The 144,179-nt window shown below is 43.2% G+C and overlaps 1 protein-coding gene across 2 annotated transcripts; it reads right to left on the bottom strand.

Annotated features, from left to right (window-relative positions):
* Positions 1-8,787: 8,787 nt before the first annotated feature.
* FBXW11 (F-box and WD repeat domain containing 11) lies at positions 8,788-96,044 on the bottom strand. 2 transcript variants are annotated; one of them, XM_073649571.1, is made up of 14 exons: positions 95,890-96,044; positions 58,538-58,639; positions 54,107-54,169; positions 40,399-40,624; positions 38,004-38,190; positions 37,826-37,916; positions 36,037-36,174; positions 32,699-32,817; positions 28,216-28,465; positions 24,727-24,845; positions 16,100-16,210; positions 14,222-14,300; positions 11,670-11,855; positions 8,788-9,332 (listed from the first exon to the last, which is right to left on the bottom strand). In XM_073649571.1, exons 1-13 carry the CDS (start codon positions 95,932-95,934, stop codon positions 11,694-11,696), a joined length of 1,692 nt encoding a protein of 563 aa, XP_073505672.1. In that variant the 5' UTR covers positions 95,935-96,044; the 3' UTR covers positions 8,788-9,332; positions 11,670-11,693. The 2 variants fall into 2 exon arrangements, with proteins under 2 accessions (XP_073505672.1, XP_073505673.1); XM_073649572.1 differs by lacking the exon at positions 58,538-58,639 and having other exon boundaries at positions 95,890-96,043.
* Positions 96,045-144,179: the final 48,135 nt, after the last annotated feature.

Below are 144,179 nucleotides of genomic sequence, written 5' to 3' on the forward strand. Positions count from 1 at the left end.
GTTGGTGCAACTGGAAAGAAGACTAGAGGGGTCCAGCTACCATACAGTATGCCACTCGACACCATAATCCCAGGAGTAAGTAGGACCAGTGTGACATTCCCTCATAAAGGCCTCTTAATGGTGATGTACATGTGAAAAGGGAAGGCTGGAATGAAACAATGGAGGCTAGAAAGGTCTATCCACTTCAGTGATAAGTCCCGCTTTAGTCTTGGACACAATGATGGTCGGAGATTGGTCTGGGGATCACGTGGGCAATGCCATAAAGAGGCGTTCATGGGGGATCATCACACGGGTCCTACTGCTGGGATTATAGTTATATACAGTAGTGTTCAAAATAATAGCAGTTGTGTTCAGAAACATGAGTTAAGCACAAAATCTTTATACTAGTTTTTATTTCCATACATTGGGAACACTGTACACGGTTTTCTAATTCAAAACATGAAATGTATAATTTTTAACTACTTTACAGCAAATAAAAAAAACAGGATGCTTTGACTACATCTGACAATTCTTTGGCATTTGTTGGCTTTGCCTCAGAAACTGCATTTCTGATGTCACCCCACTAGTGTTCCATCGGATTAAGGTCCGGGGATTGGGCTGACCACTGCATAACCTCAATATTGTTGGACTTGAACAAAGATTTTGCTCATTTACTGGTGTTTTTAGGGTCGTTGTCTTGTTGAAACACCCATTTCAAGGGCATATCCTCTTTAAGTATTTTAATATATGCAAACTGGTCCATGATCCCTGGTATGCGGTAAATAGGTCTGGCACCATAATAAGAGAAACATGCCCATATTATGATGCTTGCACCACTATGCTTCACTGTCTTCAGAGTGTACAGCTTGGGGGTCATCTGATGAACTGTCTGCAGCCCTTGGACCCAAAAAGAACAATTTGACTTTCATCAGTCCACAAAAATGTTTCTCCATTTCTCTTTAGGCCAGTTGATGTGTTCTTTGGAAAACTGTATCCGCTTCGGTACAGGTTTTTTTTTGTTGTTTTTTGTTTTTTTAACAGTGAGACTTTGCGGGGACTTCTTGCTAAGAGATTAGTTTCTTCTGTCACAGTACTCACAGGTAACTTGAGACTGTCTTTGATCGTCCTGGAGCTGATCATTGGCTGAGCCTTTGCCATTCTGGCTATTCTTCGTATGTTAGTCTTCCGTTTTCTTCCACGTCTCTCTGGTTTTGATTTCTATTTTAAAGCATTGGACATCATTTTAGCTTAACAGCCTATCATTGTCTGCACTTCTTTATAAATTTTACCTTCTCCAATCAACTTTTTAATCAAAGTACGCTGTTCTTCTGAACAATGTCTCGAATAACCAATATTTCTTAGATTTTCAAGGAAAAATGCATGTTCAACATGTGCTGGCTTCACCTTTAAGTAAGGGCCACCTGATTCACATCTGTTTCTTCACCGAATGATAGACCTCACTAATTGAACTCCACACTGCTATTATTTTGAACACATCCCATTTCAATTAATTATTCAAATACACCGAATCAAAAACATGCAGATCATGAATGCGGAGTCTGTTTTTCTTACAATCTACTGCACCAACTGGTAAATTGTTTGACATGTGGCAATATAATTTAATTTATACCAACAAGTTAGTTGTTAGTAAAAGTTGAAGGAAAGATGAATGTAGCACGTTATCAGTAGTGTTGAGTGAGTATGTTCTGTCCGAGTACGCTCGCGCCGAGCTCCGAGTATTTACAGCTGCTCGGTGATATTGTTGAATCGCTCCCGTGTGCATGATTTGCAACTGTGACAGTTTTATTACATGTGAGGAATGTCTATTTCTTACACATTCCTCACATGTAATAAAACTGGCCCGAGCATACTCGCCAAAAGGGTTAATAGAACATACTCGCTCAACACTAGTTATCAGCAAATACTGGAGGCAAATTTGCACTCATCAGCCTGGAAGCGGGGATGTACTTGGACGTTCCAACATAACGATCCAAAACACAAGGCCAAGTCGACCTGTCATTGGCTACAGCTGAACAGAGTGAAGGTTCTGGAGTGGCCATCTTAGTCTCCTGACCTCAATATCATTGAGCCACTCTGGGGAGATCTCAAGCGTGCAGTTCATGCTAGACAGCCCAGAAATTTACAGGAACTGGAGGCTTTTTACCAAGAAGAATGGGCAGCTTTACCCTCTGAGAAAATAAAGAGCCTCATCCACAACTACCACAAAAGTCTTCAAGCTGTTATTGATGTTAGAGGGGGCAATACATGGTATTAAGAAATGGGGTAAGAACTTTTGATCAGGGTCATTTGGATGTTTTTGGTTGTCATTTAGATTTAAAATCAGAAAACACAGTAGTTTGACAATAAAAGGCTTCACCCAACCAATAACCATAAGTGGAGAAAAAGTTTTTTGTTATCATTCATATTCTCTGAAACAAGGCCAAGTAAGGAAAAATTCTGCCGGGGTATGTAAACTTTTGAGCACAACTGTATACTGTGATGTGCACACTTTTAGATCTTTTGAAGGGAGCAGATCCTGAAAATGCATAACCTTTAAATACACTAAGGATAAATTAGCAATTTTTTTTCACCTTATATTTGAATTGAGGCTACATTATATTGGAGTGACAGTACAAAGTGTAACATCTTTTTTCTATTATTTATGTACTTACTACTCATATCCAGGCTATGACTGCCCAACCAGGGAATCCTCCAATGGGACCCCGAGCCTGTGCTTAACAATCGTGGTTGTAGAGGATGTGACCACAACACGCCCGTTGGTGCCTGGGCTATTTTCAGCTGAATGCACCTCCTCTGATTTCCATGCAGTTGAAAATTATTGGGGAGCAGAGAATCACTGGCCCTCCAACCTATAAAAGCTGTACACATCGCCGTCCTATGAGAGGCAACGCAGGGGGCAATATGTCGTGACTACATTGTACCGGATGATGGAGAAACCGCTTGTTGTGGGAGTGAGAGCGGGTCAATTTTTTCTTCAATTGTCACTACGGAGAGGGTCTAATTATACTGTACTGAGGCCATTATAGTGTTCGGGGCCATTACTATATTGGGGCCTGGGTGCGTGATTTTATATTGACATAGGCCACAGAGAGTGATATTATACTATATGGGGGAGTTTATTACTATATTGGGGTCAATTGGGGGACATTATTACTGTATAAAACCACAATGGGAGACTTAATGTACAGGACCACAATGTGGCATATTAATAAGGTAATGAGGCAATTCTTCTCCCCCATTTTGGCACATTAGCCATGCCACATTATCATTAACTTATGAGGTCACAATTTTTAAACGTTACAACTATATTGAGGTAGAAAAAGTGAACGTTACTATTGTATTGAGTGTTCATGTTGAGGGGGGCATTACTGCTTTATTAGAAGACAAATATCTACATTACTAATGTATAGGGTCACAAAGAAATGTTACTATTGTACAGGGGTTTAGGTGGTGTGGAAAGGGCCACAAAAGGACATATGCAATAATTCTGTATGGAGACCACAGAGGTGGACATTTTTATTGAAAGGAAGACATCACTATTGAAATTCATTGTTACGGGTGGAGGGACAAAAGGACGATACTATTACTATGCAGGGCACCAGTGCGGCACTCTTTTCTTTATCAGGTGCAGTTCATTCTGCAGAGAGGAGTCCTGGCTGGAAGAAGTTGTAGCAGCCTGCACCGGATGAATAAAAATGAATGACATCAATTGGAGATGGCACTGGATTCACCTGTATACTTATACTATATACAGAGACATCCTGTGTATAACTGGCTTTGGTGATATTCGTGTTAGTGCTGTGGTTTTGCTAGTGATCATTATGGTGGTATTATTCAGTTACTATGTGGAGGTAATATGTGGTTTGGTCATAGTGTGACAGCATATGTCCCTAATATGTGGTGTTGGTATATTGGTCTTGGTACAGTAGATTGTGTTGTGTATGTAGATAATCTTCTCCTTATTTATAGCAGAACAAGTTATTTCCACCACTGAATACATTTAACCCCTCTCTGTACTCTGGCAGACGATTACTCAATGTCAGATGTACTTAACCTGCTGTGGCCAGAGAACAACTTCATCACTTATCTATAGTAAGGTAGTAAGGGTGATACCTTGTTGATAGGAAGGTGTTCGACTGCTGGAACCTGCACCGATTGAAGAACTATCAACTTGTATCCCTAGTAAAATGAATCTTACTTGTTTGATTGCTGCTCCCTTCTGTTCCTATTGGACTATCGAGCACTATGCTAGGCTTTTTCTGGCAGCCCCTTTAAGTATGAATGGAACAGCAATCGTGCATTCACCCTGACAAGCCATTTTGAAACAGGGATAAGAATGCCTGATGTGAGATAACCGTTTTCTCTTCCGTTCGGAGTGGGTCCTAGCGGTCAGACTCCCACCGATCAACAAGTGATCACCAATCCTATGTTTTCACCAATGAACACCGGTAATACAAAACACCATTTAATTGTACATCACAGTTCTGGTTTGGGCATAGTAAATTTTTTGAAGTCACCTGTATTTTCCGTCGCCGTTAAACTCCAACACAGATAGCTCCAACCAGGTATTTGCAAATAGCTTCAGCATGGGACCCTAGAGTCAATTCTACCTGTGGACCTTAGACACCCCGATCAGACACTGCTTGTATCAATAGTAACACTTCAGGCAAAAACTGTAGTTTGATCTTGCAATCAAATTTCTGTACCCCCTTGCTAATCTACCAATTTTCTGTTAGGACAGATGTGAGTGAGTGACTACAGGATTAGACTAAATGGGGTTTTGTAGTCAAATACCATGGACATAATGTTCAGATACATAGTCTACAACCATCATACTTTTCTGTTGTATTACACATTTATCATTGAATGCTTATCGGAATTTGTTTTTTATTAAGCACATTCCACAGTACAAAGCTTTTGATAAACAATATATTTACAGTTTCAATAAGCTATTCATACACATATGCTCAAATAAAGGATAAACACAGAACTAAAAAATTTCCCAGTGCTTCTAATTAAATAGTATTCATGTACATATGTCCAGTAATTGTTAGCGAAATAATATCAAGAGCGCAGCCAGTAAGTTAGTGTATTTCAGAATTTCTATGGGAATGAAATTTCACCTGCAAGTTACACTAAATAAAGTTACCAAATATATTTTTTAGACAACTTGTTTTAGGGGGATACATGTATGTTTCATACAAGCTTTATACACATTATCAAATGAGCAGTAATTCCGGGTAAATAGAATAAGCAACTTGTGCTCACTGCGAAGTATTTTACAGAAATCTAGGGTGACTGGACGACACTGCCATCACTGTTAGCTAGGATGTTTCAGATGTATCCAAATGTAAAGCAACAATTACAGATTTCATTAAATGGAAGAGCAGGAAAACACACACAAAGCAGTTACCTATACACAGCTAAAGTCTGAGCAAATACAGTTATATGAAAAAGTTGGGGCACCCCTATTAATCTTTAGCTTAATGTTTTATAAAAATTGGTGTTTTTGCAACAGCTATTTCAGTTTGATATATGTAATAACTGTTGGACACAGTAATGTTTCTGCCTTGAAATGAGGTTTATTGTACTAACAGAAAATGTGCAATCTGCATTCAAACTAAATTTGACAGGTGCATAAGTATGGGCACCCTTATCATTTTCTTGTTTTAAATACTCCTACCTACTTTTTACTGACTTACTAAAGCACTTTTTTTGGTTTTGTAACCCCATTGAGCTTTGAACTTCATAGCCAGGTGTATGCAATCATGAGAAAAGCTACTTAAAGTGGCCACTTGCTAGTTGTTCTCCTAATTGAATCTCCTCTGAAGAGTGGCATCATGGGCTCCTCAAAACAACTGTCAAATGATCTGAAAACAAAGATTATTCAACATAGTTGTTCAGGGGAAGGATACAAAAAGCTGTCTCAGCAATTTAACCTGTCAGTTTCCACTGTGAGGAACATAGTAAGGAAATGGAAGAACACAGGGACAGTTCTTGTTAAGGCCAGAAGTGGCAGGCCAAGAAAAACATCAGAAAGGCAGAGAAGAAGAATGGTGAGATCAGTCAAGGACAATCCTCAGACCACCTCCAGAGAGCTGCAGCATCAACTTGCTGCAGATGGTGTCACTGTGCATCGGTCAACTATACAACGCACTTTGCACAAGGAGAAGCTGTATGGGAGAGTGATGCGAAAGAAGCCGTTTCTGCAAGAACGCCACAGTCGGCTGAGGTATGCAAAAGCACATTTGGAGAAGCCAATTTCTTTTTGGAAGAAGGTCCTGTGGACTGATGAAACCAAGATTGAGTTGTTTGGTCATACAAATAGGCGTTATGCATGGCGGCAAAAAAACACAGCATTCCAAGAAAAACACTTGCTACCCACAGTAAAATTTGGTGGAGGTTCCATCATGCTTTGGGGCTGTGTGGCCAATGCCGGCACCGGAATCTTGTTAAAGTTGAGGGACGCATGAATTCCACTCAGTATCAGCAGATTCTTGACAATGATGTTCAAGAATCAGTGACAAAGTTGAAGTTACGCAGGGGATGGATCTTTCAGCAAGACAATGATCCAAAACACCGCTCCAAATCTACTCAAGCATTCATGCAGAGGAACAATTACAATGTTCTGGAATGGCCATCCCAGTCCCCAGACCTGAATATCATTGAACATCTGTGGGATCATTTGAAGAGGGCTGTCCATGCTCGGCGACCATCAAACTTAACTGAACTGGAATTGTTATGTAAAGAGAAATGGTCAAAAATGCCTTCATCCAGGATCCAGGAAATCATTAAAAGCTACAGGAAGCGACTAGAGGCTGTTATTTTTGCAAAAGGAGGATCTACTAAATATTAATGTCACTTTTCTGGTGAGGTGCCCATACTTATGCACCTGTCAAATTTTGTTTGAATGCAGATTGCACATTTTCTGTTAGTACAATAAACCTCATTTCAAGGCAGAAACATTACTGTGTCCAACAGTTATTACATATATCAAACTGAAATAGCTGTTGCAAAAACACCAATTTTTATAAAACATTAAGCTTAAGATTAATAGGGGTGCCCAAACTTTTTCATATAACTGTATGTTGCTTCTGGGTGTTTGTAAGGTTTGAAAATTAAGTAAATGTAGCTCTCAGCAAGTAAGGAGGAAATCCAAATATCTGCACCTTAAAGTGTAGCCCGGCTCCAGCTATTAAAGACCATCTAATTGTGTTATACACTTAAGTTTATCTCTTTGCAATGTAATGTCCCACACTGCCCTTCTCTTCATGTACAGAACTAGCTGATGTCATATGGCTCTCTATGTGGAAGTCCATTAGTGGATGGTAAAGATAGGTGCTCACAGCAGAGCTGCCTGTGGTTTAATGTAGTTTGATTTCTGGAGACTTTTTGGTAATATGAGTAGATAGAAGTTCATTACAACACCTAAGTAACTGGTGAAAACTAATCACTCCAAAGAGGAGCTTCACTTTAAAGACTTTTTTTTCTTTTTGTACTATGAGAATACCCAATACTCAAGGTACAGTTACAAATGAAATGCCTGTAAATGAGTTCTACGATTCACTCAACATTTCTTGTGTATTTAATATAAAGATCATCCAACTTACTAGACTTTTCATGTAACAGTTGAGAGCCCGATTCCAAACACAATGTAAATGGCAGATGTTATTGTAGGCTAGGATAAGTACTGACAACCTTCACACACAGAACGCAGCTCACAGATTGGTGCTATATACATCGGTGACCCACAGGAATCATACTGTACACATTTGTTCCATGACAACTGCAGTACATGATTTCTGACTGCTGAAGTCACGCTGTTCAAGAAGTCAGAGATTTACACATTAATGGCATATTAATATCCTATTCACATTCGCACATAAACTTATTGTACATTTTAATCAAATATAAACAGTATTACCAAGAAAAAGCCAAGTTATAGTTAAAAGCTAACATATCCAATGTCATTAGAGCAATCTGAAGACCAATGTATTTTACAATATTACTGCAACTTAAAAGGGAAAATGGAAATTAACAAGTTAACTTTGGCACAAATCAAAACAACTTTTAAAATGTTAGGGAGTTCCATATTAAAACCGGTTACGTCCGAATACTGACTGCAATTACAAGGGTTTTCCTGTCTATGGGTTGTTTGGGGAATCTTAGCCCAGCTCCATTGAAGAGAATGGTTCAGAGCTACAATACCAGACGTAAACTACAGATTTTGGAAGTAGCCATGTTTTTCTAATCTTGGACAACCCCTTTATTTTTTTTTTAAAGTGCACCTTTCAACCAAATTTATCAATGGATCATATACTACTAATTATACAGGAAAAAATTATGAAGAGGACTGAAAATCTTTCAAAAATCTCACCTGGAATGATTAAACCCCTTTTCCTGGGAAAAAGAAAACATGGTTTGCTTTTTTTAATAGATCATTAACATTATGACGAGATCTCTCAAACAAATTCCTTTTGTACCATAGAGGAAAGAGGTGCTAGTAGTTAGAGCCGCTTGTGATATGTAGGTATTTATTTGAGTGATGGATCAGAAATGTCCAATACGGGAACTGAAGTTCTAACATCACAATGTAGGAGAGAGACAAAGTAAGACAACAGTCCAGAAATGCAGAAACATTTTTTGACTTTTTTTTTTCCAGTTTACATAATAGGTTCAACTTTAAGAATACATAACTTTTAAAGCTTGTGCTCTGGGTTACATTAAAGCAACAGAGTACGCAGCTTATTTTCCCACTAGTGTTGCATGGCTAATCCTTTAGCTTGGTTGTGTCAATTCACAAAAAAAAAAAAAAAAACAAGAAAAAAAAAAATTATGAGATGCTGCAAACAAACATGATCAATGTACATGAGTGAAAGTATTCCAACAGGGCAACAATTGGCATATACAGTTAGATTTCCTACCACATGCATGCTAAACAAAGAATTTTTTGTCTTTAAAGTTGAAAAAAATGAAGCACAAAGAACATTTGGATATGTTTGGCACCCAAAACCTATTGGGAAACATTCTCCTTCAGAGTCACTAAGTGCAAAACAAATGAGGTTGCATCCTTTTGTACTTATTCCCCTCGGCAAATGTTCAGTTCTTATAGAAAATTTACATTTCAGCTTTGGATTCTAGATGCAAGTTATTGAACAGAACAGATATGCATCTATTGAAGTGGCTTGGAACTTCATAGTAATAAGAACGAGAGACAATATAATTTAAACTTTACTTATAAGTGGCACCAGTAACAATTTCCAATAATTACTAGTACATGAGCTTCTCGCAGTATCCACATATCCAGTACAGTAGTTCAGAATAGATAATCCCTAAAACAACAAAAAAAAATGCAGGAAAGTTAGAAAGACTTATTTAGTGTATTCTTCTCTCATGCGAACAGAGAATAGGTTTGTGCTCCAAATGTAGATAAGTTTGGAGAAAAACAAAATACCCAAAATGCTTGAAATACTCCCGGTATGAGTAACTAAACACGAATGGAAATAAGGCCACGCAACTAACAGTATATGATATAATGTTCTGTATTATTCAAAATATATGCTTTTAAGATATGAGAATGTTTTGGATATATACCTTCCGTACACATCTGTTTTGCAGTTAGATGCGTATGGTTAATGGTTCAGGTTGTAGAGCCTGCACATTCTCAGTGGTAACAGATTCTGGAGCACACTGCCTGGGAACAGGGCTCTGTATATTACAGGTATGGAAGCAGGCCGACTTCAAGGAGAACGGGGAGGTGGCTCATGTGCACTGCTGCTCCATTCATTCTTAATGGGACCACTGCAGACAGCCAAGTGCTGCACTCAATGGGTCTTCGGCACTACCATAATAACGAATGTAGTGGAAGTGCGCATGATTGACCTCCCGGTTCTTGGGATCAGTGCAAGTCCCAGTGATCGTCAAGTTATCCGTCATCCTGTCGATCGGCAATAACTTCTAAACTTAAGAATACCTCTTTAAATACACTGGGCTTTAGAAGGATGGAGGAAACATGACCGCTACATTATAGAAATACAATGTTAGGACATGTTAATACATTGCAGATTCTTTCTGGTACCTATAGGTAGAACAGTAACGTCAGTGTTTTTGAGTTAGATTTAAGATTTTTGACAAATTAAAATGAAAGATGTCAAAACACAACAGTTTGAAAGATGCAGCGTTTTTCCTGCAGGTAAAACCTGCTCTCTTGGCAGTGAAGAAGCTTCTTACAAATAGCAGAATTTGTAGTGTTTTTGGTGTAGGTTATATGTATCATTTGTCTACAATACATGCTTAAAGAAGTTGTGCACTACTTTAGACTACCCCCCCAGTGTCTCCCCCTGGGGCCCCTAAGCCTTTTTGTAAATACCTTATGTTGCTGATAATGCCTGTGAGCGGCGCTATCCTTGGCCGCTCACAGGCATCACGTGACCCCACGCTGACATCACGACAAGTGAGGCGTGACTCAGTGCTGGGGTCCCCGCTGTGGCTGCTGGGCTGTGGGCGGGGTTATCCCCCGCGTCACACCCAGCATCCACCGCGTGCTTTCCCAATGAATGGGGAGAGGCAGAGCACGTGGTGGATGCCGGGTGTGACGCGCGGGGATAACCCTGCCCACAGCCTGGCATCCACCGTGAAACGCAGAAGACAGAGACCCCGGCTGCTGCCAGTACTTGTCGTGACATCAGCGGATGTCAGGGCCGGCTGCAGCCGGGGGTCACGTGATGCCTGTGAGCGGCCAGTGATAGCGCCGCTCAAAGGCAGTATCTGCAACAGAAGGCATTTACACAAAAAGGCTTAGGGGCCCCGGGGGAATACATTGGGGGGTAATCTAAAGTAGTGGACAACCACTTTAATACAATTACCTTAATTCACCAAAAACACAGCAAAAACGCATGATTGGTTTTTTTTTGCAGTGTTTTGCACTCACTCATTGCTTTCTATGGGTAAAAAAACGCTGACGCTGCAGTTTTCAAATTCAGGCAGGACAAAAATATCCCAAGCATGTGCATGGGATTTCTGAAATCTTCGAGTTTTTGCTAGTAATATAAAAAGCAGCTTTGCATTTTAATAAATGCGGAAAATAAATAACGCTGCAAAAATGCAATGCTTGAACAGTCATCTGCTTTAAGTACGTTACATCATGATTTAATTACATGGACATTTGAGACAACAGTAATAACAGAGTTGTGCTGGAGAGAGCAATGTGTTGTGGGGGCTCAGTATACACCCAGCCATAGTATTGTAAGCAATTACGTATATGAATGGAATAAACATGACACTATGGAACTGGAAACAAACACAAATTAGAACATTTTAAGATTTTTCGATACTGAACTTTTTATCACGCTTTTTACATGCATAAACATCTATAGTGTGATTAAGAAGCCCATTTCTCCCTTTGCATGGCGTAGGGCGACATCCACAGTACCAACCAGAGCATGAATTAACATGCTAAAGATTTCAAATCCGCATCACTGGTTAATGGATGCGGAGAATTTTGTCAGCAGAGTGTGAATGAGATTCCTTGAAAACGCATTCACCACACTGCTACTGCAATACACTATGTATTCGCTCACGGGAACGCCACACTGACTATGGCACATGAAGAACTCTCCAGGTAATGCAACTCTTCACCCAACAATAATAAGAAGAACATTGAAAATTACCTGGTAAGGAAAAAGTGCATGATGCTATCTGGAGATGTAGGTATATGTCCTAGATGGAGAGCGGGTTTCATTTGGAGCATTTGTAGGAACATTTAAAAAATCCCAGATCAAAATTGTATCATCATGGGAGCTGCTAATGATTTGGAATTCATCAAACTGAAGCCGAAATACACGTCCTGAATGTTCCTAAAGGAAAATTACAGATTTGTTAAATTTTTATTTTTTTTTAAAAAAAGTAAATAAAAATAAAGCTCAAATACAACAGCATGTTCACAATAAAGAACCGTGGTCAAGAATGAAATCTGAGCCTAATATAAAGCGCAATACAAGTGCATACAGATCTATGGGGTAGTGTGCAGTATCCCAGGACTGCGAATATGGCGTCGTTACCGGGCTCTGTCTGGTTGTAATCACTTCTAAAAATGAACAGATTGGAAAAAGTAGCATCTCTGACAGCGGCTTTTAAATGGAACACACAACGGCCTTCAGAACAGGCTGTAAAAGGGATTGGACAATTTGCAAGTTCAAGTCCCAAGTTATTAAATATATATGAGAAAAAAAATTAATAACCTGTATATAGATATACAGTATATATGTGTATATGTAAATAAAAAAGAATAACCATATTTGACATTTATGTAAAATTCCAATCTCACAATATAGAATTAGTTACATGATCAGTAAACTCTGTAAAGAGAAGAAATGGCTGAATTGTGTTTCATTGGTCACCAATCCTCCAAAAAAAAGAAAACAGATCAAAACATTGCATGTGCTACAAATTGATACCAAGAAAACTTGTCTCTCTATGCAGAAAATAAGCTCTCAGACAGCTCAAATTGATGGAAAAATAGTAAAAAAAAAAGTTAGAGGTCTCAGAAAATGGTGACTTTATTTATTTTTTAAACAAAACTGCTGAAAGTTTGACATTGCTATAATCATACTGTCCAGTAGAATCATGAGCGCTGTAAAATGAAATCCCCCCCCCAAAAAAAAAAATTGCAAAATTGCATTTACTACAATTTCACCATACTCTTAAATTCTCTGTTTTTCAGAAAATGGAATGTTAAAAGGAATGGTGTCATTCAAACTACAGCGTGTCCCACAAAAAACAAGCCTTCATAAGGTTATGTCAATGTTTTCTCTTAGAAGAACGGATGGAAACAGAAGTGCAAAAACAAGAAAATCGCTATGTCTTCAAGGGGTTAAGAGTTATCTGTTGCCCGTCAATGCCAACGCTGGAACCGTGCACAGTCATCGGGGTTGAGTATAGGTGGTATTTTACTGAGGGGAAACAGTGACTCGGAAGGGGTTGTCTTAGGCTATGTGCCCACGATGCAGAAATGCTACATATTTTTTCCGCTTCTCCCTGGCAGGAAAAACGCATGCGGATTTTACATGCGTTTTTCCCGCCAGGTAGAAGCGTTTGTCAAGCGTCTTTGCATGCATTTCAGCATGCGGGTTATCAAGCGCTTTTCCAAGCGATTTTAGCATCACTTGGAAAAGTGCTTGACAACTTGGTCACACAATATAAATCCATGCAACGGGCATATATAGTGTGACCAAGTAATGGTTAAAAAAATGGTAAAAAATAAAGATTATACTTACCTTCCGATGGCCCCCGGTGTTTTCTCTGCTCCGTCTAGTCTGTTGTATGGGTCGCGGTGGTGTGAAGGGACCTGCTATGACGTCATTTAGTCATGTGACAGGTCACACGACTGCGGACGTCTGCGGCTGCGTGACCTGTCACATGACTAATTCACACCACCGCGACCCATACAACAGACTAGACGGAGCAGAGAAAACACCGGGGGCCATCGGAAGGTAAGTATAATTTTTTTTTTTTTTTTTTTTTAACAGGTACTATGGTACCAGAGTCTGGATCAGAGACTCCTCTTCTCCAGACCCGGGTACCATCCGCACATAGAATCGCATAATATCCGTATGTGCAAATGTGCTGACATGGATAATATGCGTTTCAATGCAAGTCAATGGCGGCAATTATGCTGCGTGTCCGCAAAATTAATAGACATGCTGCGTTTTTTTCCGCAATGATAATCTGCAGTGGAAATTTCCGCAGCATGTGCACAGCATGTGTGGATCATGGGGCACTTATTACTAAGCATTTTCGCTGCGGAAATTCCGCGGCAAAAACGCTTGAAAAACGCACAGTGGGCACGAAGACTTAGTAGTGGGGCGCCCTTTAATATTGTTAACTAATTCTTTTGCTATTATTGCTAGTGTTATATTACCATTCTAAAACAAATAAATTACAATTAAAAAGGTGGGTGGGGGTGAGGCCTATTTAGGCCTGCTGCATCAGTGAGACTTTTGATCTCTTTTGTGGACCATTTTAGGATGTTATTTCCTTCATGTTTGTCCTTTTAGTTGGTCTCCCTTATGTTGATTATTTATTATTGTATACTTTATAATCATGTAACTATTCAATAAAAGATTTATTTTATAGTATTTTGTCTGTGTGTTCCTATTTCTTCTTTTGGGTACAGTTGTTAAAGGGTCAATCTGGAAAATTCTTTTCTGTCATTTATACATACCACCAAAGTACGCAAACACAATGTGCTGGCAGGCGCTCGTGGATCCAAGGCAGCTTGCAGGTCCCAAACCTTTATTTTTCTAGAAAAGGTAAAAGGAAATTTGATTTCTCCGGAAGAAATAATTGCTTATGAAAGAAGTTAAAGGTGTAACACAAAATTTTGCTGTAAAAAATAAAATTAGTAACTTGAAACATTGCTGCATTTGGTAAATGAAAATCTAATGTAGCTATTAACACACTCTATTAAGGAGTTCTGTGGTCCTCTATGTATAGATTACGCTGGGGCTTTAAAGGGTTATTCCCAGTTACCCCCCAATTTATGCGCAGTTTTTGGATCAGAGGCGGGGGGAGTAGCTTCCAAAGTAGACATGTTAGCCTTTCTTTTATACGTTTCCTCATCAGTGACCAGCTTCAGGCTTTGAGGCCTTCATAAGGGAACCTGGGTGTGTGAGTGCACTTATCAAGGTTATTCTAAACTTCTATATCAAACAGCAATTTTAGCAACTTGCTAGGCTTTTGGTGCAAATTAAAGGCTGATATTTACAGTACTTTGCTAGGTTTTTGGTGAATAAAACTAACTTTATTAAACATATACAGTAGACAAAGAACAGATGTAATCCACACTTTAAAAAAAAAAGTCAAATGCTGAAAAACGGGCATTTTTAATTTCGATTTTTACTGCCAAGAGAGCAGGTTTTAGCTGCAGAAAAAAAAAACACAGTGCAAACCTAGCCCTAGACTGGCTACTGATAAGTGCGGAGACCCCCTCCTCACCATGAGTGGGAAGTCAGGGAATCAGAAAACCTCTATACGTATCTTGCAAGCATCCTGCATCAGTAATCTTTGAGAACGTTAGATATGCACAACCAGTCAGAATGACATGGCTTTCTGATGTGTACATAATGCCCGTATACCCCATGCTTAGAGCTTTTTATCCTGTAAGTAGATTTCATAAAAGCGATTTATTTTTAACTGAAATACCATTGCCATCTAATGTCCGCTCCTTCCTCTTTAAACAAAAAGTGCAGAGTTCTCCCCTCATTTAAATGTTTGGTTGGACTCGGGAGAGAAAAATTGTGGATTTCAGACAACTAAACATGAACCACAGGACTTGTGGGCTCCTGTATTGTCCCAGTGTGCAGGTCCATTGTGAACACACAAGAAACTGTACAGTGAGGCGGAGGGACAGTGTTATGAGATTGCATCCTCTCTATTACCACATAGGACATTACGGGACATTTATACACATATCTCCTTTGATAAGACCACTTCCCTAGAAGACTACTTTTCAATGCAAGTTTCACTAATGTGTTAAAAAAATGTGATCCCCTGCTGTAATATCTGTATATTCTTTTGCTTCCTCCCCTGCCCAGGAGATGTGGTATGATCAGATCATGTTCCTGTACGGTCAGACACAACCATTACACAGTACACAGCAGGGGCACATTTATAAGATTATCTCAGCACAGGAACATTTTAAATACATTAAATTGTGGAAATTATTATTTCAAGATTATTGATTAAAATGTACTTTTGTTCGTGGGAAAACCCTTTTAAGTTAACAAATGAAATATGATATTTTGTCCAGAAAAACTATCCAAGGATGAGGTCACTGCATGTCAGACAGTCCAAGGAAGCCAGTCTTTAAAAACTGGGATTATCTGTGATTGAGAAATATGTTCTCCAGTGTGAAAATGTGTGATATTATTGTGATTATTTCCATTATTAAGGGGAGGCTAACGACATGACTAAGGACAATTTTATAATATCTACAGATTTTTAGGTTTTTTTCAACCACTATGGTGCTCATCAATTCATAGCAATTTGAAAAGATCCTTTTACTCTGCAATACACTATATATATATATAGCCATACTTACCCATCATATGCTCCACTGACGATCCTCTTGTTGTCAAATCTTATACAGCGGACAAGTTCTTCATGGCCTTCTAGAACCCGTAAACATGCTCCACATTCTATATCCCATAATCTATTATTGTGAAGAAAACAACAACACAGTTTTACAAGAAATAACAGTTATTTGAAATACAGATTGCATGAAGAAAAGATACTTAAAGGGAATCTGTCAATAAGATCAACCCTCTTACGTTGTTTATATGGGCATGAAGGTCATATAATCTGAATGAAATGATACCTTGATATCTGTGATCAGATCTTTTATTCCAGAGAAATCCACTTTGTTATTAATATGTAAATAAGCTGTTAAGATCTATGGTCCGGACATAGCTATCCTTCAGAATCTGCCTCCAGAGCTTGTTTTAAATTAAGAGAACAATGGAGAGGGGATGGTATTAAGATTATTGGGGAGATCTATGCCAAGGGTCTTAACAGCTCATTTGCTTATAAGAAAAATGAGGATTTCTTGGGAATAAGACATCAGATCGCAGATATCAAGGCATTAATTTATATAGCTTCCTAGGACCTTCATGCCCAACAGACCGCTTAGGAGTGCTGACAGATTCCTTTACATTTACAAGTATTTACAATTTCCCAAAACATAGCACCATCAAGCCATAGTGGAGCTTGTTATACTCCAGAGTGCTGAATCCCTAGAAACTCGGCTGGAGGTTGAAACATTTCTGTTGTGGATAGGGGTAGGACCTGAGGCTGAAACAGAGGGGAATTCCTCCAAATTTTCTAAGGCCACGGCCCCACTATCAGTATTCGGTCAGTATTTTTTCTCAGGAGTGTAAGCCAAAACCAGGTGAGGAACAATCAGAGAAAAGGTATAATAGAAAAAAGTCACCAATTCTGCATTTATCACCCACTCCTGAGAAAAAAATACTGACCAAATACGGATAGTGGGGCCATGACCTAAGCTGTATTATTACCAAGAAGAAGACTCCTTAAAATAGCAATGAGAATTGTATTCAGCATTCTTCAAGCATTTTTAGTCAGATGAAACCATGATTACTAGCTTTTACCAAAAGTCTTAGTTTATCACAAAGCATTGCTGCAGTTACCATTCGCAACCACAGCTACTGCATCAGTACAACCAGTGTACAGCTTTCTGCTTAGAGTAGAGCGGTATAGCTTGGATACCTGCTAGGTACTTACAGGTTCTACTCCTCAGGATAAATACTCTATATATCCATCTATCTCCACACACACACACACACTATATAATTGTATACAGAGTGCTCCCCAAGAGCACTCTGCACCTCCAGCAGGAATACCCACCACTGTGGGATCGCCATTCATTTTTTGTTTATTACTCTTGGTTTTTCCTTGTGGACACTAAGCATTTTTATCAACACAGAAACTTTTTGCCGTGTGTTTGTTTGGAGCAATCTGGGGCCTCGTTTTGTTTGTGCCTTTCCCCCTTGACAAGTACATTCCCCTGATGCCTTCTCTTTACTGAGAAAGAAAGGAGTCAGGAGGGATTTTTTCTGGGGCATACAACATGAGAGTTATACTTGGGTACTGCCCTTGTTAGGGCGGAAGCAAACACAAAGGGCACTACAGGGTAGATAGATTAGATCAACTCTTCTTCTGCTGACTGAATCCCTTGAAGTTTGACATTCTTACTGCTCAAATGGGTGAGATCTACACATCTTCTATGCACAAGAACACTTTATATGTGCTATGTCCTACTCTGTATATCAAAGACTCAGTGGGCCCTTTTATGGGTGTTATTTGTTGACTACTTGCGTCTGATTGGGTTTATGCGATTTTGTAGTATTATTAAAAGTTATATGGTTAAAGAGAGCAATTTCTCCTTTTTACAAAAAAATTGACATAAATTAGAGAGAACATGACATTTGAAGTGACTTTGAGGGGTCTATATTACAGAAAAAATACCCCAAAGTGACACCATATTAAAAACTACACACATCAAAGTGTTCTAAACCACATTCAAGAAGTTCATTAACCTTTTGGTACTTCACAGGAATAAAAGCAATGTGGAAGGAAAAAAATGAACATTTTATTTCCTCCCACAAAAATGTTACTTTAGCCCTAAATTTTGCATTTTCACAAAGATAACAGGAGAAAATGGAGCACAAAATTTCTTTTGCAATTATTGTTACCCCATATGTAATGGAAAACTACTGTTTGGGCGCATAGCAGGGCTTGGAAGGGAAGGAGCATCATTTGACTTTTAAAACGCAAAATTGGCTGGAATCGATACACTACGCCATGTTGCATTTCCAGAGCCCCTGATGTCCCTAAACAGTAGAAATCCCCCACAAGTGACCCCGTTTGGAAACTACACCCCTCAAGGAACTTATCTAGAGGTGTGACCACCTTGAATCCACAGGGGCGTCACAGAATTTTATAACGTTGAGCTGTAAAAATGAAAAAAAAAATTCATTTTTTCAGGCAAAAATGTTGGTTTTGCCACAATTTTTTCATTTTCCCAAGAATAATAGGAGAAAATGGACAGTACAATTTGTAGTGCAATTTCTCCCGAGTACGCCGATACTCCATATGTAGGGGAAAGTTACTGTTTGGGTGCATGGCAGGGTTCAGAAGGGAAGGAGTACCAACTGAATTCTGGAGCTCAATTTTGGCTGGAATAGATTGCGGATGCCATGTCACATTTGAAGAGACCAGGAAACGCCAAAACAGCAGAAACTCCCACAAGTGACCCCATTTTGGAAACTACACCACTGGAGGAATTAATTTAGTGGTGTGGTGAGCATTTTTAACCTTCAGGCAATTCACAGATTTATATAACATTGGGATGAGTAAGTGGAAAATTACCATTTTTTCCAATAAAATGTTGCTTTGGTCCAAAGCTTTTAATTTTGAAAAGGGATAATAGGAAAAAATGAACGGAACAATTTGTAACGCAATTTCTCTTGAGTGCGCCAATACCTCATATGTCAAAAACTACTTTTGAGGCACAGTGCAAAGCTCACAAGGGAAGAAGGGCCATAATGGAGTTCATATTTTGCTGGAATGGTTTGCGGGTGCCATGTCACATTGGCAGAGCGCCTGAGGTGCCAGAAAAACAGAACCCCCCATAACTGACCCCATTTTACAAACTAAATTCCTCAATGAATTCATCTAGGGGTGCAGCGAGCATGTTGACACCACATGTGCCTCACAGAATTTAATACTAATGGGCGGTGAAGAAAGAATAATTACATTTTTACCACTAAAATGTTGTTTTAGCCTCAAGTTTTTAATTTTTATAAGGGATAATAGGAAAGAATGGACCTCACTGTTGTGCAATTTCTCCTGAGTGCGCCAATACCAAACATGTAATCGGGAACTATTGAGGAACAATGCAAAGCTTAGAAGGGAAGGAGCGCCATATCATAGAACAGATTTTGTTTTTATGCTTTGCGGGTGATAACCCAGTGAAAAAATCTTTGAGGTGCCAGAACAGCAGTGACCCCATTTTACAAACTACACCTCTCAACAAATTCATCTAGGGGTGCAGTGATCATATTGACCCCATGAGTGTCTCACACAATTTTATACCATTAGGCAGTGAAGAAAAAATAATTACATTTTTACCACAAACATTTTGTTTTAGCCCCACATTTTATATTTTCATAAGGGGAAATGGGTAAAAATGGCACCAAATTTTGTAACACAATTGCTGCTGAACGTAGCAATAAACAATATGTGCCTACAGTACTGCTTAGCCACACAGCGAGAGTCGGAACAGAAGGCACACTATTTGCCTCCTGGACAATAAATTATCATAGAATAATTAGCGGACTCCATATACAGAGACCCTAAGTGTCAGAAGTGCAGAATACCCTCTGTAGTGACCCCATTTTGGAGATTACACCCCTCTAGGAATTTATCTACAGGTGTAGTGACGATTTTGACTCCATGGGTGTTTTCCAGAAACTGCAATGGATGTTTCTGAATGAAAATTGCAAATAATTGACCAGTGTAGTGCCCAGTACATTGTAGTGCCTATACATTATGCCCAGCTCATGCTTCTGGAGACATGCACCCTGTAAATTAAGTGGGCTCTCATTGCTACAAGGATGCCAAACATGTGGATGCTTAACAGGGTTGTCAAAACAGATAAGTCTGCAGTCACTCTGTGTGCCTGCAGATTTACAAATCCACCCAGCGCAGACACTGTGCACTGCAGGGATTCACCAATTTCAGACCAGGGACCGGAGAGTATGTATGAGTTATGCACACCTAAGGCCAGTAGGTGCGGCCTAGCTCTCCATACACTTGTATGGAGTGAGGCCGCGCCATCTAGTCGGCCATGACCACGTCACTAGACGGACACCTGTGTGTGGCACGCCAACACACACCATGCCACACACATGCGTCCGGCTAGCAAGGTAATCTTGTTTTCATACCTCAATCACATACAGTTGTGCTCAAAAGTTTACATACCACGGCAGAATTTTTCCTTTCTTGGCCTTGTTTCAGAGAATATGAATGATAACAAAAACTTTTTCTCCACTCATGGTTATTGGTTGGGTGAAGCCATTTATTGTCAAACTACTGTGTTTTCTCTTTTTAAATCTTAATGACAACCAAAAACATCCAAATGACCCTGATCAAAAGTTCAAATACCCCAGTTCTTAATACCGTGTATTGCCCCCTCTAACATCAATGACAGCTGAAGTCTTTTGTAGTAGTTGTGGATGAAGTTATTTAATTTCTCAGAGGGTAAAGCTGCCCATTCTTGTTGGCAAAAAGCCTCCAGTTCCTGCAAATTCCTAGGCTGTCTAGCATTAACTGCGTGCTTGAGATCTCCCCAAAGTGGCTCAATAATATTGAGATCAGGAGACTGAGATGGCCACTCCAGAACCTTCACTTTGTTCTGCTGTAGTCAATCACAGGTCAACTTGGCCTTGTATTTTGGATCGTTGTCAAGTTGGAACGTCCAAGTACGTCCCATGCGCAGCTTTCAGGCTGATGAGGGCAAATTTGCCTCCAGTATTTGCTGATAAACGTGCTGCATTCATCTTTCCTTCAACTTTTACCAAGTTTCCTGTGCCTTTGTAGCTCACACATCCCCAAAACATCAGCGATCCACCTCTGTGCTTTACTGTAGGAATGGTGTTCCTTTCATCATAGGCCTTGATGACCTCTTTCCAAATGTAACGTTTATGGTTGTGGCCAGAAAGTTCAATTTTGTTCTCATCACTCCAAATTTCCTTGTTCCAGAAGTTTTGAGTCTTGTCTCTGCGCTATTTGACGTATTGTAGGAGAGATACTTTCTGGCATTTGTGCAGTAATGACTTTCTTCTGGCAACTCAACCATGCAGCCCATTTTTCTTCAAGTGCCTCCTTATTGTGCATCTTGAAACAGCCACACTGCTAGTCTTCAGAGAGTCTTTAATTTCAGCTGATGTTTGTGGGTTTTTCTTTGCATCCCGAACAATTTTCCTGGCAGTTGTGGCCGAAATTTTTGTTGGTCTACCTGAGCGTGGTTTGGTTTTTACAGAGCCCCTGATTTTCCATTTGTTAATCACAGTTTGAACGCTGATGACTGGCATTATCAATTCCTTAGATATTTTTTTGTATCCCTTTCCTGTGTTATACAGTTCAACTACCTTTTCCCATAGATCCGTTGACAATTCTTTTGCTTTCCCCATGACTCGCAATCCAAAAATGTCAGTGGCTGTAAGAAAGATGCAAGAGTCTGTCTGGATCCCAGAAACTCACTCAGCTTTTATGCACACACACTGATTACAAGCAAACAGGTCACAGGTGAGGATGTTACCTTTAGTAGCCATTCAAACCCACTTATTTCAAATACTGTGCATGTTCTTAGGCCGAAATCATCAGGGTATGTGAACTTTTGATCATGGTCTTTAGGATGTTTTTGGTAGTCATTAAGAGTTAAAAAGAGAACATACAGTAGTTTGATAATAACTGGCTTCAGCCAACCAATAAACATGAGTGGAGAAAAAGTTTTTTTGTCATCATTCATATTCTCTGAAACAAGGCTAAAAAGGGAAAAATTCTGCCAGGGTATGTAAACTTTTGAGCACAACTGTACATATGGTTGCAAATCTTGTGGCTTACTTTGTTTCCCGGTTAATATGCATGCCTCCTTTGCATCATATTAGTGTAGGCATGCAATGTCAACATTAATGGCTGATTGCATTATTTTAGTAGAGTACTTGTACTCATACTATATACAGTCTGCAGCCTCCTAGTGGAGTACTTATATCTTTTTTTAGAAAGCACTAACATTCCGGTATTGGTGTGACTAATTTATTTATTCACACTTACATTAATTTAATTACATTTGATAGGCAATAACATCATGTGCATAGTGTGATGGTTACTATATATGATATAGCCATATTGCATATTTTCTTGTCCACACAATTTGAATTTTTGATTTGCTACATATTTATTGAATTTGTGGATATTTAGGTCACGGCTTTAGTCCGGTTTTTATATCTTATTATGTAAATGTGTCTGTGCACTCCTCAATGCATTGTTATCCATTAACCATTGGGTTGTAATAAAGGTTTTTTAATTAGCATCTATTGTCCTGTCATTTCATGACCAAAGGTTTGGCTTTTCTCTGTAGATTCTTTACTATAATGAGGCAGCAGAGTTACTCTGGACTCCATCTGGCTTCTGTTCAACGGTGTACAAAACTGTGGCTGACTGCACTTTTATGCACGCTTAAAAAGACAAACGCTTGTTAGTAGGTCTGCCATGCATAGCAATGCTAATCCGGATGTGCTGGGCACATGATGCGGAAATTTCCACTCCGGATTCGCGTTGCGTTAAAAAATGCAGCAGGACCATTTCTACCGCGATCTAGATCAGTCTTCTACAGCAGTGACATCATGATTGCTGATGTCACTGCTGTAGAAGTGACATGGATCGTCGTGGGACACTCTGCGGTAGGTGGACTGCGTCTTTGACGGCGGACAGGTGAGGGATATGGTTGTTTTTTTACGTTTTTTTTTCAGGAGATCGAGGGCTTCGCGGACCCGTGCAATAAATTTTTTTTTTTTTTTAAACTGTTTTTCTATTTCATTAAAACACTTTATTCTGGCCGTGTTTTTATTGAAAAGGCAGCGACCATTTCACTACGCAGTTAGTGATGAGGGCATCTTGTAGACGCCCTCCATTACTAACCTGGGCTTCACGTCAGCCGCCAATACAATACAAGGCTGACGTAAACCCCAACCCCGTTACCCCACTCGCCACCGCTACAGGGCAGTGGGAAGAGCGGAGGCTAAGCGCCAGATTTGGCGCATCTTATGGATGTGCCATTTCTGGGACTGCTGAGGAGTGATATTTTTTAGCCGTGGAGGGGGCTAGTATGCATGGCCCCTTCCCTGGTTATTAATATCAGCCCGCAGCTGTCTAGTTTAGCCTTTTCTTGTTAGATTTTATAGGGGGACCCCCAAGTCAATTTTTTTCTTGGGTCCCCCTGTAATCTAGCTAGTAAAGGCTAAACAAACAGCTGTGGGATGATACTAATAGCCAGGGAACATTGTTGGCTAATGGCCCCTTCCCCAGCGGTCGGTTTTCCCTCTGCTGGTCATAAAAATGATGCGGGAGCCCATGCCATTTTTTTTTTTTAAATTTTCGGCTCTGTGCCCACGATTCGGACGTAGCAGCGCTTTGGATGCATATTTTTTGCTGCGTCTAAAACGTTGCATTCTATTAAACGCAGGTAAATCCACATGTGTTCACTAAATCATGTGGATTTACCGCATTCAATACTTTCTAGTCATCAAATTTCTGTTGCGCAGACAAGCGACTCCACAAGAGAATTTGACATGCTGCGGTCCTGAAAGACGCGCCGTATGTCAGTGTCCAGGGTGATCCACAGCCTCAGATGCACACATAGTGGACATGGGATTTCTAGAGATCCCATCCACTAAACCGTAATATCTGGACGCTGCGGGTTTGAATCTGTATAAACACGCAGCATCACACCTGCAGCGGCTCCTGACCGTGGCCACGTACCCAAACTCACCCTCAGCATGTTAATTTCTGTAGCGGACACACTAGTCTCCGCTGCAGATTTTGACTGATTGAAGTGTCATAATATGCGGTGGATTCACATGTACCGACAACAAAAGTGTTGCATTAGAACACCACATTTTGGACACAACAGATGTATGCTGCATCCAAATCACTGCTGTTGATCGGGGGATGTAGCGGCTAACGAACCAGCTGTGAGATGTTAATTATGGCCACGGACCATGTTTGCAAATGGCACCTTCCCAGGCTATTCTGATTTTTGGGAGTCAGAATGAACAAAACACAGCAATTCAGGAACTGCTTTTTGGTTTTGTTTTTTATCCCATTCACCATAAGGGAAAAGTGACAAGACAGCTTTAACCTTCGGGTCAGTACAATTACAGCAATACCACATTTTATTTTTTTCTATGCCTTGCCACATTTACACAAAAACTAGTTTATAGAAAAAATATTTTTTTTATCGGTATATTCTGGGAGCTATAACTTATTTCTCAGCTGAAGGAGCTGTCCAACTCGTGTTTTAAGCCTGTAGACCTATAGTTTTAAATGTGTTTACCTAAAATAAATAAATAATATGCAGCACCTTACCTTATGGTATTATCTGAAGAGCCACTTACAACTAAACGATCCCGATACTGTAGACAAGCAATCCCACGTTTGTGCCCATTTAGTGTTCGAACAAACTCACAAGTACTAGTGCTCCAAACCTAGAATAAAGGAAAGGAAAGAAGTAGAATAAAAGATTCTCACTTTCATACTTTATTTAAAAGTATACTAGTCTGAGAAAAGAAAAAGGCTCAAAACTAAGATATTTGGGATACCCCCCCCCCACACACACACACCATATTTACGATTAACCTTTTCACTGCCAGGGATTTCTTGACATTTTGCACATCTGGTAGGCAATTATGTATTTTCTATGTATACTGGCCCACTCAGTATATCACTCAGCAATTTATAAAGTACAGTGACATTTTTTGTAAAAAAATTTATTGATGGGAAAAAGTTTGACCCAAACAGAAAATGAAATACAACACATCTCCATAAACTAAAAGTTTATCATGTGCAGCATCCATATATACCACATAGGCCCAGGTCTACATTGTATATACCTTTATAAAATCACCAGTACTGAAGAGAGCAAATATCTGTTTTTCCATAAGAAAATTTCAATCTGTCATCTGTCATATCACACACAACAGTTAATTGACATTTCCCACATGTTTACTTTATGTTGTCCCCCCCAAAAATCTAATATGCTATTACACGGCTTAGTTTAGTAGGGCTTTATCAAAGTATCAAGGAACTTTCAGAAAATCTTAATTCTTAGGTGCCTTTCGAAAGACATACATAGTAATACCATCCCCTCAACCCCTCCTCGCCCATAAATGTCCCTCCACAAATTACACCATTTTAAATAATGCAACCATCGGGTGCTTCATATGAATTAATACAAAGTGGGATGAATAGATTAAACATTTCGGCTAAAACTACATTTTAATAGGCAAAAAAAAAAAAAAAAATTTGTATTTTCTACCCAATTTATTCAGAGTATGGAAATACCCATTATGTGGTCATACACTACTGATTAGGTGCATGGTACACCACAGAACGGAAGGAGCGTAATGTGAAGCTCAGCTTTTCCTTGAATGGTTTGCCGTCACCATATCGCATTTGCAGAGCTCCTGCGATATTCGTACGGTGGAAACCCCATAGAAGTGACCTCATTTTTGAAAACTATACCCATTAAGAGGTGTAAGCGACTATTTTACCAAAAGTATCTATAAGAAATTAATATGCAGAAGATGGCAAAAACTGAAGAAAAAAAAGCAATTCCGCACTTTCAATGCCCATGCTGCGTATTTTTCCGCAGCGTTTATGCTGCACTCAAAAATACGCAGCATGTCCATTAATTTTGCGGCCAAGCAGCGTAATCGCCGCCATTGACTTGCATTATAACACGCCAATTCCACAAGACTGCATCTGTACTTGCGTAATTGTCGCGTTCTAATGTGCGGATGGTACCCAAGTGTGGAGGAGAGGAGACTCTCATCCAGACCTGGGTACCATCGAATCTGTTAAAAAAAAAGAATTTAAAATAAAAAATAAAGTTTATACTCACCTTCCGGTGTCTTCCCGGTGTTTAGTCCACGCCGTCCGGTCTCTTGCAATGCTCGCGCTGTTGTGAAGGACCTGCCATGAAGTCACTGAGTCATGTGACCCATCACATAACTCAATGACGTCACCGCAGGTCCCTCACACCACCGCGAGCATTGCAAGAGACCGGACGCAGCAGAGATGACACCAGGAAGACACCGGAAGGAGAGTATAATCTTTTATTATTTTTTACCATTCTTATTCTTTTTTTTAACTATTACTTGGTCACAGTATATAAATCCATGCCGGTTGCATGGATTTATATTGTGTGACCAACTTGTCAAGCACTTTCCAAGTGATGCTCAAAATCGCTTGGAAAACTGCTCGAAAAAACGCATGCGAAAACACATGTAAAAAAGCATGTAAATCTGCATGCGTTTTTTTCTGCCAGAGAGAGGCAAAAACGCTCTGCATCAAATCTGCTACGTGGGCACATAGCCTAAAGCTAACCTGCAGAATAACCCCATATCTGCAGGTTAATAGCATTTTCTCTGGTAACCAGCTCCAGCTCCTTTAAAGCAGGGTTGTGATTAAAGTGGTGATTCTGTACTCAGAATCTCAGCTTTAGGGCTTGTTCACATGACCATATTTTCAGTCCGAGTGCGGTCCTTGAAAAAAACAAAAACGGACCAGTGTTATTCAATGGGGCACTGCAGATGAGTGATTTTTTTCCCCACTAACCGAATCTACATGTGTGTGAAGGAATAATTGCACCGTGCACTAGTTTCTTATGTAAATCAGATGAGATTCACTGCACCCATTTAAGTCTATGGGTGGGTGAAAAACAAACAAAAAAATTGCAAGCTATACAAACACACAGTATAACTTCCGATTCTTACAGGTACATTGCAATTCTGTAAAATAGGAAACTGTAAATGGTCTTGTAAATGATTAATAGATGATGCTGTAAAAAATGGATTGTATACGGATGACACGTGAGAAAAATTGTCACACTTTTCTGGCTGATACGCTGAATGATTGTTTATATGCCCTTTTGAACCTACAGAAACCCTAATATTTTGGACGGGTCACGCCTACAGTGATTATTCTGTGCTCTCAGAATCTCAGTTTTAAAAAAAAAAGTTCTGAATTATTATTCCTGTACCGGAGATCAAGGCGAGAAATGGCCATTTGGTAGCCAGAACATCCCTACAAGATACGTCTTTGGCATTGAAATGGTTAAAACAAAGACATTTTGAATGTGCATTCCTGGAGAGTAGCCATTTTACCCTTCCGCTCCACAATATTTATGTGCCCACAAAAGAAGAAGAAAAAAACAGAGGACCCAATTTTTGCTGTTTAATTTGATCTCTTTTTCCCTTTTTTTCTTTTATCCCAGTGTATCATATACTGGCATATGTTGTGAACCCTTTCATGACCCCACTGTCTTTTGTTGATGGACGTTTAAATGGGATTATTCAAAAATTAGATTCACAAATATCAAATCTAAGTCACCAGGTCAAACCCCAACCTTTTGGCATTAGAAAATATCTGCATTCCTATTTTTTTTGTTCTTAAAACAAGTGCTAAAAATGAAGGTGCTTGGTCCTGTGAACCATTAGCCATAGAATACAGCATCGTTGTCTTGTCCCTGTATAGATACAGCTTGAATCTTCTGGTTTGTGAGTTTTATCTACATAAGATTGTGTCTGGCAGTACAACCAGACACCTCCATGGTTGTAAAGTGCTTTAGGCAAATAATTGCCAGGTTTAAAAGTCCCTTTTGGCTACGTAATTGGCACAGGAAAATATTCTTTCATTAAAGTTGTGAAAAGGCAAATCTGAGAAAAGGGTGAAACAAGTTGCCCATTTTTAGTGGTGTTACACATGTAATATGACATTTGAGTGGTTCAGTTCTAGGTAGACATATCAGAAATCTCAGCCATTTTCAGGGTTCGAAAGCAAAATTATTCCACTCACCTTAATTGTCCTATCGCCAGATGCTGATACAATATATTTATCATCAAAATCAACAACATTTACTGCTGCGCGATGGCCAACTAGAACACGCCTTAGCGTGATATCTGTAGGAGACGCCATATCCCAGACAGCAATAGATCGGTCCTTAGAACAGGTAACCATCAAACCATTGCAGAATCGAAGATGAAGTACTGCTTCATTGTGATGGATGAGGGTGTTCAGCACCTCCCCACTGTTCACATCCCAAACTCTGCAACAAAGAAAAACTGGGTTCAATCAAATAAAAAAGGATCTATGACAGCCTATTACATAGTACGTCATCAGATTGTAATCACTGCTAATTATTTTCAAACCACATTTTAAGCAGCACACCAAGATATCACAGTATTGATGAAAAGAATATAAAAATGTTCCAAATATTAATAATGAAACAGAAAATAATTCTTGTGAGCATTAGACAAGATTTTAAGACTAGGAAATGTATTTCAGTTTAGATTTCCAAGTACAATGCTGACCAAGGATAGGGCTATGAGACCAATTGGGGAGCCACATCCCCCAGCACTCTAAAATGTTAAGACTTTAACCCCCTTTACCCAGAGGGTGTTTTGCACGTTAATGAGAAGGCCAATTTTTACAATTCTGACCACTGTCACTTTATGAGGTAATTACTCTGGAACGCTTCAACGGATCCCCCTGATTCTGAGACTGTTTTTTCGTGACATATTGTACTTAATGACAGTGGTAAAATTTCTTCGATATCACTTGGGTTTATTTGTGAAAAAAAAAACGGAAATTTGGCAAAAATTTTGAAATTTTCACATTTTGAATTTTTATGCCCTTAAATCAGAGAGATATGTCACACAAAATAGTTAATAACATTTCCCACATGTCTACTTTACATCAGCACAATTTTGGAACCAAAATTTTTTTGTTAGGAAGTCATAATGGCTAAAAGTTGACCAGCAATTTCTCATTTTTACAACAAAATTTACAAAACAATTTTTTTTTTAGGGACCACATCACATTTGAAGTCACTTTGAGGGGTCTTTATGACAGAAAATACCCAAAAGTGACACCATTCTAAAAACTGCACCCTTCAAGGTCCTCAAAACCACATTCAAGAAGTTTATTAACCCTTCAGGTGCTTCACAGGAATTTTTGGAATGTGGAAGAAAAAAATGAACATTTTTCTTTTCACAAAAATGTTTTTTTTAGACTCAATATTTTATTTTTGCAGGGGTAAAAGGAAAAAAATAGACCCCAAAATTTGTTGTGCAATTTCTCCTGAGCATGGTGATACCCCATATGTGGGGAAAAACCACTGTTTGGGCGCACGCCAGGGTTCGGAAGGGAAGGAGCGCCATTAGACTTTTTGAATGTAAAATTTGCTTGAATAATTAGCGGATGTGCCCCTAATGTGCCTAAACAGTGGAAACTAGACCACGCAGAGAAGTTATCTAGATGTGTGGTAAGCACCCTGAACCCCCAGATGCTTCACAGAAGGTTATAACATGGAGCCGTGAAAATAAAAAAAATCAAACTTTTTCCACAAAAATGATGTTTTAGCCCCAAATTTTTTATTTTCACAACGGTAAGAGGAGAAAATGGACCCCAAAAACTTGTGTGCAATTTCTCCTGGGTACGCAGATACCCCATATGTAGGGAAAATACACTGTTTGGGAACAAGGTATGGTTCAGAAGAGAAGTACTGTGTGACTTTTTGAAAACAAAATTGGCTGGAATGGACAGCGGACGTCATGTCGCGTTTGGAGAGCCCCTGATGTGCCTAAATAGTGGAAACCCCCCACAAGTGACACAATTTTGGAAACTAGACCCCTCAAGGATTTTATCAAGGGGTATAATCAACATTTTGAAACTAGAGGTACGAGACAGAATTTGATAATATTGAAAGTCATCATATTGAATAAGTTGTTATTAGCCTTGGGCGCAAGTGCTCGCTACTTGAGTTTGCATCGGGTACTCAGGTATGCACCATGTATCGCGCGTGCTCGAGTGATATGCTCGAGTCCCCGCCCGTATGTTTCACGGTTATTAGACACCTAAAAAAAACATGCAGGGATCGCTCGTGCATGGCAGGCAATCCCCGCAAATTTTTTTGGGCCATAAAGCATATGGGGCGGAGACTCGAGCACGCGCGATACATGGTGCATACCCGCTGCAAACTCAAGTAGTGCGCACTTACGCTCAACAATGGTCGCCATATCGTCATCATTTTTTTTTTCTTTACCTTTGAAAAAATCCCTAACCCTAGCACAACTCTAACCCTAGAGTTTATTTTTTACGCCGTTCCTTGTGCGGTATACTCGTAAGTGATTAGACGGCTTTATTCTTCGGGTCGGTGCGATTACAGCAATGCCAGATTCATATCGGGTTTTTATGATTGACAGCTGTCACACACTAAAAGACGCTTTTTTTTTTTTGTGCAAGGACTAGTTTTTGCATCGCCATATTTTGAGAGCTATAATTTTTCCAGATTTCGGCCGACAGTCATGTGACGGCTGGTTTTTTGTGGGACGAGTTGACGTTTTTCTTGGTACCATTTTCGGGCGCGTGACATTTTTTGATCGGATTTTTGGGAGGCAAAATAAACAAAAAACAACAATTCAGGAATTATTTTTTTTTGTGGTAAAATTGAAAAGACAGCTTTTATTCTTCGGGTCAGTACGTTTACAGCGGTACCACATTTATATAGTTTTTCTATGTTTTAGCGCTTTTACACAATAAAAGCTATTTTCTAGAAAAAAAAAATGTTTTGCATCGCTTTATTCTGAGAGCTATAACTTATTTTTCGGATGATGGAGCAGTATGGCAGCTTGTTTTTTGCGGGACAGGATGAAGTTTTCAGCGGTACCATTCTTATTCCCATTCGTCTTTTTGATCACGTTTTATTCCATTTTTTGTTTGGCGGTATGATAAAGCATCGTTTTTTGCTTCGTTTTTTTATTTAATTTTTTACCGTGTTCACTAAAGGGGTTAACTAGTGGGACAGTTTTATAGGTCAGGTCGTTCCGGACACGGCGATACCAAATGCGTGTACTTTTATTGTTTTGTTATTTTTCAGAATAATGTTTATTCATGGGTACAATATTTTTGGGGGATTTTTTTTTTTTTTTTTAGATTTTTACAAAAAAAAAATTTATGGGACTTTCATTTTTTTCACCCAGATCGCCTGTATAGTATAGAAATGCTGCAGCCCTGCACACACAAGTTAGTTAGACAGCGCACTGAGCACGGTCTGTTTAACTTTCTGCTGTCTGGTGACTCAGATGTTGTCATGACGACATCGGGTCACCATGACAAGCACCGGGAGCCTGCACAGACAGTGCGGGATGCCAGTGACGAGGTAAGTATCTGCGCTTACCTCCCCTTGCCACCGCATGCTGCGATCGAAGCATTGCGGGGGTTAATGTCCGGGAGCGGTGCGGGACCACTCCTGGCACATAGTACCGGGTTTCATCTGTGACAATCAGCTGACATCTAGCGGCAATCACCCCGCACCGCTTGTGTGCGGGCGCGATCTCATTATGCAACAATAGTACATCCCTGGCCTAGGGCACAGGGATGTACTATTACTGACCATGTCAGGAAGGAGTTAAATGGGTTGTTCTAAAGCTTCATCTTTGGGAGCACACTGCTTTTTACCCTGCTGAAAACAGGCAGTGTGACCTCTGCCTAAAGTGTAACTGCAGTTTTGAGAATAGGTTGTCGTGTGAATAGAAGTGACCCAATTGCTGCCCATTCTATGTATTCTGCATGCTTTAATTTATTTTACTTAAATAGCACTACCACATTCCATATTGTTTTACAAACAATATGTTCCCATTGGGGCTCACAATCTAAATTCCCCATCACAATGCCTTTGAAGCAGGGCTGTGGAGTTGGTAAGCCAAACCACCGACCCCACAGCATTGGTCACTCCTGAGGTGTACATAAAGCGAAGCACAGATTCATCTCAGCTAAAAGCCGAGATCCTTAGATCAGGAATAGGACAGACATTTATAGGACATTTCATAACGTTGCCAAATTCTTATGAAAACATTTACAGCACATCCTACACTGAACTGCTGAACCCAATTTATTATATTTTTTAAAAGTCAGTCAGTCCATTTTATACTGACTCCGACTCCACAGTCCTGCTTTGAAGGGTGGAAGGAAACCTACACCAACAAGGGAAAAACACACAAAGTCAATGCAGCGGTTGTCCCTGGTGGGATTTAAACCCTGGGCCCCAAAGCTGTTAAGCAACAATGCTAACCACTGAGCTGACGTTCAGCCATAGCAGTAATTGTCTTTTCGTACACTGCTAGAAACCAAAAGCTTTGACCGTTTTTCATAGTGTAGCTTCTCCCACTTATCTCCATAGATTCTATAGGTAGAAAGCGCAATTTGATCCCACAATGAACACAAATCAGTTGACAGATTTGAAGAGATTTTGCAGTTATTATTAAACACCAGAACGTACCTGACAGTGGAGTCCGAAGAACCAGTAACTATGACTCTTTCATCGTACTGTAAACACAGGACTGACCCTGTATGTCCCGTTAAGATTTTTAGACACTCCAAGGAGGTTTTGTCCCATATCTATCGAAAACATTTCACAACTCATTTTAAAAAATGAATCTACAATTTTCATATCTCTTTTTTTGCACACTAAGTACAGTTAATTGTAATGAACTAATCTATAACAGAATATGCTAAATATGTAACAGGCTGTTTGTCTGTCCAGCCAAAACAAAAAATAAAAGGTTTATTTCTGTTTTAAACAATAGAAGCCAAAGACCACAGAACAGACATCTTGATTTTCAATGTACTTCTCTATAAAAATAATTAATATAGAACACCTTAACATTATGCTTTAATAATTTAAGAGGCTGGCCACTATTTTTTTTTTTTTCCCCAGAGATTGACAGCGGCATTTAACATGTTACCAGCCCCGGGTGGATCGCGATTCCACCCGCGGCTGTTGCGGGCACATGTCAGCTGTAATAATCAGCTGACATATGCTCGGTTCAGTGCGGGCTCAGCGTCGGAGCCCGCACTGAACAGGGGGTGACAGCCTGGTGCGTATTAATACGTCCCAGGCTGTAAAGTGGTTAGTATGTAATGTAATGTATGTATGTATGTATGTATGTATGTATGTATGTATGTATGTATGTATGTATGTATGTATGTATGTATGTATGTATGTATGTATGTATGTGTGTGTGTGTGTGTATATACACACACATAAACTGTGTTCCAAATTATTATGCAAATAATATTTTCTCAGATTTTCCAAAATTACCTATATGAATTGCAGTCATTGTAATTTTCCAGTCAAATAACTATTAGAGTACAATTGAAAGGTTTTTGTACAAACTGCCTATGATAACAGTATATTTTTTAAAAAATAAAACACTCAAACTGCACTCAAAATGCATGTTCCAAATTATTATGCCCAGCAGAGTTTTCAACCTTTTCATTTTAATAAAGAGCAAAAAAAAGGTCATTTTTGAAATTATAAGCATTAGCAGGTTATTACAAACGGAAATCAAACAGTTTTCAACTCAAAACTTTATTCTAGGTGATGTTACATTTTCACATAGGACCCCTTGTTCGAAAGGAGCTTCTGAACTCTCTCATTCATTGAATTTGTCAGGTTTTGGATGGTTACTGCTTCAATTGTTTTGCATGAGGACAGAATACCCTCCCAGAGCTGTTGCTTAGATGTGAACTGCCTCCCGTTATTTATTTTTTTAATAACGTTGTCAAAATTCCCTGGGGTTAAGGCAGAGAGCGGGCTTATTTTTTGTGGATTATTATGGATGCAGCGATATTAAATTTATACTTTGATTTTTTTTCTTTCAGGAATAAAACACCCAAACACAAAACATAATTATTGTCCAGTTCACAGTTTGGCGGTTTCCTTCCTCTGTACAGGACATTAGGTCTAGCTTTGGTGAAACAAATGCTACTAGGGTAATACATTTTCTCCCCGCAGCGTTCCTGGGCAGGGGAGGAAGCTAAAGAGTACACAGACATTACAGCAGGGGATCACAGCTGATTCTCTGTGAGACCATGTTTCACTACACAGAAAGAATAATTTGTCATCCCCTGCTGTAATGACTGTATGCTCTCTTGCTTCCTCCCCTGCCCAGGAGCTGTGGTATGATCAGACCATGTTCCTGTACGGTCAGACACAGACATTACACAGTACACCGCAGGGGCACATTTATAAGATTATCTCAGCACAGGAACATTTTATTTAAACACATCCAGTTGTGGAAGTTATTATTATTCCAAGATCTATTAATTAAAATGTACTTTTGTTCGTGGGAAAACTCCTTTAAGCCTCATGTTGCCTTGGTAACTGTAGGCATTGTGTGGTGGGAAGTAGGAGACCACCGATGGAGGTACAGAAGGATCCCCCTTTCACTGTCAACCATGAAAATACAGCTTCTAAAGTGTTAATTGTCGAGATAGGTGTTACCATTGACCTCAGCAGCTGCATATAATAGCCGATACCTGCTCCTTCAAGAGTGTGCTCAGCTCCTGAGCCAGCACAACTGCACTGCAGATAGCATTAAATCCCACCCGCCTATGACGTAGTAATACATGAATGGGAGAGAAGGGTTTAAAGAAGCACTCCCAGCAAAGATTTTATCCTCTTAATATATTGCATTCATCATATTATATAGCACTGTGTACTTACAATTGCTCATTTTGCCTTTCTACCCACTTAGACCTAATAGAAAGCAGAAGAATTATGACATCATGTGATCACAAACTGACTAGCTGAATCCTTCTAAGCTCCATGTAGAAACAGGAGGACAATTTTCACTGTACGAGTCATCAGTCACTGAAAAAAGTCAATGGCAGGTAGGAGGCGAGCAGCTAGGTCAGGTGTTGAAGAGGGGAATGATAAATGCAGGGACAAGAGACTTCCTGTTTCTACATAGAGCAGAGAGAAATTGTAGGTATACAGTGCTATATAATATGACGACAGCAATATATTAAGAGGATAAAAACTTTGATGGGAGGAGGAGTGCTTCTTTGAATAAAAATGCCAGGTGACTTTCCATGACAGGTTCTCTAAATGTTTAGTAGTTTCAGCCAAACCCTGTACCAATTATAACATGACGTGTTGTTCTTTAAGCCTGGATCATTTCCACTGTATTTTTTAAAGGAGTTTGTGCCATATTGTGATGAATTATTTTATTACATTTCATGCCATTTTATACAACAGAAAATCTAGACACATTTCTAAAGCATATTCTGAGCACTTCAAACATGGTTAAAATCCTTTGGGTGGGCCACAAAAGGGAATCTGTCAGCAGTTTTTTTTGCTATTTAATCTGAGGGCAGCATAATGTAGCCACCAAGATCCTGATTCCAGGGATGTGTCACTTATTAGACTGTCTGTTGTAGTTTCAATGCAATCAGCAGGAAATTAACACTATGGAGACTACAGTTCATCAGATTAGCCTGCAGAGCGGTCACCTCTGAGTAGTAGCTTGCTCACAATGCACAGTGTGCACAGAAAGCTGCCGGTCAGGGGTGTAGACAGGGGTATACACAGCTTAACTCTTAGCTCAGTTACATCGCCATCAGACAACACGTGTATTCTATGGAAACTACACCAAGCAGTCAGTAAGTGATACATCCCTGGAATCAGGCTTTCTTGCCTTATGCTATGCTGCCATCAGATTATATACCAAAACCTGGTGACTGATTCCCTTTCATATCAGAATGCGGGGTCCAACTCCACACGCCCTGCCACTGATCAGCAGAATCCTTGTTTCATCACTGACCACATCTTACCTTAATGGAGTTATCCCGCAGTCCACTGATTATCTTCTCATCGTCATACTGAAGACAGTAAACACCTTTGCTGTTCTCAGAACGGCACTGGATTCTCTGAAGATTATGCCTTCCGCATCTCCAGTTTGCTTCTATTGTCTAATTGGGAAAAAAAACAAAACTCTGTACAAATAACAGAATAAGCATCCAACAGAAATGACCAATGCCACCTCTCCAACACCGGATGGAAACGTAAACCAAAAGCCAACAGAATGGGAGATAAACGTAATGCAAAGTTTGTAAACAGCATGGGGTGTTCCCAGGGTTGATGTTACGGGAGGGCGGCAAACTGGGCAATTGCGTAGGGCCCCCACTCCCTTCGACTACGTTCCCAAGATCAGCTTTTGGCAATTTTTATGCTGCAGAATTTCTGAACCTATTTAAATTCGGTTACTTGCGTTTTTCATTGAGTTTGTGTACGTTTTTGACTCTGCAGTTTTTGTCTCTTGTGTGTCAGCCTTAAAATAAAGCTGCAGTGTTTTTGATACTTCCTGGTATACAAATCTGACAAAACTTTATTGACATACTTATTTGTGGATTACATGCGGTTTTTGATAGGTTTCGACATCGGAAAGGCACTAAAAACACCTGTGCTCTTTTTACCTGTGCATTTTCTGCACCTAATGCAAGTCTATGGGGAAAATCTGCACTGAAAACTCAGCGTACCAGCAAGAGAAATTTGCATGCTGTGGATTTTAAATATGCACCGCAGGTCAGTTTACGCCAAGCAAAAAAGAAGCACCGTGGGTATGAGATTTCTATAAATCACATGTACTTAACCGGAACTGTACGACGCTGCGTTTACGCTGCAGCGAAAATATGCAGCGTAAAAACTCACCAAAAGCTCATGGTGGGAACATGGTATTAAAGGCCCCCAGTGTTTACAGCAGAAACTACATTGATAATAGCAAAAGAGCGCGAGGGCCAAAGAGCGCGAGGGCCAAAGAGCGCGAGGGCCAAAGAGCGCGAGGGCCAAAGAGCGCGAGGGCCAAAGAGCGCGAGGGCCAAAGAGCGCGAGGGCCAAAGAGCGCGAGGGCCAAAGAGCGCGAGGGCCAAAGAGCGCGAGGGCCAAAGAGCGCGAGGGCGAGCATCATTCCCCAGAAAGCAGGAAGCTGGGAGGTAGAGGAGCAGTGAGCTCCTGACGATTAAGGGTTCGCTCACACAAGAGTGTAACACGGTTGAGTGCTATTCGATGTTTTATCGGATAGCACTCGGAGCAATGTTATACTATGGGGCAGTGAACATTTTCAATTATTATTTTTTTTTTTTTTTTTAATACAGGCCCAATTCGGTCTGTAGAAAAAAAAAATTGCAGCAAGCTGCGGAGTGGCTCTGCAATTCAGATCACGTGCACAGATTCCAAGGGTGCGTGTGAAACATCGGACTGCATTTGGATGTCATCCGAGTGCAGTCCAACATCTGCAAAGTCAGGCAATGGAGAAATTAAGTTCTCCATCTTCTCCACAGCTGTGCTGCGATTCTCTTATGCAAGAGAATCAGATCACAGTAAACTGACACTAGGATCAAACTCTGACAGAGTTGAGCAGAGTATCTCGCATATGAGAACATACTTTTAGGCCGGGGTCAGACGAGTGTAAGACAACACCTTTACATCAGGAAGATCATGCATGATGCCTCACTTCATCAAAGTATTGGGTACTATGACCATCTCTTTATGCCACACACATGCCCAATTTTTTTTTTTTTTTTACAAAATATAAATTAAAACACAAGGGCAACCATTACTTACCTCAATATCTTCAATGATTTTTGGGTAAAGTGATCTGTAAAATGAATTTGGTGGGCCATCAGTAGGTCTGTTTTTAAAAAGATATTGATCCCTAGAGGGAAAATGAATAAAATCAATTTCAGTCTGTAGTAAAGCACTGGGGAATGACTGAACTGAATGAAGTAAGAGGAACACATACCATTGTCTTCTTTCTGACAACCCCTTCCACAATGGATCAGTACGGACCATTCTCTCGATAAGCTTCTTCCAGAGCATGCCTTCTGAAATCACCCTTTGCCATTCTTTGCATACAAGTTCTGCTGCACACAGTGATCGAGCATCCAAGTAGGACAGTATATTTTCTGCAATATGCTCCAAGCCCTGTTCTGTAAGTGAAGATAACCAACAAGAAATGTCAAATCAGGTTAACATTTTAAAGGACCATTTACAATATAAAAGAAACATGCCAGATCTATCAAACTTTTGTATAAAATAAACCACTGACAAGGCATTCTTATAAAGTTCCAGGAGGCCACAAGCACCTTATGTCTATCTAATACGAAAATCTAAAAAAGCTCACATTTGCCATCTCCTTACTGCTAAGTACTACCAACAAGTTTCATACAGTGCCAGTGCATTCTATGTGATGCATACAGCAGTCTCAGTGTATCCTATGTGATGTATACAGCAGCGTTTCAGTGTATCCTCTGTGATGTATACAGCATTCTCAGTCTACTCTCAGTGTATTCTATGATATATACAGCAGTCTCAGGGTATCCTATGTGACGTGTCCGGCAGGGTCTCAGCGTATCCTGTGTGATGTACATAGAGTTTTAGCGTATTCCATTTGATTTATACAACAGAGTGAGTCTCAGTGAATTCTGTCATGTGCGCAGCAGACTGTCAGATGCTGACAAGACTGCAGCATGTGACAGCTGCAGCCAATCACTGGGCTGATCAGTGATGCAGATTACTCATTGGCACCGCTGTGCCCAACGACTGGCTGCAGTGGTCACATGTATGTTATAACGGCATCACTACAGCCATGCCAACAATTATATTTTAGTTCTTTGACTTAAAAAAAAAAAAAAGTTTTTCCCTTGCACTTTCCATATTCTGACACACAACTTACTTTTCATGTTGATTTTTTATGCATAACAGCCAGAAGTTTTTTTCTTATTGGCACCATTTTGGCATACATATGACTTCTTGATCAGTTTTTATAACATTTTTTGGGAGTTTTGTTTTTGTTTTGTTTTTTTAAAAAAAGGTGTTGATTGTGCAGGATACATAATGAAATGGTTGCTTAGTAAGGGTCGTTCTGAACGAACCGACAAGAAATGTGTCTTTTGGGCGGCAATTTATATTTTCCAAAATAAGCCAATTTTCACTGATACATTTTTTTCATTTTTGCGTACTATTTAAATATTTTTAATTTTCGCAATATTTATCCCTCCCACAAGGGGACTTGAATATGTGCTCCTTAGATAATACAATGTAAAATTTATGTAGTGTAGTGTAATTTGCCTTGCCTGTCAGCTTTCATATGTTTCATGGTCCAAGTACAGACTGGCCGTTAGCCTCACAAGTATATAAGAGGCTCTTGGGTTTGTATCAGGAGACCCACAATCAGTTTGTTCCCAGTGAAATAGGGATGTGTGAATCCAGCTCTACTAATGACAAATAGTAGAAATGACAGCGCCCACTGGAGCGATGCAGGGGGAAAACTTTATTCCTCAAAAAATCATGTAACTATGACATTGTGACTCGCACAGATGTTTTTCTCAAGCACCAACACTGCTGGTGTAAGATGCTGGCGAATAGACGTTTTTCACTTTCTTTTACCACAGCTGATACTTTGACTTTAATCTATTTGGACGGCTTTGCTAAAGAGGAGTCCCTGAATTGTTGAATTTTGCGCACTATATGTGAGACTATAGTAAAGTGCTTTGTCCATTTGTTTTATCTTTTCACAGTGTCTTAATGACAGGAAGCCTATTAGTAAAAGGGAGAGTATGATCAGCACACCTTGGCGGTGAATTATCCTCTAGCTAAAACGTCGGGCAAAGTAACTGAGGAAAGATACAAGGGCAGCACTCCTGAGCTTCACAACAAGTGTATTTGTGATCCAATCTGCAATGTTTCAGCTTACCTCCCGAGTCTTTTTGAAGCAATTCTGAAAGGCTGGGAGGTCAGCCGAAATGCTGTATATTGGATCACAAACACTTGTTTTGCATTGAAGCTCGGTAGTGCGGTCTTCCCTTCTTTTCCTAGGCAGACACAGAGCCCATTGTTAGGCCTCCAGTTGCCGTAGCAACCCATCAATGCAGCGGTACTATGGTGGAGGATTTATACTGCTGGAATCATAGCTAGCAACTCCTATAGCTGCGCCATCTCTGGGACATGCATCCTGATGTGGTAAGCTACACGCCATCAGGACGGACATAAATGTCCTCTTGTGGAAAGGGTTTAAGAACAAGTGATGAAAATGAATGTGGTGATATTTTTAGGAGTTTTCAATAGACATTTTTGAACATTAACATCATTGCTCGTTACTGATGTTGTGGAGCATTTCACCATACGTCTTTATTTACCTGGTAGTGCCGTAATGAAGTCTCGTTGCAACATGGGCTTCAAGTAAGAATTAATATGGCCATGTTGGTAGTGACACATTCGAGAAATAAGATGTTCAACAAATTCAACCTGATCTGATTCAGACCACTGATCAAAAAATTTTATACACAAGTCCTTCTCTTTCTCATAATTTCCATCAGATGTGCGCTTTCTGGATACAATCACTGATGATGTTCCATTAGTTATCTGTAAAAGGAAGGGGGAATAATTGACATCTGTAATAAGGCTGTGTATACAATTAGACATGGGTATCACTGACTGATTAGACATACTCTTATACACTGTAAAATTCCAAACTCTTGTGTCAAAGTGAAAGCAGAATGCTAAAAGGTCCCAGAAACCAGTAAGCTTTAAATGCTGTATATCTGGTTTAGCTAACCAAGTTTAAAGGGAATCTGTCACCGGGCTATGGCTACCTAATCTGAAAGCAGCATAATGTAGAGACCTAGACCCGACTCCAGCAACATGTCACTTACTGGGCTTCTTGCTGAATTTCTTATAAAAATCACTGTTTTATCATCAAGAGATTATTATTAGAGGACTAAATAGTAAACCTGTTGCCGGGTAGTCCAACCACACCACCACCACTGATTGGCAGCCTTCCGCCCATGAACAGTGTACACAAAAGCTGCTAATCAGTGGTGTGGGCAGGGGTATACAGAACTCCATTTTCAGAGAAAAAGTAGAGCTGAAGCAGATAAAGCAGTTTTTAACCAAATCTGCAGCAACCAGCTATGTGACACATAGCTGGAAACAGGATCTCTGCCCGAGAATCAGGGGTGGGGAACCTCAGGCCCTCCTTGATGAGCTTTTATCCGGCCGCTGGGCAGATTCCCGGGGACCGCAGTGCTTGGGCAGCTGTGTTTTGATCGCCACCTTTTAATCCCTTGTTCTCTGAGCACGCACACACAATGTTCACTATTAAATGCTGAGGCGCGTGCAATGAAAGATTACGTCCTGACCCCAGTACCAGTGTCAGGATGTACTTTGTGCGCAAACTCCTCCTACAATCTGGGCGGCCTCCAAAGGATGGTATAAGTATACACATGGCTCTTGGTAAAAAAGAAATTCCCCACCCCTGCCCTAAAATCATGCTGTTCTCAGATGGGGTACCTGGTGACAGGGAGTCCATCACTCTTAAAATTTCCAAAACACTATAGTTATTTTTCAAAAATCGTAATTGTCTGGATTATTTTAATCTCTTTACATGACCTTGAGACAGGGGCAGACATACCATTGGTGCAATCTGTGCAGCTGCACAGGGGTCCAAGGTGTAAAGGGACCCATTTGCACCTCAAAAACAGCAAGTCGCTTTTGTCACAGACACAAAGTGGGGCAATATATTGTTCTTGCACATGGGCCCTCTTCTGTCTGTGTCCGCCACTGCTATGAGGACAGTGATTGTGTGAACAGAAACAGCAGAGATCTGCTTTACTACAATTACTTGGACAAACATGTCAGATAATTACTTGAATTGGGGAATGGTGTGGGCATCATAAAAACTTCCAATTTTTTTTTAAATAAGTTTCCTAGAACTCTTCTTACACTCCAGTAGTATTTTTTGGTTTCCCATGGATCACTGGAATCTTATGGCACCGTGATGGCTTGGGTGTAGTGTTGAGTGAGTATGTTCTGTCCGAGTATGCTCGGGCCGAGCTCCGAGTATTTATAGCTGCTCGGTGATATGGTTGAATCGCTCCTGATTTGCGACTGTTTGACAGCTTTATTACATGTGAGGAATGTGTAAGAAACAGACATTCCTCCCATGTAATAAAACTGTCAGTCGCAAATCATGTACACGGGAGCGATTCAACCATATCACCGAGCAGCTATAAATACTCGGAACTCGGCCTGAGCATACTCGGACAGAACATACTCGCTCAACCCTACTTGGGTGCCATCTTCAGCGTGTTTTGGCGCCATTATTCAGCCAAATATGCTACAAGTTCACATCACTCATATATAGAGACAGTCATCTGGTGCTTAAAGGGGTTGGTCACCATTATTTAACAGTACAAACTGCATACATTACTAAATCTCTCTCTTGGACCTGATATAGATGCAGTATTTACTTTGAAGATCCATGTCTGAATGGCTGTATAATACTTCATGAAACAAACTATCTCCTCCCATTTAGCATGATTGACAGCACCTCAGTGTCTACATTGTGCAGCGCGAGCTGCAATTTGTCAGGCTGGGCGGACATTAAATACACGTGGACTCATAAGTCATTTCATTCTATAGCTGGGCTCACTAAATGCTCATCCTAATATCCGCATTAGGCTATGAGCACAGTTTTTCCATGAGTTTTTAGAGTAGAAACTGAGCGGAAACGCCTCAAAAACATGGAGTGTCCACTCAGTTTCTGCTCCGAAAATGTGGTAAAAAGACTCTGTATGCAAATAGCCTTTAGCAACCACTCTGACGTGGTTTTCAAAGTAAACACATCAGTTTCAACAGGTTTAAGATCTGTTTAATAACATATGCAGTTTGTATTGTAAAATCTGGCAACACATCAACCTTAAAAATGTAACACCACATTTTAACCCCTAAACCACCGCCGTAACACATTTTTACGGCGGTCATTAAAGGGGGTTTCCCATGAACAAAAGTTAATTTTAAGAATTGTTTGTGTCTGACCATGTACGGAACATACCACATCTCCTGGACAGGGGACGAAGCAAAAGACAATACAGACATTACAGAGGATTCATTTTGTGAGGTAAAACATTTCACTGCCTGTTTTTAAACAATATTTTACCTCACAAAATGAATCCTCTGCGATGTCAGCTGTGTATGACAGCCGACACCCTGAAGTATCGGTCCCGGCCGATTTCGATGCCAATCGTGGCTGATCAACCCCTTCAATACCGCTGTCAAGCGTGACAGCACTTTAAAGTAATTAAAGTGACCCCCTTCGTAACCATCGGACCCCCGTGATGAGAATCGCGGGTCCCGATGGTTACCATGGTACCTTGAGATCATGTGATGATCCTAGGGTACGGTGGCCTGTGAGATCCAGCAATAAGCTGGGTCTCTCAGGCAGAGTCAGTGACTCACAGACAGGTCTCATGTACTGCAGTGCATGAGATTAGCAATCACAGTGACAATCACACATGGCCCACAGTGGAACTTAGCAAAAAGGTTAAAAAAAAAAAAAAAAAAAAAAAAAAAAAAGGAAGGACAAAAGATTGCACACAAAATCACTAAAATCTGTTTCGCCACTCAAAACGCAGCGTTTGTGATAAAATATAAATGAAAAAATTTACACATAATTGGTATGACCGTCTCTATGAAACGGTCACGTTATTTATTCCGCTTGGCGAACGGTGTAAAAAAAAAAATAAATAAAAAACACGACAAAAATTACGCTTTTTCATCATACTGACTCTCAAAAAAGTTAATAAAAAGCGATCAAAAAGTCGTATGTAAAAAAAAAAAAAAAAAAAATACATAAATAAAAACGTCAAACTGTCCCGCAAAAAACAAGCCATAATATGGCACATACGGCAAAAAAATAAAAAAGCTACAGCTCTCAGAATATGATGATGCAAAATCAAATTCTTTTTTCTAAAATACTGTTTTTAGTGTGTAAAAATAGCAAAGCATAAAAAATATATATATAAATCTGGTATCGCTGTAATCGTACTGACCCGATGAACAAATCGGTCTTATCACTTTTACCACATGGTGAACGGCGCAAAAAATAAAAATAATAACTGAATTGCTGGTTTTTGTGCACTCTGAGTCTGAAAAATCTGAATAAAAAGCGATCAAAAATTACTATGTGCTCCAAAATGGTACTAAAAAATCTGCAACTCGTGCCGCAAAAAATAAGCCATTATACAGCTCTGTTCACCAAAAAATAAAGTTACAGCTCTCAGAACATGGAAACAAAAATAACTACTTTTTATTAAAAAAAAAAAAAAAAAAAAAAACCAAAACACATTTTTACTGTGTGACAGCAGCAATACCTAAAAAACCCACATAAATCTGGTATCGAACCGACCCGAACAATAAATCCGCCTCATCACTTATATCGCACGGTGAACTGTGCAAAAATAAAAATAAGAACTATTCTGATACTGCTATTTCTTCATTCTGCCTCCAAAAACATTGGAATAAGGCTCAGCTCACGTTTATCCTGAGCTCTCCGCTGAGCGCTTATGTCAGGGTTTCCGTGTAAATTCACCAAAACCGCAATTCAAACAAAAAACCCAGATGGAGCCACTCACTTATGAGGCAGATGGAGTCCCTTTGGACTTGTCTGTGATCCGGCGGCGTACCATCATTTTAGGATTTTTTTTAGAGCACAAATATGGACGACCACAAATCTGTGCAAGCCTAAAATGATGGATACCACAGGAGCAGACGTCAAACGGACTCCAAAGTGTCTCCATCTGCCTCTCTGTGGTGGGTGGTTCCATTGGGGGTTTCGTCTGAATCACATTTTTGTGGAAATTACACAGAAACTCCGACGTAAGTGCTCAGCGTAGACTGGCGATCCAGTCTTATTCTGGAAGCAATTGAAAATTATATACCTCAAAATGTTACCAATAAAACACCTAATTTATCCCCCACAAAACTAACCCTCTCGCAGGTCCATCATCTGTCACTGGAACTATAGGGAGTCCCATGTCACTGGTAGATCAAAGACTCTGGAAAAGTAACAGCTCCCACCCCCTTAAATAAAATCCAGTGAATTCTGCGCTCCCAAATCCAAATGCCCCACTGTGCCTAAACTGCAGTAAGAGGCCACATTGGCATTATTATAGCGGGAAGAGTACTTAAAAATTTACGGGTTGTGTGTCACCAGGAGAAATGTATGGGGGCGCTACAATATACGGGGGCACAATGTATGGGCACTAAACTGGCATATTTGCAATTCTCCAGAATAAAGCATGGCGTGGATGTTACATAATAGTTACTGAAGCAGTAGATTAATTCATTGAGATGTGTAATCTCTACAATGGGGTCACTTTTGGGGTTTTTCTGCTGTTCTGACACCTTTGAATCCTTGAGGGGTGTAGTTTCCAAAATGGGGTAACTTGGTGTGGTTTTCCATGGTTTAAGCAAGAGGGACTCTCCAAACGCGACATGACACCCGCAGACCATTCCATGAAAGTCTGAATTACAAAAGTTACTCCTTCCTTTCCAAGCCCTGCCGTGCACCCAAACAATAGTTTCCCCCTACATATGGGGTATGTCTGTACTCATGAGCAATTGTACAACAAATTTTGGAGTCTAATTTCTCCTGTTACACTTGTGAAAGCAAAAAAAAAATGGGGCTAAAAGTACATTTTTGTGGGAGAAAATTTGATTTCTTATTTTCACGGCTCTACGTTCTAAACTTCTGTGAAGCACCTGGCGTTTCAAGGTGCTCACCACACATCTAGATAAATTGTTTGAGGGGTCTAGTTTCCAAAATGGGGTCACTTGTGGGGGGTTTCCACTGTTTAGGCACATCAGGGGTTCTCCAAACGCAACATGGCGTCTGCTCTCTATTCTAGCCATTTTTGAATTCAAAAGTCAAACGGTGCTCCTTCCCTTCCAAACCTTGCCGTGTGCCCAAACCGTAGTTTTACCCCACATGGGGTATCAGGGTACTCAGGAGAAATTGCACAACAAATTTTTGTGGTCCATTGTCTCTCGTTACCCTTGTGAAAATAAAAAAATTGGGTCTGAAGTAAACATTTTGTGAAAAAAAAATTAAATGTTAATTTTTTCCTTCCACGTTGCTTCAGCTCCTGTGAAGCACATGAAGCGTTAATAAACTTCTTGAATGTGATTTTGAGCACTTTGAGGGGTGCCAGTTTTTAGAATGGTGTCACTTTTTGGGTATTTTCTTTCATATAGATCCCTCAAAGTCACTTCAAATGTGATGTGGTCCCTAAAACAATGGTTTTGTAAGTTTTGCGATAAATGAGAAATCGCTGGTCAACTTTTAACCCTTATAACTTCCTAACAAAAGAAATTGTGTTTCAAAAATTGTGCTGATGTAAAGTAGGCATGTGGGAAATGTTATTTATTAGCTATTTTGTGTGACATAGCTCTCTGATTTAAGGACATAAGAAATCAAAGTTTAAAAATTGCAAAATTTTCAACATTTTGGCCAAATTTCCATTTTTTTCACAAATAAACGCAAGTGATATTGAAGAAGTTTTACCACTATCATGAAGTACAATATGTCACGAAAAAACAGAATCAGGGGGATCCGTTGAAGCGAAAAATTGGCCTAGTCATTAAGGACATAATTGGCTAAAACCTGTGACCACTAAGTCTCTGGTGTCCGTCCCAACAGTTTCAGATAGAAAATTATTCTCAACAATTCCATTACTGAACATAATTTTCTGCAGAGAATCTGCTTATGCACAACTGTAAAAATAAGACATGGTGGTAAACACAGTGGACATAACAGAAGGCACGTGTATTAGGCATTGCCATTACATCCACTGTGTTTACCATCATGCCTTTATTCTATGTATAGACATGTACATACACACATCTATACAGCATATAAAAATGAAGATTAACTGCATACAACCATATCCTGTGGATTGGCTATGAATGTGATGGGCAAATCTGGTTAAAAGGGAGAAAACTCAATTAAAGTAGTATATCATATCATTGCCATACATGCCGCTACTGAATATAAAAAATTACATTTGTTATGAACCTAGAAATGCAAGTTACAAAATATATATTGTATTTTTCGGACTATAAGACGCACTTTTTTGCAGCGGTGGCGGAGCGGGGCACGGGAGGCAGGAGCCGCCTGCTGCAGGCTACACTGTGCCCGCTACTAAAGAAAATGAATATTCACTGCTCCCCACGCCCATGGGTGAGCGGAGCAGTGAATATTCATTTTCCTTAATAGCACGCACACTGTACCTGCAGTGCAGCTCCTGGTATGTATGGCCCCCCTCATCCCTCTTCCTGGAATGCTTGGCAACCCCTGATCCCCATCACACTGCACCCCAAAAAATAAACAATTATGCTCACTTCCTCTCTCCTCCAGCGCTGCGTTCTGCTCTGCTGCCGACGGGGATCGCACTGTGTGAGCCGCGCATGGCGTTACTACCATGTGCCCTCACCCTGTGAGATGCTGTGCTGGAATAGTCACTGCTCCGCACGCCAGGACTGTGTGCGTGGGGAGCAGTGACTATTCACTCACCTTAATAGCGTGCACACTGTACCCGCAGCACGGCTCCTGCAGCGGCTCTGCGGTCTGTGTGCCCGCTATTAAAGACCATGAATATTCAGTACAATTCACTCCCATGGGTTGTAGTGAATATTCATGGCCTTTAACCCCTTTACAACCCAAGGTGGTTTGCACGTTAATGACCAGGCCAATTTTTACAATTCTGACCACTGTCACTTTATGAGGTAATTACTCTGGAACGCTTCAACGGTTCCCCGTGATTCTGAGAATGTTTTTTCGTGACATATTGTACTTCATGATTGTGGTAAAATTTCTTCGCTATCACTTGCGTTTAATTTGTGAAAAAAACGGAAATTTGGCGAAAATTTTGCAATTTTCAAAATTTGAATTTTTATGCCCTTAAATCAGAGAGATATGTCACACAAAAGAGTTAATAAATAACATTTCCCACATGTCTACTTTACATCAGCACAATTTTGGAACCAAAATTTTTTTTTTCATTGGGGAGCTATAAGGGTTAAAAGTTGACCAGCGATTTCTAATTTTTCCAACAAAATTTACAAAACCATTTTTTTTAGGGACCACATCATATTTAAAGTCACTTTCAGGGGTCTTTATGACAGAAAATACCCAAAGGTGACACCATTCTAAAAACTGCACCCCTCAAGGTGCTCAAAACCACATTTAGAACTTTCTTAACCCTTCAGGTGCTTCACAGGAATTTTTGGAATGTGGAAGAAAAAAATTAATATTGAACTTTTTTCACAAAAATGTTACTTTAGACCCAATTTTTTTTTATTTTCGCAGGGGTAACAGGAAAAAATGGACCCCAAAGTTTGTTGTGCAATTTCTCCTGAGTAAGCAGATACCCCATATGTGGGGGAAAACCACTGTTTGGGCGCACGGCAAGGTTCGGAAGGGAAGGAGCGCCATTTGACTTTTTGAATGTAAAATTTGCTTGAATAATTAGCGGACGCCATGTTGCGTTTGGGGAGCCCCTGATGTGCCTAAACAGTGGAAACCCCCCACAAGTGACACCATTTTGGAAACTAGACCCCTCAGGGAAATTATCTAGATGTGTGGTGAGCACCTTGAACCCCCAAGTCCTTTACAGAAGTTTATAACATGGACCCGTGAAAATAAAAAAAATCAAACTTTTTCCACAAAAATGATGTTTTAGCCCCAATTTTTTTATTTTCACGAGGGCAAGAGGAGAAAATGGACCCCAAAAACTTTTTTTACAATTTCTCCTGAGTACGCCAATACCCCATATGTGGGGAAAATACAGTGTTTGGGAGCACGGCAGAGTTCAGAAGGGAAGGAGCACTGTATGACTTTTTGAACGCAAAATAGTCTGGAATCGAGAGCGGACGCCATGTCGCATTTGGAGAGCCCTTGATGTGCCTAAATAGTTGAAATCCCCCACAAGTGACCCCATTTTGGAAACTACACCCCTCAAGGATTTTATCAAGGGGTATAGTGAACATTTTGAACCCAGAGGTACGACACAGAATTTGATGACATTAGGTCATCATATTGAATAAGTTGTCATTAGTCTTGAGCGCAAGTGCTCGCTACTTGAGTTTGCATCGGGTACTCAAGTATGCACCATGCATCACGGGTGCTCAAGTGAAATGCTCGAGTCCCCGCCCGCATGTTTCACGGTTATTAGACACCCCAAAAAAAAAACATGCAGGGATCGCTCGTGCATGGCAGGCAAGGTTTTTTTGGCCGCGAAGCATATGGGGCGGAGACTCAAGCACCCGCGATACTCAATGCATACCCGAGCACCCGATGTAAACTCAAGTAGCGAGCACTTGCGTTCAACACTAGTTGCCATATCGTCATTTCTTATTTTTTTTTTTTTTTTACTTTTGAAAAAAAAAAAAAAAAAAAAACAACCCTAACCCTACACTAGCCAAACCCTGACCCCAACCCTAACATTAGCACAACCCTAACCCCAACCCCAGCCCTTGCGTTTATTTTTTACGCCGTTCCTCGTGTGGTATAAGTGATTAGACGTCTTTATTCTTCGGGTCGGTGCGACTACAGAGATACCAGAATGATATCGGGTTTTTATGATTGACAGCTGTCACACACTAAAAGACACATTTTTTGTAAAATCTACTTTTTGCATCGCCATATTTTGAGAGCTATAATTTTTCCATATTTTGGCTGACAGTCATGTGACGGCTTGTTTTTTGCAAGATGAGTTGACGTTTTTATTGGTGCCATTTTCAGGCATGTAACATTTTTTGATCGCTTTCTATTCCAGCTTTTGGGAGGCAGAATAAACAAAAAACAACAATTCAGGAATTGTGTTTTTTTTTTTTTATGTCATTCCGCGTGTGGTAAAATTGATAAGGCAGCTTTATTCTTCGGGTCAGTACGTTTACAGCGGTACCACATTTATATAGTTTTTCTATGTTTTAGCGCTTTTACACAATAAAAGCTATTTTATAGAAAAAAAATTTTTTTGCATCGCTTTATTCTGAGAGCTATAACTTTGATTTTTCGGATGATGGAGCTGTATGGCAGCTTGTTTTTTGCGGGACAAGATGACGTTTTCAGCGGTAACATTTTTATTTATATTCGTCTTTTTGATCGCGTGTTATTCCATTTTTTGTTTGGCGGTATGATGATAAAGCATTGTTTTTTGCTTTGTTTATTTTTTTTTTTTACCGTGTTCACTGAAGGGGTTAACTAGTGGGACAATTTTATAGGTCAGGTCGTTCCAGACGCGGCGATACCAAATATGTGTACTTTTATTGGTTTCCTTTTTTTTTTTCATAATATTTATTGATGGGTACATTATATTTTTATTTTTGGTGGATTATTTTTTTTATTTTTTTTTAAATATTTTTACAATTTTTTTTTTATTTTTTTTTTTTCACTTTCTGAGAGTTTTTTTTACTTTGTCCCACTCTGGGGCTTTCACTTTTTTTATTCTGATCGCCTGCATAGCATAGGGATGAAGCACCATCCCTGTGCTATGCAGGCAGTCAGCGCTGCACAGTGAGAAGATTGTTTGGTCATGCACTGCGCATGACCAAAAAATCTTCCTGCTATCTGGTGACCCGGATGTTGTCATGGCGACATCGGGTCGTCATGGCAACACCCAGGTAGCCGCGGCAGACAGAGCTGGAGGCCGGAAGAGGTGAGTATTGCGATCACCTCCCCTTAGCCACCGCAATGCTGCGATCAACTTCGATCGCAGCATTGTGGGGGTTAATGTGCCGGGAGCGGTGCGGGACTGCTCCCTGCACATTGTCACAACTGACACCCGGTACTATCAGCTGACACCCGGCGGCGATCGCGCCCGCACAGCCTGTGTGCACGCGCGATCGCGATGACGTACTAATACGGGTCAGGCTCTTAAGTCCCAGGGCACAGACGCGTATTAGTACGTCATGGGCTTTAAAGGGGTTAACAGCGGGCACACGTGACCGCCAGCGGCAGCAGGAGCCGCGCTGCAGGTACAGTGTGCGCACAATTAAAGGTGAGTGAATGGTCACGGCTCCTCACGCACACAGTCCCGGCGTGGGGAGCAGTGACTATTCCAGCACAGCATCTCACAAGGTGAGGGCGGATGGCAGTTATGCCATGCTCAGCTCACACAGTGAGATCTCTGTCGGCCGCAGAGCGGGACGTAGCGCTGCAGGAAAGAGGGGTGAGTATAATTCTTTATTTTTTTTTGTGCGGCGTGATGGGGGGGATCAAATGGTGCCAAGCATACCAGGAAAAGGGATGGGGAGGACCATGCATACCAGGAAGTTGGCTGAGGGGTGCCACGCATACCAGGAAGTTGGCTGAGGGGTGCCACGCATACCAGGATGGGGGCTGAGGGGTGCCATGCATACCAGGATGGGGGCTGAGGGGTGCCACGCATACCAGGATGGGGGCTGAGGGGTGCCACGCATACCAGGATGGGGGCTGAGGGGTGCCACGCATACCAGGATGGGGGCTGAGGGGTGCCACGCATACCAGGATGGGGGCTGAGGGGTGCCACGCATACCAGGATGGGGGCTGAGGGGTGCCATGCATACCAGGATGGGGGCTGAGGGGTGCCATGCATACCAGGAAGGAGGGGGCCATATATACCAGGATGGTGGATATTAACAGAATTGGGGGACATTACCCCTATAACAGTGTCAGCAGCAGACCCCCACCCTCTGCGGTGCGTCTTCTAGTCCGAAAAATACGGTAGATGTCAATTTCCAACATATGATTAAAACAGCTTAAAGGGAGGGTGTCGTGATTAATAATCAATTATTTTTAATACAAAATTAAATATACTACTTTAACTTTTTTTTATTTATTAATGGTTTCTTCAACCACTGGGGGCAGCAATTTACATTTGCTGGTGTGTAAGTGTCTGAGCATGACACTTACACACCTGAAATTCGTCAGACCCTGTATATAGGAGACTGCGGTCAGTCTCTGACTGCATTTCCTGCATTCTGGCTGCCTCCAGCTGTGACCTAGGAACCCCCCTGGGCCCCAGAGCAGTGTATGTAATCCCATCATGCGTGATACAATCCAGAGACGTTTATCTAATGTCCATTATGCATGATATGCCCCAGAGCCTTGTATCAAATGTCCATCACACGGGCTACGCCCCAGAGCTGTTTATCTAATCCCATCATGCATGAGACAATCAAGAGCAGTGTATCTAATGCCAATCAGGCGCGATACGCCCCAGTCTTGTATCAAATGTTCATCATGTGCGATACACCCCAGAGCGTTGTATCAAATACCCATTGTGCGTGACACACTCCAGAGCCATGTATCTAATCCCATCATGTGAGTTCCAGCCAAGAGCAGTGTATCTAATGCCCATCACGCGTAATAGGCCCCATAGCCGTGTATCAAATGTTCATCTTGCATGATAGGCCCGAGAGCCGTGTATCAAATGCCGATCATGCGTGGTACGCCCGAGAGCCTTGTATTAAATGCCCATCATGCACGATATGCCCGAGAGCCTTGTATCAAATGCCCATCATGCATGAGACGCCCGAGAGCCTTGTATCAAATTCCTATCATACATGATATGCCCAAGAGCAGTGTATCTAATGCCCATATTACACCACTGCTCCCAGAGAAGCGGACAGAGCGGTGTCACACGTTACATACATTAGATACTGCGTATCTAATCCAATCCTGTGTGATCTAGTCCAGTTAGCTCTATATCTAATCCCATCATGTGATACACTACACTGAGCCCTGTATCTAATTCCAGCGTGTATTACACTGTGCATATCTAACTTGCTCACATGATGCACTATGCGTATCTAACCCCAGCTTATGATACAGCGAGCAGCACCAACTAACAGAATCTGCGCTGCCAGACGTCTTTGGTGACATTGCTACATCTCAGTATCACTTTACAGTCACTAACAAAATGGCTCCACACTAGGATCCTAAACTTCATCCTCCCTTATTCTTTTGCAAACGCCCAGAAGGAGAGGAGAGAAGGGATATCACACACGTGAGCAGATCCAGCCCACGTTTACTAGTCGCAATGCAAGCTAGTTGTACAGTAGGTTTTCATGGCAAATTTCAGCAGCTGCGTCCCTTAATCTATAAAAGTGGAAAATATCAAAACTTTTACAATTATATTTCATATTTTGATGCATCAAAAACAAATAATTTAAAAATAATTAAAACAGTAATACTTAACATTTGTTCAATTATTAAAAAAAAAACATTTTGATGGCACCTTCCCTTTAACAAGAAAGTTCTATCAGTTTCATGCAAGTCAATTGGGAATTAAGGGAGGAGTTGTCCAGTCAGAATATAAAGCATAAGTCTTCAATGACAGATTAGTAGGGTCTGACACCTAGCACGCACCGCCAACCGATCACCTGCTGTAGGCTCTGGCAGTGGCCAGATGTAAACACATTGGGCCCAATTCATCAAAGCGATCATGCCTGCATTCTAGTGTAATTTGCTTTGAAAAGTTGCAATGTGGAGTTGCGCAAAATACAGTATCGCCTCAGCTCTACCAAAATGGGCAGAGCAGAGGCGTGATATTGGCATGACGTCAAAGCCCATCTAATTCATGACCAGTTCTTCGGTAGTTATGACACAAATCTTACTTCATTCGCCATTTAATGAATTAGGAGCCTCTGACTCCAACAAGTCAAGAACATCGCAGGTCTTGATGAATCGGGGTCACTGAATGGAGCTACAACACATTTAATGTGCAGCTGGGTACTGCAGAACAGCTCCTACTCTTGAACAGGAGTCGTTCTGTTGTACCCTGCAGCGACTGCCTCACATTGACTGGAGTTGCACAGAGCACCTCCGCTCCATGTGTTTACACCTGGCCGCTGCTGGAGCAAATAACAGCTGACCGGTGGTGGCGCTGGGTGTCAGAACCCTCCAGGTCAGATATTGATGATCTGTCCTTAGGTCCTTGTGATAGGACAACTTCCATCACAGGAAATTAAATGTAAATTCAATAACAAACAAAACATACTTGAAAAACAATTCCTTGTTCCTACCTGCCATAAAGTGTTTTTCTTTGGAGATTCATCTTCATTTTGATCATCCATAACAGAAGTTGTCTAATAAAAGAAAAGAGAAGATAATTATAGTAAAATCTTGCATTACATTAAAAAAAAAAAGACAACTAGCATGCAAAATAAAAAAATATCACTGCAGAGTTTTCACTTACAAAAACAAAGTTCTATTGGAATCAAATGCTTTATCAAATTAGGAAAGCAGAGGACAATCGTGTGTTTAGCAGTATGCCAAATACTAGTGATTTACTTCCATCTTTCCAACATTTTCTTACTACGTAGTACAATATATATGCATAAACTCCTGCTAGTTTGCCGCTACTAGAAGGGGGCTAATCTATTCAGTTCCTCTTCAAGCCAATGGGTACCTATACAGTTCATCCACACACTCTGTAGGTCAGATTTCACCATCTACTGTGTATGGTGGTCTAATGACCGTCAACAGCCTACATCCAGCTTTAGTGGGTGCAAAAGCATGTTCACAAGCAAACGTATGAGAAAACAGCATAATGGAGATCCATTTCCAAATAAATTAACCTGGAAACATCTCAAAATCATTCATATTGATAGTTTTCAAAAGAAAAAATAATAGTTAGAATGAGAAGTATTAAAAGGGTACTCTGTTCTTACAACATTACGGCAGATTGCTAATACATGCAGCCATCAGGACTCCAGACATTCCCTCTGGCACTTCAATCACTTGCTGTCCCGGGAATAGCAATGCCACTCAATAGAAATGAATGTAGTATTCTGTGATTCCACTTCCCAACTGATGCCATTCTAACATCATTGCGGTACAAGAAAAGATTGCATATCCTAGTGATACAGCAATGCACCCAAAAGCTGGAAAACTGCTTTAAAATAAAAGTTCCCTTTTTTTTTTTTGGGGGGGGGGGGGGGGGGGATTCAAGGACCAGTAACATATAGTACAGGAGTACAGTAAGGATATGGATCCATAGCCGCACATCTTCCGCCCTCATTAGGCAAATGAACGGCGCAATCTATTTCTTTTTTTCTGACGCGGATTTTCCTCATTGATGTTAGTCTATGGGGAAAGTCTACATGCGGCGGGTCTGAAAGATGCGCCGCATGTCAGTTTCCGAGGGTGATCCGCGGGTGCACAGAGACACATAGTGGACATGGGAATTCTACAAATCCCATTCACTATGCTGTAACATCTGGACTCTACAGGTTTGACGCTGTATAACACGCATCTTCAAACCCGCAGCAGCTCCTGATCGTGGGCAGGTACTCTTATACTGTGTGATGATGCAGGCCATATATCTAATGACGTTAGACACAAGACTTCACATGTTGGCACCTTTGAGAAGCTCTGAAAAGGGACAGAAGCGCGCACAAAATAGGACAATACCGTCTGGTGAAGGACAGGTTTTAAGCGATGGTAGCACTCACCTAAGGATGTTCTGCGCAGGCACACCACCTATACAGACATGGAAAGCCGCTGCTGCCCCGTGGCCGGAGAGAACGGTTCTTCCAGGTCTATAATGGCGAAAATGGAAGCTGGCACGTTTAGGCGGCCTGCACTGCGGGAATAAAGAGCCTTGGGATTCCAAAACACTTTTTATTAATACGAACGCATTTCTGCACCTTTCTCAAGGTATAAAAACCAAGCGCAGAGCAGACCGCCCACACGTGCCATTATATTGCCATCCTTGAAATATCAGGAGTGGAGAAGCAACATGGGATGGAGTTCAGCAACGCAGGTGAGCAGCACTCGCAGTACCGCCTCGTGTGCTTACATGCTAAATACAATGAAAATTAGGAACCCTGGTCACAGCAAATATAAATATCTACTCAACCTCCGAACTTTTGCTGTAAAGGAAACGCGAATGATGCACATTAGTGCTTATTCACACATCATGGCTTTGTTTCAGCCACCTCCTGTGATTTTGTAAAAAATCATGGCACCAACTGTAAGAGGCTCCAGGTAAGGAAGGAAGACTCATTTGCCACTTCTTATGTTAGAGCAATAAATATGGACAGTAAGCTGTCCAAAACACACGTTTATAGAGGTTTCGAGCACCATAGATGATCGCTAAACAGCAGTCATTTGAGCAACTGTACGGCCAGCGTAGCCAAAAAGGTCATCCAAAAGAAAGTCCGTATTAGAGGGATTTTTAGTCCAAATTAAAAAAAAAAAATAATTGCATAAATGTCCACAAAAAAACATGCTAGCATTTTTTATATCCTAGCCATAGCAGAAACATAGATAACAGGGCAGGAGCCAGAACTCCAATACTCTCATCTCCTCCCAACAGCTAAGCGTCAATTGCACATTATGAGAGAGCCTAAAGAGGAAAACTGGTGAAAATACAGTAATTCCTCATGTATATGGACAAACACACACAATAGATAACTCTGAAAGGCTGTACAGTTACCCTTAAAGCTTCACACCTAGCAGAAAAGATCAGTGGATTTGGTTACAAATACGCAATGAAGTGCTCAAGTAACACATGAAGAATTCGATGCAGATTTCTCCCTGCTCCATTTTCTAAGCATTGAATAGGGTGAAAGTCGCAATGGAAATCTGTAAAATAATAAGCATGCTGGAGATATGAAATCCACACCATGCTTTCACATGCGTGCGAATGTTTTACCGCAACACGTGATGGAGATCTCTAAAATCCCATCTACTTATATTGTACCATAAATTGCTGTGAATTTACAGCGCAGAATCCGCACCGAAAATTGTCAACATGTGAACGTGGCCTTAAAATTGAGGGTAAATTTTACAGCCGGATATACAAAAAAGTATTTAGGAATAGCTGCTGAACATAAACTGATCAAACTTTCTAGTAATTATACCACATTACACAAGGTATAGGCTATAAAGAGATCATCGCTAAACTACAGCATTACTGAGAGAATGCTAATGCTGTGCGAAAGAACGAGAGAAGATGCTGCATGGCGGAGGATCATTCCCCACCATATACCATCCAACAGATGACACTGCACAGGCATACACTATCTGTAGCCTCCCATGTCTTCTATGGAATATCTGTATAGAAAAGCACAACCAACTACAGCAATCAGTACAGAAGAAAAAGAAGGTATCATGACCAGACAAAAGCCAAGGACACACTCTTTTGGCTTCACAAACACATTATAGCCAATGTGCCAGTGTACATGGTCGATTTTCCCAGTAACGGATTGTCTGCATGGAAAAAAAGCTCAGCATGTACTATCATAGAATAACGCCTACAACGTTCAGGCAGCTGCGGCGTCCATCCAGAGGTGGACATGACTAGCTTGTTTTTAAATACAGCCATCCGAACGTGGTCTTAATCATGTACATTACATAAAAACTAAAGGACACAGAAGGTGGTCACCATTTTGCTAAAATGCTGTTGAATCCGGTTATTGCACGTAAATAAAGAAATAAATAGCTGTAGGCTCCCTTCACACTATGGCTGCTGCTTCTACAGATAACGGAGCAATCCAAGTTATGCAGGCACACAGACTCATTGCAGTTGCTGCTGTCTTGCAACAGTTACTGACTGCATTTTATTTCTACAGATGAAAGATGTAAAATGTGTTTCACCTTTAAAAACCTAACAACCAATAACTACATTGCAAAATTTTCAGTAAAATTATGTTTTTTTTTTAAACTTACTTCTCAAAAGCAATGTATGAATGCATCCTGACAGCAAATATACTGCTGCAGAATGTCTTGGTATGAGCAAATAGGTGTCTGTTGAGCTCATCAGCTCCAACCCACATGATGTATAGATCAGCTGGGTAGAGTACATGAAGTTACAGAGGATGCGTTACGATGGCTACTTAAAAGCAACCTTACTAAAGGTAAAAAGGTTGAAAATATATGAGTATAAGTGACTTTTACAGATACCGAGAAAAAAGCCACGAATAGATCTCAACCAGCTACCAAGGAACTTTTTGGAGTAAGAGGGAAAACCCTTCACCTGCCTAAGAGAACAGCGAAGAGCAAGAACGAGGGGGAAACTGATAGACAACTTCATGGGTGAGAAAATAGCCTGTAATATGTGTCACCGCATGTAGCCAGAATTGGCGCTTATAAACACTACTAAAAGACGTGCTATAAGAAAGCTAGAAAGGTGGTACAAAGTCAGAATGGACGAACATGATTTTGGAGTCAAAACAGACCATAGTTCATTCTAAAAGAAATTGGTTCACGTTATTCTCATGCAGAGAACTTAAAGGCATGCCATTTTTTTTTTTGTTTAAAAGGGGGAAAAAAAAAAATACCATGCTCTATGGGTTTCACATTTACACGAACACACCAAATCACATACCAAACCAAAGTCATGCAAAATGAATTTACGGTTCAGGCCTTCATGTCAAAACATAAAAAGTGATGGGTCGTGCATAGACAAAGCATACAGATAACAGTACAACAAGAAAGAAGAAAGGCACCTGGAGACATCTGACACTGGGCATGCTCTGCAGGCATCTCAGTGCGCACATGCTCTCTACCAGGTTGGAGCAGCCTAGCCACAAAGACCTTGGCACAGAACACTGCAGGGTGACAAAAAGGAAGGAGAAAAGAAGCCGTTAGATGCCACAAAAAAATTTCAGGCAGGCAACTTATGAGAATATTAAATGTATGTAAGAATGGACGAGCAATGCATGCATTTACACTTACAGAAGAGTTGTAACATACATCTATTAAAACTGCCATCACTAGATCTAAATTCACAGAAAAAGATTTAGAAATTCAGGAAAACCCAAGTCTACAAACCAAAACTGCACTGAGAAGTTGCCCACTAGGTTAATGGTCTCAAAAAAGAGGCCAGTGTATATATTAAATGGTGAAACTGATTATTTGTGACAAGAGATTGAGTGGATATAAAAACTTCTTCTCAAAGAGGTGATTTTTTTTGGACAAGTTTCATTGTACTTACAATAAAGTGACAAGATTATTGCCTCAGCACGTGCAAGTCAACGCTAAGGGGTTTTGACCCCTTCCTGGTTTAGTCTAAAATACAGATTTATAATACTGACTGTGTAAGTGGTATGAGGGCTCCGGCACACGTCAGTGATTGTTCTTGTACGCAAAAAAAAAAACTGTTCAAATTTCATCTGTGATTTTGGTCAGAGTTTGGGCAGTGTGTTAGTTTTTACCATTAGTGTTAGGTCAGTGTTTCACCAACTTTTTTCTCGGATTTAAAGAACGAAAAAAAAAAAAAAAACATCGACTGATAGGAGGTTCTCAAGCTTCTCCTATCAAAAAGTTTTTCACGGATCCATAATCATGCATTGGGGACTGTGATCTGATACTCTGATCACTATCAGACAAATATCCGTGCTTTTGGGTGGATCAGTTGGCTGAAGGAAGAAAAAAAAAAGAAAAGTTGGACATGTGACGTACCCATAGACTATCATGGGTATGCGTGCTCTCCTCGAAAAACACAACACTCGTACGAAAAATAGTGGTTGTATTTTGCAGCCATATAGCTGTAGAGAAATAGGAGATATTGTGCGTTTGTTTTGGGTACTAATCTGGGTCACTGGTATTTTTTTTTTATCTCAATGTCCAATTTTTTCTACGGACCACATGGCCCATTCAAGTCTATTGGTTAGTGAAAAAAAATTTCACTCGGATGACACCTGATCGGAATGTGATTAGCATAGTCAGACCGGTTTTCTCAGATGAGAGAAAAACGGTCACGTAACCCTAGCCTAAAACAAAGCTATTCTTCGAAAATAATTTTTTTTAACCCCTTCACGACCTTTGACGAATAGGTACGTCATGGCGATCGTGCGTGGCATAGGAGCTATGCCTGTGCGAACGCTGCTGGGAGCTCGGCTTACGTGCTATTCGCACCCCAGCTGACACAGCCAGGAACGGTGTCCACAGTTGCCCCGGCTGTTTAACCCCCTCAATGCCGCTAAAGATATAGATCGCAGCATTTGGGAGGATAGGAGAGGTAGGGGCCACCTGTCTGATCGGCACCTATGCGACTTCATCGCGAGGGCCCGATCGTTGTCAAGGCGACCTGGGTCAGCCAGCAATCATTAGATTGAAAAAAGGTATATACTGTACATCAAACTTAATGCACTGAACAAATTTGAAAAAATATGGGATCCATGCTTGGATACTCCTGGTCTGCTGTTAAGAGAGCTGCTATTAGAGACAGCTTGACTTATTTGGGAATGTTTTACCTGATGCTAATGTGACATATTATTTTAGAAATATTTAATGTCTTTTAAAAAAAATGTCATTGCTTGCCCATTTAAACGACTGTAGTGCATGTAATATGTTAATACTAGCAGCCCGAGTTCTGAAACAAATAAGTTTAGGCAGCTAGAAAAGTGTGCTCTACATAATAAAAACTAACTCAAATTACCCATGTCTATTTACTTTCAGCTTTTTTACACAATAAACAAAATTGACATAATTAATAAATTAGTAAATGGCATTACGGAAAACAAAAATAAAATTTAGAAGATTACAGATACTTCCGCCAATTCAAAAAGTTTATTGCCCAGGGCAGATCGCGTGGAAATCTCTTTCTGTTAAAATGTTAAAATCTCTGCTTCAAGAACACTTCTATTCAATAATGTTACAACTAATCATGAACCATTGCAGAGTCCTCGTTTTGTATTCAAATTTCTCAATAACATAATAATGCTGCCCACCTTAAGTCTAAGGCAATGACTTAGCATGCCTGATGGGGTTAAGCCATTTAAAAACTCAATAGGAAAATGTTCCCTTTTAATCGTAGTCTTCAACCACAACGGGGGTTATCGCTCCAACGTTAGCTGATGTTTTTCTGGACTCACCTCAACATTAAGCTCTTTATGTAGTAATAAAATCTGTTATCTAAAGGATTTTAAGACCACCAAATATGGAACAATATGCTGCTTATGCTATTCACATTATTTCTTTCTGGACTATACAGAGCGAGCTGGTCTAGTAGTTCCCTTGGGGAATGATCTATGTACAAAACCCCTATGTTACGGCCATCTTTGTGCAAGCGAGGTTTTGTTTGTTGTGGTTAATGTTATATAGAACTTTAAAATCTCAATACAAATGATATGATTTAAAAAAAAAAAGGCCCCTGCCGGATCAAAGGCCAGAGTCCTAAGTGTATACACCTGCCTAATTATATGGAATCTTCCGTGGGGGGTTGGGGGGAAATCAATCTGAATCACATATTTCAGAGATTTACAAGGAAACCCCGATGTAAGCACTCAGCGCAGGATAAATGTGCATCAAGCCTTACTGCGATCTTTGGGAAGCAAAATGAACAAATCAACAGCAGGTGAAAAATGTTTTTAATTCATTTTTTACGCCGTTTCTCATGAGATATAAGTTGTCACACATTAAAACACGCTTTTATTTGGAAAATAAAGTTTTTGCATCGCCATAATTTGAGAGCTATAATTTTCCAATATTTCTGCTGACAGTCATGTACGGGCTTGCTTTTTGCGGGTTGAGTTGACGATTATATTGGTACCATTTTCAGGCACATGACATTTTTTGATCGCTTTCTATTCCGATTTTTAGGAGACAGAATGAACAAAAGCCAACAAATCAAGAATAGGTTTTTTTTTTTAGGGGAGGTTGGATGGGGGTGGGATTATGCAGTTCCACAAGTGGTAAAGTTTTATTCTTCAGGTCAGTACGTTTACAGCGATACCACATTTATAGTTTTTGTTTTATAATTTTGCCGCTGTCACACAAAAATTATTTTATAGGAAAAAAAATTATTTTTGCATCTATTTATTCTCATAGCTGTAACTTTTTTACTTCTCCGCTGAAGGAACTGTATGGCAGCTGGTCTTTTGCGGGACAAGATGATGTTTTTAGCTATAACATTTTTATTTCCATTTGACTTTTTGATCGCGTTTTATTCCACTTTTTGTTCGGCAATATGATGAAAAAAGCATCATTTTTTGCCACTTTTTTATTCAATTTTACTGTGTTCGCTGAAGGAGTTAACTAGCGAGACTGTTTCATAGGTCGTGTTGTTCCGGGAGCAGTGATTGCAAATATGTGTATTTTTTTACTTTTGTTTTAACATAAATATACCTATTTATTGGTATAATAGTTTAAAAAATATTTTTATTTTGTGGGGATTTTTTAAAACATTTTTACAATTTTTTTTTTTTTACCTAGTCCCTCTATGGAACTTTGACTTTTATTTGTCTGATCGCTGATATAATTTACTGCAATGCTACAGCGTTGAAATACATTATACCGGTCAGTGCTGCACTGAAAGAAGCCTCTTAGATCATGCTCCTGGCATGGTCTAAACAGGCTACCGTAAATGGCAGACCCGTAGGTCGTTTCCTAGCCTCCCAAATACTGCAAATTCTGCATCAATATTGATTGTGGAATTTAGCAGGTTAAACAGTCAGGTGTCGGTGTGGGCACTGCTCTTGCTTAGGGCAACCAGGGCTCTGCTATCATGTAAGGGGAGCTCCTGGCGGCGATAGAGTGGACACAGCTCCTGTGCCGCGCACAATCACCATGACTTATCTATACATCAAGGGCAGGGAACCCTTACTCCACCATGACATATAGGTACATCAAAGGTCGTGAAGAGGTTAATGAATCAGAAGGGTTTACCTCCAGCATGTCCCCTCATCACCCAAGTGTGAAAACCACATGTCTTTATGAATCAGGTCCATGTTTGCTCCCCTGAGAACCCATGAACAAATGTAGACTTTGCATGGGCTATCAGACACACTACTGCCCCTCTATATTAGATATGATGAGCCAGAACTGTAACAGTCAGGTATTTCCACAGTCAGCTTCATGGACAGCAGCAGCCAGTCCTAAAGGAGATCATGTACTTAAGTGTAAGAACCACAAATACCTACTGTTCTTCAGTCAAATTTGATCGAGGACCTCAAGGGGCTTCTGGGCCACTTGAACACATTGGGACACAACAAAGTTTTATACCTTCACAATTTTTGGCAACATCTCCTCCATGTGTCGCCCAAATTGTTGGTGCCAACATCCCAGTAATAGAACAGCTTTAGAACAAATGTACTGTATATAGAACCTGTATGGCAGCAGTTTTAGTCATTGTGGTTCTGTATCAACGCCACTTATTTAAAATGGGCATATTGAACACTACACCATCACCACATAAATGCCATTTACCATGTTTCATAATTGCATTCTCTGCTATACCATTTAGCAAAAAGTACTTTGCTGGCATGTATTTTACACAACTTGTCCAATATGAGTTAGCAATCATAATGAGTACGTCGTGTGTGTTATAGTCTCCATTTAAAGTTATATTTTCTTCACTTTTATTTCCCATGCCATTATATTTAATTCAGATGCCATAACACATAAAATAAAAGACATTAAAGAGAATCGGTCAGCAGGTTTTTGCTGTGTAATCTGAGAGGAGAATAATATAAGGGCTGAGTGCCTGGTTCCTGCAATGTGTCACTTACTAGACTGTGTTGTTGTTTCAATAAAATCAGTATTTTATCAGCAGGAGATCATCGCTGCCGGACTGGGTGTTTCGTGTCTTATGGCTCATGCAGATGTCAGAGCAAATCTGTCTGATCTTGGACCACATGGCATGGTCTGACCGCGAGTCTCCAGAACGGAGCATGGCAGCTTCATGTATTTCTAGGAGGCTGTAACGCTACAGTCAGGAGAGACATGGCAAGTCCGTGCACTGCAGTCTCAGATCCGACAGATTTGCACTCTGCATGACCCTTTAGTGCGCCCAATATGTTTAAGACCATAAAAATTATCAAGAGGTGTTTGCTCATAGGGTAAATATACAGAGTAGCCTAAAGACACCCATGCAAAAAGAATCCAGTCAGCAACACCCACCTTGGTAAAGACCATGAAAAATAGCATATTGGGTGCTCAAAATAATAAGTGCCAATGTTTATAGAGCCATATGGCTGATTAAAAAAAATGGTATGCTAAGGGGAGCAGCAGGAATAAAATAAGAGCACCGGCAACTTTTTACCTAGTGACAGGTTCTCCCAGATGATTACAACACAAAGGTTCCATAGTAACATCAATATGGCAGTATCTCCATTAAATGGCTTTCTAGGGCTAAAAATAGAGATGAACATAACATTCTGGGATCCTTGCTGTTATAAGGGTGCTTAGGGAGCCACTGACCACCACATTATATAGTAATAGCAGCATAGGCATGGCTCTTAGCCACCCAATCAGGTGATTGATAGCAGCAAGAAATGATTGATCGCAGCAAGAAATGATTGATCATGCTAATTAGAAAACCGGTCACCATACATTTTGGTATGTCAACACAGTGCCACAAACAGGTGACTGACTGCTTACTATATTATTATAGCAGGATGTGCACTGTCTGTAACTATGAAGACTAAGGCCCACTAATAACCACAATTAAACCACATATGGGCAGTTTCAAAGGGTTAATATCTTCCTCTGCTTAACATAATATTAGAAGAGTTTTCTGTATGAGTCTCAGGAAAACAGCCACTCCAAACCTTGCCTGAGACCATAACTGCCAAGATCTACCTCATTAGTTGTCAGATGAGAACCGAAAAGATCAGAAGGAAAAAACAATCCTCAATGACAACTACAGTTGAGGCTGAAGATTCGCTCCAAAGGCACCCATACACAACAGTTTAAAGGGAACCTGTCATGTCCAGAAACACCATTTACCTGCAGATATATGGTTAACCATGTTAGGATGTCTCACGGGCAATGGCACCACATGGAAGAGAAATGTCACAAGAAAGAAAATTTCTTTACACAAGAAAGGCGAAGGCTACAATAAGTAGCGATAGGCAGTCAGGCTCTTTGGTGAGCTGGAGCATTTCGCTTCGCTCACCAAAAAAAGCTGGCTCATTTGGTTCCCAACCAATTCAACCAGACGCAAGTCTAATTATTCATTAACCAGGCTTCCAGTAGACAGTGGACTATAAGGGTGTTACTTAAAGAAAACCACTATCCATTTTATGCCGTCAAGCAGTGGCAATTCTGATGAGAAAGGTTGAATAAAATCTATATGCAAGTTCACTGCAGTTAGCCAAAGTAGAAAGTCAAACTGGGGTGTTTCCCGTACCACAATACTGTACATTGTACACTGCAGAGGAATGGCATGCATGGGTGTCATCCACAAAAGAAGCCTCTCAAAGTCTATGCACTAAAAAGCCCACCTACAATTTGCAGGCCCATGCTGAAAAATATAAAGTCTAAAGGGACTCTATACTCAGAGGTCCAAAAACATTTATCTTAATCTCATCACTCCAGATTCAGAAATGTAAGGCATCAAAATGGTGAGGAGTACAAAGAGAAATGCATGGTGCCTACAGTGAAACATGGTGGTGGCAGTGTCTTTATGTGGGGCTGCATGAGTTCTGCTGACATCAGGGATCTACATTTTATTGATGGGATTATAAATTCACAAATGCACTGCTCTCTATTGAAAGAGAAGATGCTACCATCACTCTGTGCCCTTGGTAGACGTTCACTTTTCCAACGTGATAATGATTCAAAACGCACATTTAGAGCCACTATATTATTTCTGAAGAACAGGGAGAAAGTGATTCAGTGGTCAAGTACGTCTCCTCTCCTAGTGGCTTCTAGAAATATTTTGCCTCACTGGCCCTTTTGAAAAGATGCAATTTTCAACTCCATCTAGATGAATCTCCAAATGGCCAATACATAACACAGATGAAACTTACCTTACACTGCAGATTTCTAGCACATTTGTTTCCATGTGATATAAACTTTAGATGATGGCAAATGGGCCCTTTAATCTGTAGAATCCCCATGAAAGCAGTCCAGTCTCGAGCACTTTTCTCTCCCAAGGTCCTGTCCGCACCTGGATGACCACTGGCAGATCATGCGTACATCAGTAGCTGGAACACGAGCCTGTTATACTCTCTTCCAGTTAAGTAGACTTCAGTTGTCTAACCTAGTGTTTCTTAATTTACAGATTGGATAAGACTTACACATTGAATCTGCTTGGCCTCCATTCACTAGTATTTCTAATCGATTTTATCAAGCGCACCATAATGTTCTTAGTATTAATGTCAGGTCTCATATTAAAATATAAGCCGAGGTCCTTCGTACGTTTATCTGATTTTTCCCCAACTCTTCCATTTTCAGTGCGCCTTGAAAAAGTATTTATACTCCGTGAACTTTTGCACATTTTTTTCACGTTACATCCACAAAATGAAATATGTTTTATTGGGATTTTATGTGATATACCAACACAAAGTAGCAAGTATTTCTGAAGTATAAAAGAAATGATACGTGGTTTTCTAATTATTTTAAAAATACAAATCTGAAAATTGTGACGTGCTTTTGTATTCAGCCTCCCTGAATGAATACTTTGTAGGACCACCTTTTGCTGTAATTCCTGCTGCAAGTCTTTTGGGACATGTCTCTACCAGCTTTGCTCATGTAGAGGCTGAAATGTTTTCCCATTCTTATTCGCAAACTAGCACTAGCTCAGTCAGTTTGGATGGAGAGTGAGTGTAAAAAGAAATTTTCAAGTCTTGCCGCAGATTCTCAATGGGATTTAGGTCTGGACTTTGGGCCAAACACATGAATATGCTTTGATCTAAACCTTTCAATTGTAGCTTTGGCAGTACAGTATGTTTAGAGTTATTATCCTGCTGGAAGGAGAACCTGTGCAGCAGCCTCAAGTCTTGAGTCTGCAGACTCGAACAGGTTTTCCTCCAGAAAAAAAAAGAAGAAGAAACAGAACGCACCTTGCGCAGGTGAAACGGGACAACACCAATCTCAGTGGTTGATTCCCTCACCTGGGTGAGTTGTTCGGCTCCAGGCACAACACTGGGAAAGGCAATAACGTATTTTCCGATGGCTGCTGCTCCACCCACTGCATCCCGTCGTGGGTCCAGAAAAGCAACCAGAACAAAAAAGGAGAGAAGCAGGGGCTCTGGATAGCGCTGCCAAAAGTAATGAACAATTAGGTACCACTGAGGGATTACCATGCAGATAAGTTTTATTAATGCTAAGCATTTCAGAGTTGATCTAGCTCCTTCTTCAGACATGTATACATACACAATGCATCCTGGTAGTTATATACACTCCAAAATGGCGTCACCAAACAGGTTTGTCCTTATGATTAATTAGCACCTTTAACATGCAACTCCTGAGCAACATGACTGGTCAGATCAACTAATTCACAACAGTATATGAATATATAAAACTAAATATAAGAAATCCATAAAACAGCATTAGAAAATAAAAAAATAATAAATACAATTGTAAAATCTAGTATACAAAAAGTGCACCGATTCAAATTACCATCACATGCCCCCTATTCATGTACAGTATTGTCTATACACATTTAAACCATCTGGTTTGAGCGTAGATAGTTAAAATACTGTACATGAATAGGGGCATGTGAAAGTAATTTGGATCGGTGCATATTTTGTATACTATATTTTACCTATATTGGTACCCAATAGTTTTGTACCTTTGGCAGCGATATTCAAAGCCCCCGCTTCTCTTCTATTCCAGGTTTTGCTCCAGGATTGCCCTGTATTTAGCGTCATCCATAATCCCATCAACTCTGACTAGCTTCACTGTCTGATGAAGAAAAACATCTGCCACCACCATGTTTGACCGTGGGGGGTGGTGTATTCAGGTTGATGTGCAGTGTTTGTTTTCCGCCACACATATTGTTTTGTATTTAGCCAAAACATTTTACTTTTGTCTCATCTGAGCAGAGCACCTTTTTCCACATGCTAGCTGTGTCCCCTAAATGGATTTCTTCAAACTACAAACAAGACTTATGGCTTGCTTTCAAAAATGGCTTTCTTCTTGCCACTCTTCTATAAAGGTCAGATTTGTGGAGTAATAGTCGTCCTGAGGAAAGATTCTCCCACTCAAGCTGTGGATCTCAGCAGCTTCTCCACAGTGACCATGGGCCCTCTTGGCTGCTTCTCCAATTAGTGCTCTCCTTCCTTGGGATGGAAGGCCATGTCTCTGTAGGTTTACAGTTGTGCCATACTTCTATTTTTGGATGATGGATTGAACATGGCTCTATGAGATGTTCAGACTTTGGGCTATTTTTTTATACCCTAACCCTGCTTTTCTCTTCTCCACAACTGTATCCCTAACCTGTCTGGTGTGTTCCTTGGTTTTCATGATGCTGTTTGATCCATAATGTTATCAAACAAACCTATGAGGCCTTCATAAAACAGCTGTAGTCAACTTGAGAATAAATTACAGACAGGTGGAGTCAATTTACTAATTATGTGACTTCCCGGAGGACATTGGTCACTCCGGATTTTATTTAGGGATCAGACTACAGGGGGGGGGGGGCAAATGCATTTCACAGTTTTCAGATTTATATTTATAACTAATTAGAAAACAATGTATAATTTCCTTTAGATTTCACAAATACTTGCTACTTTGTGTTGGTATATCACAAAAAATCCCAATAACTAGCCCAGTCCCTGAAATGAAGGTCACTGATAACGCTTCTTTTCAGGGATGGGGCAGAAGCTGCAACAGTAACAGCATGATGCTTCGTTTGAATATCGCAGCATGCACCGGGATTCTCAAAGCATCATAAAAAAGTAGTAAAAAAAATAAAATAAAGCAGTTAGTGTAGTGAGGGAAGGATAGGGAATTTTTAATTAAAGGGAACCTGTCACCAGGTTTGCCCCATATGAGAAACTGCCACCACCTTTCAGCCCTCATATACAGCATATTAATATGTTGTGCATATGCCCCCGATTCGGCCTGCAGGAAAAGAAAACCACCTTTTATTATACTTCCCTGTGGGGCAGTCTGGTCCAATGGGTGTTGTTGGTCCTGCGATTGCCTTCTTCTTTTGATGCCGTCCTCTTTCTGTGCTTCATGTGGATGACGAGTGCTACGTTATACACACAGTGTTCCCTGGCATTGCACTCCTGTACAGGCGTACTTCTCTGCCCACAGCGGGGCAGAGTGAAGTAATGCAGTGCGCGTGCGTCGGGAAATGTCAAAGAGCCTTGGCGCATGAGCACTGCAGTACTTTACTTTGCAGGGCAGAGAAATACACTTATGCAGGAGCGAGATGACGGGGAACACTGTGTGGATGACTTAGCACGCGTCATCCACACGAAGCACAGAAAGAGGACGGCATCGTAAGAAGAAAGGAGGCGCTGGACCAGGACAGACATTGGACCCGACCGACCCACAGGTGAGTATAATAAAAGGTGCTTTTCATGCCATTGTTCCTTCTCTTGATGATGCCACACATGCGGTAACACATGTTGGGCGGATCTGTGCACTAATTTATGTCTTGCTCTGTCAGATAATGACGACACCCCGGGTACCTATTAAGATTTCATTGGACTTTGAGGGGCCTACATATTAGAAACTCCCAAAAAGTGATACCATTTTAAAAACCGCATCCCTCAAATACTTAAAAATTTTTCCGGACAACAGTTTTGAACCATTCAAGTGCTACACATGAATTAACCCATTAATGACTGCCAATACGACTTAAAACTGACCTGCGATATAAGAGACTATCATCCTCCGACGGGTGACAATCCAGCAGCTCTCAGCTGTACACTATAGCTGACAACTTGCTGCATCAGCCACGATCAGTGGTGGCACCGACTATGGCCGTTTAACCCCTTAAATACTGCTGGGAATAGTAACTACAGCATCTAAATGGTTAACAGAGTGTGGGTGCTCCCTCTTCAACCCCATTGGCACCCTGAGATCTTAATCATGTGGCCCTGTTGGTTGCCATGGCAATTCAAGGTCAAGTAACAACCTTAAAGTCTTCCAGCTATAGTGGCCTGTTCAGGAGATAGAAACATTTAGGTAGTAAAAATACATGTTTTCATTCCTGTCATGTCACTTTGCATTAATTCCTGAAAAGCACCTGAAGGGATAATAAACTACCTGAAAGCCATTTTGAATACGTTGAGGGATGCAGTTTTTAAAATGGTATCACTTTTGGGGATTTCCAATATTTAGGACCCCCAAAGTCATTTCAAAACTGAGTAGGTCCCTAAAAAAATAAGTTTTGTAAATTTCCTTGAAAAAATACTGTTAATATTTTAGAAGATTTAAAAATGTAACAAAATATATATTTTTTTTTACAAATGGTGCTGATGTAAAGGAGACATGAGGGAAATGTTATGTAAATGTTTTTGTGTGGTATCACTAGCTGGATTGAAGGGATAATCATTCAAAGTTTGAAAATTCCAATTTTTTTAATTTTTTGTCACATTTATGATATTTTTTATAAATAAACACAGAACATATCAATCTAAATTTACCACTATCAAAGTATAATGTGTCACGAAAAAACAAACTCAAAATCAAATGTGATATGTTCAAGCATTCCAGAATTAGGCTATGTGCCCACGATGCAGAAATGCTCTGGATTTTTCCTGAGCATTTCTGCATCTCCCTGGCAGAAAAAAACCCATGCGGATTGTACATGCGTTTTTCCTGCCAGGGACATGCGGAAATGAAGCGTTCTTCACTTGCATTTCCGCATGTGGGTTGACAAGCGCTTTCCAAGCGATTTTAGCATCACTTGGAAAGTGCTTATCAACTTGGTCACACTATATAAATCCATGCAAACGACATGGATTTACATAGTGTGACCGAAAGAATGGCAAAAAATAAATATTATACTTACCTTCTGATGGCCCCCGGAGTCTTGATTAGATCCGTCCTGGCTTGCCGGCAGCTCGCGGTACACTGAAGGACCTGCCGTCACATGACTAAATGACGTCAGCGCAGGTCCTTCAGTCCACTGTGATCTGCAGGCAAGCGAAGACAAGCACACCGGGGGCCATCAGAAGGTAAGTATCATTTATATTATTCTTTTTTTTTACAGGTTCTATGGTACTGGGTCCGGAGGAGAGTCTCCTGTCCTCCACACCCGGGTACCATCCGCACATTGAAACGCATGGAATCCGCATGTACAGATCCAGTGATGCGGATTCCATGTGTTCCAATGCAAGTCAATGGCGGTGAAAACGCAGCGCTTCCGCAAAATAATTGGTAGTGCTGCGTTTTTTTCCGCAGCGGAAATTTCCACAGCATGTGCACAACACATGCAGATTATCATTGGGGAACATGGCAGACCTTCTACAAAGCGTTTTTTAAGTGTTTCTGCAGCGGAATTGCCGCTGCGGACACGCTTAAGAAACGCATCGTAGGCACACAGCTCAGATTTCAAAAATTTGGCCTGGTCATTAATGATTTTTTTTGTAATGCAAAGTGGAATGAAAAAAATATAAACTTAAATTTTACTTCTAAAATGTTGCTTTAGCCCTAATTTTTTCACTTTTGCAAGAGGTAACACAAAAAGTGGACCCCACAGTTTATTACCCACTTTCTTTCGAGTGCAACGATACCCCACATGTAGTCAAAAAGCTCTGGTTGGACAAACGGCAGGGCTTGGAACGGAAGAAGCAATATTTGAATTTTGGAACACAAATTGGCTAAAATAGATTGCGGGCACCATGTCACATTTGCAGAGCCTGTATGGTGCCTAAACAGCAAAAACCTTCCACAAGTGACTCCATTTTGGAAACTACACCCCTTAAGGATTTTATCCAGGGGTATAGTGAGGATTTTAAACCCAAATTTACTACACAGAACTTGAAAACATTAGGTTGTCATATTAAATATATCATCATCATTTTGTTTAACTTTTGAAAAAATCCCAATACTAAGCCCTACCCTAACAACAACCCACACCCCAAGCCCATCCCAGACCTTAAAGGCAAAAAATGAAAGAAAGAAAAAAATATTAATCTGACTAATGGGATGACACGGTGAGGGGTCGGGGGGGATGATTTGCTAATTATTGGGTTTTTGACAACTGTGATGGGGTCTATCACAGTGATCAAAAGTCAGGAACCAATAAGAAAAATCCCTGCTTTTGCCGGGTGTCGGACGGCAGATCTCGACGGGCGCACTGTGCCGACTATTTTTCTTCATGAACAACAGGTGGAGTGCTTGGGGACATCATTTTTCTCTTCTCTGACATGCTATATCATGTCAGAAGAGAAATTATTTTCATAACGTGCTATTCACTTAGTCCCGATCGCCGTTTAGGGAATAAGGCCCCTTAGCAGCCGCCGTTCTAATGCATATCGGCGGTCGTTAAGGGGTTAACATTGCAATGGTTAGGAGAAGCTTTGTAATTTTTTTTTTCTTTTGCATATGAGAAAATCACTGAAGAAAAACTGATGGTAAAAACAGACACTGACCAAACACTGAAGAAATGAAAATCATACGTGTTTAGCCCAAATCCAAACATGTCATGTGTGTGATTAGACCATAACTATGGTATATCCTAAAATTGAACCCTAACAACTCTCACAATCAACAAAGTCTTACAAAATCCTAGATCCCATATTAACCCCCCAAATGATCTTCCCAATTCTCTGACCAAGACAAACCAATATCTCAGGAGTATATCGAATATGTTGTTAAACACCTTGGAGGAGATTTCGAATACGATTTGACTCTCTTTCATAGGTCTTCTCTCTTCATAACAATCACTTTTCAAATATACTTTAATTACCTGCGCTTCTTCTATGAGCACATCTCAGCATGGGCAATGTAATGCTTTGTTGTCATGCCGACATGACTTCAATACACCCCTTATCTGGGCATCCGTAAGAACATAGCATCACTTGTCAACTGAAGGGTGCAGCACCTGCACTACAGCATGGGCAGGATCAATCTGCACCAAGCATAGGCAGGCTCGGATGACAGACTTCACTGTCCTCTGCACTGATAGTGCCGATACTTTGAAACACAGGGGCTGAATATTTAAATTGGCAACTTTTGTGTCAACACCATCATTGTGAGTGGCAAGATCTGCATAGCTCTCAACGATCTCTTATGGAAAATGGAAGGTACGGTTTAATGAGAATATTGCTTGGGGTCACTGCCATTTTGTCCATAGACCTCAATCACACTTATTTAGTATTCTTTTGCTAATGCATTGTAATCGGGCCTTGCGTATTGAAGTTTGATAAAGCAGTATATGCACTGTTTTTTAGTGGGCTTAAATGGGAAAATGGTCCACGTTGCACTTCATTTGCAGGTCTATAAGGCTGTGCCCACGATGCATTTTTTAAGCGTTTCCGCAGCGGCAAAAACGCTGCAGAAACGCTTAAAAAACGCTTGGTAGAAGGCCTGCCATGTTCCCCGAAATTTCCGCTGCGGGTTATCATTGCGGAAAAAGACGCAGCACTACCAATTATTTTGCGGAAGTGCTGCGTTTTCGCTGCCATTGACTTGCATTAGAACGTGCCATTTCCGCAAGACTGCATCTGTACTTGCAGAATTGGCGCGTTCTAATGTGCGGTTGGTACCCAGGTGTAGAGGAGAGGAGAGTCTCCTCCATACCCAGGTACCATCAAAAAAGCTGTAAAAAAAAAGAATAAAATAAAAAAAATAAATATATACTTACCTTCTGACGGCCTGCGGTGTGCTCCTCCTTGCTTCCAGGCACTTCGCGATGGAATGAATGACCTGCGCTGACGTCTGAGTCATGTGACGGGTCACGCAACGCTGACGTCGGCAGGTCCTTCAATCCACCGCTGCCGGGACGGTGAAGCAAGACACTGGGGGCCATCGGGAGGTAAGTATACATTTATTTTTTTATTTTTTGCCATTCTTTCGGTCACAGAATATAAATCTATGCCGGTTGCATGGATTTATATAGTGTGACCAAGTTGTTAAGCACTTTCCAAGTGATGCTAAAATCGCTTGGAAAGCGCTTGTCAACCCGCATGAGGAAATGCAAGTGAAGAATGCTTCACATCCGCATGTACCTGGCAGGAAAACGCATGTACAATCCGCATGCGTTTTTTTCTGCCAGGGAGATGCAGAAACGCTCAGGAAAAAATCCTGAGCATTTCTGCATCGTGGGCACATAGCCTAACACACGCATCCGGCTTTTCCTGACAAGTTATTACATATTGACAGCTATTTCTGTGTGCACATCTATGCGGAAATATGAGTACTTTAAGTTAGCCAGAATTTTAATTTGCAGACTTAAATCAATAAAGTCCTTCGGACAACACTGGCTGACAAAAATAAGAACAGGAAACATCATGAGGACACAGCAGTTTTACAACATACTTTCAATGAATAGGGATTTAAAGGGGTTGTCTGGGACTTAGATAGTGATGACGTATCCATTAGGACAGGCCAACAATATAAAATCAGAGAGGGTCAAAACCCAACAATCACACCAATCAGCCATTATCTGTGCCATCAACTGCTAGATATAAACAATGTACAGCAGCAGCCCCATACATTGCTTAGTAGCTAAGTACTGCCCCATATCTGCAATTCACTTGAATAAGAGCCGAACAGCAGTACCAGGAAACGGTCATCAATGTGCATGTCCTTTAAAGCACACCTGTCAGCAGAATTGTGCTCAGTAAACCACATACACTGTCATGTGGGCGCCATTACACTGATTAATATGACACCTTGGTTCATGAAATCCATCCTGTGGTTCTTGTGTAATCTTTACTTTCAGTTTGGATATAATGATATGCCCATGCTTCGGTGTGGCCTGTGGGGGGCGCTCTATGTGGTGCTCTGCTTACATTTTCATCTATATGCTCTTATGACAGCTCACTGATAGTTCACTGACCTGCCTCCTATTTTACATAATGTATCCAGTAGTGCGGGGCTAGGTAAAATAGGAGGCAGGTCAGTGAAGGGACAGTGAGCTGTCATAAGAGAATACAGGTGAATATATAAGCAGAGCATCAGATAGAGCGCCCCCACAAGCCGCCCCGAAGCACGGGCATATTATTATCTCTAAACTTAAAGTAAAGATTACTCAAGAACCACAGGATGGATTTAATCAACCAAGGTATTATTTTAATCAGTGTAATGTCGCCCACCTGAGCACAATCCTGCTGACAGATGCGCTTTAAATGTATATTGGACCACTCCTCAATAAACCCAGAGTTGATAATAAAACCAACGCCACTATAAAGCATCTGGCAGAACTGAAACATAACTAAAGTTTGTAAGAAAAATAGAAAGGTCGGAAAGCAAAATTCTCATTCACTGGGTGAAATGATTTTTTCAGAAGATAATGGCTCCCGGCCGTGCATCATCTTGTGTAAGGACTCGCTCTGCCGAGAACAATGGCTGCCTATATGCACTGAGCGATCTGTTTCAGAGCACATTGGCTGTTTATCACAGGCAAACAATCAGTGGTCGTCTAGTGCTGCTGATTGGTCCGTTTAAACGGATCATAAGTGATTCTTTTAGGGTATGTGCACACGGTCAGGAGCCGCTGCGAGTTTGAAGCTGTGTATTTATGCAGTGTCAAACCCACAGCGTCCAGATGTTACAGCATAGTGGATGGGATTTCTAGAAATCCCATGTCCGCTATGCGTATCTGGGCACCTGGGGATCACCCGTGGAAACTGACATGCGGTGCATCTTTCTGACCCGCAGCATGTCAATTTATCTTGAAGGTCCGCCTGTGGACTTTCACCATAGACTAACCTCTACGAGGAAAGTCCACATGTGAAAAAAAATAAAAAATGGCGTGATCATTTGCATAATGAGCAGAAGCCGTGTGACTATTCCGCATTTTCGGGGCCGCAGGCGGCTCATGACCGTATGCACATACCCTTACAGTGATTTTTTTTACATATGCAAAAAACTGAAGATCTGATCCAAAACACTGATGAAAATTGCTCAGTGTGTCAGTTTTTGCCATCAGTTTTTCACCAGGTTTTTTTTTTTTTTTTTTTGCATACGAGAAGTTTTCACAAGCTTCTCCTATCAAACTAACATGAAAATTGGACTGAACACAGTTGCCATCTGATTATTTTCACAGGCCCAAAGACTTGCATTGAAGAATTTGATCTGTGACTGAAGAAAATCAAACATGTCACCGGGTTCAGCTGCAGACCACTCGTTCCGCAGAACACAAGCATGTGAAAAGCACCATGGACTATAATTGGTATGAGAACCATCTATGAAATACACAAACAGAGCCCATACATGAAAAGACGACGTCTGAATGAGGCCTTCGTTTTACGGTGCATGATTTTATGGATCATCAGGCTACTGCTCCAAGAAGGGCAGCTGACATTGCACACCTTTCAACTGCTCTAATTAAAGGCCCATTGCGGTTTTTCTTACCAGCAAAAATTAGTTAGGCCAGTTTTAAATACCAATAATTCATGGTCCAAGTATGGATCACAATGTCTGGACCGACAGCGAGTTTTCTGACCAAAATTCAACAGTCTCATGTATGGATATGAGACTGTTGAGTTGTCAGACCAGCGGTCAGTCTGGACACTGCAGGTCCATACTTGGCCCATTGATATCGGACCTGTGAAAACAGTCTTAGGCTACATTTACACTTACATTTTTCTTGTTTGTAACTTGTATTTTTAAAATTAACAGCACAATGACTGACCCACAGAGTTTAATGAAAACATTCACAAATCTGTTTATTGTAATGGATCAGTGTGTTTGGGCATAGTGATTTTAGCACTGGTTCTACAGTACAGCTGTAAAAAGCTGGCGCTGTAGAATCCACTAAAGGTCCACTAAAGGGAATGCGTCATCATCAGGGCTGTGGAGTCTGTAAGCCAAACCTCCGACTCCCTCATACGCGGCTCATGTGCAAGTGATAAATTTACTGTAGCACAGATTCATCTAAAAGTCTAGACCCTTAGATCAGGAATAGGACATTTCATAACTTTCCCAAATTCTTATGAAAAAATATTCCCCCCAAACTGCATTGAATTACTCTACCCAATTTATTATATAGTTTAGCAGTTGGAGTTGGTCCATTTTATACAGACTCCACCAAAGTGGACACCGACTGACTCCACAGCCCTGGTCATCATACATCAATCTATTGTTTAAATTAGTTTGTGTTAAAAATAAATACATACATTTGTGGCAATTTTTTTCTCCATCTCACAGTATGTACCAAAAAGAAAAAAAAAAAAGAAAACTTGCAATTTTCACATTGGCCAGTGCCACTTGTCTTTTTTAGGCTTTGATTTCTTGTTTCAGGAAATCCAAACATACAAAGCCACAATGAACAGAGTCGGCCCCCATGTTTTGTATTGAAGCATCTAGTAAGCATGTGCCAAGGTCATTGTGTAGGGAAGAGTAGCAGGGGGAAACTGCAAAATCATCTATTGTGATTAGTTGATCCTTTGTTGTTAGCTATGTAAATCAGCAGTCATTGTAATCCTGCTTTTGAAAAGGAGTCTGCTGAAAACTCTTCCTGAAAGGACAGGAAATATGAGTCTATAATATCACAAGAGGCCAGGTGAAAATTGAAACAATACTAATTTTGCTTTTTTTTTTTTTTAATAAAGATAATGACAAAAAAAACCATTGGCAAAATATTGCAATAAAAAAACCACGAAAACCTGATTTAAGTACTAGGTCAGTTTCTGATGACTCATTCACTGCAATGACTAATAAAAAAAATAGCAAAAGACAGTATTTGTCGTACTTTACTGGTATTACATGTGACAGCTGAGGCCACTGATTGGTTGCTGCAGTCACATGCAGGCTGTGTATAAACAAGGAGGTAATAAACATGGAGGACAGCAGATTAGTCTGGGTTTTCTAAAGCTTGTAGCTATTGAAAAAAAAAATAACAATAATAATGAGGGAAGTGTTGGCTAAGCCCTTCGGACTTCCTGCAAAAGTAGTGGATTCTAAACACTGCCCAAAACATCTTTTTATGATGAATTGAAAAATAGCAAAAAAATGTTGTGGCTGTCTCATTTACCTGAATAGGGCGTGCAAAGAACGTGCCTACTGCAGACTACTCCATCAGATGACCAAAAATGATTTTCTCAATTTTTTTTTTCTGTGGGCAAATTAGCAGATATACAGTGGATATTCCATCTGGATTTGCAGGTGGATAGTCAGCAGGGTATTACGGTAGAAAAAAATATGGAAGAGATTTTGACAAATTTTATGTAAATCCTGTGAAAAAAAAAAATTAGCTCTGGAGTTGTGCACACCAGTCTTAAAGCACCACTCCAGCATCGTTGTTTTTTTTTTTTGGTTTGTTTTTACAGCTCTGGAGTGGTGCTACTAATCTAAGGTGTCTGCACCCAGTATTATAATTACCCACTGTCATTTTCATGTTTCATAGGCGCCACGCCGGTCCCACGCAGCCAACTTGTGAGCACAACTTCTGACTGACCGGAAGTCAGACGTAATGGTCACAAGCGCTGAATGTAAGTCTATGAGAACCAGAACGAGGCTCTCATAGACTTACAATGAAAAGCGACCTCCGGCTCGCTCCAACTAACATTGAAACGATCCGACAGGTCACAAACTGCTGGAGACCAATCAAAGCGGCGCTGATAGAAGGTGCAGAGGGCGGCAGGTAAGTATAAAATTAGGGGCAAGGAACATCAATTAGATGCACCACTCCAGCAATGCAATGAAACAAAAAACGCTGGAGCGGTGCTATAACGAAGGGACAATGAGGTGTAAGATGTGCCTACTTCATTTAGGCCTCATTCCGACGTCCGTGTTGCATTCATTTTCTTTTTCATAGATAGAACACATACCTATTAAAACCTTTCAGGCTATTCATAGAGCTGTGTTTTTTCATTGTTGCGTGTCCGTGCAAGACTCACGGAGACATGTCCGTTTTATTCCGGTATTACATCACGGATGAAAAGGGCCAATACAAGTCTATGGGTCTGTGAAAAACACTTACAGCACACAGATGGCATCAGTGTATACTCTGTGTGTTGTCTGTATTCAACATTGCAAAGTATAGTAGAAGCTTTGAAAATTATTTTTCCATCTGTGAAAAAAGCTGATGACACACTGATGGAAAAAACAGACACGGACCGTACCCTGATGACTGATCCAAAACACTGATGACACCGGTATTTTTTCCACATACAACCCTTGGCAAAAATTATGGAATCACCGGGCTCGGAGGATGTTCATTCAGTTGTTTAATGTTGTTGAAAAAAAGCAGATCACAGACATGGCACAAAACTAAAGTTATTTCAAATGGCAATTTTAGGACTTTAAGAAACACTAAAAGAAATCAAGATTAACCCCTTTACAACCTGTGACGTCTTAGTACGTCACAGGCTACCTCCCCCTGTTCAGTGAGGGCTCCGGCGGTGAACTCGCACTGAACCGAGCACATGTCAGCTGATTCTTACAGCTGACATGTGCCCGCAACAGCCGCGGGTGGAATCGCGATCCACCCGCGGCTGTTAACATGTTAAATGCCGCTGTCAATCCCCGACAGCGGCATTTAACGCGCGCTTCCGGGAAGCGCGTTCTAAGCCCCGCCCATCGGCGACCCCCATCACATGATCGCGGGTCGCCGATGGGCGGGCATGACAACCCAGGGTCTGCAGCAGACGCCTGCGGTTGTCATGACCTGGTCGCTATGAGCGCCACCTAGTGGTCGGCGCTCATAGCACAGGACCATTTCTGCTGCATACAGGGGATCGGCTGTAGCAGAGGCGATCGGACAGTTGCTGCTTCTAGTCTCCTATGGAGACTATAGAAGCATGCAAAAAGTGAAGAAAAAAAAGTTTTTAAAAATATAAAAAAAATTAAAAAAATATAAAAGTTTAAATCACCCCCCTTTCGCCCCATTGACAATAAAATAATTTTAAAAAAAAACCTACATAGACATATTTGGTATCGCCGCGTTCAGAATCGCCAGATCTATCAATATAAAAAAAGAATTAATCCGATCGGTAAACGGCGTAACGAGAAAAAAAATTCTAAACGCCAGAATTACATTTTTTGGTCGCCGCAAAATTGCAATAAAATGCAATAACGGGCGATCAAAACATCGGATCTACCCCAAATGTTATCAATAAAAACGGCAGCCCGGCGCGCAAAAAATAAGCCCTCATCCGGCCCCAGATCACGAAAAATGGAGACACTACGGGTCTTAAAAAAAAAATAAAAAATAGCGCCGTTTTCTAACCAAATTTTGGAATCTTTTTTTCACCACTTAAATAAAAAAGAACCTATACATGTTTGGTGTCTACGAACTCGTAATGAACTGGAGAATAAGAATGGCAGGTCAGTTTTAGCATTCAGTGAACGTGGTAAAAAAAATAAAATAAAAAACAACTGTGGTATTGCACTTTTTTTTGCAATTTTCACCGCACTTGGAATTTTTTTCCCGTACACGATCTGGTAAAACTAATAATGGCGTTGAAAAGTACAACTAATCCCCCCCAAAAATAAGCCCTCACATGGCCATATTGTCCAAAAAATAAAAACGCTATGGCTCTGGGAACAAGGGGAGCAAAAAACTAAAATGCAAAAACGAAAAATCCCAAGGTTGCGAAAGGGTTAAAAATGTGGTACTCAGTAAGGGTTTTTTTTTTTTTTTAAGACGAAGCAGAGGGAAAAGTTATGGAATCACTCAATTCTGGGGGAAAAATTATGGAATCATGAAAAACAAACACACAAAAGAACACTCCAATACATCACTAGTATTTTGTTGCACCACCTCTGGCTTTAATAACATTTTGCAGTCTCTGAGGCATGGACTTAATCAGTGAAACAGTACTCTTCATCAATCTGGCTCCAACTTTCTCTGATTGCTGTTGCCAGATCAGCTTTGCAGGTTGGAGCCTTGTCATGGACCATTTTCTTCAACTTCCACCAAAGATTTTCAATTGGATTGAGATCCGGACTATTTGCAGGCCATGACAGTGACCTTATGTGTCTTCTTTCAAGGAATGTTTTCACAGTTTTTGCTCTATGGCAGGATGCATTATCATCTTGAAAAATTATGTCATAATCCCCAAACATCCTTTCAATTGATGGGATAAGAAAACTGTCCAAAATATCAATGTAAACTTGGGCATTTATTGAAGATGTAATGACAGCCATCTCCCCAGTGCCTTTACCTGACATGCAGCCCCATAGCATCAATGAATGTGGAAATTTGCATGTTCTCTTCATGCAGTCATCTTTATAAATCTCATTGGAACGGCACAAAACAAAAGTTCCAGCATCATCACCTTGCCCAATGCAGATTCGCGATTCATCACTGAATATGACTTTCATCCAGTTATCCACAGTCCACGATTGCTTTTCCTTAGCCCATTGTAACCTTGTTTTTTCTGTTTAGGTGTTAATGATGGCTTTTGTTTGGCTTTTCTGTATGTAAATCCCATTTCCTTTAGGCGGTTTCTTACAGTTCGGTCACAGACATTGACTCCAGTTTCCTCCCATTCGTTCCTCATTTGTTTTGTTGTGTTTTTCCTGTTTTGGAGACATATTGCTTTAAGTTTCCGGTCTTGACGCTTTGATGTGTTCCTTGGTCTACCAGTATGTTTGCCTTTAACAACCTTCCCATGTTTGTATTTGGTTCAGATTTTAGACACAGCTGACTGTGAACAACCAACATCTTTTGCAACATTGCGTGTTGATTTATCTTCTTTTAAGAGTTTGATAATTCTCTCCTTTGTTTCAATTGACATCTCTCGTGTTGGAGCCATGATTCATGTCAGTCCACTTGGTGCAACAGCTCTCCAAGGTGTGATCACGCCTTTTTAGATGCAGACTAACAAGCAGATCTAATTTGATGCAGGTGTAAGTTTTGGAAATGAAAATTTACAGGGTGATTCCATAATTTTTTCCTCAGAATTGAGTGATTCCATAATTTTTTCCCTCTGCTTGGTCTGAAAAAAAATGACCCTTACTGAGTATCACATTTTTAATCTTGATTTCTTTCAGTGTTTCTTAAAGCCCTAAAGTTGCCATTTGAAATGACTTTAGTTTTGTGCCATCTCTGTGATCGGCTTTTTTTCAAGAACATTAAACAACTGAATGAACATCCTCCGAGCCCGGTGATTCCATCATTTTTGCCAGGGGTTGTACATGTTTAAACACGGACGTCTGAATGAGGCCTAAGAGGTGCATCTTACTAGCGCTGTGTGCCACTGCCATGAATGTACTCCAATCAGAAATCAAAGTACATTTCCGGCAATGTTCAGGCCACTAAAATGGCATGAATTTTCAAGAATTTAAAAGAAGTTGTTCACTACTTTTACATTGATGCCTCATCCGTAGGATACGGCATCAATGTCTGATCGGGGTCCTGCAGATGGCACCCCCGCCGATTGGTGCCGGCCGAAGTGGCCGCCCACGCTTGAGGGGCTAGGCCATCTAGCGGTAGTGGCCGCTGCGGGATACTGAACATAAGCCTCTTATTCAATTCAATGGGAGGCGGAACCCCACATAAGCCACTACAGCTATCCGTAGGAAAGGGCATCAATGTCTGATTGGCACCCCCACCGATCAGCTGTTATCGGTGCCAGCGGACGCAAGTGCTTACTTTCGGTGCTTGGCCATCTAGCTGTAGTGGCTGCTGCGGGGTACTGCACATCCGCCTCCTATTCAATTCAATGGGAGGCGGATGTGCAGTACCCTGCTGTGGCCACTACAGCTAGACGGTGAAGCTCTGCAAGTAATGACTTCCGGCCCGAGCCGCCGCTGGCACCAACAGCTGATGGGCGGGTGTGCCGCCTGTGGGACCCTGGCCAATCAGACATTGATGCCCTATCCTATGGATAGGGCATCAATGTAAAACTAGTGGACAACTTCTTTAATGGGTGCGCTCAACCACACCCTGTCCAAGTGCCGCTCATTTTGGCAAAGCTGGCCAGGAGTGGCGCATGAGAACACGAAAAGTTGCAATATTTATATAGATCTTCTTGTTGGGCAGAAAAGTAACTCTTTAAGGTGTGTTACTCTAGAATTCTGGCAAAACACCTTAATGGATCGGTCCATAGTACATATTTGAAGAGCATGTTTACATAGTACAGAAAATTGACTCTGCGGCTTTAGGTGTAGATTTCACCTTACTGCATCAGAAAGCATTGTAGAGGCCAAAAGCCGCACAAGAAGGAGCATACTGCATAATTAAAAATCCACATTATCCTCTCACTTTTGCGGGGATTTATTCCAGAGAATGTGAATGGGTTTGTAAACTGTAGAGGAACAAACCTGTAATCTGCAACATGTCAATTCTTCTGCAGGTTTCAAAGAAAAAATAGTTTTACAAGGCTGTAATGCGGCTGTATTTTTTCGTACGTATTAGGCTGTGTGTCCACGATCCGGAGCCGCTGCGGGTTTGACGCTGTGAACTTATGCAGCGTCAAACTCGCAGCGTCCAGATGTTACAGCATAGTGGATGGGATTTGTATAAATGTCCACCATGCGTCTGCGGATCACCCGCAGAAACTGACATGTGGCACATCTTTTCAGACCGCAGCATGTCAATTTTTCTGGCAGGTCCAGATGCAGGATTTCCCCATAGACCTAACCTCTATGAGGAAAGTTCGCATGTGGAAAAAAAAAATGGCCGCCGCTCATTTGCATAAAATGAGCAGAAGCAGCAGGCCCGGACGCATTGTGGGCACATACCCTAAGGCTATGTGCCCACGTTGCGGAATTGAAGCAGAAAATTTGCGCTTCATTTCCGCATCTCCTTGCCCAGAAAAACGCATGCGGAATTTCGAAAGCGTTTATCGCGCGTATTCCACATGCGGAATTGCCTTGCGTTTTTTATTACATTGAAAAGGCAATTCCGCATGCGGAAACACAAAATTAATGGACATGCTGCGGATTTTTGTGCGCATCAAAAACGCTGCGGAAAAGTCCGCAGCATGGGCATAGAACTTGCGGATTCTCATTGGTGACCATGGGGTGCGGATTGACAAGCGTTTTACAAGCGTTTCCGCTGCGGAAATTCCGCATCAAATACTCTTGTAATCCGCAACGTGGGCACACAGCCTTAGGTGTAGAATGCTAATCCTAGCTCTGATCTTGTGACCCAAACTAACAATGTCATAGGCAGACATGAAGCTGTTAGTTTGGATCCTGAGACCTATATCGGCCTAGGAGCTATACCCACCAAGGCCGAATTTACACCGCCTTTGCCTCCAGTCATGACTGTGTTGGGGCTCTTCCTTATGAATTTTATCTTTCAGGCATTCAGATGGAACCTCCCAACTAGTGTTGATCGAGCACGCTCGACACTGCTCGGTACTCACCCGAGCATCACGCTACTCGGAATGTTCGGCAAGCACCGAGCATTTCCGGGTTACTCGGGCGGGAGCTCGGGTCTCCGCCCTGCATGTTTGGCGCTCTTTACAGAGCCAATGAACATGCAGGGATTGAAAGCCAGTCACTGTAATGCCGCAGCCATGTTGTTTGTGGGTATTACAGTGATTGGCTGGCCGCACAGCATCACCTCGAGTATTTAAAACCGGGCGCCGCCATCTTGGACACAGTCGCTCCGGATCAGACAGTGTAGGGACAGCGCTGCTGATTTAGGGAGAGATATATCCTGCAAAATATTGTAGGGTCTGTAAAGGCTGCCAGATGAAACAAACAGTCCTTCTCAGGACTAATATCCATCCCAGATATCAGGCAGGCTGTATAGGAGACACAGTGGTTATACCAGCAAATGCTGCATTACAGTCCTGTGTGCTCCTGTTGCTGAAATTGCTGGACTTAGCGCCAGGTCTCGGGGGCCAGTAAAAATCCTTTTTATTCATCTAAATCCTCTTATTTTTTTTTTTACTCCTCACACAAATACCCGTCTTATTAACCTTTTGGTGTCCCCCCACCCCCAAAAAAAAGTGTGTCTCTGATTTTTCAGACACAAATATATCTGTTGAAAATAGTGTGGTGTAGGTCAGAGAAACAGAAGTGTGGTTTTGCAGTTCCACGGTTCAAACTTCTGTATTATCCACTTTTGGGCCATTTGTATCTAAAAAAAACAGTTTCAGTGTGTCGCTCACTGTTCAGCCGCAAATATATATATTTAAAAAAGTCTGGTATACACCAGTAAATTATAACTGTGGTTTTGCTGTTCCACGGTAAGAAATCTCTATTATCCAGCTTTTGGTATTTTTTCCGTAAAGAAAAACAGTAATAGTTTCTCCCTGATTGTTCAGATTGTTTAAAAGAGTCGGGTGTAGGCCAGAGAAATAGAACTGTGGTTTTCCTGTTCCACGGTTCCAATCTACTTTTTATTACCCTTTTTCCATTGATAGTGCGAGTGTAAGCTATTTTACTTCCTTTACAATGGGCAAGGCGCGCGGCAAGGGACGTGGAAGTGGACATTCTGGTGATGGTGCGTGCAGAGGACGGGGCCGTGGCCAAGGTGAAAATGTGCCACAACCAACAGCCACATCTTCTCGCTCCCACTTCTTGACCGAATTACTAGGGAGGCACAGAACAACACCAGTATTGCGAACTGATCAGTGTGAACAGGTTATTAATTGGATAGCAGATAATACTTCCAGTTACTTGGGCACCACCACCTCCGGCCTGTCTTCCACACGGTTGACTCTTAGTAGCCGTGAGTCTCGACCGCATACTCCTCCTCACCCTGATGCTCCTTCCTCCCACCATGCCGAGTGTCGTCAGACAGCAACTGATCCCACAGTTGGACACTCTGTTCACTGGTCCATTTCCAGATTTGGGCCCCTCGCCTGCTCTGCTTGAAATGGTGGAAGAGGAGATCCCATGTAGCGATGCCCAAATATTTGAACAGCCACGGCCACAAGAAGGCGATGCTAGCAATTTGTCACAAGAGGTGGACGATGACGAGACACAATTGTCAGGAAGTGAAGAGGAGGATCGTGGTGCGCAAGTGGAAGAGGAGGAGGTGGTGGATGATCTAGTAACTGACCCAACGTGGCAGGAGGACATGCAGAGTGAGGCCAGCAGCACACAGAGGGAGGGAGGCAGAGTACCCCAACAGGCAGGAAGAAGCAGTGTGGTGGCCGCAGACAGAAGGCGGGCAACAGTTCCCCGTAACACCAACACGAGGGACGTTGCCAGTACAACCGGTAGGTTTTCCAGAGTCTGGAATTTTTTTAAAGACTCTGCTGATAACCCCAAAAAGGCCATTTGTACCATCTGCCATGCCAGCATCAGCAGGGGTGACAAAACTAAAAGCCTGACCACCACCAGCATGATCAGGCACATGGCTGCAAAGCACCCGACTTTGTGGGGTGAATTCCAGGGTCCACGACCAGTGTCAGCACTGCTTCTTCCGCTGTTGTGCATGCAATAGAACCCCCTGTTGTGTGTGCAAGGTAATCCCCTGTCCATACTGCATGCAAAGATGCCCCCTCCTCTCAGTCTTCACTTGTTATGGCAGTTTCTCAAGAAACAGCATCAACGTCCACGTCCCACCGCAGCGTTCAATTGTCCATATCCCAGACCTTAGAACGAAAGCGGAAATTCGCAGCTAACACCCCCACAGGCCACAGTCCTAAATTAACACATTTCACGACTGCTTGCGTTGGAAATGCTGCCTTTTAGGCTGGTGGAGACGGAATCCCTCGGCAACCTTATGGCGGTGGCCATCTCTCGGTACTCGGTCCCCAGCCGACACTATTTTGCCCGGTGTGCCATCCCCGCACTACACAAGCACGTGTCCCAAAACATCTGCTGTGCCCTCAACAACGCAGTTACTGGGAGAGTCCACCTGACAACGGACACGTGGACAAGTGCTTGTGGCCAGGGACGGTACATCTCCCTGACGGCACACTGGGTAAACATAGTGGAAGCCGGGACCCAATCGGACCTTGGGACGGAACACATCCTCCCCACACAGAGGATTGCGGGCCCTATGTCAGTCAGATTTGCCCCCACAGTGTACAGCTCCTGCGCATCATCCTCCTCCTCATGTTCAGCCTCCATCTCAGATATCGCCACATCAGTTACAAGCTGGAAGCACTGCAGTACTGCCTCCGCCAAGCAGCAACAGGCTGTGCTGAAACTCCTAAGCTTAGGTGAGAAACCTCACACTGCTTGTGAGTTGTGGACAGCTGTGAAAGAGCAGGCAGATCTGTGGCCGACACTGCTGAACCTACATCCAGGCATGGTCGTGTGTAAATGGCCGTAACCTGTTGGCGGCTCTGAGGCGAGGCGAGATCACACACGTACCATGCCTGGCTCATGTGCTTAACCTCGTGGTTCAGCGGTTTCTTAAATCGTACCCCGAGTTGCCAGATCTGCTCGTCAAACTACGCCGCCTGTCAGCTCATTTTCGCAAGTCGGCTACAGCTTCCGCCGCCCTTGCTGTGTTGCAGCAGTGTTTGCAGCTTCCGTCACACCGACTGGTGTGTGATGTCCCCACACGTTGGAACTCTACCCTCCACATGTTGCAAAGGATTTGTGAGCAAAAGAGAGCAGTTGTGGAGTACCAGCTGCAACAAGGCCGTCGATATTCAGGTGAGACTCCACACATAAGACCTCAGGAGTGGATCTGGATGTCTGACATCTGTACCATCTTGACAAACTTTGAGGAGTCCACCAAGATGGGGTGTGGCGATGACGCCATCATTAGCGTCAGCATCCCACTTGTCTGTCTTTTGCAACGCTCTCTGCAGAGAATTAAAGAGGAGGCATTGCAGCCAGAATATGATGAGATGGATCAAGAAGCCGTAGCGGTCGATTACACACAGCCCAGCCTCATCTCATCCCAACGTGCATTGGGGGACAATAAGGGAGAGGAGGAGAAGGAGGAACAGGAGCTTGTATCATGCGCTGTAGACGGTACTACCTGTACAACTGTCATACCGTTGGTTCAGCGTGGGTGGCCTGAGGAGGAGGAGAGCATGGTCAGTCATCATCTTGGTGAGGACACGGAAGTCTTGCCCGTTACCAGTCTGGCACGCATGGCTGACTTTATGTTACGCTGCCTTAACCGTGACCCTCGCGTTGTCAAAATGTTGGGTGACAGTCATTACTGGTTGGTGACACTATTAGACCCCCGCTACAAGGAGAACTTTCACTCTCTTATTCCTGAGGTGGAGAGGTCTACAAAAATGGGGCAGTACCAAAAGGCCCTTGCTGCAGAACTGTTAAAAAAGTACCCATCTGAACAAGCTAGCGGCAGAGGTCACAGTTCGTTGACCAACCAAGGCGTACAAGCGAGAGAGACGCAACTCCAATCCAGCAGAGGCAGGGGAACACTGTCAACGTTCTGGGACAGTTTTCTGAGACCCGCCCAGCTTACAGGCCCTGAGGCGCGGGGTGCTCTCACAAGGAGTGGAAAGTTTCAAAAGATGGTGAGGGAGTACCTTGCCGACAGTACCAGCGTCCTCCGTGATTCCTCTGTGCCTTTTAATTATTGGGTATCCAAGCTGGACACTTGGAATGAACTCGCTCTGTACGCCTTGGAGGTCCTGGCCTGCCCTGCCGCTAGCGTGTTATCGAAGCGTGTTTTTAGTGCCGCTGGGGGAATTATAACTGATAAGCGCACTCGCCTGTCAACTGATAATGCTGACAAGGTGACCCTTATCAAAATGAACAAGGGCTGGATTGGGCAAGACTTCTCATCACCACCAAATGACAGAAGAGTAACATAGTCAAATCCACTGTGTTATTTCGGGAGGTGTATTCACATGCACCGCTTCACACCCACACATGGGTATACGCTTCCTCATTTCGGCTGTTTTATGTTCTTCTCCTTATCCTCAGCCTCCACCACCACTATACCACCAGGGTGACCGTGGTCCGTGTTGCCATTATTGAAAGTTCCTCCGTGCTTATTTTTGTCAGATTTTGCTTGGAAGGCATAAGCAAAGACTGTGGGAGACCGACTCCCCAATAATGGGAATAATATTTTTAAGATGCTGTACTGTATGGCTCTTGTAAGGGGCATTGCAATTTCCTCCATCCTAATTTTTGGCAGCTTTTGCTTGGAAGGCATAAGCAAAGACTATGGGAGACCCACTCCCCAATAATGGGAATAATGTTTGTAATATCCTGTACTGTATGGCTCTAGTAAGGGGCATTAAAACCGTCTTGTTAAGCTACTGCGACCTCCACCACTTTTCCAAGGGGCATTCAAACCGTCTTGTTAAGCTACTGAGACCTCCACGTCTTTTCCCAGGGGCATTAAAACCGTCTTCTTAAGGCACACTGAACTCCACAGCTCTTCCAAGGGGCATTGAAATGTTGTTTTTAATTACCTCTAAGCTCCACGACTCTTCCAACGGGCATTGCATTTCCTCCTAATTTTAGTCAGCTTTTGCTTTTCAATGAAAAGGCGAAAACTAAGGGAGACCCACTCCCCAATAATGGGTAGAAGGTTTTTAGTACGCTGTAATCCACGTCTGTTTCAAGGAGCATTGCAGTTCCTCATAATTTTTGGAAAGCCTTCCATTCACTGCTTAGGCCAACAGTGTACAGGAGCCCAGTTGCTATAAATGGAAAAAACGGTTTAGTTAAGGACCTCTGACCTCCATGTCATTTCCAAGGGGCATTGGAGTGCCTCAAAATTTTTGGTAGGCATTGCACTCACTGTATGCCCTATAACTGTGTAATATGTTACAGAAACATATCCTACAAGACATATGCGGTTGACTGGCCTGATATTGATGTGAATGGTCCCTGATCCTCCTGCTCTTTTTCCTTTGCCACCACCTCATCCATCATTTATCACCTGAAGCTTTGTTTTAACGGGAGTGATAGAACTGGGATAGTAGCAGGAAAATATCCAGCAATCCTCGGAGGAGGTAGGATATGCGCCAAAACGCTGACCACCTCAGGCCTAGCCGCTACTACATACATGCGCTTGCATTCCAAGAAAACAAAGCAGATGCTAACTTCTATCATCATCATCATGCTCCTCACCTTGGCACTCAACTCCCCTGATGGAGAAGCCAGGGCCCACCGGAGAAGTCTGGTTCTCTGGTGGGCTCGTCCAATGCTGCCCTAAAGCAGGCCGGGCTAAGAAAAGTGTGTGGGGGGGGGGGGGATGTTTCAAGGAGAAATAGGGGCGGCTGGGGACCTTTTATGGACACCCGGCAGCCCCCAGGCGGCTGGGGACAGAGCATGGACACCCGGCCGCCCCCTGGCGGCTGGGGACCGAGTGTGGACACCAGGCCGCCGGGCGGCTGGGGACTGAGTATGGATACCAGGCCGCCAACGCAGCCATGACGTGGTGGCCAGATTCCGCCTCCACATGCCTAAAAGGCCCAATTTCAAGTGCAAGCAGTATGGTATTGCAGCCTGGGGGTGGGTGGGTGGGTTGGTGGCAGGCTGCATACTTGCGCTTGCATTGTAAGGAATGGGAGAGGTACAATTGAACACTGCCCTGGGACAAGGACTTGAACGGGGATAGTTGCAAGTCTGCAACGACAGGTGCAGGGTGGGAGGCATCTTCGCATGTACCATGAACAGGGGTTTGGCATGCACACACTACAGCGGAATAGGCTGTCCTTCCCACTAAATTCACTGGGGAGGGCACAGGTAATGTTTTGGTATGCGCGCTTAATCTTATGTATAAGGCACACCGGGACAAATTGGGGCGGCTGGGGACTGAGTATGGATACCTCGCTGCCGAAGCAGCCATGAGATAGTGGCCAGCTTCGGCCTCCTCCAAACTAAAAGGCCCCATTTCAAGTGCAAGCTAGCAGTATGGCATTGCAGCCTAGGGGTGGGTGGGTGGCAGGCTGCACACTTACGCTTGCATTCCAAGAAAACAAAGCAGATGCTAACTTCTATCATCATCATCATGCTCCTCACCTTGGCACTCTCAACTCCCCTGATGGAGAAGCCAGGGCCCACCGGAGGAGTCTGGTTCTCTGGTGGGCTCGTCCAATGCTGCCCTAAAGCAGGCCGGGCTAAGAAAAGTGTGTGGGGGGATGTTCCAAGGAGAAATAGGGGCGGCTGGGGACCGTTTATGGACACCCGCTGCCCCCAGGCGGCTGGGGACCGTGTGTGGACACCCGGCCGCCCCCTGGCGGCTGGGGACCGTGTGTGGACACCCGGCCGCCCCCTTGCGGCTGGGGACCGTGTGTGGACACCCGGCCGCCCCCTGGCGGCTGGGGACCGTGTGTGGACACCCGGCCGCCCCGTGGCGGCTGGGGACTGAGTATGGATAACAGGCCGCCAACGCAGCCATGACGTGGTGGCCAGATTCCGCCTCCACATGCCTAAAAGGCCCAATTTCAAGTGCAAGCAAGCAAGCAGTATGGTATTGCAGCCTGGGGTTGGGTGGGTGGCAGGCTGCATACTTGCGCTTGCATTGCAAGGAATGGGGGAGGTACAATTGAACACTGCCCTGGGACAACAACTTGCACGGGGATAGTTGCAAGTCTGCATCTTCTGATGCGGCAAGGATGACTTCTGATGGGCACACTTTTAGGCAGTGACCTGGGTGTAAGAGATGCTTCCAGGGGTCTTCCCCATGCTGTTCCCATGTCTTTTCAGCACTTTATGCATGTGTCACACAGCACATGGCCAGATAAGGTTGTAAAATGTTAAAATGACATTTCCCGGTGAATGCATTTGTCACGGTTGAAAGCAATACAAAAGTGCAAAAACGCATAAAAAATGCTACTTGTGAACATAGCCCAAGGTGTGGAGGAGTATTTTTGGGGGGGTTATTTATTTTACCTTATACACAAGTCTTTACCCTGGAAAGGAACTTCCTTAACATATTTCACAGGAAAGCAGTTTCAGCTTCGTTTTTGAACGTTTTATTGTGAGCCCTTAAAAGTGGCTTAATACCTCTGACCACGTTGTTGACAGCAGTGACCTGGGGGTCAGAAATGCTTCCTGGGGCGATCCCCATGTCATTTGAGCACTGTCACTATCGTTTTGGGCACTTGTTAGGCTTTTAAAAGACTGCCGGGGGTGCCGCCGCAAAAATGCTCGGGTCTCCCATAGACTAACATAGGGCTCGTTGCTCGGGTCGAGCACCCGAGTATCACGGCAAGCTCGGCCCGAACTTCGAGCACCCGAGCATTTTAGTGCTCGCTCAACACTACTCCCAACAGATCCACTAACTTCAGTGAGGTAATCGAAGTCAGAAAAGTGAAACTTTAAACACCATTTTACTCCCTACCTCCCCACTTCCGGTGGTCTCTCTTTTCACCCATATTTTATTTACTAATGCACACGAGAGCTAAAATAACTCACCAGCTTCCTTTTACAGTAAAAAATCTTTACTAAATAAGCAAAAAAGGGCAAAGAGTGGTACCCCATTTCTTCTCCTGATGAAGCAACAACATCAGTGAAACGTGTAGGGAAGGCATTTTCACTTCATTGAGACAGATGCCTATCAAACTGTAGTGAAGGTGCTGGATACTGCAAAGCACTGCCACAACACTGCTCTTTTATGCACCATTGTGCTTTTCTTAGGAGAAACTTTTTCACTGTTATTTTAACCAGCACTAGAGATTTCTTATTCAATTGCGATCATTTTTATAGGTGGAAGTTTTTAGGTAATTTTTGCCCTCATGGGCATGAGTAACTACAATATTGTTGTACCATACCACTTATTGGGGGCCTTTTTTCTATATCTTAACGTCTTTTTAGCATGACAACTGCGTCAAAAAATAAATCCCTAATTATCTTAGTTGAAACTGAAACTATATGACTAATTGGGATAGGCATTCACACCTCCCTGGGCCAATTAATAAAGGGTTTCCAAGCAGAGGACTCACCCAAAGCTGCTCGAGCGCTGTGAGGACATCATAATTACAGCATAAATGACTGACTGCAGCCAGTCACGGTGTGGTCATGCCAATGTTGATAGCACGAGACTGCAGTTGTGGTTGCCTGCAGCATGTCAACAAATATTAAGCAGGAAGAGGAGTGCGCGTTAAGGACTCCAATACACGTAAGACTAAAGTAAATCAAACTTACTTATATTGGCAGGATTGGCACAAAGTCTTAGAGGGAACCTGTCATGTAAAATTAACACTATTAATCTGCAGCTATGGGGATAACTTGCAGGTTAATGGCATTCTGACACAGTGAGGCGCCAGCACTGAAAGCCCCGCTGCCAGGAAGAAATGAAGTTTATTCTCCACGCCAGCGTTTGGCTTCTAGCTATAGGGGTGGCGCAAGCATGGTTTCAGTCTCTAATGTGCAGTGGCTGTAACAGCGCCCACCAGCACTGACAGCCAGGTCTACTGCTGACCCTGCACCCACAGTCAGTGCCAGGGGTGTGGTTACAGCCACCACTTTCTATACACCGACCACTGACAAATCGTTCCAGTGCCACCTTTATGACTGGAAGCCAAAAGCTGGTGTGGGGAAAAAAGTTAATTTCCTACCAGCAGCGGAACTCTCAGTAAAGACACTGAACAGTGTCAAAACACTATTAACCTGCAGATTAACCCCATACCTGCAGGTTTTTTGCGTTATTTTACATAACAGGTTCACTCAGATGTTTGTGTATCACGGTCAAAGACCTGAACTCAACGACCTCATAGGTATACATGAAAATGTCAAGTTTGGATCAGGAGACCAGTGGCAGTCCGTGTATCGCTGTCTGTACTCTGACCATGATACACTGACATCTGAATAAGGCTTAAAAGGCACCTGTCAGTAGGGTCTACCCTTCTAAGCTGTCTGTAAGGGCACGTAGAAAGATTAACAACATGATACCTTGATATCTGCAATCTGATATCTTATTGCAGAAAAATCCACATTTTACTAAATATGTAAACGAGCTGTTAAGATCTATGGGCCGGACATAAGAGAATCTGCCACCAGAGCTTAATTTAAATGACATGGGGTGTTACCAGTGTGAAACATGTAGCTCAGGAGAGCAGACTGTCAGTCTTTAAATGTCTCACACTGGTAATACTGCTTTCATCTATGATAAGCTCTGGAGACAGATTCTCATACAGATCAGTGTCTGGTCCAAAGACCTTAACAGATAATTTACATATAAGAAAAACATGGATTACTTGGAAATAAGACATTGGATTGCAGATATTTTATTCAACCTTTATAACCCGTGTGCCCATATAGACTGCTTAGAATGTTGATCATAAAGACAGATTCCCTGTAAAGGGGTTGTCTGGCCTTAGAATGACTGCAGACTTGTGAATCCTTACATTGCAAGCATACACACTGTGAGGATAGGCAAATGATGGGAGCGGGCAGTCCTGTGACCACAAGTATGCAGTTTGCCTCCTTCTGCCAACATTCTGACTAGACTGTATCCAGCCTCACTCAATACATTTACATTGAGCAAGATTGCACACATCTAGTCAGAATGTGACCGCATGTATGCATACTTGCAGTCACACACCCACCCATGGCAGCGGAATCCTTGCAGCGTGCAGTATGCGTGATGTGAGGATTCACAAGTCTGCAGTTAGAGTGTGACTACAAACTTGTAGCCTAAAGACAGACAAACCCTATAATGTGTATGGAGGGTCTCCTGACTATCTCCCAACAGATCAAGGAGAGAGAGGGATGCAGGACATTCGATTTTGAAGGGTTGATCCTTTTGTTATCCACGAGAAAGGCTACTACTAAAAGGAGTCTGGGGGGCAGAGGAGCCTGGCAGCAGCTCTCATTGATGTGTGCGTGGGAGTCCAGAGAGATGGTTGTGGACACTTAAAGGGGTTGTCCAGTACTTTTAAAAAATAGCCCAATGTGTTTTTATGCTGAACAGAAGCTTCGTTCTAATTACCTCCTGGTGCGGTTTCTGCCTGTGAGAGGCGCTATCAGTGGCCGCTCACAGGCAGCACGTGACCCCCCCCCCCCCCCCTGCTGACGTCACTACAAGTCCAGGCTGCAGCCAAGGGTCCCTCTTCCGCGTTCCACGGTGGCTGCTGGGTTGTGGGAGGGGCTACCCCGCACCTAATACCCAGCATCCAAAGCATGCTCACCCTGTCCCCATTCATTGGGAAAGCGTGCGGTGGACGCTGGGACCCCAGCACTGAGTCACGCCTCACTTGGACGTGATGTCAGCAGGGGGGGGGTCACATGCTGCCTGTAAGCGGCCACCGATAGCGCCGCTCACAGGCAGAAACAGCACCAGGAGGTAATTAGAAAGAAGCTTCTATTTATCATTAAAACACATTGGCATATTTTTAAAGTACTGGACAACCCTTTTAAAGAGGAGCTGTCACCAGCTCAGAAGTGCCCGGTCTTTGCTTATTCCCACTGCTTCCCTGTGTATTACATTAAAAAATCCCATTGCAGAGACGGGGCCTTTTTATTTAGTGTTCATGTTGTGTCTTTAGGCAGCTCTCATCATTACCATCAGCCACGCCCCTTTGGTAAAGAACATAATAATCAGCACCAAATAAAAAGACCCCCATCTCCGGCACCATATGGCAGATTATAAGTAATAAAAGGTGAGTAATCAGCGGAAATAAGCCTGTAATGTATGTATCTGTAATGTGTATGGGGCCAAAAGCTGGTTTCCCCTCCGCACCCCACATAGTACAGCGCAAGTGATGGACGAGGCCCTGAGAGCTTCTCCCTGAGCTCATCTCTATGTCCTGACACGGAGTCGGCCACATAGGACACTATGTTATAGGAACAGCTCGCATGTACAGCCGGTAATGACAGTGTACATGATTATACACACGGTGCGGTTACACTCTGCCTCTCCTCGCGGTACCGCTCCGTGCTCACGTCTATGACAGACAATGGCGGACTGTACAGAGCACAGGCAAGCCCGGAGCAATGAAGTCGCAGCACCGCTCGTGTCGTCACCAGCCGCCATCCATTGTGGACGCTATGCGGCAGTCTGGGCAGGGGAGGCCGGCCCCTCCTGTGGGAGGATGGAGCCCGGCAGGCGGCCTCTCCCCGGCCCCTCAGCCCAGCACTCCGCTGCTACAGGCAGGCACACACTCGGCAGACATGACGGCTGTGTGAGATGGAGGAAGGCGGAAACTGTCTGCTTCCTCGGAGCACAGCCCAGGGCACAAGGCGCCGCACTGCTCAGCAGCTCACAGCCGCCCGGTACATGAGGCGGCCAGGCAGCGCGTCCGGTACTCACCATCAGCTCAATGGTTTTATCCTCTATAACCGAGTCAGGCTCCATGGTCTCCAACACCGAAGCTGAGAGTCTCCCCTTCCCCCCACCCCGAGAAACGCAGCAAAAGCAGGCGGAAGCTCGACGCACGAGCGTGATGACGTGGGCGTCACGTGACTGTAACTAGCGCGGTGGATGGTGCGGAGCTCGTTGCTAAGGCTTTGTGATAGAATGGAACTGCCATAGGGCGCTTCATTGTGTGACCCGCGAGCAGAATGGCGTGGCGGAGGGCTGTAGGGTTGTACGGCGCAGTCGGTGTATGCTTGTATGGGAGGCCTACAGATCCTAATGTGACTAGTGTCCCTGCTCCTGCCTTCTAGTCTGTGCATTCAGGCTTGTCAGGGGCAGACCTGGGCATGAGCAGGAACATGGCCGCCTTACCTTTAATAAGGTCGCATTTTATCTTCTGGACAAGGACCCCAGGACCAGAACCGTCAGCGGCTCCAAACAACAACATCGAATTGTTACCAAGTAATGTCCTAGTATCAGACGCACCGGATCATGTGACCACGACGTCCATACCCCGAGCTTCTCTTAGAGGGGTTGTCTCAAGTTCATAAATGGGTAACATTGCAAAGTGCTGGGAAAAACATGCAACTTTCCACCAGTCCTGCCTGCGGGCATGCTCCTACATTACTGCCTGCGAGCATGCGCCTACATTACTGCCTGCAAGCATGCTCCTACATTACTGCCTGCGAGCATGCGCCTACATTACTGCCTGCAGGCATGCTCCTACATTACTGCCTGCGGGCTTGCTCCTACATTACTGCCTGCGAGCATGCGCCTACATTACTGCCTGCGAGCATGCTCCTACATTACAATATTGTTAGGATATTATAGATGTTTGATGTGATATTCCTCAAATGTTGGAATAGCGAGACATCAGATGAGCTAAAAAAGAGAGGAAAGAATAAAACATTAAAAGCATTTTAAACACTAATGTTAAAAGAAAAGAGAAACAAAACTTAGAGAAAAGCATTAAAGCTAAGTTGTTCGTTTAGACCATTAAGTGCAAGTGTATTTAAACTAAAGATCCACTTTTGCCTCAATTTGTGAAAGACTTTATTTTATATCACTACCTGTTGAAATCAGAACAATATGGTCAATCCCCTTTACTTTTAAACCAGATGGATTACAATTATGGACTAACCTGAAATGTTTAGGTAGCATTTTTAAAGATTCCATGTCCATAGTTGATAGGGCTGCTCTAATGTCCAAAACATGCTCTCTCACTCAGCGTTGCAACTCTCTAGATTTAAGTGCGATATATTTTAAATTACACAGACACATTGCGCAGTATATTACTGCTGTCGTGCAGGTAATTGTATGCAAAATCTTGTCACGCTCGGACAGCAGCCCAACACAGGGCCCTGGGATCAAAACATATTCATAGATTTCTTATTGTGGTGACTATGGACTAGAATGTCATGACAATTTTGGGAGCGGCTGTAGGTGATGGCTGGTCTAGAAGGTAAGTACTTGAGTAAGATGGGGTCCAACTGTAACATCTTCCAATGTCGGGACAAGATTCTCCTGTACCTCTCTCCATCTAGAATTATATGAATAAATGAATCGTACCTTGTCCTGTGTTTGTGGTTGGTATTTTTTAGTGGTTAAGACAGGCAACACACATGAAGGAGACTCAACCAGGAGTCTCCCCATTTCCAAAAATTAAAGGCTGAAACCACCAAAGTGTCATCAATTTCACCAGAGTAGAAATGTTAGGACCGACACCTCTTCCACTACAGTCAACCCAGCAGATGGAGACCCAATCATGAGGCTTCAAATTTAACAAAAATAGGGGCAGACACCACCAAATTGGCATCAATTTCACCAGAGCAAAAATATAATGGGGACCGACATCTCTTCCCCTACAGGAGTGTTCACATTTCCCTAAATTAGGGCCTGACACCACCGAAGTGGCATCAATTTCAGTAGAGCATAACTAGTATAATGAAGACCAACACCTCTTCCACTACAGCCAGCCCAGCAGATGGAAACCCAATCAGGAGTCTTCAAATTTGAAAAAAAATAGGGGCAGACACCACCAAAGTGGCATCAATTTCAGTAGAGTAGAACTAGTTTGACCCCTTTGCCCTACAGCCAACCCAGCAGATGGAGACCCAATCAGGAGTCTCCAAATTTTAAACAAATTAGGGGCAGACACCACCAACGTGGCATCAATTTCACCAGAGTAGAAATAGTACAATGAGAAACGACATCTCTTCCACTACAGCCAATCCAGAAGATGGAGACCCAACCAGGAGTGTTCACGTTTCCCTAAATTAGGGGCTCACAGCACCGAAGTGGCATCAATTTCAGTAGAGTAGGACTAGTAAAATGGGGACCGACACCTCTTCCACTACAGCCAGCCCAGCTGATGGAGACCCAATCAGGAGTCTTCAAATTTGAAAAAAATGGGGGCAGACACCAGAAAAAGTGGCATCAATTTCAGTAGAGTAGAACTAGTATAATGGGGAACGACACCTCTTCCACTACAGCCAACTCAGCAGATGGAGACCCAATCAGGAGTGTTTACATTTCCTTAAATTAGGGGCTGACACCACCGAAGTGGCATCAATTTCAGTAGAGTAGAACTAGTATAATGGGGACAGGCACCTCTTCCACTACAGTCAACCCAGCAGATGGCGACCCAATCATGAGACTTCAAATTTAACAAAAATAGGGGCAGACACCACCAAATTGGCATCAATTTCACCAGAGCAAAAATATAATGGGGACCGACATCTCTTCCCCTAAAGGAGTGTTCACATTTCCCTAAATTAGGGCCTGACACCACCGAAGTGGCATCAATTTCAGTAGAGTAGAACTAGTATAATGAAGACCGACACCTCTTCCACTACAGCCAGCCCAGCAGATGGAAACCCAATCAGGAGTCTTCAAATTTAAAAAAAATAGGGGCAGACACCACCAAAGTGGCATCAATTTCAGTAGAGTAGAACTAGTTTAACCCCTTTGCCCTACAGCCAACCCAGCAGATGGAGACCCAATCAGGAGTCTCCAAATTTTAAACAAATTAGGGGCAGACACCACCAACGTGGCATCAATTTCACCAGAGTAGAAATAGTACAATGAGAAACGACATCTCTTCCACTACAGCCAATCCAGAAGATGGAGATCCAACCAGGAGTGTTCACCTTTCCCTAAATTAGGGGCTCACAGCACCGAAGTGGCATCAATTTCAGTAGAGTAGGACTAGTAAAATGGGGACCGACACCTCTTCCACTACAGCCAGCCCAGCTGATGGAGACCCAATCAGGAGTCTTCAAATTTGAAAAAAATGGGGGCAGACACCAGAAAAAGTGGCATCAATTTCAGTAGAGTAGAACTAGTATAATGGGGAACGACACCTCTTCCACTACAGCCAACTCAGCAGATGGAGACCCAATCAGGAGTGTTTACATTTCCTTAAATTAGGGGCTGACACCACCGAAGTGGCATCAATTTCAGTAGAGTAGAACTAGTATAATGGGGACAGGCACCTCTCCCACTACAGCCAATCCAGAGAATGGAAACCCAATCAGGAGTCTTCAAATTTAAAAAAATAGGGGCAGACACTACCAAAGTGGCATCAATTTCAGTAGAGTAGAACTAGGTTAACCCCTTTACCCCGAAGGTGGTTTGCACATTAATGACCAGGCCAATTTTTTCAATTCTGACCACTATCAATTTATGAGTTAATAATTCTGGAACACTTCAACGGATCCCACTGATTCTGAGATTGTTTTTTCATGACATATTGTATTTCATGATAGTGGTAAAATTTGGCGAAATTTTTGAAAATTTCACAATTTTCAAAATTTGAATTTTCATGTCCTTAAATCAGACAGATATGTCACACAAAATATTTAATAAATAACATTTCCCACATGTCTATTTTACATCAGCACAATTTTGGAACCAAAATTTTTTTTTCTTAGGAAGTTATAAGGGTTAAAAATTGACCAGCGATTTCTCATTTTTCCAACAAAATTTACAAAACCATTTTTTAGGGACCACATTATTATTATTTTTTAGTTATATAGCGCTATTGATTGCATGGTGCTGTACATAAGGATGGGTTACATATCAAATACAGATATCACAGTAAACAAACTAACAATTATAGACTGGTACGGAGGGAAGAGGACCCTTGCGGGCTTACATTCTACAGGAATGGGGAAGGAGACAGTAGGTTGAGTAGTTGCAGTAGCTCCGGTGTTGTTGCTGTGGCAGCAAGCAAGGTCATGGCAGGCTGTAAGCTTGTTTTAAGAGATGTGTTTTCAGGTTCCATCTGAAGGATCCAAGTGTGGCGGATAATCGGATGTGTTGAGGCACAGAATTCCATAGGGCGGGAGATATTCGGGAGAAATCTTGGAGGCGATTGCGTGAGGTACAAATAAGTGTAGAGGAGAGAAGGAGGTATTGGGAGGACTGGAGATTACGTGAGGGAATATATCGGGAGATTAGTTCAGAGATGTACGGAGGAGAGAGGTTATGGATGGCTTTGTAGATCAGTATTAGTAGAGTGAATTGGATACGCTGGGCAATTGGGAGTGAAGGGATTTGCAAAGGGCGGTAGCAGAGGAGTAGCGAGGCGAGAGGTGGACCTGTCGTGCAGCAGAGTTAAGGATGGACTGGACGGGTGCGAGAGTGCTAGCAGGTAGGCAACAGAGGAGGATGTTGCAGTACTCGAGGCGGGAGATGATGAGGGCATGCACAAGCAGTTTAGTAGATTGATGGTTGAGGAAAGGACGGATTCTAGAAATATTTTTGAGCTGGAGGCGACAGGAGGTGGCGAGAGCTTTGCTGTGGGGTTTGAATGACAGGGCAGAGTCAAGGGTTACTCCGAGGCAGCGGATTGTCAGTACAGGGGAAACAGTGATGTCATTTATTGTGATAGAAAGATCAGGTGGTAAAGATATGCAAGATGGGGGAAAGATGATGAGTTCAGTTTTGTTCACGTTGAGCTTGAGGAAGCGGGAGGAGAAGAAGGAGGATATGGCTGCTAGACATGCTGGGATTCTGGACAGTAGAGAGGTGACATCTGGGCCAGAGAGATAGATCTGGGTGTCATCAGCGTCCAGATGGTACTGGAAGCCATGGGATTTTATGAACTGTCCCAGGCCAAGGGTATAGATTGAGAAGAGTAGGGGTCCTAGGTCAGATCCTTGACTCCAACAGAGAGGGGGCAGGGTGAGGAGGTAGTGTGGGAGTGGGAGACGCTAAATGTGCGGTTAGAAAGGAATGAGGAGATCCAAGATAGGGCAATGTCTTTGACGCCAAAGGAAGAGAGGATCTGTAGTAGGAGGCACTGGTCAACTGTATCGAAAGCAGAGGACAGGTCAAGAAGAAGGAGTTCAGATAATTGTCTGTTAGCTTTGGCTGTAAGGACCACATCACATTTAAAGTGACTTTGAGGGGTCTTTATGACAGAAAATACCAAAAGTGAGCTATTCTAAAAATTGCACCCCTCAAGGTGCTCAAAACCACATTCAAGAAGTTTATTAACCCTTTAGGTGCTTCACAAGAATTTTTGGAATGTGGAAGAAAAAAATGAAAATGAACATTTAACTTTTTTTCACAAAAATATTATTTTAGACCCAATTTTTTTGATTTTCGCAATGGTAACAGGAAAAAATGGACCCCAAAATTTGTTGTGCAATTTCTCCTGAGCACACCGATACCCCATATGTGGGGGAAAACCACTGTTTGAATGTAAAATTTTCTTGAATAATTAGAGGACACCATGTTGCGTTTGGGGAGCCCCTGATGTGCCTAAACAGTGGAAACCTACCATAAGTGACACCATTTTGGAAACTAGACCCCTCAGGGAACTTATCTAGATGTGTGGTGAGCACCTTGACCCCCCAGGTGCTTCACAGAAGTTTATAACATTGAGCCGTAAAAATAACATTTGCACATTTTTCCCTCAAAAATATTTTTCAGCCCCCAATTTTGCATTTTCATAAGGATAACAGGAGAAATTGCACCATGTAATTTGTTGTGCAATTTCTCCTGAGTAAGCGGATACCCCATATGTGGGAGAAAACCACTATTTGGGCACACGGCAGGGTTCTGAAGGGAAGCAGTGCCATTTGACTTTTTGAATGTAAAATTTGCTTGAATAACACAGGTCTACAAAAAAATATTTTTTGTAATCATCGCAGTTGACCTTGTACTTTTCTGAATAATTTTTTTGTTCTGATTTCAAAAATGTATATAGTTTTTCTGTAGCAGATATAGTTTCCACGGAGCAGCATCATTATTATAAGGTATAGGAAATATACTGGCAACATTAAGAAAACAGTAATCTACATATCAGAAAAAAATGCTTGACCTTACTAAACAGATTTTATTGAACCAAAATAACTTCACATGCAAAATAGAAACCAAAATATGAGCAAAAATTAAAAGTTCTTGACATTAGACTGTCGTTGATACGATTTTTCAGGGTTGTCCCGATATAACATCCGACGACAGTAATCTGCCATCATTGAGTCATTCCTAAAACCCTGGTGTTCCATTACTTTAATGTCCCGGTGAAATCGCTCGCCTTGTTCATTGCTTACATCCCCAAGATTTGGAGGGAAGAAATCTAAATGTGAATGCAAAAAGTGCATTTTCAGAGACATGCAACATCCAAGACACTGGTATGCATTTAGCAGTTCCTTAACACCTTCAACGTATTCTGGAGATCTATGTTTTCCTAAGAAGTTTTCACAGATCCACTTGAAGCTTTTCCAAGCTCTCAATTCCTTATCATTTAGAGTTCCTTCAAACACATCTCTCATAAGCTCCCTGATGTGAGGACCAACAAATACCCCTTCCTTCAATTTTGCTGGTGAAATGCTGGAGAATTTCTGTGAAATGTACTGGAACCCTTGTGAATTTGTCTTTGCCATGGCATTCACAAAGTTTTTAATCAATCTCAACTTTATATGTAGTGGAGGAAGAAAGATTTTTGTTGGAGCAACTAAAGGATTATGCTGTACATTGCGTCTACCTGAAGCATAGATGTTTCTCTGTCCCCAAACACGTCGAACATAATGCTCTACTGTATTTCTACTGTCTCATAAACACAAGAAGCAATATTTTGTGAAATCTCCTTGCATTCCCATTAGCAGACCAATCAGTTTCAAATCTCCACTGATATGCCATTGATGATGCTTATATTGTATAGCATCCAAAAGAACTGACAGATTTTCATAACTTTCCTTTAGATGACATGAGTGAGCAATAGGGAATGATGGTTTCCTATTTCCATTGTGAAGCAACACTGCTTTCAAACTTCTCTGGGATGAGTCAATAAACAATCGCCAATCTGCAACAAAATACTCTTGATTCAGTTCTTCAAAGAGGCCATTCACATTGTTACAGTACACCATTGGTCCATCAACTGTGAAAAATTGTGTTACACTGTTATTTCTGTTTCGGTAATAACACACTTTGACATCATCATGAAGAAGATTCTTCTGTTTCAACTTACATGCAAGAAGTTCAGCTTTATCTTTTGACAATGACAGGTCTGTGATGAGATAATTTAATTCATGTTGAGTAAAGCATTCTGGCTGCTCAGCTGCTCCATCAGGTACATACTCATCTTGACTTGAGGTCTACATGCCTTCGCTAGTAGCTTCAGCTCCATATTCTACTTCAATTTCATCTAATCCAGACAATGGTGGTATAGGAACTGGCCAGGTATCATCATGTGGAACTGGCCTAGTCGCAGATTCAAGTTCAGGGTAATTAATCTTATGTTTGTTCTTTGTATAAAAGCCCTTCAGTTTGACAAAACAAAAGTAGCAGTCATCACTATGATTTTTGGGTTGTCTCTAAATCATGGGAACAGCAAATGGCATAGCCACTTTCCTCATATTCAACCAGTCATGAAGACCATTTGAACAACTTGAGCATATCACATGAGGGGCCCAGCTTTTGTCTTGATCACCAAGTGGACAGTTAAAGTACATCTGGTACATCATTTTAATGTCATGAGTGATTGAATGTACTTGGCCTTTTGGTGTAAAAGAACCACACACATAGCAAAATCTGTCCGGATGATTGATACATTTTTCTCCTTTAAATCAGATCAAACAGTAGAGTAAGTTCAGTTCAATGGTGGTGACAAACTAAAAAAAAAATGCAATGGGCCGGTATGTAGATATTTCCTCAGAGATGACAGAGGCAGGTTGTATTTAGAACTGATTTTACTGGAGGTAATCTGGTAGATAACTATATACAGGTGTGAGGTAAACGGGTCAGCCTATTCCTTTCAGATGAACACTTGCAGACAGGCAGTTTCTCAGTGTGATATTGGCTGCTTTCAGGTTCTCTCTCTGTGGAGACCCTCACTCAGCTACACCTCAGTGTAAGAGGCCTGTAGAGGCCGGTGTCCTGTCACAGTCTCACATACCAGTCCTTGCTGCCATCACCATCCATTTCTGACTGACTCAAATCTTACCACCTCATAACAGTTAGCTCCTCCCCATAACATGTGACTTTCCGAGAAGCAGTCATTGGCTGACTGCACTGTCAATACTCCTTCCCATAAAACTCACTAAAAACTTTACTGATGTTGTCCCTGTAAGAAAATTCACAATTAAGTATGACAAGCAAAGAAATGGGAATAACATAGAAAAACCATATACATTGAAAATGTAGAAATAACGTAATAACAAAAATGCTTCTATATCAGAAACTGTATGTGATAAAGCAAAACTAAGCTTATTTTTGGAATCATCACATCAAACTCTATAACAGACATATTACCTTTGCAGATGATTTTTTTGTGCTGACCAGTGTAATTAGCGAACGCCATGTCGCGTTTGGGGAGCCCCCGATGTGCCTAAACAGTGGAAACCCCCCACAGGTGACACCATTTTGGAAACTAGACCCCTCAATGATTTTATCAAGGGGTATAGTGAACATTTTGAACTCAGGTACGACACAGAATTTGATAACGTTAGGTCATCATATTGAATAAGTTGTCATTAGTCTTGAGTGCAAGTGCTCGCTACTTGAGTTTGCATCGGGTATGCACCAAGTATGACGGGTGCTCGAGTGACATGCTCAAGTCCCCACCCCACATGTTTCACAGTTGTTAGACACCCCAAAAAAACATGCAGCGATTGCCCGTGCATGGCAGGCAATCCCCGCGTATTTTTTTTGGCTGTATAACAGCCATGAAGCATATGGGGCGGAGACTCCAGCATGTCACTCGAGCACTTGTGCTCAACACTAGTCGCCATATCGTCATTTTTTTTAAATTTACTTTTGAAAAAATCCCAACCCTAACACAACTCTAACCCCAACCCTAATACAACCCTAGCCATAGCACAACCCTAACCCAAGCACAACCATAACCCTAGCACAATCATAACCCTAGCACAACCCTAAGCCTAGTACAACCCTAACCCTAGCACAACCCTAACCCTAGCATTTATTTTTTACGCCATTCCTTGTGCGGCATAAGTGATTAGACGACTTTATTCTTCGGGTCAGTGAGATTACAGCGATACCAGATGTATGTCGGGTTTTTAGGACTAACAGCTGTCAACCACTAAAAAAACTTTTTTTTTTGTAAAGACTAGTTTTTGCATCGCCATATTTTGAGAACGATAATATTTCCATTTTCAGCCAACAGAGTCATGTAAGGGCCTGTTTTGTGTGGGACAAGTTGACGTTTTTCTTGGTACCATTTTCGGGCATGTGACATTTTTTGATCGCTTTCTATTCCGATTTTAAGGAGGCAGAATAAAAAACCAGAGTAGAACTAGTATAATGTGGACCGACACCTCTTCCACTACAGCCAACTCATCAGATGGAGACCCAACCAGGAGTGTTCGCATTTCCCTAAATTAGGGGCTGACACCACCGAAGTGGCATCAATTTCAGTAGAGTAGAACTACACTGCTCAAAAAAATAAAGGGAACACTCAAATAACACATCCTAGATCTTAATGAATGAAATATTCTCATTGAATACTTTGTTCTGTACAAAGTTGAATGTGCTGACAACAAAATCACACAAAAATCATCAATGGAAATCAAATTTATTAACCAATGGAGGCCTGGATTTGGAGTCACCCCCAAAAATAAAGTGGAAAAACACACTACAGGCTGATCCAACTTTAATGTAATGTCCTTAAAACAAGTCAAAATGAGGCTCAGTATTGTGTGTGGCCTCCACTTGCCTGTATGACCTGCCTACCTACAACACCTGGGCATGCTCCTGATGAGGTTGCGGATGGTCTCCTGTAGGATTTCCTCCCAGACCTGGACTAAAGCATCCGCCAACTCCTGGACAGTTTGTGGTGCAACGTGACGTTGGTGGATGGAGCGAGACATATGTCCCAGATGTGCTCAATCGGATTCAGGTCTGGGGAATGGGCGGGCCAGTCCATAGCTTCAATGCCTTCATCTTGCAGGAACTGCTGACATACTCCAGCCACATGAGGTCTGGCATTGTCCTGCATTAGGAGGAACCCAGGGCCAACCCCATCAGCATATGGTATCACAAGGGGTCTGAGGATCTCATCTCGGTACCTAATGGCATTCAGGCTACCTCTGGTGAGCACATGGAGCGTTGTCCGGCCCTCCAAAGAAATGCCACCCCACACCATTACTGACCCACTGCCAAACCGGACATGCTGAAGGATGTTGCAGGCAGCAGATCGCTCTCCATGGTGTCTCCAAACTCTGTCATGTCTGTCACATGTGCTCAGTGTGAACCTGCCATCATCTGTGAAGAGCACAGGGCGCCAGTGGCGACTTTGCCAATCCTGGTGTTCTGTGGCAAATGCAAAGTGTCCTGCACGGTGTTGGGCTGTGAGCATAACCCCCATCTGTGGACATCGGGCCCTCATACCACCCTCATGGAGTCGGTTTCTAACCGTTTGTGCAGACACATGCACATTTGTGGCCTGCTGGAGGTCATTTTGCAGGGCTCTGGCAGTGCTTCTCCTGTTCCTCCTTGCACAAAGGTGGAGGTAGCGGTCCTGCTGCTGGGTTGTTGCCCTCCTACGGCCCCCTCCACATCTCCTGGTGTACTGGCCTGTCTCCTGGTAGCGCCTCCAGCCTCTGGACACTACACTGACAGACACAGCAAACCTTCTTGCCACAGCTCGCATTGATGTGCCATCCTGGATGAGCTGCACTACCTGAGCAACTTCTGTGAGTTGTAGAGTCCGTCTCATGCTACCATGAGTGTGAAAGCACAACCAACATTCAAAATTGACCAAAACATCAGCCAGAATGCATTGGTACTGAGATGTGGTCTGTGGTCCCCACCTGCAGAACTACTCCTTTTTTTAATATGTCTTGATAATTGCCAATAATTTCCATCTATTGTCTATCCCATTTGCACAACAGCATGTGAAATTGATTGTCAATCAGTGTTGCTTCCTAAGTGGACAGTTTGATTTCACAGAAGTTTGATTTACTTGGAGTTATATTCTGTTGTTTAAGTGTTCCCTTTATTTTTTTGAGCAGTGTAGTATAATGGGAACAGACACCTCTTCCACTACAGCCAACCCAGCAGATGGAGACCCAATCATGAGCCTTCAAATTTAAAAAAAATATGGGCAGACACCATCAAAGTGGCATTAATTTCAGTAGAGTAGAACTAGTATAATGTGGACCGACACCTCTTCTATTACAGCCAACCCAGCAAATGTAGACCCAATCAGGAGTCTCCACATTTCCAAAAATTAAAGCCTAACACCACCAAAGTGGCATCAATTTCAGTAGAGTAGAACTACTATAATAGGAATCTACACCTCTTCCACTACAGCCAACCCAGGTGATGCAGACCCAACCAGGAGTGTTCACATTTCCAAAAATTAGTGTTAACATCTGCAGCAGCAACAGCAGGCACGGAAGCCACACTAAGGATATCACAGACTGCAATTACGTGAGATCAATGCAGCACACTAAAAACTACATCGTCACCTAGTCTGTATAGTCTGCGATTGGGGTGCAAAAGTCCTTGGAGATCCATGACTTGTTCGTCTTGATGAAAGTTAGGTGCTCTACACTTTCAGGGGACAGTTGGCTTCGCTTATCTATTAAGACACCACCAGCAATGCTGAAGACACATTCTGATAGTACTCTGGCGTGACAGGCAAGCTCAGGCCACTCATCCATTTTTGAAGACCAAAATGTCAAAGGGTCCACATCCCCCCTGATAGTATTTATATTGGGTTCTAGATACTCCTGCACCATCCTCTCCAGTAGTTCACCACGTGTCAGACTTGTACTCCCAGAAATTGTTTCAGCCACTTACACTGGTGCTACTGCAGCTAATGTTTTGGCATTGATGAATTGATGTGCCTGAGGTTGGAAGTGTAGAGCTGCGATGCACACTGTGGGCCTCACTGCAGTCTTGGGGAAAACCTCTCTTAAGGTTGTGTAAAAGCATGTTTCGATACTTCAGCATTTGAGGATCCCTTTCCAGGGTGGGAAGCATCTGGCAAAATTGACTCTTTTAACGTGGATCTAACAGAGTGGCAACCCAGTAGTTAGCACTATTTCGAATCATAACCATACGGGGATCATGTTGCAGATAGTGCAGCAAGAAGGCACTCATATGTCGGGCTCTTCCATGAGGTCCAAGCCCATGCTGTGTTGGTGGCTGTGTAACTCTGATGCTTGTTTCCTCCTTCCCCTCCCTCCAACCACAAACAACAGAGAGGGGATGATTATCCTCTTTATTGCCTGACAGTTGCTCGCCTATCACCTCTTCCTCCTCCACTTGTTCCTCGGCTCTTGCACCTTCACTAAAAGTTTGTCTGGTATCACCAGTCCCCCTCGATCGCAGTAATCCACCCTCCCTTGGCACCCGCCTGTGTGATGATAGTCTGGAACTTTGAGACATTGTTATCCCTTCCGCATCCTCCTCTTCCTCTGGGACCACCACCTCCTTCTGCACGCTATTCAAAGTCTGCTCCAGTATGTAGATGACTGGAATAGTGATGCTGATGATGGCATCATCATAGCTAACAATCTTAGTAGCCATTTCAAAACTGTGCAGAAGAGTGTAGAGGTCCTTCATCTGTGCCCACTCCTTAAACATCATATGCCCCACGTCCATACTGCATTGGCCCAGGTTATATTACACGACATACTGCATCAGGGCTCGTTGCTGCTGCCACAGACGTTTCAACATGTGCAGAGTGGAATTCCACCGTGTCGGCACATCGCATATCAACCTGTTAACTGGCATGGACAAAGACCTCTGTATCGATGCAGGTTGATCACCTGAGGGGTGCGAACGGCGGAAGTGAGCACACAGCTTCTGTGCTTTCTGCAGCAGCTCATCCAGGCCAGGATAGTGGTGGAGAAATCGCTGTACCACCATGTTGAGCTTGTGAGCTATGCAAGGCACGTGTGTGAGCTTGCCTCGGTGTAGGGCCAACACCAGGTTCGTACCATTATCGGACACGGCCTCCCTGGCTCCAGGTTCAGCGGAGACAGCCATTGCTCAAACTCTGCCTGGAGAACTGTCCACAACTCTTCAGCTGTATGGCTGCCATCTCCAAGGCATATTAACTTTAACATTGCCTGATTGCGGTGAGCCCTGGCTGTGCAGTACGGAGGTGGTGTAGATTCGCTCTGCACTGTTGGAACGCGTGTCTCATTAAGGCAGAGGTTGAGTGCGCAGGTGGAGGCCCTATAGGAGGTGGAGGAGGCAGAAGCAATGGAGGAAGCGTGAAATACAGAGGTTTGTTCTGCAAGCCTTGGGGATTCCAAGACTTGTGGAGCAGCCCCTTCCCTGCCTGCCCCCACAGCCACCAGAGTCACCCAGTGCCCAGTCAGCGAGATGTAAAGCCCTTGGCCATGCTTACTCGTCCAGGTGTCTGTGGTGAAATGCACCCTGGCAGACATAGATTTAGTCAAGGAACAGATGATGCTGTCTGCGACATGATGGTGTAGCGCAGGCACAGGTTTCTCAGAGCAGTAATGGCGACTGGGCAACTGGTACTGGGGGACTGCGACCGACATCATCTTTCGGAAACCGTATGTATCTACCAGGCAGAAAGGCAGCATTTCCGTGGCCAACAGATAGGAAATGGTGGAGTTCAACTCTTAGCTTTGTCATGTGTAGGATGAAACAATCTTTTACGTGACCACAACTGCGGGACCGAGGGCTGGCTGCAGTAGTGAGAGAGGGCCGAGTACGGTGAACCGGAGAAACTGCTGGACCGTGAGTGAGGTGGAGGCGGAGATGTTATGGCGGATTGAGAAAGATGTAGTGTGCTTGGTGAAACAAACACAGCAGGCATGTCCGCTTCCGTTACAGCTGACAGGCTCTCACTCAGCCTGACTGGAGCGGGTAAACCATCAGAGGTTCTGCAGTCGGAAACCTGCGTGACAATACTTGGCATGATAACAGGGGAGGAGGAAGAAGCAGCAGATGCGGTTGATGGGGCGGCTGATGGTTGTTGAGGTCTGTTGGTCCACATTTACCGCAGTGAGATTGCCAGATTAACGCATGTTGATTGGACGACCAGGATATACGACATGACATACTGCGTCAGGGCCCGTTGCTGCTGCCACAGTCGCTGCAACATGTGCAGAGTGTAATTCCACCATGTCAGTACATCGCATATCAACCTGTTAACTGGCATGGACAAAGACCTCTTTATCTACCAGGCGGAAAGTGTGGTGTGCTTGGTGAAACAAACACAGCAGGCATGTCCGCTTATGTTACAGCTGACAGGCTCTCTCTCACTCAGCCTGACTGGAGCTGGTAAACAACCAGAGGTTCCGCAGTCGGAAAACTGCGTGACAATACTTGGCACAGTAACAGAGAAGGAGGAAGAAGCAGTAGATGCGGTTGATGGGGCGGCTGATGGTTGTCGCGGTCCGTTGGTCTGCATTGTATCGCAGTGTGATTGCCAGAGTAACGCATGTTGATTAAAAGATTATTATTTTTATTATTATTGTGCATGTGAAGGTTCATGCATGTAGTAGTCAAATTATTGCACTTTTTCCCTCTACTGAGTTTTTTCTTGCAAAGTTGACATATAATGTGAGTTGGCTCATCCTTTGCGGTGTAAAAAAAAGGACTAGGCTAGGCAACCCTTGCCGCCTCTGCGAGCTGCAGACTCACAACTGCTGCTGGCCACTGCAACAGTTGTGTCTAAGGATGCAGTGCTCGTCGTGGTTGCATCACTCCGTGTCTGGCGCAACATAACCTCCTTGTCTTCCTCCTCCTCCACCTCCTCAGATGAGCTACGCAGCTGCGTGCCTCTGGGTTCACACCAAATGGGATCTACAACCTCATCATCATCCAATGTGTTATCCCATTCCTCGCCCTTAGGGTCACCCTCCTCCTCTTCTTGCCCTGACAGCACAGTACAGTCCGCGTGAGCCTCAGGTATCTGAATCTCATCAGGATCACCTCCCACCCCGTGGGTTAATGTCTGGTGATGAGGGTCAGGAAGCTGCTTAGACCCTACTTCGTCCTGCCCCGAATCCAACCTAAAAAAAATTTGGGCATCGGTGCAGACTTCTTGACTCTGTGAATCTTTGGAGTACACTTCTGATGCCCATGGCATAGAATGCATGAGCAGTTCTGCAGACTCACCCATCTGTGGTTCCCTACAGTCAGTTGGACGGTTGGACAGTTGTGACGCAGGGGGGGAGCAAGGGTAATTGGGGAAGAGGAGGAGAGGCTACTTAAAGCAGCGCTTGCCATCCACTGGAGCACATGCTCTTTCTGACCATCATCAAAAGGCATACCGCTGTGCGGCTGCCAAAGAAAGGGAGTGGATTAATCCATCCAGTAACAGAAGTTGTCAGTTGTGTTTGGTTTGGACGTTACAGTGTTGGTTCACTACTGCTTTCCCTAACATTACCACCTACCCCACATATACATTGAACACCAAAGCTATTTCCCCTTCCACCATGACCTCTCTTTTTCCCACTCATGTTGCTCAGATAGTGTGGTAGGAGCATGCTTTTAGCACAAAAAATGAGATTTTTTACTCTGCACCAGCTTTGCACACAGCTGAATTTCAGAGTCACTAAATGACAAGGTGAAATATGGCTTGCTGTATCACGTTAGCAACTGAAAAAATAGTTTTTTGCACTCTGCAACAGCTCTGCACACTGCGGAATTTCAGCGGCACTAAATGACAAGGTTAGATATGGCTTACTGTATCACATTAGTAACAGAAGAAAGTATTTTTTTTACTGTGGATGAGGCCTGTATAACATAGAAGATATGCTTCAAACAATTTCAAACTGAGATCTCCCCTACTGTATCACATTAGTAACAGAAGAAAGTATTTTTTTTTTACTGTGGATGAGGCCTGTATAACATAGAAGATATGCTCCAAACAATTCCAAACTGAGGTCTCCCCTACTGTATCACGTTAGTAACAGAAGAAAGTATTTTCTTTACTGTGGATGAGGCCTGTATAACATAAAATATATGCTCCAAACAATTTTAAACTGAGACCTCCCCTAGTGTATCACGTTAGTAACAGAAGAAAGTATTCATACACCACCACTATCTTAGCCAAAGTACTAAAAATACTTTAGTGGCAACGCAATCATCTCCCGCACTTTTACCGAATTTTACCGATTTTTGATCACGAATCCAATGTGCCATATTCATGCCAAATTTGAAATTGGTGATTCGCTTATCTCTACCGATGAGTAGCCTCTTTCTTGAAATCTCCTACTGAGGGCAGTACTCTGTCTTTGAAATGATTCATCATCCAAGCAAATTCTACGCATCCGCAGAAATTGCCCCACTGGAATACCTCTAATCAGGCTATGTTGATGAGACGATGATGCATGCAACAAAGTATTGGTCGATGTGTGTTTGCGGAAAAGATCTATGTGGATTAGACCCAAATCGTCCACAGATAGCATAATATCCAAGAATTCAATGTTAGATGTTCCTACTTTACAAGTTAACCGCAGGATAATATCATTCTCATTTAGATGGTTCATGAAGAAATGTAGGTCTTCCATGGATTCCTGCCAGATACACAGAATGTCGTCAATGTATCTGCCCAATATTGTACTTTTTCCAGAAGTGGTGCCGGTTCTGTAATGAATATTTTTCTCTCCCATAGCCCCAGGGACAGATTTGCATATAAGAGCACACAGGCCACCCTCAGTGCTGTCCCCTGGAGCTGGAGGAAAAAATGGTCACCAAATAGGACAAAGTTGTGGGCAAGCACAAATTCAAGGAGGATGAGAATAAATGGATTAAACTCACTATCCATGTTTGACATGAGAAGAAACTGTTTCACTGCCTCAAGGCCATCTTTAAGTCTTATTGAGGAGTATAATGACTCAATGTCGCAGGTTACCAGGATCATATCATACTCAAGATGTAAACCATCTACTTTGTGTAGTACATTATTTGTGTCCTTCAGAAAAGATGGTAGTGTTTCCACAATGGCATGAAGGACATAGTCAATTAGTTTGCATACCGACTCACTCAAGTTATTGTTACCAGACACGATTGGTCGGCTAGGTCGACATATGATGTTCTTGTGTACCTTTGGTAACATCTAAAAGGTCGCAACTGTAGGATGATCAATCATAAGGTATTCCATTTGTTTCTTGGTAATAATGTCGGAGTCCACTGCTGTGTCCAACAAAGTCCTTAATTGTGAGGAAAAAGATAGCATAGGGTTATAAGTAAGTTTTTGATAACATTTAGTATCCCGTAATTGTCTGTATGCCTCTTTTTCGTACATCTCACATGGCCATACTTCAGTATTCCCCCCTTTATCTGACAGTTTAATTACGATGTCAGTTCTTGCTGCTAATTGTTCCAAAGATAATTTTTGTTCATGTAGTAGTGGTGAAGGAAGTAGCTTTCCTCTGGCACTAAAAGGGTTAAAGAGTATGTTCCCAAAAGTTAGATCTCTCTGGGCTGCAGTTAGGTCCAGTTAAGGGGTTAGCTGTGATAATCCAGCCCAGTAGAGGGAGGGGGAACTTAGTGCTATTGTTGGGCACAGGAAGTGAATAGTTCAGTAGTGTACAGGACTTCAGAAAAGTCACAGGCTCCATATACTGGCTGTTAGGGTAGACGTGGGCCTTAGTATTCCAGACAGTGGATCATCAGACGCAATAATCTCTTCACAAGAGTCCCCTTAGCCGGCCTAGGGAACCTCAAGCGAGTCGTCGGGGATCTAGGGGCGCATTCTGTCTGCAGGACTGCAGAAGAAGTTAGGACTCAAGGCTAATGTGTGGAGAGAACTCAGATCCGCATATATTGTCTTTGGTGAGGAAGTTTCTCTAGGGCTAGAGAACAGAGCAACAGAGATGCTTCACCTTAATTGGGAACCAGGGCTGAATTTGTATCAAGTACCTGTGGGAAAGATGAGAACCCGTTGGGCCTTATCCATTATACCTGCCTGTAAATATTGTACATACTCCCAGTTACCCAGTAAAGTCACAGTTATTGTTATGAACTTTGTGTCCTCTGAATTCATTGCTGCCCTGGTTCCAGGAGAGAACTCCCTCGAGACAGAAGAGACCGGCTGGTCAGAAATAAGTGGAAAGCAGCACATCAGAGGGAGGACACAATTAGTCTGTAGGGTGCCGGAGTGAGCATGGGCCACAGCTCGCCCACGACTACCTCGCTGGGGCACCTTACATTTGGCATAGTCAGCAGGATGCAAGCTACTCGCACAAAGAAAACAGGAAAGAGCTGACTCAGAACGCAGAAGAAAAAGTGTTGGAAGACATGCGGCCCAAGATGGCGGCCCGAAGCATGGATTCCAAAATGGTGACAGTGGTAAAGAATAGCAGAAGAACCGCCTATCGTGGGAGTCGACGGCGCCCTAGAGCGCAAAAAGGTGTCCAGCCCCCATGAGTTCCGGCCCAAAGAAGGATGGTCCCAGCAGTCAAGATCCGTCCCATGATGGTATGTACGTTGATGAAGAGGGCTGGGTGCAGAGTGAAGTCCAGCCCAGTGAGTATCAGCAAGTCAAGAGAGGAAGCACGGCTAAAGGTGGAGCCCCCGAGAGTGAAGTGTGACGTGGCGGTCGCATCAGAAGATCGGCCCAGAAGGAGGAGCAGTTGGCTGCGCAGGAAGCGACCAGTGCCATTTTCTGTCCGGCACGTGAGGATAAGGAGATGCAGTAGCAGAGTCTCTCAGAAATTGGCAGCTTGTGAGCCCGATTACCCCATGTAGGTGAGCGATGAGGAGGACATCCCAGAGATCATCAACCCAGGGGTCGCAACCGGGGGTCACGATCAACGGGCGCCACCCATGGACCACCACCGTTACCACTGGTCACTGTGCGATGGTCCACCATGCCCCAACTAGATGTGGGCTCCGGCTATGGTGCTGGAGCCAGATGCAAGATTGAAATTCCTCCTCGGCTGTGGGAGGAGGAACTCCAGGCGAAGCCGATACAGCAACTGCAACACGGCCGGAAGAAGGTGAGGAACGCTTCCCCTCATGGCTGGTCCCACTTTCGGAACAAGCAGCAGCGATCCACATCATGGCGATGAGCACTCTGGGGCCCGTAGGTGGCGAGTTGGGGGTTAGAGTTACCAAGCGGAAGGTCTCTGCTATCAATTGGTGGGGAATTGAGCGGGACATCATGCGCACACCTCCCGTCAAGAGACACCCCGGGTATAAACCGAAGTGTTTGGCGGTGCTTTCCCCTCCGATGACACCAGGGGAGAGATGGAAGTGGACGGACACTTTCCTGTGGGGGGTGGCAGGAAGGTTCTAACGCGGCTCGGTGGGAGTCGATGGAGAATTCCCAGACCTGGGGGCGGGTGACTGAATTTTATATCATGAAGGGCTACGGGTTCCTGGAGGAAAAGTGGACGGGTGATGAAGTATACTTCAGGCGGGACTTCGTGAAACGCAAATATTTGCCCTCCCATCTCCATAACTTGCACGTTGGGTACATCGTGCATTTGGTCAACTGCAAGTGTACCTGGGGAAGGTAAAGTATGCGGCTGCATTGACCCATCCCTACGAGTGGGAGGATATCTTAGAAAGGGACCAGGAGGTCCTCCAGAAGAGGACCAAATGGGAAGCTCAGCAGCGGTGGGCCAGGGAAGCTCCCAAGGGCTTCCTGCCACCTCCAAAAGCAGATGGCCCACATGTGGAGGAACAGCTGGTGAGGCGCCAATGAGAAGGGTCTGAAGATGAAGATGAGGGCTTCGAGAGCTGCAGTGCAGCTGACTCTCCCAGCGATGCGCAAGCTGTCGGCTTCCCGCCCAAACAGCCGGAGGAGGTAGAGGTGACTGGTCATGGGGCCGCTGGGGACTTGCAAACCAGCACCAGTCATGTGGTCCAAAACTTAAGGGTCTCGAGTGATGGCCCTACCGAGGTTGGCTGTGGGAGTGCTACGTCCTCGGATGAGGACCCTGGGCCTAGCAGGTACCCTGACCAGCCCTGGCGATGGAAGAAACCCCCCTCATCCACTTCTTGGGTCGCGTTCATGAAGGAGAAGAGGGAGTCCCGGAAGAGGAAATAAGGTGATCGTATTAAGGTCCGTTGATCTCCTGGTTTTGTTTAAATAACAACCACTGATGGTGGTTCCTGTCCGGGACTGATTCCCGATGGGGGCGGATCACCCCATATTGCCAGAGTTTTGTTACAGATAAAGAAAAGTCAGAGGACTGTTCTTTTACCTCCAGGGTCAGGGAGGCCTCAAGCAGCAAAAAGTTGCGTTTTCCTGTGAGCTGCTCTCCTTTATTTTTATTTTTGTTTCCCCTGTTGCGACTTTTTCTGCTGAAATTTACAGCACTGAAGCAAACTTGAGGATTGCTATCCTCTACCACTAAGAGACTTGCGGCCTAGCGGGAAGAACAGAAAGAACTCGTGTGGTGACTCCCACAACTTTGTGCCTCAGGATTATATCCTTCAGAAAATGAAAGACTATTGTTGAGTTGATCTGTGCTGATAAAATGGACATGGACACTGTGCTTCCGGGGTCTTTACTGAGAAGGACTGGTGCTACTGAAGAGTTTCAAATGTTATAACAATGAACTGTCCTGATGGGTGTTCCAGGGCCTTTAACCGAGAAGGGCCAGTTCCTATCAGGACCAGTCTCTTACTAAAATGTTTTGATAATGTGTTATAATATTGTAAATGTTAATACTTAATTGGTTGTCTAGTATGTAGTCATAATTAAAGCATGGGGGGATTTAGTAGTAGTGAAGGAAGTAGCTTCCCTCTGGCACTAAAAGGGTTAAAGAGTATGTTCCTGAAACTTAGATCTCTCTGGGCTGCATTTAGTTCCAGTGAAGGGGTTAGCTTTGATAATCCAGCCCAGTAGAGTGAGGGGGAACTTAGTGCTATTGTAGGGCAAAGGAAGTGTATAGTTCAGTAGTGTACAGAACTTCAGGAAAGTGACAGGCTCCATATACTGGCTGCTAGGGTAGACGTGGGCCTTAGTATCCCAGACAGTGGATCATCAGACGCAAGAATCTCTTCACAAGAGTCCCCTTAGCCGGCCTGAGAACCTCGAGAGAGTCGTCGTGGACCTAGGGTTACATTCTGTCTGCAGGACTGCAGAAGAAGTTAGGACTCAAGGCTAGTGTGTGGAGAGAACTCAGATCCGGATATACTGTTTTTGGTGAGCAAGTGTCAGATGTAACAGACAGTCGCTCTGGATCTGGCTGCAGAATGTCACTGCGTCTGGCATTGCATGCGCCTTCTTAATCCTTCTTACTTTTGGACCCAGCAGCAACCTCCCTCCTGCTCTGATGGACACATCATGGTCTGGGTGTTTATAAACTCTCAGTCTTCTTCGGCGATACGTGCGGCACCTATATAGGGACGGTAGGACAGGTAGGTGATATTAGATCTGCCTAGGGGTCTCCACTCCCCCTTTCCCGACCATGTGTATATAGAGAAAAAAAAACTGACATGTGTTTTTGTGTGTTTTTTTTTTTTTTCTTGGTTCATAGATTCCATTGCTGAGCTGTCAGACCAGCTGCACCGGCTGTCTCTTGAGGTGACTGACCTCCGCTATGAGGTTCAGCAGCAGCAACAGCAGCTTCAGGTCCCTAATGTTGGGGTCTCTGCAGGTAGACTGGTCTAGTTTGAACTTTGAACTCAAGGTTGGCCTCCCAGACAGGTTTTCAGGAGGTAGGGACAAGTGTTTGTGTTCAAGGAAGCGTGCAAACTGTATTTTAAACTTCGTCCTTACTCCTCCCATAGATGAGGAGCAACGAGTGGGAATTGTGATCTCACTGCTGCACGGGGATCCTCAATCCTGGGCTTTCTCTTTGCCACAGGGTTTGGTTTGTCTCCAGTCTGTGGAGGGATTTTTTCAGGGCCCTAGCCCTCATTTATAATGACACAGACCGAATCTCCTTGGTTGAGTCCACGTTGCATCGCCTTCATCAGGGGAATCAGTCAGTGGAGACATACAGCTCCGAATTCCGCAGATGGACAACTGATTCAAAATGGAATGACCCAGCTCTTAGAAGCCAATTTTGTCAGGGTCTTACTGAAAAGTTGAAAGATGCTTTGGCAGTGTATGAAACCCCAGAGTCCTTGGAAGCTGCCATGTCATTGACTATACGTGTTGATAGACGCTTTTGGGATAGGTGGGTGAGACCACATTCTCCGAACCTTCTTTTCGGGGTAATGCTCCTTTGCTAGGTGAGCGGTCTGGCGGTGAACCAGTACGGAGGGAGGTGGAAGAACCCATGCAGTTAGGGGGTGCCTCTGCATTGTATATTTCCCCGGAGATCCGCAAAAAGAAGGGCGTGTTTTTTTCTATGGAAAAAAGGGACATTTTATTGGGACCTGTCCTTCGATGCCTAAGCAAAAAGAAACTCGATTAACCCTTGGTAGTTTGGAGTTGGATAAGCAAGGGGTGCGTTTATTGTCAACTTGATGTGCCAATTCTGGGGCTGCTGTGGATGGTATTTTTAGGCTGGGAAGGGCCCAATAACCAGGGACATTTCCAGCCTGATAATATGAACCCGCAGCTTGTCTGCTTTACCTTGCCTGGTACCAAAAATAGGCGAGGGGGGCCCCACACTGGGTTTTTTTTTTCATTTATTACTGAATGAAAGGCACTAAAGGTTGCAAGTCTATTATATGAAGGGGCTTGTGAAATTATATATCTACAGGATGTTTATCCATTCTATTACACCCCTCCTCCTATAGAAGCGGATGGAGCGGGGTCACACATTACACCACTGCTTCTATAGAAGTGGACGGAGTGGAGGTCACACATTACACCACTGCTCCTATAGAAGTGTATGGAGCGGGTCACACACATTACACCACTGCTCCTATAGAAGTAGATGGAGCGGAGTCACATTTCTAAGGGAGTAGTGGTGTAATGTGTGACACCCTTCCATCCACTTCTATGCGAGCAGTGGTGTAATGTGTGACCCTGCTCCTTCCACTTGTATGGGAGCAGTAATATAGTGGACGGAGTGGGGTCACGTATTACACCCCTGCTCCCTTAGAAATGTGTGACCCTGCTCCATACATTATCTACTGTGTATCTAATCCCATCCTGTGGGATACACTCTTCTGAGCTCAATATCTAACCCTATCATGTGATACACTACACTGAGCCCTGTATTTAATTCAGGCGTGTGCTACACTAAGCGTATCTAATCAAGCACGTGATACACTACATGTATCTAACCCCAGTTTATGATACAATGAGCACCAACTATCAGAATCAGACCTGCTGGCCAACCTTGGTCACACTGTATACTTGTCAGTATCACTGGCAGTCACCAACAAAATGCACGATACTCCCCAGACCAGTGTATCTAATCCTATTATCATGTGTGATACCACCCAGACCGGTGTATCTAATCTCATCATGTGCGATAATCTTCATACCGGTGTATCTAATCCCATCATCATGTGCGATAATCTCCAGATCGGTGTATCTAATCCCATTATCATGTGTGATACTCCCCAGACCAGTGTATCTAATCCTATCACCATATGCGATACTCCCCAGACCGGTGTGTCTAATCTCATCATGTGCGATACTCCCCAGACTGGTGTATCTAATCCCATCATCATGTGTGATACTCCCCAGACCGTTGTATCTAATCCCATTATAAAGTGTGATACTCCCCAGACCGGTGTATCTAATCCCATCATCATGTGTGATATCCCCATACCGGTGTATCTAATCCCATCATTTTATGCGATACTCCCCAGACCTGTGTATCTAATCCCATCATGTGCAATACTCCCCAGACCAGTGTATCTAATCAGATCATCATGTGCGATTCTCCCCAGACCAGTGTATCTAATCCCATCATCATGTGCGATACTCTCCAGACCGGTGTTTCTAATCCCATCATGTGCGATACTCCCCAGACCGGTGTATCTAATCCCATAATGTGCAGTATACCTCAGACTGGTGTATCTAATCCCATCATGTGCAATATTCCCCAGACAGGTGTATCTAATCACATCATGTGCTATGTGCCCCAGACCGGTGTATCTAATCCCATCATGTGTGATATGCCCCTGACAGGTGTATCTAATCCCATCATGTGCTATGTGCCCCAAACTGGTGTATCTAATCCCATCATGCGATCCACGTATCTAGATACATGTTGTTTATCATGTGCTTCCAGTGTGTGTTACACTCTGCGTATCTCAGTTTATGATACAGCAAGCAGCAGTAACTAACAGAATCGATGCTGCTGGCCGTCCTCTGTGACACTGTCTACTTGTAAGTATCACTGGCAGTCACCAACAAAATGGCTCCACACTGTGATCCTAAACTTCATCCTCTCTTATCCTTTTACAAACACCTAGAAGGGAAGGAGAGGAGTGACGTCACACACGTGTGAGCCAATCCAGCCCACATTTACTGCAGTTGTAATGTGAGCTAGTTGTACACTAGGTTTTCATGGCAAATTTCAAAAGCTGCTCCCCCTATTGTTTAAAAGTGGAAATACCAAACCTTTTAAAAGTATTTTTCTTATTTTACTTTGTTAAAAATGATAATATGTAAAAATAAAATCAAAACCTTAATACTTTACATTTTTGTAATTGTTGAGAAAAAAATGTTTTTGATGGCACCTTCCCTTTGAGACCAAGCATAAATTGATCCAGTTCATTTTTTGAACCCTGCCAAATTAGTAGAAAATCATCAATAAACATGCCTCAAAATTGGACCTGTTGGATCCATGGAGCAGGTTGTGTGAAAAAGATCTCCCCCTGACCTCCCCCCCAGATCATGGGCGTTGCCGCAGGGTGTCAGCTCTCATATAGAGCTGACACCAGCACTCAATCGTGCGCGGCGCTCAGTGTGAGCCCACACAATTGAAAATAAGTATATGTGCTGCGGTTTGCAGGAACGCAGCTCCTGCAGCGCTGTACATATACGGCTCATGTCGGAATGGGGTTAAACCTGGATGAAACGTCACAAAATATTTGTGCAACCCAAAGTTCTTACACCAGTCCCAGCCAGCTCCATCAAGGTTTTGAAAAAAATATGGAGCTCAGACAGAATGAGGCTTGGCCAAGAGCACCCGACAAGTCCATCATATTTTTTAGCAAATTAATTACATAAATTACGACAAATATGTGGCAATCTCATGTGATGTATGGTAGGATGTTGTACTCCTGGCAGTGTACAATGTATCTCGCTGTGGCAAGTTTTCTGTCAGAAGAGTCCTTTCTTCTCAAATTACACATCCACATGAAACTCCACAATATAATGTTTTTCCAGTAAATTCCTCCAGGTAGAGGGTGATGATGGTGGTAGTAGTCTGTGCACCCAAGCCCCAGTTATAAAGAAGCCTTAAGAACTTAAACAGAAGTCTCTTTACTGAGGATAATTGGGCAAAATCTTATTCACAAACGGTAGGAAACTGAGGTGCAGGATTACACTCACGGATGAAGACTGCTGTGCACCTGCAGACAGGCAGATCTTGGTAACCTCTGGTTTAATCAAATCTGAATATGTCTTCCTCAGCACTGTGCTCTGTTCCTGCCCTGAGGTAATTCTTCCTCCTAGAGGTGGAATTGTAATCTTCCTAATGTGAAGACTATAAATTCCCTTTATTGTATTCGTCCCCTTTTTAAGCGCAGCAGTCAGGGGTAAGGTAGGTAGCTCCTTCACCTACAAAATGGCTTCCTCTTCTCAAAATGTCTGGCCACCAACTGCCACTTCAATCCTTAACTACCTCACAGGATTTAGCTCCTCCCACTCCCATGTGACTGTTAGAGCTGCAGTCATTGGCTGACTGCCCAGAGGCGTTTGTTCCAGAAGCTTCTGCACACTAAACAGAGCTGGGTCACATGATCAAGTCTATGAGAGGAAGATTAACCCTTTTTTGTGCTACCTGTCAGCAGGTCTCACAATGTATTTAAAATGCACAGTTTACACAAAAAAACACAGCATTTATATGAAAACATACTAGATATCCGGTATCCCATAGAAATGGCCACTTTGTGGGATACCACAAATATGTATGTCAGCCACTGCATGTCATACATTCCTGGAAGTGACACAACAGTTGAGAGATGCACCAAATACATTAAATAGGCACACCACCTTTCAAATCACTTGAGCATTTTCTTTAACTGTAGCACTGGAGTGGTGTTACTAATGTAAGTTCCCAGCCACCGTCTCCATCTTTAATCTACACCGCTCCCATCGGTCTCCCGCAGTTTGTGACCTATCAGATCACTTCACTGTTTGCTTCAGTGAGCTAGAGGTCACTTTTCAATGCAACTTGATGAGAGACTCGTTCTGACAGACGTAACCATTGCTTCTGACTTTTGGACAGTCAGACGTTGCAGTCACGAGATGGCAACCCGGGACCGGAGCAGTGACGGGAAGAGCTGAAGACGGCAGTTCGTGAGTATAATATTAGGTGCACAGATCTTACGTTAGTAGCACTCCAGCGCTGAAATAATAAAAACTCTGAACTGGTGCTTTAATGAATTTGGTGCATCTTAAGCCACAGCCCCACGATCAGTATTTGGTCAGTATTCGGTCAGTATTTTTTCTCAGGAGTGGGAACCAAAACCAGGAGTGGGTGATAAATGCAGAATTTGTGACTTGTTTCTATTATACCTTTTCTCTGATTGTTCTTCACCTGGTTTTGGCTCCCACTCCTGAGAAAAAATACTGACCGAATACTGACCAAATACTGATAGTAGGGTCATGGCCTTAATCTAGGGCTCCTTTCATTAAGCCTGGTGTACTAAATGCTAGTCTTAATGAATTGGGGCCGGAATGTTTTTGAGAAAAGCTGTGCTGTGATTGGTTTTTATTCTCAACAAAGATTGTTTTCCTTTTAATCTCTTTTACACATCTTTTTCTGGTCTATTTTTGTTGCTTGTAAATAACAGCACGATTTTCACGATTTTTTTTCATGCTTTTTTTTTCATTTCCTTTAAGCAAGTCAACGGCAAGATGTCTGAAAAAATGGCAGTAATAAAAAAATGGAAAAATATGCTAAAAAGGCTTAAAAAAGCACCCCAAATTGCATTGTTTGTACTGCCTTGTATTATTCCATACTGATTGCCAGCTAACATCTAGCTGCAGCTATGGACTCATTCAGATGTCAGTGATTTTTCTGTGCGCAAAAAATGATCGAGTTTTATCAGAATTTCAACAGTTTTTCTCGAATGAAAAAAAAACCTAATGGAGGTTTATCATGTTTCTCCTATCAAGCAGTCTATGAAAAACAGCACATGGAAGGTGTCAGAGTGCTGACGGATATTTTCACGGACCCATAGACTTGCATTGGCAAGGATATCCAACACTTGGATCAGTATCAGACAGGTCTCCGAGCTTTTGTGGGAAGCACTTGGTCTGAAGAAAAGAATCGGACCAGACATGCAAACTCCCCCATAGACTAGGACCGGACATGCAAACTCCCCCATAGACTATTAAAGGTATGAGTGCACACGGATAGCACTCGTAGCAGAAAAACTGAAGACTTAATGAGCCCTTACGCTGCATGTGAAGGTATCCTTGTACAGTTTTATAAATTTGCCTCTCTATTTTTTAATCATGGCATGCTCATTTTTCTATTTTATAATTTAGTTTCTATAGTAGAAGCTTATGACTAAGGTAAAAAAAAAAACGTGTTTTACATTCAGTAGTAATGCAGTATTCGGTAAAAGCAGTTCTAGGAATTTATTCAAGTGCTGTTACCACAAAATTGTAGCTCTTTGCGCAATTTGTGCACAATTATGGGAAAAAGATCATGTTTTAAAGAGGACCTGTCAGTTCCTCAAATTGATAAAATACCTTGAAAAAATCCCTGCGCTCCCCTGATTATTCTTCTTTTCTGCTTTCCACTGCCTTGCTCTTTTGCGGAGATATTCACATTTGTTTCTTTTGGAGCGGAAAATATGAATACTCTGGGTGTGACGCCCTCCCTGAGCGAATTGGGGTTACTCTGAGCCGGGTCAGTGTAGGTGTTACGGGGGATGCAGTCGTGGCCTGGACCCGTTCCGTGCCCAGGGCTGTCACATAAAAATATTGGACTTTCAAGTGAGAGTGGTATTTCGACTACGCCACCTGCGGTTCCGGTGATGGGCACCAGCGCTGCTTCAGTCCACTGAGGTCGGTGTTACAGGCAGCTAAGATGGGACGGCTCCCCACACGTGGAGCAGGCAGTGTGAGGAGGAATGGTGGGTGCAGTGCAGTGCAGGAAATAACAAGCTGAGACGGTGTATGAAGTCATCTGGGTCTTTACTCACTTGGGATGAACTTTCAGCCGGAAAGCTTCTGTCTGCTACTCACGGTGTACTGCGGCCACCGGGAAGGGGGTTCAGCACTTTCCAGGTAGATCAGGAGCACCTGTCGAGACCCCGCTGGTGTGTATTCCTCTCCTTGGTAAGTTCTCCCATTAAGTCTTCTCCTGACAGTGTGTGGTTAGAACGTGGTGTAAGGCTGGGTCCCACTGGATAAACGCAGTGTAAGAGATACAGGTGGCGTAGGCCGCTCCGTCCGTATCCCTCCGGGATCCACTAAGCCTCCGGGCTTTTCTGACTGAGACGTGAAGTAACAAAGTCAGATGTAGGGTGCCGGTCACCCCTTTTGCAGCAGGAATCCCTCTGACTAGGCCAGGTGGCGACTCCGCTCCGTCCGTATCCCCTGGGATCCTTTTGCCTGTGGAGCCTATCTCCTCTGCTCCCCTCCAGGCCTTCTTAGGTCAGGACCTTGACCGGGTAGAGACAGTGGTTAACTCTGACCCGCTCCTCGTCTCAAGGCCAGAGTATGAGGACCGTGTATCTTCAGTCAGCTGCAGCCTTTTCCTGGACTCTGGCAGAAGACCTCAATCAAAGACGAAGACCACAATCAAAGACCTTGAACTTAAGATGGCCGTAGATTAAATATGAAAGAATAAGTGTTTCCTAAAAGTGTGTCCTCCACCCTCACCCACTACATGGTTCCCCCTATCTTTGGTTCCCCCCATCTCCTCTATCCCGGGCCGGGGCAGCACCCTGGTGCATTCAGGCCCCCTTCAGGACAGGAGTGGTATAGTGTTGAGTGGTGAAGTGGGGTCCCGACAAGTGCTCCATCCTTACCTGGAAGAGGAGATACCACACCTCGAACTGAGGTGCAGTCCCCCTGTGGTGACTGAACCCTCAGGGGCGCCACATCTGCTTATAGTGCAACTGGGCATTTAATGTTTGATGCTTCTTCATATCCCGATAATTCTGCCGGGAGCACAGGAAGGTAAGCGGAATCTTTTTTTTTTTTCTGTGTGTGGGTGCAGGCTGGACACATGGGGGAAGCAGGCTGGACACATGGGGGGAGCAGGCTGAACACATGGGGGGTGCAGGCTGGACACATGGGTGGAGCAGGCTGGACACATGGGGCCTGGTTGGATATATGGGGGGGGCAGGCTGGACACATGGGGCCTGGATCGATATATGGTGGGGCAGGCTGGACACATGGGGCCTGGATGGATTTATGGGGGGGAGGGGCAAGCTGGACACTTGGGGCCTGGATGGATATATGGGGGTGGGGGCAGGCTGGACACATGGGGCCTGGATCGATATATGGTGGGGCAGGCTGGACACATGGGGCCTGGATGGATTTATGGGGGGGAGGGGCAAGCTGTACACATGGGGCCTGGATGGATATATGGGGGGGCTGGCTGAACACATGGAGCCTGGATGGATATATGGGGGGGAGCAGGCTGGACACATGGGACCTGGATGGATATATGGGGGGGGCAAGCTGGACACATGGGGCCTGGATGGATATATGGGGTGGCTGGCTGAATACATGGAGCCTGGATGGATATATGGGGAGGGCAGGCTGGACACATGGGGGCCTGGATGGATATATAGGGGGGGTCAGGCTGGACGCATGGGGCCTGGATGGATATATGGGGGGGCAGGATGGACACATAGGGGCCTGGATGAGTATATGGGGGGCAGGCTGGGCACATGGGGTCCTGAATAGATATATTGGGGGGCAGGCTGGACACATGGGGGCCTGGATGGATATATTGGGGGGGCAGGCTGGACACATTGGAACATGGATGGATATATTGGGAGGCAGGCTGGACATATGGGAGCCTGGATGGATATATTGGGGGGGCAGGCTGGACACATGGGGGCCTGGATCGATATATTGGGAGGGGCAGGCTGGACACATGGGGGCCTGGATGGATGTATTGGGGGGGCAGGGTGGACACATGGGGGCCTGGATAGATATATTGGGGGGGCAGGCTGGACTCATGGGGGCTAGGATGGATATATGATGGGGGCAGGCTGAACACATGGGGGCCAGGATGGATATATTGGGGTGGCAGGCTGGACACATGGGGGCCTGGATGTATATATTGGGGGGGGGCAGGTTGGACACATGGGGGCTAGAATGGATACATGGGGGGGCAGGCTGGATACATGGGGACCAGGATGGATAAAGTGGGGGAGGCAGGCTGGACACAAGAGAGCCAGGATGGGTATATTGGAGGGGGCAGGCTGGTCACTAGGGGGGCAGGATGGATATATGAAGGGGGCAGGCTTGACACATGGGGGGCCAAGATGGCTATATTGGGGGGGGGCAGGCTGGACACATGGGGGCCAGGAAGGATATATTGGTGAGGGGGGACAGGTTGGACACATGGGGGCCAGGATGGATATATTGAAGTTAGGCAGGTTGGACACATGGGAGCCAGGATGGATATATTGGGGGGGGGCAAGCTGGACAAATGGGGGCCAGGACAAATAAATGGAGGGGGCAGGCTGGACATATGGGGGCCAGGACAAATAAATGGAGGGGCCAGACTGGACATATGGCGGCCAGAAGGGATATATGGGTGGGTGGGGGGTAGGATGGATATATGCGGGAGGGGGGCAGGATGGATATAAGGTTGAGGAGGCAAGGCTGGACCATTGGGGGGAGGGCCAGGCTGGACAAGGGACTTAATTATTGTTTGGGGGCCAGATTGAAGAACATACATTATTAGTTTATGGTGGCGAGTGGGAAACTATTACTTTTGGGTTCAATTAGGGACATTATTACATCTGTAAAATAATTTTACTTTTTAGGAAACGGTTTTTCATGGGAGTGGGGACAAAAGGGGGGTCCTGTTACTGTGCAGGGTGGCTTTATGTCACATTTTTTCTTCATCTGGAGTATTGTAGAAGTCTGGGAAAAAAGTGTGGAATGTGCTCTAGAAGACATCAGTTATTGATAACTGTGTGTTATTTTCTGCAGAGATGAGTCCTGACTGGAAGAAGTGATGACGGTCTGTGCCAGATGAAGAAGAAGAAGAGCTAAGATGAAGGACTTTACCTAGAGACGTCACTGGTGAGTCAGTGTATTACATGTACACTTACACTATACACTATATAGCATATACAGAGCTCCTGTGTATGTCACTGGTGATCACTGTATTACCTGTACACTAAATACAGAGCTCCTGTGTATAATGTCGCTCATGATCAATTTATTACCTGTACACTGACACTATATACAGAGCTCCTATGTATAATGTCAGAAAATAATTTTGGTGAATCCCAAAAATAATTAAAATCTTCAATTTATTACAAAATAATTTAAAAGATCATACAGGTTGGGAATACATCTCAACACGTTTCTGGCAAAAAGCCCTTATTCACTGAGATACAGATTCCTTATGATACTTGGTATAAAAACAAATGGTAACCAACCGCTGATCAATAAACACATATGTTAACAAATTACAATCAATCACATTAGAGAATAATTAGCATAATCAGAAGGAAAACCAAAAGGAGGAAAAAAAACCTGCATTCAAATCCCTAAAATTTAATATAGGTAAAGAGTATCATTCCTATGGTTCATGCCGTTGGGGTATTTTGTATCAAGTTTAATGATCCAAAATAATTCTCTTAGGAGGAGTTTTTTCCTTCAATCCCCTCCTCTAATAGGAATATCCACTTTTTCTAGCCCATAGACTGAAAAATTATTTAATTCCCCGTCCAAATATCTAACATATAGTTCAAAGTCATTTTTAAAAGTATTTTTGTCTGCGAAAATAGTGCTTTCTTCCCACAATGGACGATGTTTTACTAATATGGGTAGGAGAAGTGGAAAAAATCCCATATTTTTTATCCTATATCAATGCTAATGATGTAAATTTAAAATTTACTTATACTGAACCGCAGGATAAAATCAGCTTTTTGGATTTGTATCTCATGGGGGATGTAAAACAACAAAAGGTTAGATATCGCAACTATAGAAAACCTATTAGTGGGAACATTACACTTAGAGCAAACAGCTGCCACCCGCCCATACTGTGAATTCAATCCCCTATGGTGAATTAAATAGAATTTATAGAAGTAGCTCTGATATCACACTATTCAATGAACAAGCAAAGGTAGCAACATCTAGATTAATGGAAAGGGGGTATAAGAAAAAACATATTGATTCAGCATTAAAAAAAGTTCTTGTAAGAAATACTCATTTAAACAACAGAGATGATGGTATTAATAACAGCAAGAAACCAATAACAATAAAATAGAATAATATGGACAAAAAAACATCTTCAGTACCCCATATAGTTGCCAATTTCAGGAAATAAAAAATATTATAAACAGATATGTTCCTGTATTATTCCAAGATCGGGACTTAAATAAAATCCTGAAAAAAGGATTAGTATGTGTGCCGAGAAAAGGAAGATCAATAGGTGCTACTCTTTCCCCAAGTCTATACATGCCACAAAAAAGTGATAAAAAAACCTGGTTAAGTTGTAAAGGTTTTTTTAAATGTGCATGTTCCAAATGTACGATGTGCCAATATACATTGCAAACTCAAAAAATTGATGCAGCCAATGATATTAAAAGATTTATTAATTGCAATACAAATTATGTTCTGTATTGCATATTTTCCCAGGAATGTAAAATAAAATACATTAGCTGCTCAATACGTAAATTAAAGAAAAGGATGGCAGAACATGTTACTAACATCAAAAATAAAAACGCATCCTATTCAGGAGCATGCAAGCATTTTGTAGAGAGACATAAAGGGGAATTAAACAATTTTTCATTCTATGGGCTAGAAAAAGTGGATATTCCTATTAGAGGAGGAGATTAGAGGAAAAAACTCCTCCTAAGAGAATTATTTTGGATCATTAAACTTGATACAAAATACCCCAACGGCATGAACCATAGGAATGATACTCTTTACCTATATTAAATTTTAGGGATTTGAATGCAGGTTTTTTTTTCCTTCTTCTGGTTTTCCTTGTGATTATGCTAATTATTCGCTACTGGTTGGAGACCCACAACATTGTAAGACGGACTGAGTCATATAAATAGGACACGGTGAGGCTGCTTTTTTGTTTATTTACCTTAGGTATAATGTCACTGGTGGTAATAACTGTTAGTATTGTGGTTTGTATTCATGATCAGTATTGTAGTATTTGGTATCTATGTGGTGGCATTATGTGGTCTGGTCATAGTGTGGCAGTATTTGTTCCTTGTACAGTACAGACCAAAAGTTTGGACACACCTTCTCATTTTAAGATTTTTCTGTATTTTCATGACTATGAAAATTGTAAATTTACACTGAAGGCATCAAAACTATGAATTAACACATGTGGAATTATATACTTAACAAAAAAGTGTGAAACAACTGAAAATATGTCTTATATTCTAGGTTCTTCAAAGTAGAGGTAGTCACCGGAAATGGTCTTCCAACAATCTTGAAGGAGTTCCCAGAGATGCTGTCACGGGTGTGTCGCCACGAAGATCGTCACGATTACACAGCCTGACTTCTCGCAGCTGACTTTTTGGTGCTTTGTGTTTTCGGCAGTGAGGGAGTTAATTCTCTCTCTCTCTGTGCTAGACGAGGTCCAGCCTCGCCCAGCTGCAATCAATGTTGCTGTAGTTAGACTCCTTCATATGCCTGCTGGTCTGTTTGGGAAGCGTCGGTGAAAGCATTTCATTCAGACTTACAGAGCAGATCGTGGTGTTTGGAGTTTCGGAGATAAGTGTATTTGGAGTGTCTTTTCCCTTCCTCGCTTTATCATTTATCTCCTTTCCCGTTGGTGTTCCCTCTGTTGTAGTTGTGTAGTTGTTGTATGCAAGGTGGTTTTGGTTTTTCCCTTGTACTGTCTCGTTCGTCTAAGTACTGTGTGTGGGCATATTATTACTTGTCCCCTTTTGTTGTGATCGGGGTCCTTCTCAGGACTAGATTACTTAGGTGCAGGGATCCTCAGGAGGTAGGGGTTACGCTGGCGGCCTGGACCTCTGTACCTTTAACAGTACCTCCAGGTTGAGGGATTAGTCAGGGCCCCAGCTTAGGGTCAGCTTAGGCCCCCTACCTCCAGTATACAGAGACAGCGTGACAGATGCTTAGCACTTGTTGGCCCTTTTGCCTTTACTCTGCGGTCCAGCTCACCCCAAACCATCTTGATTGGGTTCAGGTCTGGTGACACTGGAGGCCAGGTCATCTGGTGTAGCAACCCATCACTCTACCTCTTGGTCAAATAGCCCTTACACAGCCTGGAGGTGTGTTTGGGGTCATTGTCCTGTTGAAAAATAAATGATGGTCCAACTAAACGCAAACCGGATGGCATAGCATGCCGCTGCAAGATGCTGTGGTAGCCATGCTGGTTCAGTATGCCTTCAATTTTGAATAAATCCCCAACAGTGTCATCAGCAAAGCACCCCCACACCATCACACCTCCTCCTCCATGCTTCACGGTGGGAACCAGGCATGTAGAGTCCATCCGTTCACCTTTTCTGCGTCGCACAAAGACACGGTGGTTGGAACCAAAGATCTCAAATTTGGACTCATCAGACCAAAGCACAGATTTCCACTGGTCTAATGTCCATTCCTTGTGTTCTTTAGCCCAACCAAGTCTCTTCTGCTTGTTGCCTGTCCTTAGCAGTGGTTTCCTAGCAGCTATTTTACCATGAACGCCTGCTGCACAAAGTCTCCTCTTAACAGTTGTTGTAGAGATGTGTCTGCTGCTAGAACTCTGTGTGGCATTGGCCTGGTCTCTAATCTGAGCTGCTGTTAACCTGCGATTTCTGAGGCTGGTGACTCGGATAAACTTATCCTCAGAAGCAGAGGTGACTCTTGGTCTTCCTTTCCTCGGGCGGTCCTCATGTGAGCCAGTTTCTTTGTAGCGCTTGATGGTTTTTGCAACTGCACTTGGGGACACTTTCAAAGTTTGCCCAATTTTTCGGACTGACTGACCTTCATTTCTTAAAGTAATGATGGCCACTCGTTTTTCTTTACTTAGCTGCTTTTTTCTTGCCATAATACAAATTATAACAGTCTATTCAGTAGGACTATCAGCTGTGTATCCACCAGACTTCTGCACAACACAACTGATGGTCCCAACCCCATTTATAAGGCAAGAAATCCCACTTATTAAACCTGACAGGGCACACCTGTGAAGTGAAAACCATTTCCGGTGACTACCTCTTGAAGCTCATCAAGAGAATGCCAAGAGTGTGCAAAGCAGTCATCAAAGCAAAAGGTGGCTACTTTGAAGAACCTAGAATATAAGACATATTTTCAGTTGTTTCACACTTTTTTGTTAAGTATATAATTCCACATGTGCTAATTCATAGTTTTGATGCCTTCAGTGTGAATGTACAATTTTCATAGACATGAAAATACAGAAAAATCTTAAAATGAGAAGGTGTGTCCAAACTTTTGGTCTGTACTGTATGTGGCATTATTCGGTCACTATGTGGTGGTAATATGTGATCTGGTCATGGTGTGGTGGTATTTGTCCCTTTTGTAAGTGGTATTATTGGTGTTTGTATAGTGGATTGTGTTGTCTATGGCGGTCATTTCTTCTCGCTGATATTAACTAGAAGGTTTTTTCCATTAGGCCACAGCCCCACTATCAGTATTTAATCAGTATTCGGTCAGTATTTTTTCTCACGAGTGGGAGCCAAAACCAGGAGTGGGTGATAAAAGCAGAATTGGTGCATTTGTTTGTATTACACCATTTTCTCTGATTGTTTCTCACCAGGTTTTGGCTCCCTTTCCTGAGAAAAAATACTGACCAAATACTGATAGTGGGGCCGTGGCAGTGATTAAATACTTGGATCAGAGCGGCAGAGATGCATTTACAAGGGTTCTCCGGTGAAAACAAGTAATCACGTTCCCACAGGATAAGTAATAAATTATTGATTGGTGGGGGTCTGACTGCTGGTACCTGCACCAATCTGCAGAATGTGGATCTTTTATCCTCATTAGACTGGAGCGGCATGTGCGACTCGACCACTGATCCCTTCATTCCTTCAGTGGCTGTGAGCGCTGCTCTTTTTTGGAAGCCCCCAAGAGAATGAATGACGCTGCGGTCACACGTCCCACCTGCAGCTCCATTTTAAAATGGGGATAAGTGTTCTGTCAGGGATAAAACGTACCCATTCTTCTAATCAGTGCGTTTTCCAATGGTCTGACCTAAAAGATCAATAAGTTATCAACTATCCTGTGGAGCCCATGGATCGGTGATGATAACTTGTATTAACCAAAGAACCCCTTTAATGCAAACTACCATAATTGTACATCCCAGTTATAGTGTCACACAATAGATGTGCAGGAGTCGCCTGTGTTTTACAGCTGTCGCTCCTCTATAACAGGGATAACGGCTAACAGGTCTTTGCATATAGCTGTAGGGTGGGCCCCTAGGGTCAATTCCTCCTGTGGGCCCCAGACTCCCCAGTCCGACCCTGTACAACCATTTATCATTGCATACAACGTGTACACAGCCACTCCAATATGAGTATACCTTGCGTAGTGATAAATATAGCCAGACTGTGAGTCATAATATATATTATGTCTTAAGCTCTATTTCTAAGGAAGAAAACACAGTGGATCATCAGCTTAGAATTCTTCTCCAAGAGCACAAGGATCCATCAATGTAGAAGAATCCTATTCATATGTGGTCATTCATGCTTGAAAAGGAGATTATCATTGTCGGTGGTAAGGAGTCATCAGAAAATTGTTACAAAACGAAACTAAAAATAATAATAAAAGGCACACAAATTAAAAGCCAAATCCACAAACATGATATTATAAAAATGTAGCGAAACTTAACTGTTCATTCAAACCATTTGGTACCATCGTGCCCAGAACTGAAATCCACCTACCTTTCCTTTTGGGCTAGTAGGTGTTTACTGTCTCCCTCACATATGCCAGTACGTGTTCTGTCAATACCCCAGACTTTTAGTTAGTTAGGGTTACAGTTATGGAATGCCTTAAAATGCCTAGGAATTGTCTTTAAAGTGCTCACATCATCCACGGCCATAATGTCCCTCATATGTTAACGTGTTCTAACACGTAGTTTCCGGGATGTGAGGCCAACATAAATAAGATTGCACGAGCATTTTGCATAATATACCACATGAGTTGTATTACGTACACGTGATATAGTCGTTGATTTTAAATTCTCTAAGGCCGTCTGCTGATCGCCACAAGGGTAGCAACCCCATTTTTGTCTGCTCGCCTTAAAAAAGTCTGGAGATTTTGCCACATAGTGGCTATTGACAAGAATGTCCTTAAAGTTTTTACTTTATCTGGCCATTATCATTGGTGATTTGGAGAGACAGTGCATTTACCAATCTAGGAGTCCCACTCATTTAAAAAGGTCACAGAAAGGTTTTTCTGAGCCCCTCACCTGCATGTCTTCCAGGGAGTATCAGACAGCCTCTTTCTAATTTTGGTCCACCCTTGCACATACTGTATCGGCTTTACCACTCTAGGAGTCCCACTCTTTACCAATGGTAAAACAATGTTTTCTGAGGACCTCCTCTACATCTATTCCAGGGTGTATCGCAGTGCCTCCTAATTTTTGGCAACACTTGCACATATTGCATACGCTTTTACTAGTCTAGGAGTCCTACTCCTTCCAAATGTTAGAATAATGTTTTCTGAGGCCCTCCTCTACGTCTCTTCCAGGGTGTATCGCAGTGCCTCCTTCTAATTTTTGGCAGCCCTTGCACATAGTGCATATGCTTTAACAGTCTATGAGTCCCACTCCTTTAGTAATGTAAAAATAAAATTTCCTCAGGCCCTTCTCTACATCTCTTCCAGGGTGTACTGCAATCCCTCTGTAGCGTCGGCGTCTCTGCCTCCTGCCCGGCAGAAATGCCGCTCGCCTTACCGCCACGACCACGGTCCGGCGTCTCCTGCTCCGTCCTCCTGCTCCCACGCCGTGTCTGCTCCCACCCCAGGCACTGCTCTTAGGGCACGCGCAAGCACGCTCACTGTTTCTTAACGGGGCCGCACACTTCGTCCTAAAATGTACCCGGCCAATGACCGGAGGACATCTACGACATGAGGCACCTCCTCCAAAATGGAGTTGCCTGCGCAATGTTGTAGTCTGTTGTCTAAACGCTCTCTCCAGCCCTCAGGTCCCAGTGCTTGCCCGCCAGTCTGTCTATCAGCCGTGCCCGCCAGTCTGTCTATCAGCCGTGCCCGCCAGCCTGTCTATCAGCCGTGCCCGCCAGCCTGTCTATCAGCCGTGCCCTCCAGCCTGTCTATTAGCCGTGCCCGCCTGCCTGTCTACCAGCCGTGTCTGCCTGCTTGTCTATCAGCCGAGCCTTTCCGTCTTCCTGCACTACCTGCCTGCCTACCAGTCGTGCTCATCTGCCAGACCATCTGCCGTGCCCGTCCACTTCAGCTGCCAGTCCTATGGGGGTCGTCTGCTCTCTCAAGGTCGGTCCCAGAGTGGCACCTGGACCACCTTCCCGGTCCCTCCTTGGCTCTCGGAGTCGACTGAGCCGCCGTGCAGCCAGGGTCGGTCCGGGTAGGCTCTTAGTCACGCCCCTCTGGTCCCTCCTTGCATCTCGGCACAGTGGTTCTGCCGTCCAGATCCGTAACACCCTCCTTCAAATATTTCTTAGGACTTGCACTAAGTGCACAGGCTTTAGCAGTGTAGAAGTTCCACTGGTTTAAAAATTCTCACTCATAATTTTGACAGGTCCAGCTTAACCACCTTATCACCGGTTCTGATGAGTGTAGGTACAAGACGTGGCTCCAGTGAGGGGCAGTGTCAGGCTCTGTGGGTGGAATTGTAAAGCAGCCTCTGTGTGGGCACTGTGCACCAGGCTGTGTGGGGGAAATTTCCAAAACAGAGTGTTGCTTCTTTCAAAAGCTGTAATGAAAGCAGGAATCATTTTCTGTCACATCAGTTTACAGTGTTGCAATGATTTTAAAGAATCTGTTTCACTGGCTTTTTGCAAAATTTTTCATAATGTTTTCATCAACAATTCTAAAGTGTTAGCAGCACCTTTTTCCTTTCCGGTAGTTCTTCTCATTAACTCTATGTGACTTTTTATTTGAACATTTACATATGGATCTAGTAAGGGATGAGGTTTCCTGACTTGAGAAAACATTTTTTTTGGAGGCATGTCCTACCACCTTTTTGTTTTGGACTCCTCCACTCCACAGTCCACACCATGAGGCCTTCTTTCCATGCATTCATTGCCCGATTCTGTCTCTTTATGGTCATGTGTAGACCGAAATTCCCAAAAAGAAGGCAATCCAATTCACAATCATTTTAAAATCATCACAAAATGTATTCTTCCAATGCAATCCAATCCACAATATTTTTTAAAATTGTCACAAAATTTGGTCTCAGGCCCCCTCTACATCTATTGCTGGTTGTATAGCAATGCCTCCTGAGTACACTGTGTGCAGAATTATTAGGCAAGTTGTATTTTAGATGATTATTTTTATTATTGATCAACAACTATGTTCTCAATCAACCCAAAAGACTCATAAATATCCAAGCTTAATATTTTTGGAAGTTGGAGTAGGCTTTTTTTCGATTTGGCTATGTTAGGAGGATATCTGTTTGTGCAGGTAACTATTACTGTGCAGAATTATTAGGCAACTTAATAAAAACCAAATATAATCCCATCTCACTTGTTTATTTTCACCAGGTAAAGCAATTTCAGTGCACAAAATTTAGAAACAATCATTTCTGAAATGCAAAAACAAAACCCAAAAAAATTAGTGATGAATATAGCCACCTTTCTTTCCGATGACACTCAACAGCCTTCCATCCATAGATTCTGTCAGTTGCTTGATCTGTTTTCAATCAACATTGCGTGCAGCAGCCACCACAGACTCCCAGACACTGTTCCGAGAGGTGTACTGTTTTCCCTCCCTGTAGATCTCACATTTTATGATGGACCACAGGTTCTCTATGGGGTTCAGATCAGGTGAACAAGGGGGCCATGTCATTATTTTTTCTTCTTTTAGACCTTTACTGGCCATCCACACTGTGGAGTAGCTGGATGCATGTGATGGTGCATTGTCCTGCATGAAAATCATGTTTTTCTTGAACGATACCGACTTCTTCCTGTACCACTGCTTGAAGAAGTTGTCTTCCAGAAACTGGCAGTAGGTCTGGGAGTTGAGCTTCACTCCATCCTCAACCCGAAAAGGTCCCACAAGTTCATCTTTGATGATACCAGCCCATACCAGTACCCCACCTCCACCTTGCTGGCGTCTGAGTCGGAGTGGAGCTTTCTGCCCTTTACTGATCCAGCCTCTGGCCCATACATCTGGCCCATCAAGAGTCACTCTCATTTCATCAGTCCATAAAACCTTTGAAAAATCAGTTTTAAGATATTTCTTGTCCCATTCTTGACGTATTATCTTATGTTTCTTATTCAAAGGTGGTCGTTTTTCAGCCTTCCTTACCTTGGCCATGTCCCTGAGTATCACACACCTTGTGCTTTTTGATACTCCAGTAACGTTGCAGCTCTGAAATATGGCAAAACTGGTGGCGAATGGCATCTTGGCAGCTTCACGCTTGATTTTCCTCAATTCATGGGCAGTTATTTTGCGCCTTTTTTGGCCAACACGCTTCTTGCGACCCTGTTGTCTATTAGCCATGAAACGCTTGATTGTTCGGTGATCACGCTTCAAAAGTTTGGAAATTTCAAGACTGCTGCATCCCTCTGCAAGACATCCCACAATTTTGGACTTTTCAGAGCCCGTCAAATCTCTCTTCTGACCCATTTTGCCAAAGGAAAGGAAGTTGCCTAATAATTAAGCACACCTTATATAGTGTTGATGTCATTAGTCAACACCCGTCCTCATTACAGAGATGAGCATATCTGACTTTCATAACTGTATTTGTACCCTGGTACGTCTCATCTGAATCTCCCTGCACACTCCATGCCGCATATCTGACTTTCATAACTGTATTTGTACCCTGGTACGTCTCATCTGAATCTCCCTGCACACTCCATGCCGCATATCTGACTTTCATAACTGTATTTGTACCCTGGTACGTCTCATCTGAATCTCCCTGCACACTCCATGCCGCATATCTGACTTTCATAACTGTATTTGTACCCTGGTACGTCTCATCTGAATCTCCCTGCACACTCCATGCCGCATATCTGACTTTCATAACTGTATTTGTACCCTGGTATGTTTCCTGCTGTGTATACACTGACCCCTGCTAATTTCATTCTATCTGTCCTTGGTCTGTTTGTCTCAATCGGCATATTCAACAACACAAACCTTTGATCTCAATACACACTGGTCCCTAGCTATCTGTTTCCTGCATTCATCTAGTCTCTGTGTTCTAATTAGTCCCCCCCTCCACCCATGTTGTGAGCAGCGCCCCTGCGACTCCTCCCCTCCTGCACACCTGACCCTCCTAATGTGCTGGCCTGAACTCCATCTATTAAGGGAGGCAGGTCTGGCCCAGACAGACGGTCTGGCTTTCAAAGGGTCGCTTTCTAAGGGGCTAAAATGAAATATGCCAGAAGTGACCAGAAGGTACAAAGAACTATTTACTACTTACACTTAGATTCTCCTTCTCATTCTCCCTTACCCTTTCAACATGCTTACATATGCTTTAACTGTTTTTGCCCCTCTAATCCTCACTATGCTTCGTATTCCCCACACCCCAGCACCTTCTAACCAAATCATCATCTCTCCTTCCCTCCTTCCTCCCCACCTAACCTCATCTACAGACCTGCTCCTCAACCTCAGATCAATCCTCCCAAAACATAAAACAAGCCGGTCACTCTCTTTCTCCCACCTGCTGTCCCTCTCTCTGCTTCTCCTCACTGCTGGCGACATATCTCCCAATCCTGGACCCCCACAGCTTGCACCTTCCACCAATTCTCCCACCCGTCGAATAAAACCAACTGCAAAGTACCACAACCTCTCTTGCGCAAAACCTGTCCCCCTGACGCCCACCCCGCTGCTCCCTCTCTCTGGAGCACTGTGGAATGCCCGCTTTGTCTTCAACAAGCTCCATTTTGTCCACGACCTCTTTACCTCTCGTCATCTCTCCTTCCTGGGCATCACAGAGACATGGCTAACACCCTCTGACACTGCCTCCCCTGCTGCGCTGTGTTATGGCGGCCTCCACTTCACCCACACTCCTCGCCCTGGAAACAGACATGGTGGAGGAGTGGGTCTTCTCCTCTCTAACAACTGCACCTTTAGCCCTACTCCTTCTCTTCCCTCCCTTATTCTCCCTTCTTTTGAAGTCCACTCCGTCCTCATTTACTCTCCCTCCAACCTCCAAGTGGCTGTCATATACTGACCCCCGGGCCCGATCACTGCCGTTATCGACCAATTCTCCACATGGCTTCTTCACTTTCTCTCGGCTGACATTCCCACAATCATCATGGGCGATTTCAACATCCCCACTGACACTCGCCAGTCAGCAGCATCAAAACTCTTGTCGCTTACTTCATCCTTTGGACTTACTCAGTGGTCCTCCTCAGCCACCCACACAGACGGACACACACTAGACCTCATCTTCACCCGATTCTGCTCCCTATCTAACCTCACAACCTCCCCCCCACCCCTATCTGACCACCACCTACTCACATTCTCATCCCTGTCCTCCTCACCTGTCACCCATGTCTAGCAACTAACACACCCCCGCAGAAACCTTGCACATCTAGACACTCACACACTCTCTGACTCTGTTCTACCACTGACATCCATATCCTCACTCCATGACACAGACAGCGCCACTGCTTTCTACAATGCCACTCTCGCATCAGCTATTGACTCGGTTTCCCCTCTTATGCATGGCAGAGCGCGACGAGTCAACAGGCAACCCTGGCACAACAACCTCACTAAACAGCTTCGACAAGCGTCCAGGGTTGCGGAGCGGCGTTGGAAGAAAACACATACTCAAGATGACTTCACTGCATTCAAACAAGCAACACTCGCATTCAAATCAGCACTCACCTCTGCTAAACAGGCCTACTTCACAACCCTCATATCTTCCCTATCCTACAACCCCAAACAACTATTCAACACTTTCAACTCTCTCCTCCGCCCTCCACTGCCCCCTCCAACCTCCATCATCTCTGTTGAGGAATTTGCAACACACTTCAAAAACAAGATTGACCAAACAGGGCAAGTCTTTACTGTCCGACCACCACAACCCCTCTGTCTTCCACACCACTTCCCCACCCCTATAACCTCCCTTCCCAACATCACGGAAAGAGAACTTACTCGTCTCCTCTCCAAATCACACCTCACCACATGTGCACTCGACCCCATCCCATCCCACCTCCTCCCTAACATCACCCCCCACACTCGTCCCATCCCTAACCCATCTCTTCAACCTATCACTATCCTCTGGTACTTTCCCTGCTGCCTTCAAACATGCCACAATCACACCCATCCTCAAAAAGCCATCCCTCGACCCAACCGCCCTGTCCAGCTATCGCCCCATATCGCTGCTCCCATTTGCCTCCAAACTCCTTGAGCAACACGTTCACGCTCAACTTTCCTCCCACTTTTCATCTAACTCTCTCTTCGACAACCGACAATCCGGCTTCCGCCCCCACCATTCCACCGAAACTGCCCTTACCAAAATCACCAATGACCTACTTACAGCCAAAGCTAACAGACAATTCTCTGTACTCCTTCTACTTGACCTGTCTTCTGCTTTCGATACAGTTGACCACTGCCTCCAACTGCAGATCCTCTCTTCCTTTGACGTCAAAGACCTTGCCCTATCCTGGATCTCCTCATACCTTTCTAACCGCACATTTAGCGTCTCCCACTCCCACGCTACCTCCTCACCCATCCCCCTCTCTGTTGGAGTCCCTCAAGGCTCTGTCCTAGGACTCCTACTCTTCTCAATCTATACCCTTGGCCTGGGACAGCTCATAAAATCCTATGGCTTCCAGTACCATCTGTACGCTGATGACACCCAGATCTACGTCTCTGGCCCAGACGTCACCTCTCTGCTGTCCAGAATCCCAGCATGTCTAGCAGCCATATCCTCCTTCTTCTCCTCCCGCTACCTCAAGCTCAATGTGGACAAAACTGAACTCATTATCTTTCCCCCATCTCGCATATCTTCCCCACCTGATCTATCTATCACAATAAACGACATCACTCTTTCCGCTGTACCGACAATCCGCTGCCTCGGAGTAACCCTTGACTCTGCCCTGTCCTTCAAACCCCACATCCAAGCTCTCGCCACCTCCTGTCGCCTCCAGCTCAAAAACATTTCCAGAATCCGTCCTTTCCTCAACCCTAACTCTACTAAACTGCTTGTGCATGCCCTCATCATCTCCCGCCTCGACTATTGCAACATCCTCCTCTGTGGCCTCCCTGCTAACACTCTCGCACCCCTCCAGTCCATCGTCAACTCTGCTGCACGACTCGTTCATCTCTCGCCTCGCTACTCCTCTGCTAAGCCCCTTTGCAAATCACTTCACTGGCTCCCAATTGCCCAGCGCATCCAGTTCAAACTACTAACACTGACCTACAAAGCCATCCATAACCTCTCTCCTCCGTACATCTCTGAACTAATCTCCCGATATATTCCCTCACGTAACCTCTGGTCCTCCCACGACCTCCTTCTCTCCTCCACACTTATCCGTTCCTCAAGCAATCGCCTCCAAGATTTCTCCCGAATATCCCCCATCCTATGGAATTCTGTGCCTCAACACGTCCGATTATCCACCACATCCGGATCCTTCAGATGGAACCTGAAAACCCATCTCTTCAAGAAAGCTTACAGCCTGCAATGACCCCACTGCCTCCTCAACAACGCCGAAGCTACTACTACTGCAACCCCCCAACCTACTGTCTCCTCCCTATTCCCGTAGAATGTAAGCCCGCAAGGGTAGGGTCCTCTTCCCTCCGTACCAGTCTATCATTGTTACTTTGTTTACTGTAGTGATATTCTTATTTTGTATGTAACCCCCTTATGTACAGCGCCATGGAATCAATGGCGCTATATAAATTATTAATAATAATAATAATAATGAACATCACCAGATTTACTTAATTGGTTGTTGGTTCTCAAGCCTATGCAGCTTGGAGTAGGACAACATGTATAAAAAATATCATGTGATCAAAATACTCATTTGCCTAATAATTTGGCACGCGGTGTAGTATTGAGCGAGCACTAAAATGTTAGTCTATGGGAGACCCGAGCATTTTTGCGCCGGCACCCCCGGCAGTCTGTAGAAAGCCTAAAAAGTGCCCAAAACGATAGTGACAGTGCTTAAAAGACATGGGGACAGCATTGGCATCGCCACAGGAAGCATTTCTGACCCCCAGGCCACTGCTGTCAACAACGTGGTCAGAGGTATTAAGCCACTTTTACGGGGTCACAAGAAAACGTTCAAAAACGAAACTGAAAGTGCTTTCCTGTGAAATATGTTAAGGAATTCCTTTCCAGGGTAAACACTTGTGTATAAGGCAAAATAAATAACTAAAAAAAAATACTCCTCCACACCTTGGGCTATGTTCACAAGTAGCATTTTTTATGTGTTTTTGCACTTCTGTATTGCTTTCAACCGTGACAAATGCATTCACCGGGAAATGTCATTTTAACATTTTACAACCTTATCTGGCCATGTGCTGTGTGACACATGCATACAGTACTGAAAAGACATGGGAACAGCATGGGGAAGACCCCTGGAAGCATCTCTGACTCCCAGGTCACTGTCTAAAAGTGTACCCATCAGAAGTGATCCTTGCCGCATCAGAAGATGCAGACTTGCAACTATCCCCGTGCAAGTCCTTCTCCCTGAGCAGTGTTCAATTGTACCTCCCTCATTCCTTGCAATGCAAGCACAAGTATGCAGCCTGCCACCCACCCACTCCCAGGCTGCAATAGCATACTGCTAGCTTGCACAGGCATGTGGAGGCAGACGCCGGCCACCATGTCATGGCTGCGCCGGCGGCCTGGTATCCATACTCAGTCCCCAGCCGCCCGGCGGCCGGGTGTCCACACACGGTCCCCAGCCGCCCCTATTTCTCCGCTGAACTTCCCCCACACTTTCCTTAGCCTGGCCTGCTTTAGGGCAGCATTGGACGAGCCCACCAAAGAAACAGACTCCTCCGGTGGGCCCTGGCTTCTCCATCAGGGGAGTTCAGAGTGCCAAGGGGAGGAGCAAAATGATAGAAGTTAGCATCTGCTTTGTTTTCTTGGAATGTAAGCGTAAGTGTGCAGCCTGCCACTCACCCACCCCCAGGCTGCAATACCATACTGCTAGCTTGCTTGCACTTCAAATTGGGCCTTTTAGGCATGTGGAGGCGGAATCTGGCCACCACATCATGGCTGCGTTGGCGGCCTAGTATCCATACTCAGTCCCCAGCCGCCCTGCGGCCGGGTGTCCACGCTCGGTCCCCAGCCGCCTGGGGGCAGCCGGGTGTCCATAAACGGTCCCCAGCCGCCCCTATTTCTCCTGTCAACTTACCCCCACACACTTTTCTTAGCCCGGCCAGCTTTAGGGCAGCATTGGACGAGCCCACCAGAGAACCAGCCTCCTCCGGTGGGCCCTGGCTTCTCCATCAGGGGAGTTGAGAGTGCCAAGGGGAGGAGCATGATGATGATAGAAGTTAGCATCTGCTTTGTTTTCTTGGAATGCAAGCGTAAGTGTGCAGCCTGCCACCCACCCACCCCCAGGCTGCAATACCATACTGCTAGCTTGCTTGCACTTCAAATTGGGCCTTTTAGGCATGTGGAGGCGGAATCTGGCCACAATGTCATGGCTGCGTCAGCGGCCTGGTATCCATACTCAGTCCCCTGCCGGGTGTCCATAAACGGTCCCCAGCTGCCCCTATTTGAAGGACAGCCTAACCACAAACACTCGGACAAGTGAATGTGGCCAGGGATGGTCCATCTCACGCCTTCACACTGGGTTAATATTGTGGAAGCCGGGACACAGTTGGACACTGGGATGTAACACGTCCTCCAGACATAAAGGATTGCGGGTCCTGGGTCAATCAGGCTTCAACACAAAGTTCAAAAGGTAGACAGCAGCAGTGGTCAGCCTCCTACACAACGAGTAAATTATTCATGATCATGAGGCCATCCATCTCCTTAGCTTTCTGCTCCTTGGAAAGCAAGCGCATGTATGTAGTAGCGGCTAGGCCTGAGGTGGTCAACATTTTGGCGCATATCCTACCTCCTCCGAGGATTGCTGGATGTTTTCCTGCTACCATCCCAGTTCTATGACTCCCGTTAAAACAAAGTTTCAGGTGATGAATGATGGATGAGGTGGTGGCAAAGGAGAAAGAGCAGGAGGAACAGGGACCATTCACATCAATATCAGGCCAGTCAACCACACATGTCTTGTAGGATATGTTTCTGTACCAAAAGGAGCGGTTCGGCTACACAGTTATAGGGCATACAGTGAGCGCAATGCCTACCAAAAATTTCGAGGCACTCCAATGCCCCTTGGAAGTGACATGGAGGTCAGAGGGCCTTAACTAAACCATTTTTTCCATTTATAGCAACTGGGTCTCCTGTGCACTGTTGGCCTAAGCAGTGAATGGAAGGCTTTCCAAAAATTATGAGGAACTGCAATGGCCCTTGAAACAGACGTGGATTACA

The sequence above is a fragment of the Phyllobates terribilis genome, unplaced genomic scaffold, assembly GCF_046119375.1.
Source record: "Phyllobates terribilis strain yellow unplaced genomic scaffold, ASM4611937v1 Scaffold_10__3_contigs__length_209671492, whole genome shotgun sequence".
Classification (NCBI taxonomy): Eukaryota; Metazoa; Chordata; class Amphibia; order Anura; family Dendrobatidae; genus Phyllobates; species Phyllobates terribilis.

What these genes read in the sequence shown, in the direction of transcription:
- FBXW11 (XM_073649571.1), bottom strand. Translation starts at nt 95,934, where the DNA reads ATGGAGCCTGACTCGGTTATAGAGGATAAAACCATTGAGCTGATG. An exon ending in CTTCATTACGGCACTACCAG is followed by an intron (nt 38,191 to 40,398) that starts GTAAATAAAGAC and finishes CTTCACTTACAG; the next exon opens with AACAGGGCTTGGAGCATATT. An exon ending in TCTTCAGATAATACCATAAG is followed by an intron (nt 16,211 to 24,726) that starts GTAAGGTGCTGC and finishes TCACAATAATAG; the next exon opens with ATTATGGGATATAGAATGTG.